At 41.0% G+C, this 139,939-nt stretch overlaps 1 protein-coding gene across 1 annotated transcript; it reads left to right on the top strand.

Moving 5' to 3' along the window:
- The first annotated feature begins 22,379 nt into the window (after positions 1-22,379).
- Positions 22,380-105,839, top strand: LOC132368134 (probable ATP-dependent RNA helicase DDX60). Its single transcript, XM_059926712.1, has 38 exons — positions 22,380-22,464; positions 27,749-27,853; positions 28,032-28,101; positions 29,402-29,591; positions 31,168-31,509; positions 33,346-33,462; positions 34,375-34,536; positions 35,868-36,026; positions 42,027-42,168; positions 43,130-43,285; positions 45,939-46,044; positions 46,496-46,611; positions 48,214-48,374; positions 52,130-52,382; positions 54,249-54,415; positions 54,959-55,117; positions 56,518-56,667; positions 59,275-59,394; positions 61,112-61,207; positions 64,663-64,778; positions 65,615-65,757; positions 65,857-65,966; positions 71,434-71,538; positions 72,086-72,214; positions 73,288-73,409; positions 75,658-75,816; positions 79,795-79,942; positions 81,298-81,450; positions 83,493-83,597; positions 85,175-85,375; positions 89,472-89,576; positions 90,368-90,509; positions 92,172-92,293; positions 97,980-98,127; positions 99,428-99,570; positions 101,705-101,856; positions 103,583-103,645; positions 105,283-105,839. Exons 2-38 carry the CDS (start codon positions 27,850-27,852, stop codon positions 105,380-105,382), a joined length of 5,136 nt encoding a protein of 1,711 aa, XP_059782695.1. The 5' UTR covers positions 22,380-22,464; positions 27,749-27,849; the 3' UTR covers positions 105,383-105,839.
- Positions 105,840-139,939: the final 34,100 nt, after the last annotated feature.

Below are 139,939 nucleotides of genomic sequence, written 5' to 3'. Positions count from 1 at the left end.
TTTCAGGATTATTCTAGATCAGGGGTCCACAAACTCTCTTAAAGGGCCAGGTAGTTGATATTTTAGGCTTTGGAAGCCAAGAGACAAAATTGAGGCTCTGACGTAGGTACTTGTATAGCCATTTACATGTAAAGAACATGCTTAGCTTGAAAATCAAAACAAACAAACAAACAAAATCAACAAAATCCCCCCCAAACAGGTGCCGGTCAGGCTTGCCCTCGTGGGTCTTGCTTTGCTGACCTCTGTTCTGAATGAGCCCCTACCTGCCTCTCTCCTCCCCTGCCCTATCCCGGGCAGGTCCAAGTACTCCTGGAGTGGGCCTTCCCGGAGCTCTTTGCTCAGATAAGGAATTATTTTTGTTTCATGTTCTAATCTGACCTCATTAGCAAAGGTTATCAGACTAAATGGCTGTTTTGGAGTTAAAAAAAATAATGTGTGGGTGAGAAGGTGCAGAGAAGTAGTGAGGACATTGTATCACTATGTAGCTGTGCTTTTAAATACATTTTTACATTTTAAGTCTTTTTATTTCAGGAAAATCTAGAGAAGCAAGGGTTCTTGATGTCAGGGAAAAGAATCAGACTAATGAGCAATTTTATGGGAAATCATTAGAATCAATCTCTTCAAAAGTCATTGTAACTGAACTACCCAGTCAAAGGAGGATTGTGAAATATCACAGGTAGATTCCATATATTTTACCTCATTTTTTTTTTTTTTTACATTGTTTCCTTTCCTTAAACTGATGTTTGTCTCTGGAGATTTTTTTCCCCCCATGCTTTTCTTTCTTATGCTTGTTTACAAATGAGTTATTTTACTTATTTACTGTTATAAATTCCAATAAGATTACCCTTTTTCTGTTATAAAAGATAGACTTATTTGATAAAGAATCTAAGGCATGAAAGCATTCGAAGCCTGGATTTAGAATTGCTGACTTTAAGTTAAAAGAAACATTTATTTGTTTATTAGAATGAAAATCTTTTTACAGATAGCTGCTCAAAACAGGTCTAACATACTCATCTGCTTTGTTATTTTGTCTGAATTTTGAAAACTGTCTAAACGTTTATAAATTATTCATGCGGTTCATCTCTTGGGGACTTCTGTTTGGGCTGAAGGTGAGAGCAGCTTTCCTCCTGAGAGGGCGGGGCTCCTGCAAACCTATTTCTTTCCTCGGAGGAAATGATCTTCTGCCCTCTGCCCTGGGCTATACTTGTACACATACACAGACCCCCCGGAATTCAAAAAACATTTGAAAGAGGTAATGTTATTTTCTATTGAAAAGGAAATGAAAGAGATTTAAGCTCTGGAATAAAAAGCCTGGAAGGTTTTTAAAAATCCTAACGCAGTGAAATTTCAAATAGAAATGATCGGGTTAATTGCCGGCTTAAAAGCATGGGAAGAGCATTGCCCTCGTGAAGGTATGTGACTTTCTAGTATAAGGTAAAGAGTAATAAATGACTCTTCCAAACAGGTGGACGGAATAAAGAGGCCCAGCAGGCAGGCTGAGGCCCCGCAGCGGGAAGGGCCCTCAGAGAAGGGAAGCCACCCCACGGGGGCCTGGACCTTGGCGCTGGAGGGGATTTGCCAGGGGCCTTGCTTTTTCCCCAGACTGTTTTCAAGGATGTTTGCAAAGCGAGCAGCCTTGTGGGTGCTCTAAAGATGGTCCACATCAAAAAAAAAAAAAAAATCTTTGAAGTATGGAGCTGTTTTATTTTTATTTATTTATTTATTTATTGGAGCTGTTTTAATTATCACTTAAACCTGGGGCTGCTTTAGTTACCAGATGGTGTCTCCTTCTAGGGAAAAGGCCAGGTTTTTTTTTTTTTTTTTTTTTTTTACTCTGCAGGGTAATAAAGAAAACATCTCCCTCGGGGCAAAGGGGCAGGTTTGCCTGAGCCCATTAACAGAAGGTTTGGGTTTTCCAAGTTCAGGATTCTTAGCGGGGACACAATGCACTGTGCGTGCAGCTCCTCCCTGGGACCAGGGGACCGACCCCGCGACGCTACTGCCGCTGGCCGAGCCCGGTGACAAAGCCCTTCGTCTGTCCCAGGAAGTGTCCTGCCTTGGCCAGCGCCGCTGCAACGACGGCAGAGTAAGTGCTTACTTAGCTCGCTAACGCGGTGCATCTCAGCCCCTCGGTCATTCTGGACAGGACAGGGGAAGAGGGATTTCCGGCCGGGAGCTGTGGCTCGGGGCCAGAGTGGACCGGGCGCTGGCAGACTGGCCGCCGGGAGCGGCCGGGCAGCACTGGGCGGGCCTGAGCATCCCGCGTGACCCCTGGAGTTTCCCGGGCTCTCGTGCCTACTTAGCCGCATCTCCGGCACCTGGTCCGCAGGCATCTTGCGGCATCGCAGAGCTGGTCTCCAGCCGGGCGGCTCGGCCTGAGGCCCCTGGCGGGTGTGCGCGGGGAACCGTCTAGAAGGAGGGTGCGAGCATGTGCCCTGGCGCTGTGGGCGCGCGCTACCGTGAGCTCCCAGAGTGGCCACTGGGATTTCCACGTCCGGCGGGGCCCAGGGCCTCTTTCCTGTCCCTCTGGAGGCGGGAAGACCAGCAGCTGGGTCTGACCCAGGCTCCTCTCAGGTCACCGCTTCTGCCTGGGGTCCCGGGTCCCCAGTAGGGGAGGGTCTGTGCCCGGTGGGAGCGGCGTCTCTGCGCCCTGAAAGTCAGCCCTGCCACCTTCAGAGCCTCGTGCTCTGGGGGCTGGTCTTCCCCGGGCAGGACCCCGGGGCTGGGGGGCCCCAGGTGGAGCCCGAACCTCTCCCTGCTGTGGGAGACCCTTCGCAGTTGTGATCAAACTTCTGTTTGTGGGTCGCCCCGGGCTGGGGGCCTTGACTACATCTCCCTCCGCCCTTCTTCCCCCGTAATTGTGGCTCCTTCTTTCTCTCTTGAGCTTTAGAAGGTCTTTTCTGCTAGAGTCCACTCTGTCTCATCCATAGTTGCTCTGCAAACAGTGGTGATTTGGGGGCCCTGGGAGGAGATGAGCTGGTGTCTTCCGACCTGGCCATCCTGGCCACACCCTCCTGTTTTACTGTATTAATTGAAAAAAGGTTCGTAGATTCTCTGATTAGCATGCCACTTTCTCCTTTCGGTCTTTTTTATTTTCTGTCTTTAAAAAAATGATGGACTCATTCATACAAGTGACGTTTATCGTGCGTCTCACGTGGTCAGGATTGGCTCCTTGACATCTTCTCACCTCCCTCAAGTCCTGTAGGCGTTTTTTTTTTGTTTAAAAAATTTTTTATTTTATATTGGAGTGTAGGTGATTAACAATGTTGTGTTAGTTTCAGTTGTACAGCAAAGTGATTCAGTTATACATGAATACATATACATGTATCTCTTCCTTTTCAACTTCTTTTTCCATTTAGGTTGTTACATAATACAGGCATTTTTGCTTGTAGAACAAAGGGGATCCCCGTTACCTTCGCTTTCTCTGTAAGAAACGACTCTTCCCCAACATTCCAGGGGAGGGGGCAATAAAAAGTTGTGAATACCCTTCCCCAGTTCACCTTCCTCAAACAAAAACACACCACCTCCCATGTTCTCCAAAGTCTCATTTTTTGGCACAAGTTTGGGGTTGTTTTGGTTATCACTTAAGTCTGTGGCTGTTTGGGGCTTCCCTGGTGATCCAGTGGTTAAGACTTCGCCTTCCAATGCAGGGGGTGCGGGTTCGATCCCTGGTCGGGGAGTTAAGATCCCACGTGCCTCGTGGCCAAAAGACAAAGAAAAAAATATAAAAAAGAAGCAATATTGTAACAAATTCAATAAAGACTCTAAAAATGGTCCACATCAAAAAAAAACCTTTTAAGTATGGAGCTGTCTATTTATTTTTTGGAGCTGTTTTAGTCATCACTTAAACCTGGGGCTGCTTCAGTTAACCAGGATGTCTTTATTGCGGTTACACCCCCTTGATTTCCTTGTCTGCCATCCCACCAGTCAGTGCTGCCTTGGTCCTGCCTGTACCCAGACCCGCCTGTTGCCCTGTGCCTCTGGCTGGAATGTTGTGCCATCGCACAGGTGACCTGGTTCGAGCTTTGCCTCAGGTTGCTCTGCCCTCACTGTCCCTCTGAGGTGGTGTGTGTGGTCTGGTCCTGGAGTCCCTCGGCTTAAATCCCTGCTTCACTATTTATTAGCTGTGCAATCCTGGGAAAGTTCATCTCTTGGGGTGGCAGTTTCTTCATCTGTGAAACGGTGATGTTGACTGAAAAAAAAATGAACAACCTAAAAGTTGGGAGTTATGTTTTATTCAGTGGACAAAACTGAGGACTTCAGCCCGGGACGCAGCATCTCAGACAGCTCTGAGGGTCTGCCCCCAAGAGGTCAGGGAGGCGCGAGTATCTACAGGAGGTTTTGCTATAAAGACCAGGAAGTCGGAATTGAAAGATGACTGTTAATTAAAGAAAACCAGACATCTCCAGTTAAGGAACTTAGTGCTTTTTTGGGTATGGGAAGAGGCAAACTCTGGGCTCACTGGAATCATTCCTTTGACGTGCACCTCAGCTCTCTGGGGCCAGTGTCCTGTGCTTTCCCATCCTGAGTCCCTCAGGTGCATAGTTGTGGGTCCTGCAGCAGTTGACTGCTAGGTGGGCTGGGCAGTGGGCAGCCCATTTGTCTCCATCCTGAGTGTCCGCAGGGCTCACCGTCTGGGCGGCTGTAATGTGATGGCTTGATGGCTGCAACATCCTTTCTTTACTGATATGGCAGCAACATTTTTCATTCACAATGACAATAGTAATTTGATTGTCAATTGTCATTTGTCAATTAACAACAATGAGGTTGTTTTGAGAACTAATGGAAACTGTCCAGCACTCAGACTGTACCCCACACATGATCTGTGCTCAATAAATGCCAGCTGTCACTAGCAGGGACCTTTGCATCCTGACCACCGTGTGTGTTTTAGATTTTTCTCAGGTTCTTCCCTAGTGTGGAGCCTCTGGCACACACTTTTGGTCATCAACCTCCAGTCTCTGCTGGGCCTGTTGATCTGCACTTTTGTCCATCTTCTTCTTCTCGGGGAATCTTCCTTCTCTCCCCTTGTTGGAATCCTAGCCCCTCTTCAACAATCAACTCTCCTTTTTAAAAAAAAAAAAAAATCTTCCTTGATAATCCCTCCTTTAGGGAACTGTGATTGCTCTGGTTCTTTCACTGTTTCTGTTACTTATTCTGATGAATTCTGTGCGGGGATTTGTATCCTTAGCAGCCTGTGTCATTAGGATGACACAGGATGCTCCAGAGCTGGGGGGCTGTCTTGTCTTCTCTGCAGTGGGCACACTCTGCATCTGTCCCTGCCAGCCTGCCGTCTGCAGCTGCGGTTATCACAGAGCCGTTATCATGGAATGCACGTGAACTTGGAGTTGTGTGATTATTGCTAACCAGCTATGTGACCCATGGTGAGGGACCCAAACTGCTGGGTTTGGGTGATAATCCAATGGGGTGACAACCACCACCCACAGCGTTTGTAAGGATTAGATGAAGCTGGAAAGAGATACCTGGAGGGTGCACATGCATTCCCTGGCACACTCTCCTGCCCTGGAGTTCCCTTCCACGCTCTCTCTCCTTTGCCCTTGATTTGCCGTGTGTACAAAGACCATCCGGGGGGCCTCTCAGAGGTCTGTCTCAGAGTCCCTCCAGCCAGTGTGCCTCCACCCTGCACCCTGCACCCTTTCCCTGGATGATTGTGACCCTGTCCACGGGTCTCCTCTCCTCCCGCTCCATTCTGTCCTGCACATGACAGGCAGTGCAGTTGTTCTACTTCATAGGATTTTTCTGCTCAGGAATGTTTGGTGACTAATTCTACCTTAGGGTAAGAATAAAATAATCCTGACCATTAAGGTTGAAGAGATTTGATATAATTACAATCTTCCTGAATTTATTGAGACTCGTTTTGTGACCTAATAGGTGGTCTATCAATCCTGGAGAATGTTCCATGTGCGTTCAAAAATAATGTGTGTTCTGCTGCTTTTGGATGGCGTGTTCTACATGTGTCTATTAAGTCCATTTGGTCTAATGTGTTGTTTAAGTCCACTGTTTTCATAATGATTTCCTATCTGGATTATCTGTCCACTGAAGTAGGTGGGGTGTTAAAGTCCCCTACTATGATTGGTTTGCTCTCAGTTTCTCACTTTAAATCCATTAATATGGATTTATGTATTTAGGTGCTCCTATGTTGGGTGCATATATACTTACAATTGTTATATCTTCTTCTTGGATTGATCCCTTGGCCATTCATAATATGCCCTTCTTTTTTTTTTTTTTTGTATTTTGGAATTTTATTTTATTTATTTTTTATACAACAGGTTCTTATTAGTTATCCATTTTATACATATTAGTGTATATATGTCAATCCCAAGCTCCCAATTCATCACACTACCACCACCCCTGCCACTTTCCCCCCTTGGTCCCCATACGTTTGTTCTCTACATCTGTGTCTCAATTTCTGCCCTGCAAACCAGTTCATCTGTACCATTTTTCTAGGTTCCACATATATGCATTAATATACAATATTTGTTTTTCTCTTTCTGACTTGCTTCACTCTGTATGACAGTCTCCGGATTCATCCATGTCTCTACAAATGATCCAACTTCATTCCTTTTTATGGCAGAGTAATATTCCATTGTATATATGTATATATGTACCACATCCATTGTATATATGTACCACATATTCTTTATCCATTCTTCTGTTGATGGGCATTTAGGTTGCTTCCATGTCCTGGCTATTGTAAATAGCGCTGCAATGAACATTGGTGTGCATGTGTCTTTTTGAATTATGGTTTTTCCTGGGTATATGCCCAGTAGTGGGATTGCTGGGTCATATGGTAATTCTATTGTTATTTTTTTAAGGAACCTCTATACTGTTCTCCATAGTGGCTGTATCAATATACATTCCCACCAACAGTGCAAGAGGGTTCCCTTTTCTCCCACCCTCTCCAGAATTTGTTGTTTGTAGATTTTCTGATGATGCCCATTCTAACTGGTGTGAGGTGACACCTCATTGTAGTTTTGATTTTCATCTCTAATAGGGATGTTGAGCAGCTTTTCATGTGCTTCTTGGCCATCTGTATGTCTTCTTTGGAGAAATGTCTATTTAGGTCTTCTGCCCATTTTTGGATTGGGTTGTTTGTTTTTTTAATACTGAGTTGCATGAGCTGTTTATATATTTTGGAGATTAATCCTTTGTCCGTTGATTCATTTGCAAATATTTTCTCCCATTCTGAGGGTTGTCTTTTCGTCTTGTTTATGGTTTCTTTTGCTGTGCAAAAGCTTTTGAGTTTCATTAGGTTCCATTTGTTTATTTTTGTTTTTATTTCCATTACTCTAGGAAGTGGATCAAAAAAGATCTTGCTGTGATTTATGTCAAAGAGTGTTCTTCCTATGTTTTCCTCTAAGAGTTTTATAGTGTCTGGTCTTACATTTAGGTCTCGAATCCATTTTGAGTTTATTTTTGTGTATGGTGTTAGGGAGTGTTCTAATTTCATTCTTTTACATGTAGGTGTCCAGTTTTCCCAGCACCACTTATTGAAGAGGCTGTCTTTTCTCCATTGTATATCCTCGCCTCCTTTGTCACAGATTAGTTGACCATAGGTGCGTGGGTTTATCTCTGGGCTTTCTATCCTATTCCATTGATCTATATTTCTGTTTTTATGCCAGTACAATATTGTCTTGATTACTGTAACTTTGTAGTATAGTCTGAAGTCAGGGAGTCTGATTCCTCCAGCTCCGTTTTTTTTCCCTCAAGACCATTTTGGCTATTCGGGGTCTTTTGTGTCTCCATGCAAATTTTAAGATTTTTTGTTCTAGTTCTGTAAAAAATGCCATTGGTAATTTGATAGGAATTGCATTGAATCTGTAGATTGCTTTGGGTAATATAGTCATTTTCACAATATTGATATCTCTCCATCTGTTTGTATGATCGTTAATTTCTTTCATCAGTGTCTTATAGTTTTCTGCATACAGGTCTTTTGTCTCCCTAGGTAGGTTTATTCCTAGGTATTTTATTCTTTTTGTTGCAATGATAAGTGGGAGTGTTTCCTTAACTTCTCTTTCAGATTTTTCATCACTAGTATATAGGAATGCAAGAGACTTCTGTGCATTAATTTTGTATCCTGCAACTTTACCAAATTCATTGATTAGCTCTAGTAGTTTTCTGGTGGCATCTTTAGGATTCTCTATGTATAGTATCATGTCATCTGCAAACAGTGACAGTTTTACTTCTTCTTTTCCAATTTGTATTCCTTTTATTTCTTTTTCTTCTCTGATTGCCGTGGCTAGGACTTCCAAAGCTATGTTGAATAATAGTGGTGAGAGTGGGCAACCTTGTCTTGTTCCTGATCTTAGAGGAAATGCTTTCAGTTTTTCACCATTGAGAATGATGTTTGCTGTGCGTTTGTTGTATATGACCTTTATTATGTTGAGGTAGGTTCCCTCTATGCCCACTTTCTGGAGAGTTTTTATCATAAATGCGTGTTGAATTTTGTCAAAAGCTTTTTCTGCATCTATTGAGATGACCATATGGTTTTTCTTCTTCAGTTTGTTAATATGGTGTATCACATTGCTTGATTTGCATATATTGAAGAATCCTTGCATCCCTGGGATAAATCCCACTTGATCATGGTGTATGATCCTTTTAATGTGTTGTTGGATTCTGTTTGCTAGTATTTTGTTGAGGATTTTTGCATCTATATTCATGAGTGATATTGGTCTGTAATTTTCTTTTTTTGTAGTATCTTTGTCTGGTTTTGGTATCAGGGTAATAATGGTGGCCTCGTAAAATGAGTTTGGGAGTGTTCCTTCCTCTGCAATTTTTTGGAAGAGTTTGAGAAGGATGGGAGTTAGCTCTTCTCTAAATGTTTGATAGAATTCACCTGTGAAGCCACCTGGTCCTGGACTTTTGTTTGTTGGAAGATTTTTAATCACAGTTTCAATTTCATTACTTGTGATTGGTCTGTTCATATTTTCTGTTTCTTCCTGGTTCAGTCTTGGAAAGTTATACCTTTCTAAGAACTTGTCCATTTCTTCCAAGTTGTCCATTTTATTGGCAGAGAGTTTCTTGTAGTAGTCTCTTGGGATGCTTTGTATTTCTGCGGTGTCTGTTGTAACTTCTCCTTTTTCATTTCTAATTTTATTGATTTGAGTCCTCTCCCTCTTTTTCTTGATGAGTCTGGCTAATGGTTTATCAATTTTGTTTATCTTCTCAAAGAACCAGCTTTTAGTTTTATTGATCTTTGCTATTGTTTTCTTTGTTTCTATTTCATTTATTTCTGCTCTGATCTTTATGATTTCTTTCCTTTTACTAACTTTGGGTTTTGTTTGTTCTCCTTGCTCTAGTTCCTTTTGGTGTAAGGTTAGATTGTTTGAGATTTTTCTTGTTTTTTGAGGTAGGATTGTATTGCTATAAACTTCCCTCTTCCCTGCTTTTGCTGCATTCCATAGGTTTTGGATTGTCGTGTTTTCATGGTCATTTGTCTCTAGATATTTTTTGGTTTCCTCTTTGATTTCTTCAGTGATCTCTTGGTTATTTAGTAACGTATTGTTTAGCCTCCATGTGTTCGTAGTTTTTACATTTTTTCTCCTGTAATTGATTTCTAATCTCATAGCGTTGTGGTCAGAAAAGATGCTTGATATGATTTCAATTTTCTTAAATTTACTGAGGCTTGATTTGTGACCCAAGATGTGATCTATCCTGGATAATGTTCTTTGCACATTTGAGAAGAAAGTGTTGAAATCTGCTGTTTTTGGTTGGAAGGTCCTGTAAATATCAATTAAATCTATCTGGTCTATTGTGTCATTTAAAGCTTGTGTTTCCTTATTAATTTTCTGTTTGGATGATCTGTCCATTGGTGTAAGCGAGGTGTTAAAGTCCCCCGCTATTATTGTGTTACTGTCGATTTCCTCTTTTATATCTGTTAGCGGTTGCCTTATGTATTGAGGTGCTCCTATGTTGGGTGCATATATATTTATAATTGTTATATCTTCTTCTTGGATTGATTCCTTGATCATTATGTAGTGTCCTTCCTTGTCTCTTGTAACATTCTTTATTTTAAAGTCTATTTTATCTGATTGAGTATTGCTATTTCAGCTTTCTTTTGATTTCCATTTGCATGGAATATCTTTTTCCATCCCCTCACTTTCAGTCTGTATGTGTCCCTAGGTCTGAAGTGGGTCTCTTGTAGGCAGCATATATATATGTCTTGTTTTTGTATCCATTCAGTGAGCCTGTGTCTTTTGGTTGGAACATTTAATCCATTCACGTTTAAGGTACTTATCGATTATGTATGTTCCTATGACCATTTTCTTAATTGTTTTGGGTTTGTTTTTTTAGGTCCTTTTCCTCTCTTGTGTTTCCCACTTAGAGAAGTTCCTTTAGCATTTGTCGTAGAGCTGGTTTGGTTTTGCTGTATTCTCTTAGCTTTTGCTTGTCTGTAAAGCTTTTGATTGCTCCATGGGATCTGAATGAGATCCTTGCGGTAGAGTAATCTTGGTTGTAGGTTCTTCCCTTTCATCACTTTAAGTATGTCATGCCACTCCCTTCTGGCTTGTAGAGTTTCTGCTGAGAAATCAGCTGTTAACCTTATGGGAGTTCCCTTGTATGTTATTTGTCGTTTTTCCCTTGCTGCTTTCAATAATTTTTCTTTGTCTTTAATTTTTGCCACTTTGATTACTATGTGTCTCGGCGTGTTTCTCCTTGGGTTTATCCTGTGTGGGACTCTCTGCGCTTCCTGGACTTGGGTGGCTATTTCCTTTCCCATGTTAGGGAAGTTTTTGACTATAGTCTCTTCAAATATTTTCTCGGGTCCTTTCTCTCTCTCTTCTCCTTCTGGGACCCCATAATGCGAATGTTGTTGTGTTTAATGTTGTCCCAGAGGTCTCTTAGGCTGTCTTCATTTCTTTTCATTCTTTCTTCTTTGTTGTGTTCCGCGGCAGTGAATTCCATCTTTCTGTCTTCCAGGTCACTTATCCGTTCTTCTGCCTCAGTTATTCTGCTGTTGATTCCTTCTAGTGTATTTTTCATTTCAGTTATTGTATTCATCTCTGTTTGTTTGTTCTTTAATTCTTCTAGGTGTTCTTTAATTCTTCTAGGTCTTTGTTAAACATTTCTAGCATCTTCTCAGTCTTTGCCTCCATTCTTTTTCCGAGGTCCTGGATCATCTACATTATCATTATTCTGAATTCTTTTTCTGGTAGGTTGCCTATCTCCCCTTCATTTAGTTGTTTTTCTGGGGTTTTATCTTGTTCCTTCATCTGGTACATAGCCCTCTGCCTTTTTATCTTGTCTATCTTTCTGTGAATTTGTTTTTTGTTCCACAGGCTGCAGGACTGTAGTTCTTGCTTCTGTTGTCTGCCCTCTGGTGGATGAGGCTGTATATATTATACCCTTCTTTGTCTCTTGTAACAGTATTTATTTTCAAGTCTATTTTGTCTGTTATTCTTTACATTTCCATTTGCATTGAATACCTTTTTCCACCCACTCACTTTCAGTCTGTGTGTGTCTTTAGATCTGAAGTGAGTCTTTTGTAGGCAGCATATAGATGGTCTTGTTTTTTATCCATGTTTTTTTTAACCATAGAGTGTTTTTTTTAAGCCACTCCATGTCTTTTGGTTAGCAAATTTAGTCTACATCAAAAGTAATTATTGAGAGATATGTGCTTATGGCCATTTTGTTAATTGTTTTCTGTCTGTTTTTGTAGTTTCACTCTGTTCCTTTGACCTTCTCTTTCTCTCTTCCCTTGTGTTTTGGTGGTTTCTTAGTGTCATGTTTAGATTCCTTTCTCATTTTCTTTGGTTTATTTACTTTGTTTTTTTCCTTTGTGGTTACCATGGAGTTTACATGTAATATCTATGTAAGCAGTAGCCTGTTTTAAGTTGGTAGCAACTTAAATCTGAACACATTCCAAAGCTTTATCGTTTTACTACCCCCGCCAAGTTTTATACTTTTGATGACATGTTTTACATCTTTTTATTTTATGTGTCCCTTAAAAATCATTGTAATTTTAATTTTCCTACTTTTGTTTTTTAACCTTTGTGTTTTCTTTATAAGTGATTGATACACTACCTTTTTTCTATATTTACAGTTTCCAGTGAGATTTTTTATTCATTTGTTTTCTTATTATTAATTAGTGTCATTCCTTTTCAGCTTAAATAAGTCCATTTAATATTTCTTGTAGTGCTAGTTTAGTGGTGGTGAACTCCTTTAGCTTTTGCTCATCTGGGAAAATCTTGATCCCTCCTTTAATTCCAAGTGATAACCTTGCTGGTAGAGAATTCTTGCTTTGAAGGTTTTCTTCTCTCAGCACTTTGAATGTGTTATGCCATTCCTCCTCGCCTGTAAGTTTTCTGCTGAAAAATCTGCTGATAGCCTTATGGGAGTTCTCTTGTGTGTAACAAGTTTTTTTATTCTCGCTGCATTCAGGATGGTCTCTTTATCCTTACCTTTTACTATTTTAATTTTCATGTGTCTTGATGTGGTCTCTTTGGGTTCATCTTATGCAGAACTCTCTGGGATTCCCGGACCTGGATGTGTGTTTCCTTCCTCAGATTCGGGAAGTTTTCAGGCACGATTTCTTCTATTAATTTTTCTGGTTCTTGCTCTCTCTCTGTTCTCCTTCTGGGCTCCACGTAATGCCAATGTTATTCTGCTCAATGTTGTCCGAAGGGCCCCTAAGGTATCTTCACTTTATACAACTTTTCTTTTTTCACTTTGCAGCTCTGTTTGGGTGAGTCCCTCTGCTTTGTCTTCCAGCTCGCTGATTCGTCTTCTACCTGCTGTTGAACCTCTCTGGTGTGTTTTTCAGTTCAGTAACAGTACTGTTTGTTGAAGCTCTCTTTGTTGAAGTTCTCACTGTGTTCGTCCAGCCTTCTCCTGAGTCCAGTGAGTGCTTTCATGACTATTGCTTTGAACTCTTTATCAGTTAGGCTGCTTATATCTGTTTCATTTAATTATTTTTCTGAGGTTTTGTTTTATTCTTTTGATAGGAACATATCTTCTTATTTTGCTTAATTCTCTGTTTCTGCATATTAGGTGAGTCAGCTATCTCTCCTGGTCTGGAAGGAGTGCAAAATATAGAAGATTTCCTCTGAGCTCAGAGGCACAATCCCGCCTGGCTGCCAGAGCCAGGCACCCAGGGGCTGCATGCATCTCCTGTTGTGGTGAGGCTGCAGCTGTCCCAGGCTATGTGGGTGGGCAGGGGTCTGGCCCCCGGAACAACTGTGGGGCCCGGCCACAGAATCTGTGGCCTTGGTGAGTGTGATGTAGTTTTTAACACATTGATTTGACAAGGTTTGAGACCCTGACTAGGAGCTGCTCATTTCCCTTTCCTGTCCAGTCCCTCAAGCCCACACCCCAGCCACCTCCCATAGAGGGCTCTCACACTCCAGGCCACTGTACACCTGCCCTAATCACCCCCGGGCCAGGTACCAGACAAGCAGGAACAGCCCCTGTGCCCAGAGCCTGTGGAATTTATTCAAATCAGCTAATCCTAAACTGCTTACCCTGCCTCACCAATTCCTTTGCATGGAAACCACGGTAAAGGCACTGCCCACAATTCTCCCTCTCCTCTGCCCCTTGACTGACCCTGATGCTTCCTCTGAGTGGCCCAGCATGGTGTACTTCCCGCCCTCCCCACAAGAATTTGAATAACAAAGCTGTCAGGCTCTTTCTGGTGTCTCCTCTTGGTCTGCTTCTGGCCTTGCCATGCCTCACCCGAGGTGATGTGCTGAAAGTGAGTCCCATGCACTTCCCCATTTACCACCAGAGCCCATTTCCATGTGCATCTGAGGTTGGGAGGTGGGGTCAGTGGCCTTTCCTCGGGTCCCAGTTCAGCTTCTAAACAATTGCTTCTTCTTATAAAAAGTCCTGCTCTTTGAAGCATCGGTCCTTTGAGTGGGCCGTCCTTCACCCACCTTGTTTAATCAAGACTTTGGATCCAGTTGGGCTCTTGGCTTTCTTCTTCACCCCAAGTCCTGCCATAATCCTGGGGGATGCCAGCACACCTGTCTGTCAATTCCAGGCCCTGGCATCTTGCTTCCTGTTTGTGGTTTTACCTGCTTGCACCTGCTGATTGTTGCCTCTGTGTATCTTCCACCCCTTGATTCTGCAGCAACACTTTCGTGCTCCACTTCCAAAATCCTAAGTCAGAATATCAGTCAGTATGTACTGCTGTGTAACAAACTACTCCCAAATTTAGAGGCTTAGAGCAATACCCTCAAACCTCGTGTGTGTTCATCCAGAGCATTAAAGTGACCCTCACTGATTTTAAATCCTTGAAACAAAGTGTCCTCTACTCCAGGCCAGCTCTCATCTGTGGATTTGCAAATCTTTAGATCCATTTATAAGTAGATTAGTGTCTGCACACTTTAAAAGTTCACACTTTAAAAAGTTCACATCCTTTGACCCACTCATTCTCTCCTACTCTTCTTGAGGATATAGGTGATGCCATGTTCCGTACAACATTATTTATAACAGCAGAAAATCAGTAACAGCCTAAATCTCCAATTTATGGAACGGTTAAGTACATTCATGGATTTTAAAGTGGTCATAGAAAGTGATGTTTATGACATGTTTATAATCACGTAGAAAAACTTACTGTAGAATGATAATGAAAAGAAGTAATAATCATTTGTATTTACAGTATGAATGCATTATTAAAAATGCAGCATCTTTTTTTATGGTGGCAGATTGTACTCCTTTCAGTTGAGTTGATAAAAAGGAAGTAAAGCCTTGATGGAAGAGGCAGTTTGTTTGTTTTCTCCATTAGAGGGGAAAGGCAGATCTACCAGGATAATTCGATATTTAAAAGTGGCTTAGAGACTTCTTTGATGTAAATCACAACGGACAGCCCCTGTTTCTCCTAAAGTTGGCATTTTCTCTGCCTCAGGGAGACTCGGGGCGGGGAAGCATCAGACTTGCACAGGGGGCGTTTGCTGCAGGACAGGCAGGGACAGGGGGACAGCTGCCCCCAGCTTCAGGGGCCGCCCCCCGAGGAGACTGCCCTGGACCATGCGGCCGCCACTCCCGGGAAAGCAGAAAGGAAGGAAGAATGTGACAAAGGCTCCAGCTGTTGGAGCAAAGAAGGATTTAGACGCTGAAAAAACGCCAGCGTGGAGGACAGTTGCTCTGGCACAGAAATCCCGGGTCTGCCCTCGCCTGCTTCTGCTGGACTCGCTCTTTCTCAGCGCTTGCCGTTCTGGGAAGGAATTTGCTCTGAGCTGGTGTGCCTTCAGCCCCGAGGTTTCCTCTGACAGACCGAAGAGCAGGTGTTGTAGAAGCCTGCGGCAGAAATGGCGAGGACCCGGGGGCTCATCTTAATTTTATACTGGACCCTGTGATTTTGTTTGAATGTTTTGTGTATTTCTTCATGATGAGGAGGTAAGTAAATTATTGCTGACACTTTTCCATAGGGATACATCCAAATATATTAATTCCACTGTTTATTTATGATTTGTATATTTAATGTTGAGGTTATGATTATACAATTCAAAGCAAAGCAAATTTAGTAGAGAAGAACTGTGTTGGTAATAAAAGGTGTTGGCATTAGGATCTTAAGAAAGCATGCAACTATCTTGGTGGTAAAAAAAAAATCTATTTTGGGACTTCCCTAGCAGTCCAGTGGTTAAGACTCTGTGCTTCCGGTGCAGGGGGTGCGGGTTTGATCCCTGGTTGGGGACTTAAGATCCCACACGCCACCTGATGCAGCCGAAAATAAAAAAAATCTATTACATCTGAAAAAGTAACTCTTGAAATTCCTTACAAAGCTACATGTTAGGTAAGCTCCTGAAACAATAATCACAGCATAATCAGAAGAAAAGTAAAAAATGAAACAATGTAGTATTCGATTGCTACACCCTTGACAAATAATTTTTATGAATTGAACCGTAGACCTAATGAATGAAGGGGTGGTTCTCCTCACTGCTTCTCCAGGCACTAGCCCACCTGGGTGTGTTCTCAACCTGAGAGTGGATTCCACTCCCTTCACGCCGTGGGCCCAGGGAAGGGTCCCACCCCCGTCACTCCATCCAGTTGGCAGCCGGTGCATAACTGGCTTTTATAGAAATGGCACAGCTGTTCTGTTCTGTGCCTGTTTCTACAGCCTTTCTGCTGTCTGAGGGTCCCATCTCTGAAGGACACGATGTACCTCTGCCAGGCTCCCCGTGGGGACAGCAGCCTTGCTGCTGAACACACTTTGCAGGTGAGGTCTTAACTGTGTCCATCTGTCTCCAGGGGCACAGGTGACCTGGCACTGATAATGTCATCTTCTGAGGAGATCCGTTTGTTCACTTAAAATGCTCATCCGAGACACACGGATTCTGACAAAGTGCCTGGCCTGGGGGGGGGACGCCGTTGTCCCACAGAGAGTGTGGGACACCAGGAGAGATGCTTGAGACCTGTCTGGTGAGCTGAGGGCTGCTGCATCGCCGACAACCAGTACCTGCATCCAAAGTGTCGATGCAGCTCCGACGGCTTTTAGTTCTATTTGGGTTCTGGAGACAACGTAATCTGCATTTACTCATTTAATCTGACTGATGGTGTAACCTGAAAGTCAGTCCATGTTAAGTGGGCCCCCTGCACAAAATGATGTAAAGTCAGTCCACATTGAGATCAGCGTGCACTCCGTAAGTGCCCTCCGAGACTCCTTCACTCTTGAGGCGTGAACAGTCTCCTTTCAAGACTCCTGAAGTGTCTGGACCACCTACGATGGCCATGGTACCCACAGGCTTCTGACGTAAAACGCTGCCCTTCCTCAGCTCTGCACTGTGCATGCCGGAATCTCCCGGAAGCAGAGGCTCTCACAGACCCTGAGCCCATGACCCTCTGTTCTCTGGACTCATTGCTTTGGGTCATAAAAGCAGTGCCCCACAGCATGGAACTGTGACGAGGCCTCTCCCTAGAGGATGGAGCCGGACCTGGACCCTCCGGCAGGTCCCAGCGTGGAGCAGGGCACGTCCTCCGTGGCCCCTGCCCTCAGTCCAGGCCAGATGCCGTGGAGCTGGAGGAGGCCCCCAGCTCCCAGACCCCTCGGCCGCCTGGCGAACCCCTTGGGATCAACTGAGTGAACAGAATTGGGAGTTTGCAGAGTCTGCAGATGGAGTCACCATCACCGTGTGTGAAGGAACTCAGAGACATGTGGCTGCTTTCCTGTCTCTTAAACCAGGTGTCCTGGCAGAGGAGGGGGGCCGAGGTCGGCACAGCCGGCCACCCTTTAGGCAGCTGTCCCAGCTCCGATGCCTGGCCGATGACGGCCCCCATCTGTGCATTTTCACGTATGCCTGGCTGGTGGCCTGCGAATCCTTCCTGTTGGGGTGAAGAGCCCTGGGGATCTTTGCTTTGCAGATACTCACATATAAAGCAAGGCAGCAGACATCTCTACACATGCTAAACCCCAGACAACCTCACTGGGACATGTCTCGTCTCCTTAGGAGCTCCAGATGTTACCCAGATGTCACCCACAGTGAGGACTCATTTCCTGTCTCAGAAGACAGTGCTGGGCCCTTGAAAGAAGTTCAGTGCCATTGCCACCTTCCCTATATGCCCCTGGCAGCTGATTTAATTTGTTTAATTAAGAGGACCAAGGGACTCTTCAAAGAGCTCTGATTTAAGTTACAAAGTAGCACATGGGCCCCCCCGGTGGGTGTCACCATGGCCACAGGCATTGATTAAGCGAACTTTCTGCCCCTGGGGATTGCACTTCCCCCACTCCTGCCACTTAGACCCCTCAACTCCCTTCAGTGCCCACAAGGACGGGCACCTCTGAAGTTCACATTTTCATTGGCCGCCTCTCCACCTCTCTCCCGCCTGGCCAGGGGTCCACTTTGCTTCCTGGAGAGGCATTTGTTCTGCTCTCTAAAAGTCTGAGTCATCACCAAGGTTTAAATGGATGTCAAGGTATTGTAAGGCCTAAAATTCCACATGTTGCTCTAGAGGCGGACAAATCTCCTCTGCCCTCTTAGGGTCTCTGGCTGAGCCTAAGTGTTAAAGTGACATAAAACAGATGAACAGGAGAAAAGCATACACATTTTATTGAATTTTTCCATGTACTTGGGACCCTTCACAAGAGAATGAAGTCCAAAAGAAGTGACTAGAGCAGATAGATTTTAAAAAAATTTTTATTGGAATATAGTTGATTTACAGTGTTGGGTTAGTTTCAGGCGTAAAGCAAAGTGAATCAGTTATACATATGCACATATCCGCTCTTTTTTAGATTCTTTTCTCATATAGGCCATTACAGAGTATTGAGTAGAGTTCCCTGTGCTGTACAGTAGGTCCTTATTAGTTATCTATTTTTTTTTTATAAATTTATTTTGTTATTTTTATTTTATTTATTTATTGTTTCTGGCTGTGTTGGGTCTTTGTTGCTGCTTCGTTGCTTTTCTCTAGTTGCAGTGAGCGGGGGCTACTCTTCCTTGCGGTGCGCGGGCTTCTCATTGCAGTGGCTTCTCTTGTTGCAGAGCACGGGCTCTAGGCACGCGGGCTTCAGTAGTTGTGGCACGTGGGCTCAGTAGTTGTGGCTCGAGGGCGCTAGAGCACAGGCTCAGTAGTTGTGGCGCACAGGCTTAGTTGCGCTGCGGCATGTGGGATCTTCCCGGGCCAGGGCTCAAACCCGTGTCCCCTGCATTGGCAGGCGGATTCTTAACCACTGCACCACCAGGGAAGCCCTAGTTATCTATTTTATATACAGTAGTGTGTATATGTCAATCCCAATCTCCCAATTTTTCCCTCTCCTTTTCCCCCTGGTAACTATAAGTTTGTTTTCTATGTCTGTGAGTCTATTTCTGTTTTGTAAATTAGTTCATTTGTGTCATATTTTAGAACTCCACATATAAGTGATATCACATGATATTTGTCTTTCTCTGACTTACGTCACTTAGGATAATCTCTAGGTCCATCCATGTTGCTGCAAATGGCATTATCTCATTCTTTTTTATGGTGAGTAATATTCCATTATATATATGTACCACACCTTTTTTTTTTTTTTAACATCTTTATTGGAGTATAATTGCTTTACAATGGTGTGTTAGTTTCTGCTTTATAACAAAGTGAATCAGTTATACATATACATATGTTCCCATATCTCTTCCCTCTTGCATCTCCCTCCCTCCCACCCTCCCTGTCCCACCACTCTAGGTACCACACCTTCTTTATCCATTCATCTGTTGATGGACATTTAGGTTGCTTCCTTGTCTTGGCTGTTGTGAATAGTGCTGCTATGAACATAGGGGTGCATGCAGAGCAGGAAGATTTTATACCTTTTAGACAAAGAAACAATAAGTATGTGAAGAATCGGCAAGACAGAGGGCTTTGGGCTGGGGTAGTAGAAGGTGAGAAGTGACCAGGTGAGTTCACACAGCCTTCTGCCTCCTTGGCCCTGTGTTCCCCATCTCTGGTGATGAGGATGTCCTCTGTCCTCTGGTCCCGGGGGATGGGGGGTGAGGGGTATCCCCTGATTTCAGGGAAGAAGGTAAAGGGGGTGGTTGGAGTGACCTTCCTGCTTCTTGCCGTCCAGCTGAGATGTTCCATGTGCTGAGGTGCCATATTTTGGGGAAGCTTCACTGCCTTGACATCCTCGACATCTTTGAGCCTGCCAGGGATCCCTGAGTTCCTCCAGGGGCACATCTGCTCTCTGGGGGGCTTGTCAGGTGAGAGCAGATATACCCCCATGCCCAACCCCCCGCCCTGGCCAGCTCCTCTGTCCTCCAGATCAGCTGCATTTACCCAGGAGTTGTCACTGCCTGACCACCAGCACGATTATTTCAGCAAGCAATCACGAGTTCCCGAGGGAACCAGGGTCACCCCACCCTCTGGTTATGACTAAGTCTGCCTTCTGCAGTCCCACCTGGTGACTTTGCTCCCCGGTCCTGGCCTGTGTGCCCTGCCTGGGGTGCCGCCTCCTTCCGGGGCTGTGAGTACATGGGACAAACCACCCGTCAATCACGTCTGTCCAGGACAGGGGTCCTGCGCTTGGCTGTGGCCCCTGACTCGAGGGCGGGTGGAAGGAGACCTATTAAACGGTTGGAGGGTCCCCAAGAGGAAGGAGTAGAAGCGATGAGGAAGCACTGGAATGTGCTCAGCAGGGACCGGACAGGCTCCGTCTTCCGTGCTCACCGGTGACCCTGGCAGCAGGTGGACATGGGATGGAGGGACCGGCCGCAGTCCAGCAGGGCAGAGCTGTCTCAGCCATCCCGGTGAGAAGTGGTGATGCCCTCCCTGGCCTGTGGAAAATGGGAGCACAGAGGTGCTAGATTCCATCCATGTTGGGAGCTCAAGTTCACTGGGATTTGAGTGAAGATTCAACAACAGTCCCCAGGCTCTCATTTGAGCAACTGTTACCTGATCACTCCATTAATCCCAAGAGATGGGAGGGAAATAAATAGATCTAAAGAATACTGTAACTGAAACCGAGGGAGAAGAGGCTCTTAGGAAAAGAGAGGTTGGCTAAAATCTTTCAAAAATTTCGGAGAGAGAAGTCAGTGAATCGTGGACCAGAGGAGCATTGTCTGGATTTCTCCATCACTGACCCATCACTGGTCTCTGACAGAGCAGTTTCAAGGCAGGTCTGGAATAAAGGGGCTCAAGGACTCGGAGGAGGGGAAGAGGTGTAGACAGTGCGTGTAGACCACGAGAGGCCACCGTGCCAAAAAGAGGGTGGCTTCCGCCTCCCTCTGGTAAGGACCCTCCGAGCCCCCCCCCCCCCCCCCCCGGGTAAGTACCAATCATCTCCTCAGCTCCAGAGCCTTACGTAAGTCCATCCTGCAAAGTATTGATACCTTTGCTCTGAGCTCATGGGTGTCAGGAGTCAGGACACTGACCTTTGGACAGGAGGAGGGAGCGGCATTGCCCAGCTGGCCCCAGGCAAGTGCCTTAGAGAGCTTCGTGAAGGAGGGACACAAACGGAAGGTCACTTTAGACCAGTCAGGTGTCAAGTTCCAAGTTCTCTTGTTTTCTTTCTATCATCACAACCAACGCATCACAAACTTGCAAATAAATAATCAATAAAAGCCTGATGGCTGTGAGAAGTGTCCACCTTCTCAGCCCCTGCCCTTTTCTCCAGTCGATGGCCATCTGTCTGTTTTCCCCTGTGGAGCAGTGAGAGCCTGGACCTCTCTTCTTTCCTCGCGGACAGAGCAGCTCCTGGCTTCCCACTGTTGCTAAGATTCCCCCACCCACCACTTCCTGGAATTCCAGCGTATTTGTACATTGACAGCGCTCATGAAGTTCATGAAATCAAGCACGTGAGCACGGTAAGCGACTGCAAACATCAACAGGCAGAAATTACGTAAAAATAGCATCAATTAAAGTGAGAAGTAGGGAATTCCCTGGCCATCCTGCGGTCAGGACTCTGCCTTTTCACTGCCTGAGTTTCAGTCCCCTGGTGGGGGAACTAAGATCCCACAAGAACAAAAAAAAACAACAGAATGTTGCGCTTTCAGTTTTACAGAAGGATATTTCTCGGTCCATGAAAGCTCCAAATATAGTTTACACAGAACGGTAATTCTCAGCTTCTCATCACAGAAACTCTAAGTTCATGCGTTCTTAACTGGTTTTGTTTTTCTTTTTGCATAAAGGTGGAATGTCAGATTCCACAGTACCTTACGTTTGAGAAATGGAATATATTTCCTGCCACATCATTAAACAAAGGACGTCACAGTCATCCGCGATTGCAGCCCTCCAAAGTGAGCCGGTGAGCCCTGAGGGAACTCAGGAAGGAAAAGAATACCTGCCGTCCAGCAGCCATCAGACTGCAGCCACTCCCTGCGGTGAGCCACGCGGAAACTCAGGGTGTGAAAATACAGGACGCTGGCCCCAGACAGTTGAGGTGCATATCACAGGAATGATTTCGCTGAGCCCAGACTCTTAAATCTTCCCATGCATAGAAAAGCACTAACTTCCTTAACTTGAGATATCTGGTTTTCCTTAATTAACAATAATCTTCTGACGTTCAGACTACCTGCCCTTTGTTGCAAAAACTATAGAATCTGGCTCCGCCCCCCTCACCTCCTCAGAGCAGTTTCTCAGGGTTTCTTGAGATGCTGCCTCCTGGGCTTGAAGTCCTAAAAATTCCTGCCGAGTAAAACGTAACTCTCAATTTCTAGGTTGTGAATATTTTTTAGGTGGGCACATTTCACCTATTTCTAATTCCGCCTCTTCTTGATTTTATCTTGTTTAGATAGACGTCCCGGATTTCTCTGCCTCATTTCCCTCTATTTCATGCCCAAATCCCAAAGTCCTCTGCTGCCTCTTGCTGGATGTTGTGGCGGAAGGATGCTCAAACCCCCCACCAGCTCACCCAACTGAAGCGCGGTGAAACGAAACTTGCACCTGAAGTGCTGGAGACCAGAAAGGAAACCGAAAGTCTCCCGGACCTCTGGCCTGCCGGGGGCCCCGCCCCGCCCCGCCCGACCTCTACCCTGGTCCTGCGCTCCGCGCCCTCCTGTATCTGCCGAGCGCTCAGCTGCCCTTCAGACGCTGCGGGACCGGCTCCAGGTTCGGTCCGGGGTAAAGGGTGTGAGGGCGTCTCGGGGGTCCCGGGGCGCTGCGGTCTCGCAGGGGCTCGAGGTCTTTGACCTGATGGGCGGGGAGGTGCCCGGCGCGGGCGCTGGGCGCGGGGGATGCAGGGCGGGGGCGAGGGATGCGGGATGCTGCGGGGGGCGGCGCGTCGCAGAGCTCCGGAGTTGCAAGGGGGCTGTGGGCGCTGGCGGGGGCAGGGAGCGCTGAGATCTGAGGTCTGAGGAGGGAGACGAGCGCGCAGGCACTAAGGGTCCTCTTCGGAGAAAGGGTGGGCGTGGGGTTGCTGGGGAGACCAAGGCGCGTCAGAGGCGGGCAGGGCCGGTGAGCCCTGGACGGGGCAGCGCCAAGCAGCTTTCTCACGCCTGCGGAGCCTCGGACCCAAACCAAACTTGCAGAATCAGAGTCTGCATTTTCCTAAGGTCTCCCAGGTGATTCCTACATTTCAGTGGCTTAGCGCTGTAAGAATTTACTTTTTTTAACGAAGTATTCACGGTCAAGGGGTACGCATTCGTTTTCTATTGCTGTGCAACAAATGATGACCCCTTCAGTGGCTGAAGTCCGTCGAAATTCACCGTGTTAGAGTTTCGGTGGAGGGGAAGTCCAGACACACGGGGGCTGAGCGCGGACCTGCGTCTCCCGGCTGGAATGAAGGCTTCCGCTGGCTGGAAGGAGACAGTGCCTTGCAGCTGTGGGGTTGGAGCTCCCTGTTTCTTGTTGGCCGCAGGCTCCTCCTGGCCTGTAGGGACCCCGCTGAGGGGCTTAGCCTCAGCTTTAGGTCTGCAGAGCCGGCAGGAGAATCTCCTGTCTCCTGTGTATGATAGCCTCGCGGATGTACGCCCATCGGGGGAGACGCTGTCCCACTAAAGTCCCAGGTCCTGCCCACGCCCAGGGGACAGGTTATGGGGGGCGGGGCACACCGGGGAGGCTGGGGTCTCAGAGGCCACCCTCAAGTCCTGCCCACTGCGGGCCAGCTCCTCTCCAGGCCACGTTTCAGGAGCGGTCCCCTTGCGTCCTCCACCATCGCCTGGACCATGTCCTCTGGCTCTGGCTGTCTCTCCTCCAACGTGTAGTCCACGATTCCCCTTTTTTTCCCTTCTTTCGATTTAAGATTTTAAAATCAGAACCCAAACAAGGTTCTGACACTTCTGTGTTTGGAAGTTTGTTACCATCTCTTTTATCCTCTTGCAATTTATTTCTTAATAAGCTGGGGGGTTTTGTTTTAAACTTTATATTGGTGGTGGGTTGCTGTTGTTGTGTTTTTAATCTTGTCTTGTAGTGATTCTCCTAGTCCTCTTGGCATATTTTAACATTTAACATGTTCTTCTGTTTTCTACATTTGTAAACCACAGTTCTTGCTACCAGAGTTTTGATCAAATTCAGGTTTAAGATACTCCCCTCCCCCCGCTGGAGTATTTCACACTGGTGTAGTTCTGTATGGAAACAGCTCTTTGCCTCTATTTTTGTTGTGTTATCACCTAAAAATGCCGAGATCGATTAGTTTACTAGAAGCTGTAAACTGGAAACACCCAGTTCTACATTTTTGTCTCTGTTTGTTAGCTGGGTTACCCCCGGCCTCACAGAAATGAAGCCTCCCAATTTGGCTAATTGTATTAATGTCATACTATCAGGGTTTGTCATAATTTATAGTATTTTATGACTTGAATTCTTGTGATTTGTGTCTATGTTGACTCAAAAATGGAAAACCAGTTAGCAGCACTTACAAAATTATGATTATGTACAATTGTAGGAAGTCTTTATCTTTGGCTGGGAAACATAGTTCTATATCATTAAGACTACTGCTTGAAATGGATACTTCTCAAAATTCAAAGTGTCATGCATCCTCTTATTTTTCTTTTTAGCTTCCTTTAATTCTTGTGGACCATACATAATTTCAATGTTTCTTTTGATTGCCCTCTTTATCTTTTTTCTTCAACTTTCTGTACTTTTAAAATAAATTTTCATTTAAGATGAGTAGTTGGTGAAGTTTCCGACTTTTTAAAAATTTTTTAATTAATTAATTTTTAAAATTCGTTAATTTCTTTTTTTTTCGTTAATTTATTTTTGGCTGCGTTGGATCTTCGTTGCTGCGCGCGGGCTTTCTCTAGTTGCGGTGCGCGTGCTTCTCATTGCGGTGGCTTCTCTTGTTGTGGAGCACGGGCTCTAGGCACGTGGGCTTCAGTAGTTGTGGCGCGCAGGCTCAGTTGTTGTGGCTGGCGGGCTCTAGAGCGCAGGCTCAGTAGTTATGGCTCACGGGCCCAGTTGCTCCGTGGCATGTGGGATCTTCCCAGACCAGGGCTCGAACCCGTGTACCCTGCATTGGCAGGCGGATTCTTAACCACTGCGCCACCAGGGAAGCCCCTGACTTCTTAAATGTCTAGTAGTACTGTCTTTTTCCTCTCTTGATGAATTGAATGACTGTTTGCATGCAGAATTCTTAGTTCAAAATATTTTCCTCTCAGAACTTTGAAAGTATTCTTTCCTTTTATCAAGACATCCATAATGCTCTCATTTTGATGTGTTGTATCTGTGTGCCAGGTACTAATTTAATCCATTTGTATGCATCAGCTCATACTTTTAAATGGCTTGAAAACACAGCCAGGGGGAGTAATATGATTGTCTGATGAGTGGATGAGTGAAGTGAGACCCGAGAAAGTAACTTACCTCAACTGTAGTATGTTCAGAACTGGGGTGAGAAGCCCGGCGTCCTGCCTGTGAGCAACTCTGCTCACATCTGCCTGTCTGCCTTACACCTCTCTGTGGTGCTTCCATCTTCCTCTGTATTCCTGGAGCTCTTCGGTTTTCACAGGCTGTGTCTAAGCATGGTTTTCTCTTTTGCCATTATTTCTGCTCAGTTCTTGGAAAAAAGTTTCAATCTAAAAAAGTATATTTTTCTTTAACTCTGGCCTAATATCGTTATATTATGCTAACTATTATATCTTTGATTACTTTTAATTTATCCCCACCCCATTTTGCAATCGTACTTCTCTGTGACTGGAATTACTGTGAAATGGACTTAGAACTTGTTGATCTATCCTCCATATTTTAGTAATTTTTCTGTTTTCCATCTCTTTGATTTTCTCTTCTCTCCTCTAAGAAATTTCCTGGATTTTAACCCCTAGATCGCTAACTTGAAATTTCAGCATGCCCATTCCATTGTTCTGCGCGTAAATTATTTTTCTGAAATTGTATTTAAAATTTTTATGAGCATTTCCTTTTTTTGATTTGCTGTAGCAACCTCTTATTATTTTATTAGTTAATGTCATTGTCATTATTAGAACTCTAACGGGAGTTTTTTTTTTTAAAGGACTGTTCTGTCCTTGAATCGTGTTTGTTCATCTGGCTTCTTATTTTTTCTTTTCTTCCCCCTTAAATGTCTAGCGATTCTAATTTTTTATACATGTTCACTCGTGGTTATTATGTTAGGTAGCTGGTTTTATTTTCCTTAGCATGTTTCTCCCTTACATGAGAGAGAACTGAGCATAATGGTTGTGGATTCTGTGTGATGTTTAGGTGAGAACGAGTGTGGGGTAAAGTTTAATATGGAAAGCTTCCTGTAGGATGTGTGAGGGTGGGGGAACAGGCCGGGAGTCCCTTACCTGTCAGATGAAGGAGGCTTTATTCTGCCAACATAGCTGTTGTTGAAAATTTGCCCAGTGTCCAGCATGCACTCATGTCCCATTAGTCATTGTTAGTCAATTTCAAAACCTGTATTATCTCTTACAGTTTATGTGTATTATATTTTCAAGTGAAGGTGTTAGGACTTAATTTGTTTGGAGCTCACTGCTTAATACATGAACTCTTAGGTATTCATTTTGTCCTAGGAGTACGATTAAAAAAAAAAAGTCCTGAGACGTTAAGCGTACTGGGAACCTCTGGGATGCTGTGATTTAACCCATCTCATCTCGTGTATCTGATACTGTCTTCCCTGATGCTGTGTCTCTCTGTCCAAGTGACTTCGTCCACACCGGTGGCCTCACTTAACCATACTACTGAAATTACTCTCACACTGAGGTCTAGCCCAGACCTCGTGTTTGATCTCCAGACCTGTACATTTAATTACTTACAGGACATATCCCACAGTAAGTCGAACCCAGGCTGACCAAAAATGAACTTAGGCTCTTTCCCTGACGTTGGCCGCATCCCAAGGTTTCCAGCCCAGGGAGCAGCCTCGCCTTCATCCGATTGCGTCAGGTAGAATCCTAAGGGGCTCCTCTTCTCTATCCGTAGCTGATCCATTACCTCATCATGTCAAACTCACCTTCTGAGTATCTAAGATTAACATGTGCCTCAAACTACTGTCCAGCTGCACTACACGCTGCTACTACCGTTGCTCTAGAACAGTGGCTTTCTCTCCGCCTCACAGGCGGGGTCTTTGCTTCACCCCATCTAGTCTCTGTACTGGAGCCAGAGTAATCTTCCAAGACGCAAAGTCAGTCACATTACTACCTGCTGAAAATCCATCAGTGGGTTTTAGGACGACAAACATGCGATCAGAGGCTCTGCATGACTCTGTGTTTCTGCAGCCTTCCGCACTCCAGCGCAGCTGGCTTCTTCTCAGGACCCAGAACCATCCACACACTTTCCTGCCACAAGGCTTTTGCGCCAGGTGTTCTGGGTTCTCTCTGCCTGCAGTGCTACCCACCCCACCCCTTTGTTTAATTAATTCTCGTCTTATCCTTCAGAACTCAGCTCAAGCATTGCTTCTTTAGGGAAGTTGCCACTGACCTTTTGACTTTGTCGCATTTGCAACGTTCCATTGTTTGTATGATTATCTGATTGATATTTATCTTTCCTGGTAAATTTTTTTTTTTTTTTAACTTTGGGTTTATTTATTTATTTATGGCTGTGTTGGGTCTTCGTTTCTGTGCGAGGGCTTTTCTCTAGTTGCGGCAAGTGGGGGCCACTCTTCATCGCGGTGCGCGGGCCTCTCATTATCGCGGCCTCTCTCGTTGCGGAGCACAGGCTCCAGACGCGCAGGCTCAGTAGTTGTGGCTCACGGGCCTAGTTGCTCCGCGGCATGTGGGATCTTCCCAGACCAGGGCTCGAACCCGTGTCCCCTGCATTGGCAGGCAGATTCTCAACCACTGCGCCACCAGGGAAGCCCATTCCTGGTAAATTTTAAGTTTCGTGGGAACTGACAGCATTTTGACTTTTGTTCGTTCTTGTATTCCCAGTGCCTAAAGTTTTGTTTAACACACGGTAGTCATTCAGTACTGTTTGTTGATGGAATAATTCCTTTCTAATTTTTCTTTCTTTGTAGGTCTGCCATTTTCATTAGCATCTGCCACTTAGAGGTACCACACTAAAGGATATTTGCTATATTTAATATTTTCCAGTTCAGGTTGGAGGCACGTGGCAAGAATGGGTAATTTTCAATTTAAAATATTTATAAATTGTAAAATAATGATTCTGCAAGCTACACAGATTTAATAGAATTAACTTTATGACTGTTTTTTCTTTCTCAAATAATTTGTAAATGATAGCTCTTTTAAAAAGAATTGATTGAAAATAATTCATTCTCTTTCTCTCTCTCTTTTTTTTAGGTTTAGAAAAGTACCGGATGCTTTTAGAGAGAATGTCACAGTTGATTTTGGATCAAATGGCAAAAGCTGAGTGAGTGTTGTAGTAATAAATCAAGAGATATAAACTTCTACATCTTATTCCCTGTGTATCGGATTGGCCTTAAAGCGATTATCTATCATCTACCGTCTGTCTATTATCTATCTATCTATCCATCCATCCTTCCATCTATCCATATTATCTAATCTATTTATCATTTATCTTAGTATAAGTATTATAGTATTTTATATATATATATGAGGTTGTTGAACAGAGAACTTTTAGAGCTATTTGATGGTCAGTGGAAACAGTCTTCCCCTCCTTTATTGTCCGTGGCTGTCAATGGATCCATCGTCTTATGAAAGGATGAGATTTTTTTTTTCCCCGTATTTGAGAGCATTTATTCAATCTGCTCGAAATCATGCTTACAATTTCCACATATTTTTTTTTTAAACATCTTTATTGGAGTATAATTGCTTTACAATGGTGTGTTAGTTTCTGCTTTATAACAAAGTGAATCAGTTATACATATACATATGTCCCCATATCTCTTTCTTCTTTCATCTCCCTCCCTCCCACCCTCCCCATCCCACCCCTCTAGGTGGTCACAAAGCACCAAGCTGATCTCCCTGTGCTATGCGGCTGCTTCCCACTAGCTATCTATTTTACGTTTGGTAGTGTATATATGTCCATGCCACTCTCTCACTTTGTCCCAGCTTACCCTTCCCCCTCCCCATATCCTCAAGTCCATTCTCTAGTAAGTCTGTGTCTTTATTCTTTATTCCCGTCTTGCCCCTAGGTTCTTCATGACTTTTTTTTTTTTTTTTTTTAGATTCCATATATATGTGTTAGCATACGGTATTTGTTTTTCTCTTTCTGACTTACTTCACTCTGTATGACAGACTCTAGGTCCATCCACCTCACTACAAATAACTCAATTTTGTTTCTTTTTATGGCTGAGTAGTATTCCATTGTATGTATGTGCCACATCTTCTTTAGAAAGGATGAGATTGATGAAGCAGGAAGGTCTATATTCAGATATAGGTGTTCAGTCCCTGAGTCCAGCCCACATTTTGGCCTTAGATAACGTGCTCTCTTTTCGAGCCTCAGTTTCCTTCCCTGTTGAGTGGAGGTGATGCTGATTCTTCCTGTGAAGGACACTCATGCATGCAGATGTCTTTGGCAAGTCAGTGTAGAGACCAACATGAAAGAATTACTCAGTAAATCAAGCTATTGATGATAATGATGATGAAGATGATAATGATGATGAAGTTAATAATGATAATAAAGCTGCTGCCTTTTGGGCCTGATTTCATCTTCGTGTAATTTTTCATTTTCACTGTTTGTGTTTTAGTTATGACAGTCTGTTCAATGATTTTGTTGAGTCTGAGTTTTTTCTGATTGATGGAGACTCACTGCTGATGACTTACGTCTGTGAGAAATCCTTGCGGCCTGAACAGGGCCTGCACTTCTTCTACCTGGTTGAACGCTACCTTGTGGATCTAATTAGTAAAGGAGGACAGTTTGCCGTCGTTTTCTTCAAGGTAACGTGACAGTTGGGTTCTTTTCTATGATTTGAGAACTAAGACTACAATGACATTGTTTTATAAGTAGATTTTTTTTCTTATTTCAAAGTGAAGTAGATCTATAAAAATTCAGCAAATTTAAAGGGAAGAACAGGAAAAAAAAGTGACCCATGATCCCAGTATTCAGAAATGACTGCATTGAGGATTATTATTATTATTTTTATTGGGGCATAGTTGTTTTACAATGTTGCGTTAGTTTCTACTGTACAGCAAAGTGAAGTAGAGTTCCCTCTGCTCTACAGTAGGTTCTCATGAGTTATCTATTTCATACATACTAGTGTATATATATCAATCCCAATTTTCCAATTCTTCCCACTCCCCCCTTTCCCCCCTTGGTGTCCATACGTTTGTTTCTATTTCTTTGTCCCTGTTTCTGTCTTGCAAACCGGTTCGTCTGTACCCTTTTTCTAGATTCCACACATATGCGTTAATATACGATATTTGTTTTTCTCTTTCTGACTTACTTCACTCTGTATGACAGTCTCTAGGTCCATCCACGTCTCTACAAATGACCCAGTTCAAAAAGACACACGCACCCCAGTGTTCATTGCAGCACTGTTTACAATAGCCAGGTCAACCTAAATGCCCATCACAGACGAATGGAGAAAGAAGATGTGGTACATGTATACAATGGAATATTACTCAGCCATATAAAGGAATGAAATTGGGTCATTTGTAGAGGATTATTTTTTATTTGCCTTCATGGAGCTTTCCTGTGAGGACACACAGGACCCTGGAGGAGGGGGAGGTGTGTCCTCGGAAGCGGCCGAGCTGATCTCCGGGTTCTAATCTCCCAACTCCAAGTAGATCCACCTCTGTCTTCAAAACTCAACAGTTTGTTTGAGCCCAGAGGTGGATCAAACTCACCAATGTTGCTTTGTTCTTATTTGCTCTGCAGTAAATACATCCAAGGGAAGATACTTGGTCTTGTTTTTTTGAATGTGCATATAACTAATGAAATTTTAGCAGTTTCAAATACACGTATGTATCATACCACCTCCTCCTCCTCATTCTATCCCTAAAGGTAACCAGTGCGTTATTCTTGGAGGTTTTGGTGCATGTCTGTTCAATTCTTTTGTGATCCATATTATCGTTAGATATTTGAACATTGCTGACTGCCTGCAAGCAATGCACGAATTGTGGGCTTTTGATAAAAACCGGTGCTACTTCCGGATGACCTGGGACTGTCCCTGCAGAGTGATCCACCCCAGCTTTCCCTGTGGGTGATTTATAGCTACCATTTGCTTTTACATATTTTTCTTTCCTTTTTCTTTTTGAAGTGAGATTGGAGAGGAGAAGAATTAGAATGGGAAGGGAAAGTGTGAGTTAAAGGGGACACGTGTATTTAAACCCAAATTGTGATTTGTGGCATGTATTTGCAAAATGACAGTCAAGGATCAAGGGTCTGTGTTCTGACTATAAAACAGAATACAACTATGTTGGAACCTATTCCTTTAATGACTTTCATGGTATGTGTTAACCAACAAAACTAGTAGACAGGTAGATGATGATTTCAAAATTGTCTGCCCCACAGGACGCTGAGCATGCGTACAACAACATCCCTGAATTTCTTCCTCTGAGAATGGCATTAATTCTCCACCTTCAGCATAATACCGACATTGATGTTCGGACAGACTTTTCTGGGTGCTTCTCACAAGAGTGGAAAACTTTCTTGGAAGACAGTTACCCGTATTTTCTGATCGTTGCCGATGAAAGCCTGAGCCATCTACAAGTACACCTTTTCAACTTTTTAATCATTCAGTCCTGGGCAATGAAGGTCAATGCTGTGCTCTTCTCGGGCCAAGCATCCGATGTCCTTCGACTTTACGCGTACTTTATGCCGAGCAAGTACAGAAACCGGATGTTTTTCCAGAAGGTAGTTTGCACCTAAAAGACAAACTTTTAGAATTTCACGAAATTTTCTACATTTCTTGACTCAGTTTTATTTCTACCTCTTTTATGGAAATTATCATAGGTTTAACAGAGAGGTATAGAAAAATAGAAATGATAATAATAAAACAAAAATGCAGTCATTTATTGGGCAGTTGTTGTCATAACAATAGTGCTTGTAGTGCTTGGTACTTCCCATGAGTCATTTTATTTAACCTTCACAGTGACCCTGTGAGGGAGGTCTTAGTGTTGTCTGTGTTGTGCAGATGATGAAATAGATACTTTAACAAATAATCTGCCCATTGTCAATTCCAAATCCAGTAATACAGCCTGGATTTGAAAAGAAGCAGCCTGACCCTAGCCCTTCTGTGCTTAAGTGTGGCATGGGGTTCCACCTCCACTTAGGAAGGCCAGACGCGCGTCCACATACTAGTGAAATGATGGTGAATATGGTAGCTTTTCATGAGAAAACAATGGAGAAAGTTGATGAAGTACAATTTAAAAAAAAATTAAAAAAAAAATTTTGGCCGTACTGCATGGCACATGGGATCTTGGTTCCCCGACCAGGGACCCAGCCTGTGCCCCATGCATCGGAAGCATGGAGTCTTAATCACTGGACCTCCAGGGAGGTTCCTGAAATAAAATGATTTCTTAACATTAAATCATTAATAGAATTTTCAAATTATTTAGAATTTTAATCCTGTGATTTTATTATTTTGCTGTATTGATATAATTGGTAATGACTCTATTGAACGTTTGGGAGTTCAAAAATGCTTACCAATTTTAGAAATAAATTTTGTTTCTGTCTAATTTTCACTACTTACAGTGAATTTAGAATGTGAAGACAATTCTATATATCATCAAAATGATTTTTGTGTCAGTTAACATTTTCACTTTTTTGAGTTTAGGGTCACACCCCTCGTGGCACTGGCGACATCTGGATGGTTGTCACAAAGTCCAATAAGATAGTTTACTTTGCTTTCGTTAGAACTTCAGTCATTAAACTATTTCCAACTCTGGTTGCCTGCTGTGAATAGGAACAGCCTTGTGTGTGTGGTTTTGTTTTTTAGTTAAAAAAGTTATTTTTTATAGTGACAGGAGGTCCTGTAATCGTTCATTTCATTTTTTATTCTGTTAGAGCAATTTCTGAATCTGTGTTTGAAGAGTCCCTACAAACTTCCTTACCAGTCTTTCCTCAAGAAAAACATTTTTTAATGGAGGATTTTATTTCTGGTAAAATAATTTATTTCCTAGTTTATTGAACACTCACCTTAAAGTGGTGATTTCATTGATCAATTTGAGGACTATGTGAAATGTGTATAAAAATGCCATGCATGTTGATAATGGCTGTTGCTGGATGATCATTACCTGGGGAAGGCGGTTATGCTATTCTCTCTGCGTCTGTTTGAATTTTTTTCTAATAAAATCTAGTGCGTTAAATGGGTAAATTGTTTCTTTTTGAGATATTGAAAATGTTCTAATATTAGATTATGGCAATGGTTGCGCAACTCTGTAAATTTACCGAAAGCCATTGAATTGTACCCTTAAAGTGAGTGGATTTTGTGTCATGTTAATTATACCTTCATGAAGTTGTTAAAAGTAAAACGGACCTAGACAAAAATTAATTTGGCGAAGACAACCTAGTGCTCTTTGGCAGGCTTTAAAAGCATTGTTGATGATCTGTAATTACATTAGTGTATTTTTTTTTTTTACTTAGAAATATATTGTAACAATATTATCTTCAATATATGATTTTCTTTAGTTGGAAAGTAATGTGATATATTATTTATGACGATTTATGTGACTTGCCTTCCTTTTGCAGAATGAAAAGAACATTGAGAATGCTTATAAAACCCTGATTAAGCATTTGGAGGAATGTAGAGATTTAGCATTAGGACGTCTTTTTGGAAATTTAAAATGGAAAAATATGATGGAAGAGGTACTGAAACTTTTAAAAAACTTTTTATTTGAATGAATTGTTTAATTATTAACAAAATGCAAACATAGGTCAGAGTTCTCATATACCTCTCACCCAGCTTCCGCCCTCAGTGTTAACATCTGATGTAACCAAGGTACGTTTGTCAAACCAGGAAATAAATATCAGTATAATAATATTAACAGACAAACATATTAATAACAGACTTTAATACACCACTTTTTCTGATTATCAGAAAATTCTTCACAAATTTTATTTTTACTGGATGCCTAATATTTCTCTAATGCTGAACATTTAAATTGTTTGAAAATTGGCTTTAACAGATAACTTTGTGATGAACATCTTAGAGCATAAATCTTGGTACACATTTTGTATGACTTACCTAACCTACATACCTAGAACTTGCATAGTCAATCAGAAAGTATCAACATACATAACGATAATCATATGTATTGCCAAATAGCTTTGCAGTAACTCTGTGCCTATCTATACTCTGATTTGCAAATATAAGAGAAATGACATGTCACATGATTTCCAGTGCTATTATCCTTAAAATATACTTTGCTAATTTGAAAGTAAAAATATGCTATCTAATTATCCTTTTTGTTACTAAAATGGTTGAACACTTTTATTAATATTTGTATTTTGTGAATTATGTGCTCATCTCTTATTAAAGGCTTAGATGTTTTATTGATTTATAGGAGCTCTTTACATATTTAAACTTGTAATAATTTCATTGAAATACTTATTATTTTCCCATTTTGAATTTTGTTTCTTCCTTTAAACAGAAATGTTTATAGTTTTGTGTAGTCATATCTATTTTTCTCTTCTGTATGAGTTCTTCTAGTAAGATCACTTATGATTGAAAATATTTTTCTAAATATCACGACATTTTACCATTTCCTTCTGTGACAGGCATGTGAAACTATTTCTCTGCTTAAGCAACTGTGGCCGGAAGGATCTGACATTCGGCAAGTTCTTTGTGTTACTTCGTGCTCCTTGTCTTTGAGTTTATACCATCACTTTTTAGAAAACAGATCGAAGACCACCGATGCTCAGAAAGCTAACATCCAACAGGTGTGATAAGTTTACCATGAAACACCAGTGAAATTTTATTTATTTATTTGATTTTACTGAAACATCTATTGTGCTGTTAGATGGGTTGGTGTTCTACTCACAGATGTTTCCCTTAGTACATTTTTAGTCAAAGGTGTCCAACCCTCCAGAGGAAGATAAGAAAGTGGCCCTTGGTGAGAGTTTACCCCCTTATGATGTTCTGGGCTCTTACATGCCTTGTGCCATTAAATCTTCATGACAGCAGTTAAAGGGAGGTGCTGTGATTCTTACTGAGGTTCAGAGAGTCCAGGGAACATTCGTCAAACCCAAGGATGAAATACAGTGTGGATTGAAACCGGGTCTGTCTGTCTTATCCAAGCTCCGCTCTGTCCACTGCCTTGTGCAAGGACCTTCCTGCTGTCCTGGCTGGACAGATGCTAAAGCCACAACTTCTGTAGGGCTGACGGAGGCCATTGAGACTCTATTGACTGTTGTGGGTTTGTTCTCCAACCAACTAGCCATCCCTGTGTGTCTGCACACGTGCACGCATGCACTCAGACACACACGTGTACACGTACTGTGTTGTTTACAACCTGAGCGCTGGGGAACTCCTGGTTGAAGATTCTTATGAAAGAGAAACGCGGTTTGGTCTCTTTCTTTCATAGTTTCAGAAACGAACAGGGCTCATCGTCTTTCTCCTGCGTCCTTTAGGTCTGCTTGAATAGTGTCTTTGCAAAATAACGTAGATGGCTAGGCATGCCATTTTAAATGATCACAAAAGTGATACTAAAGCACTTGTGTCTCTGGGGCTTCTCATCGTTGGGCCCCGTCTGGCCCTGTGGAGGCACACTGAACAAGCCTCAGTCTGGTTCCAGTGACAGCCCTGCAAACATTGTCCCATCAGGTTAAATATGCCCACTCCTTTACCCTGTTTCCACTTGGGTACGTTTTCAGATTGTACCGGTTTCCTCACCCTGGTAGTTTTCCATATAACCTTTAAAATAGGGCGCCTGGGAGAGAAGAGACGGTGCATTTCACGTGTGGCCCCGCCGTGCAGAATCCTGTGAGCTCCTGACTTCGTGCGCTGCTGGGTCAGCTCGTGTGAAGTTGGGCTCAACTAAGAACACAGGAAGTTGCTTTATGTAAACTGCTACTAAGCTGGCGGTTCCCTGTCCCTCTTACCCAACATGTGCGTTATGTGAAGAAAAGAACTTTCGCAAAAATGCAGAGTGAACAGCGTAAGAGCGTGTGGTTGCTGCCCACGTGGTGCGGCTGCACCTTCTCCGAGGCGCCCAGGCATCAGGCGGTGTCCTGGCCGCGGTCCTCTGACCCACCTTCTTTATTTGATGCAGGCGGAGAGGAACTGCCCCACCCTGGAGGGGGTGACAGATTGGTGTAGACTGCACTGTCTCAGCGTGGCGTTTCTCCTCCACTTACCTCTTTCCCAAAGAGCGTGTACCAGATTCATCACTTCCCACTGGATTAAGGACCTTCAGACTTTCTTAACAATGGTAAGTATACTCTTGATTAGTTTATTTTTTTGTTTCAATTGTTAGATGTAGAAAAACCACAATGACCTTCAAAAACAGATTTGTATGGGAACAGTGGCAGCCCTTTGGCAGCTTTAAAGGTGTAAGGGCCTAAATAAGTCACTTCCCAACTTCAACAACTCTGGGTGGTAAAAACCAACAGCTTGGTGTGTCTTCAGCCTGAGGGGGTGTATCATAGTCCCCCTTCTGGTCTGTGTCAAGATCAGGATTTTGTGTCATCAACTATAAGAGATGGCTTCTGTCATGTTCTGTTCTTGAGCGCAGTTGAAGAAATCAGTGTAATAGTTGATTATCTTCACCTATTCTAGAGGACATTTAGAGGAAATTTGTAGACTTTAAAAAAATAGCAAAAGCAAAAGAAAATCTTACCCAGAGGCCCACCACTCAAGTCAATTCTGGTAACTGTTAATATTTTGGTTTATTCTGTTTTAAATGCGTAGACCTTTTTTCTGTTATTTGTTACTGTTTCTAACCCTGGAATTATATATATATAATTTTTTCTTTTCACATATTTTTCTATTTTCTTCCACACTCTTGGTTAGTTCATTTTGTAGTGGCTGCTGGCTACTTTTTAATGGATGTCCCATGGCTTGATTATTCATTCCTCATTATGGGATATTAAGAGAGTTTTGGTTGTACTATAAATGCTGCTGTTCTCCGGGTTCTGTGTGTGTAGGCTTTTGCCTTTAACGTGGGGACTCCATGCCCAGAAATGGGATTAGTGGATCAATTTAAATGGACATTGTTTAAGGATCTTGATACTTACAGTCAGAATGTTCAAGGAAAGTGCTTTAGAACCAATCAGTTAGGAAGCCAGTCCACAAATATTTATTTAATGCACGCGCATCGTGTGGATCACATGAAAAGAAGGTGTTCACCCAGCCCACCCAGCACTTTCACAGAGCTACATCTTGCAGGGAGACAGATAAGGAATTTTAAAAACTACTCCTGCAGGATAGAAACTGCAGGACGCTTTAGAATCTGATAATACAAAGACTGAACTCAATCTGAAAAGGATGACTTCTCTTAAGAAATGAAGAGAAGTTAAGTAACCCAAGTCTATGAGTAGGAGTTAGCAAGCTGGAGGGAGGCTGCACGCCAGATTCTAGGAGGTAAAGCAGCCTGTGTGATCGTGCTGAGGATGGCGTGACCGAGTGCCACTGGACTAGAGAGAACACAGGAAAGGGACAAAGTGGAAGGGACGGGTCAGAGGCAGACCCCGTGGCCCCTGCAGGTGCTCTTAGGAGGGTGGAGACGTAACCTGATGACAAGCACAGTGAGAGGCAGCTGGATGGTCTCTAGCAGGTCAGTGGCACTTTCATTTCAAAACAAGTGTCTCAGGTTCAGTGCAGAGGGTGCATCAGAGAGGTGAATCGTGGACTTGGGAAGCCAGTTAGGTGACTGTCACCGCCGTGCCTGTAAGTGGTGCTGATGTTGGGGACAAGGGCATGGGCAGAGGGCTGGGCAGTCGATCATGATTTGAGGTGTGGGGCTGACAGGTTTAGTGAGTGAGCGGCAGGGGCAGGGAGGAGTCGGAGGACAGTCTCCTCTTGAGCCTCTGGGGGGAGGGGAGGGTGCCATGGTCCACAGGATACGGGTGGAGGCCGCTGTGTGTTCAGTTTTGGAAAGAGTGCATTTGAGGGTCCAAGGACATATGCAGATGGAGGTACCAGGTGAGCTGTGTTAATACTGGTTTGGAGCTCAGCAGAGCGGGGTGAGTTGGAGGTAAAGATTGGGAGTCATCAGCCCATGGATGTTCATGTAGTGGACGAAATTATGTTGGGAGAGAGATGAGAAGAGGGCCCGGGGCAGAGACCCGAGAACGTCCAACATGCAGTGGTCCCACATAGGCTGAGGTGCTGGGAAGGAGCTGCTGAAATGGATGGAGAGGAGAGAGGGGAACGGACGGTTCTGAGAGACAGGAACCGTGTCTCCCAATGTGGGCGTGGCTGATAGGATCAGGTGTGTCGAGAGCTGTAGGGGGTCCAGGACTGAGCACAGTCTACTGGGTTCAAGGGCACAGGGCTCACTGCTGATGGGAATCAAGAGGCAGGGGAGCAGAGTGATGGGGGGCAAAGTCAGTGTCAGTGATTCAGAGGTGAGTGGGAGGGAAAACAATGGTGGAGAGGACTTTCTGTGCAAGAGGCTGAGAATAAGGGAATGCAAAGGGCAGAGCTGACACCTGGGTCAACGGAGAGTGCTTTGCAGCTCTGTTCACAACAGCCAAGACACAGAATCAACCTAAATGTCCATCAACAGAGCAATGGACAAAGAAGATGTGGCACATACATACAATGGAATATTACTCAGCCATTAAAAAGAATGAAATAATGTTATTTGCGGCAACATGGATAGACCTAGAGATTGTCATACTGAGTGAAGTAAGTCAGACAGAGAGAGACAAATACCATATGATATCACTTATATGTGGAATCTAAAAAAGATGGTACGAATGAACTTATTTACAAAACAGAAACAGACAGACATAGAAGACAATCCTATGGTTACCAGGGTGTGTAAGGGGGGAGGGATAAATTGGGAGATTGGGATTGACATATACACACTACTCTGTATAAAATAGATAACTAACAAGGACCTCTGTGTAGCACAGAGAACTCTACCCAATATTCTGTAATGACGTATTCAGGAAAAGAATCTAAAAAAGAGTGGATATAGGTATATGTATAACTGAATCAGTTTGCTGTACACCTGAAACTAACACAACATAGTAAATCAACTATACTCCAATATAAAATAAAAAATTTTAAAAAGAGTGCTTTTGAAATGACAGATGGAGCATGTCTAAATGCTGATCGTGGAAACTAAGAGAGGACAGGATGAAAATACAGGGACAGTGGGGGGAGACGGGAGGGGGTGTGGAGGATACCCTTCTATGGAGGGAGGGGTATGGCCGTTCTTACAGGAGAGAGTGAAGAAAGAATGGGACAGAGTGGCCGTGACGGAGGTTGTAGGGTCTGTTTACAGGTCCTGCTTGCTGGTGTGAGTTTTCTCTGTGAAGTAGGGACAAAGTCATGGCGAGGAAGCAAGCCCGGAAGTTTAAGGACAGTGAAATACGTGGGAAGTATTTACTGGAGGTGGGGAAGAGTAAGCTCTACTGAGAAAGACACACCACTCTGTGCTGCCTGGAACTTTGGAGGCTTCCCTTGACGTATTTGACAAAAGAATTATAGTGGCACCCGTATGTGTGATCATATACTTTTCTGTGTCCGGTGGGTCTTAACCACATGACCGTAGGCACAAGGAGGCCAGCTGATGGGATGATATGTACAGAAAGGAACAAGAGAGTTTAGGCGGGGAGGACGCCCTTGGTGGATTTGTACCATTTTATGGAAAAGAAGACAGGAAAAGAGGTTTTCGTATCTTTGCAAGGGGGTGGTGCAAATGCTGGACTAGGAAACAAAGCACCAGAGACAAGCTACAAGGACCCTATCGTGCAGGGAGAGAGCAGAGGGGCTGCTGACCTGGGGGGCCTGGGTGATCAGTAAAGGAGTGTGACGGCCATTACACGGAGCTGGAAGGATGGGCCGGCGGTGGGCGTGAGGAGCCCCTCTTCGGGGCTTGGCAGGCAGACGGACTGTCGTTCCCTGGCCTGTCCCTCCCTCTCCTTTACTTCCCATCTTACTGGAAATGCCTGCCACTCTCTGCCTGAAGGTTTGATCTTCCGGGTCTGAAATGCTGGGGTGTAATGCCCCACCGACGGCAGGTGAGGGCTGGGTGCAGGAGCCCCCAGCTTCCTTACACGTCGGGGCAGGTAACCCTGAAATGTGCTCTGTGCTCTCCGAATTCCCCGGTGGAATTAAGCTCTGGTTGTCCACAGGGGTCATGGGTTGGAAAACATGTTCCTTATTGGTTTTCTTTTCTTTCCCGTCTCACTTCTGCATCCCCTGACGGGCGCCTCTTGAGAGCAGTCACAAATTAATGCTTTTCCTTGAAGTTGAGGCTCGGGGTCTGCTTCATGGGGGAGCCCAAACGAAGGCAAGGACGGAGAGCAGGTCCTGGTGATGACGGTCACGGGTATGTCGCGGAGAATGTGACCTGGGTCAGAGGGGGGAGGGGCGTCACTGGATACAAGACGGTCAAGAAGTGTCGATGGCATCGTCCTCTTGGAGGCTGAAGTTATCTGTGGTGCTGGTGAAACTGTGCGCCAGGCAGGAAAGTCATCGTTATTTGGGGTCGTGGAGGAGCTAGGAGCATGGTGAGGAGGGGCTTCCAGGTGGAGCAGACAGATGGAAGGCAGGCTTTTGGGCCGGGGCAGGAGGATATGTTGGAAGTGACGAGGACACGCCCTCTTCTCCCTCCTGTGGTCAAGCCGTGCGTGCAGCCAGGTTGCAGGGGCGGTGCTTGCTCATCGGGAAAGGCTGCGATCCGCACTGTGGTCCCCTCTTCCTCACTTTTCCTTCCTCAGCAGACAGGTGTGTCAGAACCACACAGAAAGGAATTATTCAGGGCTTATTCGCCTTTTTGTTCTGGGGCCCCTATGGCTATCTGATGAATGCTATGGCCCCTTCCTCAGAATAATATAAATGCCTAAAATAAGGTTCTTAGGGTTACAGGGAAATCAGTTATGGTGAAATACCCTTATCAAAATATTATAACTGTATCGTTTGTGATATAGTAACACATGTGCTTCTTTGTTACTACATTAGATAATCAGATAAATACCGTACTTTCAATGGACGGTGAGTGTCAACAATATCTCGGTATGTTTGCAGTGCTTATAATGAAAACATCTGTGCTCCCTACTGGTGCCTAATCCCAGCTACCGCTTGGGAGTGATGGTATTTTGTCTGGGTTTGCAATGGAAGAAAATACAAATTTTGCCACAGGTTAGCAAAAATAAAAATGTAATTTTCTGACCCAAGTTCACGGACTCCCCGAATTCTATCAGGTGAAAAACGTCTGTGAAAACCTCTTTTCTGCACTGCCTCTCCTTCATAAGCCTGGCCTCCAGCTAGACTGGCAGGTGCCCTTACTTTGGGGATTGGAAAAACAAAAGCCAAATTCCTGGCTTTTAAAATAATAATACATGGGAACATAGGTATATGTATAACTGATTCACTTTGTTATAAAGCAGAAACTAACACACAGTTGTAAAGCAATTATACTCCAATAAAGATGTTAAAAAAATAAAAATAATAATAATAATAAAATAAAATAATAATACAGTAAGTCCCCTACATACAAACCTTCAAGTTTCGAACTTTCAAAGGTGTGAATGTGTGTTCGCATGTCCAGTCACATAAGTTAGTTCATGTGTCTGGCATGCATTGTCCTGTGCGTGGTTCCTCTACAAGTGGTTGTGCTTTTGTGCACTTTACTATCCTGTAAAGTACTATCCTGCGTTCCACTTCTATTGGATAACGCTGAGTTAAAGTTCCACATCCATATAGATAAAGAGATTATTCATATTTGGAGAGCCTGGGTGAGTTATCGTGTGTGGAGCAGAGAAGCCTCCGTTTTTCCCTCTCAGCCCAACTCCCCAAACTCGAACGCTGCCTAAAGGAAAGACCAGGTTTGTGCTCTGAGGTTGCTTGAATCGCGTCTGCCCTGAACAATCAAATGCCCTTGTTTTAAATGCTCTTTTGACCCGAAAGTAACATTGGAAGCATTAAACCCTGAGGAAAGAACAGAGGCACATTTGAAAGCAGAAGTATTTCTGTAGTCCCGTATCTGTGGGAGAAAAGTTGTAAGAGTCAAGTACGGATTTCTGTGATTGGGAATAAGGACTATGCCGAATTATTCTTGGTCAGCCTGATTTTATTTTAATCTTTCAAGGTGTGACATGTTCATTATGACCCAGCCTGGAAGGGCTCACATCCGTAAGAATGGGAAGAGCCCAGCCCACTTGCCTTTCAGTTGGATTATTGAGATGTTTGAAGTATTCTAGGTTCTTGCTAATATAAAAATTGTCACTAACTTGGTTTTTATTTCCAATTTCAGAAAAAGTGGTGTGAATACTTCATCCTAAGTAATATAGACGTTTTTGAATCTTGGAATCTGAATTTAACTCACCTTTCCGACTTGAGTGATGAGCTTTTATTGAAGAATATAGCATTTTACTATGAAAATGAAAGTGTTCAAGGTACCGCCCTAGTATGTTATAATAATTATGCCTTTACCCAGAAATAAACATTATAAAGGATTTAAAGCTTCAAAATTCTTTTCCTATACTTGCAACATATAGCAGTCATTTTCTTTCAGATATTTGTTTATGCATGTGTATAAGTGTTACTTAGTTGCAATCAGAGTGAATGTTGTATTTTAAAATATTTTTAACTTAATATTACTCCACAAGTATTTTTGGAAAAAATACATCTTTGGGAACTTGGCATTTCTAGATAATTTTAACAGGTGAATTTTTCAGTTAAATATATGCAGAACATTTTTCAGAATATTTACTCTAATTAATGTAATCATGTACTACTATTAGATATTTAGGGAATTTTAAGTTTTTCCAAAGATAAAGCTGATTTATATATTTATTGTATATAATTAATTTTTCTTTCTTTGAATAATTTTATTAGAAGAAATCTTCTGCTGTTTATTCGTAGTCAAAGAAAAATAAAAGACATTTTAAGAGAACTATAACTGATTGAGCATTATTGAAGCTTCTTTGACCTCTAAGATTTGGTTCCTACATATTGCAAGTGTTAGAATGAGTTAGCTACAAATAAATTTAGCAGTCCTCTACAAACTTTCTCATTTTTGAAAAATCATAGTTTTATTCTGTTTTATTGATTATGAAGTTATGTGTGACATAACATTTTTTATTACCTTGAAGAATAGTTAGATATTCACCATCTGTTATTGTTAGTTAAGACAGTTATAATGTTAATAGTTATCAAATACAGAAACAGGATAAACTTTAAAGTCTCCAGTCCCACAGTCAACACTAGGGACCGTTTGGCTCTAGGTTCAGTGTGGCACTCACAGAAAATTTCACTGTTTGACAAGTATTTCAGAGCTCTGTGAATTTAGTCAAAATGTGTGCTTCTGTGTATGTGTGAATGACTTTCAGTGTTTACTACTTTGAACTCATGTAGGGCTACATTTGAATTTGGGAAATGTCATTATGAAAGATTATGAACATCTCTGGGATACTGTATCAAAGTTGGTCACAAAGTTTGATGTTGGAAAGCCATTTCCTCTGAGAACAAAACAATTTCCTTTTCTTAAAAAGGATCCATCACCAATCAAAGGTAATAAATCTCTAAATTAATTTGAAATAAAAGCATCGTTCCTCTGAAAATGTTTTGAAAGCACCAGTAACTAAATGTTGCAAGTATAAATAATTTTCGGGTACTATGCATTTAAAATGACCTATATTGTCATATCCTTGGGGGCGATAATACTTTGAGTATAATTTTGAACAGTGATATGTTTTCCTTGTAACTAATGTTGTTGCCAATTTTTAAGAAAGCCAGATATATGTGACTTCCACTTCTATCAATCTGGAAGTGTAGATCAACTGAAAAATCTCTTGTGCGTAATGATGGAAATGTTAGATAAGAGACCAAACATCTTTTTACAAAATCGTAAGCAAGCTCAAAACAATAGGAGGGAAATTCCAGGAGCCAAACATGAAGGGAGAGACTGATCTCTGGGTCACTCTGAGAATTTCTAATTGTAGGTCTGCCCTCCTAAGAATCTGGGTTTCAGTGTACTCAGTCAGCAGAGTCAAGACAACTCTAAGCCGGAAAATAACCTTAAAGCGATCAAAGGAATCTGGCGTGTTCTCTGTAGAGGAACATCATCATATACCCTGGTTTTACAGGGCGTCTCTGCCACGTACGAGTGCACATGCAAATTTATAAACAGCAGAGAAATAAGCCCCCAGACAAACAGTAAGCTGCAAAACGAGAACTCTTAAGTATTTCAGATTTTGTAATTACCAAAAGTAGAATATACTATATGTGTGTTTAAAAATGCTTGAAGAAATAAAATATGAAATTTGAAACATGAAAAAATAACAAAATGATAGAAAACATCTTCACATTTTAAAATAATCAAAGTTGTAGAAATGAAAAGACTGTCAATGGATAGGTTCAAAAGCTGATTGGATTTGGCTAAAGCGAGAATTTGTGAGCTAGAAATAGATCAAAAGAACTACAGGTACAATAGCGGCGAACACATTACATACCTTAAATTTACACAGGGATACATGTCAATTATATCTCAAGCTGGAGAAATTTTAAAAGAACCGAAAAACAAACAAAAGAAATAGAGAGAAAAAAATGATAAAATACATGTTAAAAGACATGGAAGACAGAATGAAGCTGTCTAACCTTTCATTCATTTGGAGATTTGGAAGGAGAGGCCGAGCCAGTGTCGATTGGGCCGTATTTGACGAGACCGTGGCTGGCATTTGCCTGGATGATGAAAGACAGGGATTTGCACACTCAGGGCGTATGATGAGTCTCGAGTGGGACAAAGCAAACATACGCACATGCACACACACAAATACACACTAGGCACGATGCAGTGGGATTAGAGAATGTAAAAAATAAATATCTTAAAAGGACCAGAGTTACTTACAAAGGAATAAAAATTAGTCTCTAATAATAGACTTTCCCAAATATCATGATAGAAGTCAGAACATAATGAAATCGTATGTTATTCTTAAAATACAGTTTAAGAAATGAGTAGCGTGGACATTTTTCAAAATGCAAACGCTGATTTATCCATCATCCTTTCATCACTGGAGACATTTCTATATCATGAATTTCAGGAAGAATAAAATGACTCCAGATGGAAAGTGACAAAGAAAGCTAAGGGGGGTTGGGGATGTATTGATACAAGTGTAGTTTTCAGAGTACAGGGGAAGAATATATATCCCCTTTCATTATGTCAGGATGAGTTCCACCAGACAAAGACGCTTGAGAGCAAGGAGTTTATTGGTCCCAGGAAGATCCAGTAAGGGAGTGCTTAGGTAATACCAGGAAGAAAACACAGTCAGTGCAGGGCGTGTTAATGAGTAGGTTTCCACGTGGGCAACTACAGGTAAATTTTACTGGTAATCCTAGAACTGTGTGCAAACCACTTTGGAGATGTCTTACCCAAAGAGCAAGGTAGCTGGGGTATTTACCTTGTGACTTTTGTCAAGTCTCGGGGGGCATGAAATCCTTAGGACTCTGGCTGCACCCAAGGCTGTAAGAAGAAAGTGCTCAGGGAGAGCTGTAGGGACTCATAGGAAGGTTTCAGGCAAACGCAGGAACAGTGAACGTCAAGGAAATAACGAGCAGAGCGATTGCAGCTCACATAGAATTATGAACCAGACACTGGATAAAGGGGCATTTGTTAGCCAGCTATTGTATATACGATCAATATGTGACGTGTGATATCCATCTATCATATGTAGGTGTACATGGGCATAACATCAAGGAGGATGTAAGAGAAGACTAATGATATCACGTAATTTCATTGACATCTGTATTTTCCCCCCACTTTTTTATTTTATAAAAGTATATATGTAAGAGATTTCTGAGTGAGACTTCCATATTTAAATTCCTTGTCTCATAATAGGAACTAAGAAAAGGAACAAATGTTTGAAATAGGAAACATAGGTGTTTTTCTGTCTGTCAGTGTATCTGTTCATCCATCCATCCATCCGTCTATCTATCCTTCTATCTACCTACCTACATGCCTAAATGCTGCCTATTTCTTTATATTCTGCTGTGTTCCAGAATGTTTTAATGTGGAAAATGGCTTTATGGGAAGGCTGGAATTGATTAATGTAAATAAATAAGATCAATGAAACATGATGTTGTTTTAAATGTGAAATTTTAGAAAATGATGTGTAACATTGCTGTATGAAAGTTTCACATTTGACCTTGTCTTACTACTTTTTTACAGATACCTCCAAGGAAAAGATGGCTAATTTGGGTTTTATTCCAGTGTCATGTCAGGTGGTTGATAAGTTTGCTGGGGACATTTTGAAAGATTTGCCTTTCCTAACGAGGTATGGGGGCCACTGGGCGGAATGGATGAATTACTCATTAAAGCTTTTACAAAGTTCGACAGATTATTTATAAAGAGGTTATATTAGATGTAACGTGTGTTTGTAACACATAATGAGTTTAGTTTCAAATTTACCAATGTCTTGTGATCATAACTAGCTTAAAAATCAACATAGTTTTAACCTAAGAGTAAAATCATTCCAGCTGTGTGTTTGTAATTAATGAATGAGTGGATGAATATTTGTTGATGTCGATGGCACGAGATATGGGGTGGATTCTGGGTTCTGAAGCCCCAATAAACTGCTCTTTGGATTCTACCACCCACATTATATCTCGGAAAGAGGAAAGGTGGCTATGATTTTTTAAAAAAATTATTAAAAAATGAGATCTATGCTGTGCTATATTTGGAGGCATGCAATTTAAAATGTGCCTATATTTCTTTTCATCTCATAGCGATGATCCTATTGTAACTTCACTGGTCAAGCAGAAAGAATTTGATGAGCTCGTGCACTGGCATTCCCACAAACCCCTTAGTGATCATTATGACAGGACAAAGGGTCACTTTGATGGTGAGTCCTGCGATTCTGGTGAAATACCTTAAAATCTATTTCACTCTCTGCCTTGTATGTTACAATGAAAAAATTTTCTATTTCTTGAATAACAATAATGTACAAGATATGTAGATATATGTCAGTAAAGAGGGTGAGGAAAGAGCCCCACTTTGCTGACCGTCACATGTACACGGGCACACAGCTGTCTTAGGAACAAGTGCACAGAGGTGGCATTTGTCCCACAAAAGTTAGAAGCTGCTTTAAGCTAAGACAGTTTATGGTTTAAGACATCTGTGTGCTCCTTGATGGCAGAAATATTGAGGCTACAGGCTTTCAAGCAGTTGCAGCTGCTTTCACATCACCCATAACAAGGGCAGCAGTTTACCCACCTTCACGCTCAGGATGGAGGCCGTGGCACCACTGAGAGCAAGTCAGCCGAGACTGACTTAGGGACCCTTCTCCCCGGCTCATCCCTTGTCTTCTTTTGTCTACCCCATGCTCACCCCCACCCTTCTTCCAGTGGACAGAACTTACCTTCAGAAGAATCTAAGAGTGGACCTAGTAAGCATGTTCCCACGAAACACTTCCCAGCCTGCTGTTATAAACAACTACTAATATCCTGAAAAATACAAGGGAGTTTTTAGATTAATCATTAACATCCTTCGGAGCTGTTTGATTTACATATGTAGATACAGGTTTAGAAAAATCAGCCTGCTTAACCAGTCCCTTGAAGTGAGTGCTGTAGTTTTCTCTGGGGATGGGAGTAAGTCAGACTTTGAGTGTTGGGATTTCCTATGTCATTGGATTTTTCCACAGTGAGTCTTTCTGAGCTGCCAAGTTCTTGGCTCTGTGGCCATGGTCTGGAGTAAGGATTTTTCTGTCAAGTGATACAAGAAGCCATGATACCCTAGATGGATATCTTCCTGATTTGGCCTTGACCTTCCCCCTTCTTTTTTTTTTTTCTTTAAATTTATTTATATTTTTGGCTGCGTTGGGTCTTAGTTGCTGTGCGCGGGCTTTCTCTAGTTGCGGCGAGCGGGGGCTACTCTTCATTGTGGTGCACGGGCTTCTCACTGCGGTGGCTTCTCTTGTTGCAGAGCGCGGGCTTCAGTAGCTGTGGCACGTGGACTCAGTAGTTGTGGCTCACGGGCTCTAGAGCACAGGCTCAGTAGTTGTGGTGCACGGGCTTAGTTGCTCCACGGCATGTGGGATCTTCCCAGACCAGGGCTCGAACCCATGTCCCCTGCATTGGCAGTGGATTCTCAACCACTGCACCACTAGGGAAGCCCTACCTTCCCCCTTCTTAACTTCATTCACAGGGCACAGAACAGAAGTAATGCCCAGAATCTGTCATTCTTTGTAGCATCCTGATATTTGCTTTAAGAAGTGTACAGTGAAAGGGTGTTTTGTCGCTTGCATCCTTCAAATAAAGTAAGGAATCATTCTGTGGACAAGAGATAGTGTGATTTAAGATTCCTTCTTTAACAAAAGTCATCAGCCTAAGTTACTGTTCCAAACTAAAAAGAAAAGTGCACGTGTGTGTGGGATGGTGTGAAGGATTAGTGAGAACGCTGTTGAAAATATGTAGTAGTGTTGCATTTTAAGTCTTTTCTTTTCCAGAAAAACCTAGACATCCTCTTCATCTTAGATATTTGCAAATGTATCATCGTTTTCAACGATTTTATGGGGAGTCATTAGAATCAGTCTCTTCAAAATTTGTTGTAACTCAAGCTATCAAGCCAAAGAAGAATTTCTGTGAACCCAAGAGCAAAAAGATACAGGTAGGTTATATTCATTCTATCAAATTTTTTTTTACTTTTCATTGTCCTTCTTTATTGTTATTTGTTCAATCCCTTTGATAGTTGCTTTCCATGCTACGTTTTTAGAAAAGTAAAGGGATGGGAAAGATACTCCATGCAAACGGAAACCAAAAGAAAGCAGGGGTAGCTATACTTATACCTTAGAAAATAGACTTTAATACAAAGACTGTAATAAGGGAGGTAGAAGGTCATTATATAATGATAAAGGTGAAAACCTGAAAGCTTTTTCTCTAAGTTCAGGAACAAGACAAGGATGCCCAGTCTCACCACTTGTATTCAACATAGTGTCGGAAGCTTTAGCCAGAGCAGTTAGGCAAGTAAAAGAAATAAAAGGCATCCACACTGGAAAGGAAGAAGTAACACTGCCTGTTTGCAGATGACATTATATTATATAAAAACCCCACCAAAAAACTGTTAGAACTAATAAATGAATTCAGTAAAGTCACAGGATACAAAATCAATACACAAAAATCTGTTGTGTTTCTATACACTAATGATGAACTATCAGAAGCAGAAATTAAGAAAACAATCCCAATTACAATTGCATCAAAGAGAATAAAATACCTAGGAATAAATTTAACCAAGGAGGTTACAGTACGTTGAAAACTACAAGACAGTGATGAAAGAAATTGAAGAGGATACAAATAAATGGAAAGATATTCTGTGCTCATGGATTGGAAGAAAGAGTATTGTTAAAATGTCTTTACTGCCCAGTGCAATCTATAGATTTAATGCAATCCCTATCAAAATTCCAATGGCGTTTTCCACAGAAATAGAACAAACAATCCTAAAATTTGTATGGAGCCATAAAACACCCTGAATAGCCAAAACAATCTTCAGGAAAAAGAACAAATCTACAGGCATCACACTCCCTGATATCAAGCTATATTACAAAGTTATAGTAATCAAAACAGTATGGTATTGGCATAAAAACAGGTACATGGGTCAATGGAACAGAATAGAGAGCCCAGAAATAAACTCAAGCATATATGGTCAATTAATTTATGACAAAGGAGGTAAGAATATACAATGGAGAAAAGACAGCCTCTTCAATAAATGCTGTTGGGAAACCTGGACAGCTACATGCAAAAGAATGAGGCTTGGAACCCTATCTTATACTATACACAAGAATTAACTCAAAATGGATCAAAGACTTCATGACCTGAAACTGTAAAAGTCCTAGAAGAAAGCATAAGCCGTAAGCTCCTTAACATTGGTCTTGGTGATGATTTTTTGGATTTGACACCAAAGGCAAAGATAACAAAAGCAAAAATAGACAAGTGAGACTATCAAACTAAGAAGATTCTTCACAGCAGAGGAAACCATCAAAAAAATGAAAAGGCAACTAACTACAGAATGGGAGAAAATATTTGCAAATCATATATCTGATAAGGGGTTAATATCTAAAATATACAAAAAACTCATACAACTCAATAGCAAAAAATAGAAGAATCTGATTAAAAAGTGGGCAGAGTAACTAAATGGATATTTTTCCAAAGAAGACATGCAGATGGCTAACAGGCACATGAGAAGATGCTCAACATCACTAATCATAGGGGAAATCAAATCAAAACCACAATGAGATATCGCCTCACACCTGTCAGAATGGCCATCATCAAAAGGGCAAGAAACAACAAGTGTTGGCCAGGATGTGGAGAAAACGGAGCCCTTGTGCACTGTTGGTGAGAATGTAAATTGGTGCAGCCACTATGGAAAATAGTATATTTCCTCCAAATATTAAAAATAAAACTACTATATAGTCCTGCATTTCCATTTCTGGTATTTATCCCAGAAAAGAAAACAGGATGTAGAAGAGATCTCTGCACTCCCGTGTTCATTACAGCATTATTCACAGCAGCCAAGATACGGAAACAATGTAAGCGTCCAACAAGGGATGAATGGATAAAGAAGATGTGGTCTATATATATATATATTGGAATATTATTCAGTTATAAGGAGGAAATTCTGCCATTTGTGACAGCGTGGTTGAACCTACAGGTGCTAAGTGATGTAGGTCAGACAGAGAAGGCAGATACTGCGTGGTGTAACTTACACGTGGAATCCAAAAGAAAAAAAAGGTCAAACTCATAGAAAAAGAGAGGAGAAACATGGTGACTAGAGTGGATAACCCTACATCATATCATTGAATTTGCTAAGAGAGTAGATTTTAAATATTCTCACCTCCCCTCCTCCCCAAAAAGATAAATATGTGAGTTGATGATGGGTTAATTAACTCAGTGGGGAGAACCCTTCCACAGTGTACATGTATATCAAGCCACCATGATGTACACTTTCAATATCCTACAATTTTTCAGTTATGCCTAAAGTTAAAAAAATATTTGAGCAGACATGAGGACTTTTGCTTTAATAGTCAACAAGCAGCCACCTCAGGCCCAGCTTGGTGGTCTTTGTTTTTCTCCTCGTGGCGACAACCTCCTTTTTATTTTCACAGCCAATTTTATCTTTAGTGAGACCATCCAATTACAACGATTCCTTTTTTATTTACTGAAAAGCTTCTTTTATATAGTTATTTTTTTTTTCGAGAGAGGTTATAAAATAGAAAGTTGGCAAAAATTCTAATTACCTAGTGTAAGGTATAAAGACTGAAAAAAATTTCATTTTTTTTAATCCTCTACATTATTGGAAATTAAATAAATTATCTCGTGGAGATTAAACAACCTCAGCACCGTGTAAATGTGCTCTTCCAGTAACACTTCAAGCTAAAACAAACACATTGTACCTGGCAAAGAGCCAGGGCTTGTTCTTGTCCTATTGAGACAGAACCATGCCGAGTTATCCCAGGACAGTACATTTGGGAAGTTGAAACATTGGAGAAACATTGGAGAAACTCCACTGATTCAAATTAAATACTGAGAAAGTGATGGCAATGAAAATTGACTTCATTAAAGGCAAAGTTTAGATGTGAGTTTCATGACTAAGCAGAATAACGGAAGGTTTGTCAGTGTTCTCTTACGGATACAACAGTTCTCTAATTTTCTTTGCACGTTAATAGGTCAAGTAGGTAAAAGTGTAGTAGAAGTGGGTCTATGTTGTGTGTAAGTTGGTTGGAAATGCTTGTCTAGACAGAGCAAACCGGTTTATTTATGATGTTCCTTCCCACCTGCCCCTTCCTCATTCACCCATAAGAGGATGAACTTGTGCTGTGCTTGGGACACACCAACAACTATGGCACATTCCTGTCTCATGACAAGGAAAATCACAACTGCATTGCGTGTGATGAGCATTTGATAGAGAGACGCCCCGGCAGGGGAGGAATATGTACTCAGGCTGGGAGAGTTGAGCAAGGCTTTGTGGAAGAAATTTCTAGAAGCGCAAGTTGCGGTAGGGAGGTGACCATGGGGGATGGAAGAGGAAAACCAATTCCCGAGAGATCAGGAGACAGAAAAACCAGGGTCCTGGTGTTTCTGATTGTATTACATTTACTCTTCAATTTATAACCTACACCACTTAGAAATCTAGAAAAATTATCTGCACAGAGGCTTTATAGTCATTAAATTGGATTGTCCAAAGATTTCAATTCACAGAGGCTTCAATGTTAAGAAACAGACACTAAAATGAAAATTGTGCCTTGTCAAGAACGGGATGACATTCAAAATAATCAATATACACTTAAAACTATTGTCTCATTCATGCCATGCCATCTTGGACTATTTCCAACTTGTTTTATGACATGTATCCTTCTTTTTTTTGGGCAGGAGACCAAGGCTGAAAAAATTACTAGAGAGAATAAGGAGAGGCTATTTGCCAAGGAAGAACAAAAAGAAGAGAAAAAATGGAATGTTCTGTCCTTTTCTATTGAGGAGGAAATGAAAGAGAATTTAAACTCTGGAATAAAGAACCTAGAAGATTTTTTGAAATCATGTAAAAGTAGCTCAGTGAAATTTCGAGTTGAAATGGTGGGGATTACTGCCTGCTTGAGAGCATGGAAAGAACATTGCCGTGGTGAAGGTATGTGGCTGTGAGTTCTTGTTGATTTGTTTGTTTGAATACATTGGAGAAGAATAAAAATCTAATGATGATAGCTGTTATTTATTAACTGGAAGTTTGTGTTAGAAGGCTTAGAGAAGCCTTAGATGCATTATCTGATTTTGTCCTTGGAGAATTCCTCTAAGTACTATTACCTCTATTTTATCAATGAGCAATGAAGTCTCAAAGGGGGCCCCAAAAGCAAAGATACAGCACATTCATAAGCAAATTCAAATCAATTCCTTATCACTTACATGTGGGATCTAAAATATGACACTAATGAACTTACCTACGAAACAGAAACAGACATGCAGACATAGAGATCAGACTTGTGGTTGCCAAGGAGAGGGGGAGGGAAGGATTGGGAGTTTGGGATTAGCAGATGCAAACTAGTATATATAGGATGGATAAACAACAAGGTCCTATTGTAGAGCACAGGAAACTACTGGAAAAGAATATGAAAAAGAATGTATATGTATAACTGAATCACTTTGCTGTACAGCAGAAATTCACACAACAATGTAAATCAACTACATTCCAATAAAAAAATTCAAATCAATTCCCAGTCAAAGTTTACAAACAGCCACTTAGAGAGTTGTGGGCATCGTTAAGGGGACCCACAGATGGCGAGGTCCCAGGGAGAGTCTGTCCTTCATCTCTGAGATCTGAAGTGCGAACATTTTCTTTCTGGGCAAAACTCGGACCGTGTTTGCCTGGCATGCTGAATTCTTCCAGAAGTTGTTGTGGTTTCCGTGTGCTCTACTTTACAACTGCTACAATAGATAGTAGAAAAGGAAAGAAGAGGCAGGAAGAGGCAGGTAAGGGAGAAGCATGGCTGGGTAGAGACGTGTAAGTTGATGGCAGGTGACATGATGAGGGACCAGTATGCCTCCAAACTGACAGTCCTTCCGAGTACACCTCATTGACCTGTCTGTCTTAGTCGTCTCCACACTTGAATCCGTTGAACACGGGGTCACTGGGGGTTCTTCTCCCCCCCACCCCGTCATTCTACAAACTTCAGTCTGCCCCTGCAACGACAGACTTCCCTGAGGATTTCATCCCTGTGAGAAGCGTAAGATTTGGCCTCTGTGGGTCTCTCTAATTAAGATGTTGTGTCAGGATTTGCAGTTGGCCTGAGAGAGATCAGGATTAACAGTGGCTTAAATTTCTTTTGTAGCCTTTATAGCATCAGTATGTGTTTGGTAATATTTGTTAAATAGATAAAATGTAGGTTGATTGGAGGAAAGGGCGAATCAAAACTGCCCTAACATGTGAAGTATGAAAAGACCAGCCGTGAGGAGGTCTAGAAAGGATGTATGTGACTGGAAAGAAATGGACGGGGATTAGCAACGTTTGGATCTGGCAGGTGTAACAGACTGATTGAATTTGAAGGCTCCAGTGATTACACCAGATACTTATCTCTGGTCACCATTAGGATTCAATAAATGTTGCCAAGTTTTTAACCAGATATTTAAACTCATCTGGACATTTTTCTTTGAACATAGTAGAGAAGGCATGAAAATAATAGTTGGGAAAGATTTGTATTCCTTAGAACTTAGACCAACTTGGGCTTTAGTGATCTTATTTCTATCATGAGCTACAAGATGTTTCTTTTTTTCCCCAACACTTACAGAGCTACATCTCAGTTTTCCACAGAGATGTTGGAATGTGTTTAGTTGCATTTTCATTTTATTGAGTTTTCTGTATTCCAAAACCTCCATTAATGCTAAGTAAGACAATGAATTTAATTGGGTCAGGTTGATAGCCTGAGTGACTAATCTTGGACAATCAAACATTTATTATTTTTGATGGCCTTTATAACAGTTTTGCTGTTTATTCTTTACCAAGGTGAAACCACAAAAGATTTAAGTATAGCTGTTCAAATGATGAAAAGGATCTACTCCGTGATGGAAAAATACCCAGAACTTTTGCAAGAGGCAGATCGGCAACTCATAGCCAGATGCCTTAGCTATTTAGGATTTGAGGAGCTGGCAAGTTCTTTGCATCCAACGCAGGTAATGTTTTCAGAATAGCTCCATTCTACTAGAGTAATTATTAGGTGTACCTCAACTGTCTTGTAAACACAATTACCTGGGTTTTTTTTTTTACTGAAAATATTTACTCCAAGTTCATAATCATTGTTAGTAATCCAGCTCCCCCAACTTGAAGTAACCTAGAATTAGAAAATTTTACAAAAGCTTCTCTGATCAAAAATGCCAGATAGTCTCTGTAGACCCTTAAAACTAATCCTGTGTTTAATTCTAGCAAAACATTTAAAAACTATTTTGCGACTGTTCAGTTGTCTTGATATCAGATGGTAGCTCAAGTGCCCTGATGCATATCTGAAAATCTTGATGTCTGCTATTTACTCTTAGTTAAGATAATGATTTAGGTGATAAGAGGTTTCTTCAATAAATATTGCAAAATTTGAAAGGTGGTAAAATGCTTTTCTCGTAAAAATTAGTTTTCAGTTGTTTTATTTAAAAAAATATTTTTAATCATTTAAAGGATGTTGTAATTTAAAATCACTTTCAAAGTGGACTTGTAAACTCCTATAGGTCACAGGAAATGACATAAAGGAGAAGAAAAAGAACAAATACTCAGTTGGCATTGGGCCAGCTCGGTTTCTGCTGCAGTACATGGGCCACTATTTGGTACGAGATGAGAGGAAAGATCCAGACCCCAGAGTCCAGGACTTTATTCCTGACACCTGGCAGGTAATGACTGGATGAAACAAACATTTTTGTATTTTATTATTAAATCTGATCTCAGGAGCGTCTCATGATTCCACACAGCACATTTGGCATGAAATTCTTAATGTTGAGTCATCTCATTTAAAATTGTCATGGGGAATGTCAAATGTAGACTTTTTCCCATTTAAAGAAAGTGAATTTTTCATATCATCCATTTTTCATAAATAGACCATTTTCTTGGAGGTACTCTGATGGATTCACATGTATATATTTGAAGTTCTGTCTGTGTCATCCGACTGTATCATTATGGACCATCCTCCAAGGCTTCCCTGTGTCTGTAGGATATCCTATGTAAATATAGAAATGTGACAGAGAAATTCAAGGAGTTTAAACAGTAGAGACAGTTGTTCAGATATTTACAGCCTGTACCCGTGACCATAGTAGCTACTTTTCTATAAATAAATGTAAAATTAATATTGATGGCTATAAAATTAGGAATAAAAGGGTGCGTTTCTGCATTGATTCAACCTTATAAAATTGCCTCGAACCTTATCAGTTAAACATGTTTACCTATGAAAATGCCATTTCAGAGGCTCAGTCTAATAGGTGGTCTTATCAGAAGCTGACTTTATTCTCCTTGTCTTGATGATGCTGGAGCACCTCAGAAACTCCCCGCCTGCTGTTCAGGAGCAGGGGGGCCAGGTCCTTCCTTCCTGAAGTGCAGAACACGAAGCAGCTAAGGGCCCTCCAGGTATCTACGCCCCCCTCCACTGCACTTCTTCTGATGTCGCCTTTGCTCTGAGGTGTGGCCCAGAGCGGACCTGGATTCAGAGAGTGTGCAGGATGGGGCTTTGGGGGGCTTTTCCATCTTCTGCCCATCACACAGGCTAATGATCCTCTGACCAGTCCTCATTTTGATGAATAAAAGCATAGGCTAAAGGGATGAGAGTCTGTTTTAACGAAGGTCCCACATGCCCTCCAAAGTAGGGGCTGGCATCCTTCTATTTAGAAAGTACAAGATAAGTAGTAAAATGATTAATCATTGATTTTTTTTTTTTCTGTTCAGCTACTTTTTCACCCTTACAAAAATGCATACTCTTAGATCTTCATTTCTCAGAGCCGTTGTGCACTTAGTCAATGACAAGTAATCAGAAAGAATATCTACCCCAGGACAAGATAGTTTGTTCAGACCCACTCTCCGTCTTTCACACACAAACCCACCTCCAGACGCTCTAAAGCACTGTAATTCTCTCTTCTGGGAGAGGCCGTGAGTTCTTCACAAGTTCCCGTGTATCTTTTGGTGTGTTTTCAACTCGCAACCACTCCTTTGCGGCTCAGAGAATTATGCTGGAAGTGTCTTAAGGTATTAGTTTTGCTAACATGCTTCTCGTGGTGCTGACACACCGGTGCTCTGAACCCTGCAGCGAGAGCTCTTGGACGTCGTAGACAAGAATGAGTCTGCGGTCATAGTGGCCCCCACGTCCTCAGGGAAGACCTACGCCTCCTACTACTGCATGGAGAAGGTGCTACGGGAGAGTGACAATGGGGTGGTCGTGTACGTGGCCCCCACCAAGGTACGTCCCGAGGCTGGGGGTGTCATTCAAGTGACTTGAATTTTCTCTTTCACTCCCGAACCTCCTCTTTTAGTTTAATGCACGTGGTCATGTGGTAGATCTAGCTCTCTTTATTTTTTTTCCCAATTTATTTTTTTCCACTTTTATTGAGATAAAATGGACATGTAACCTGTTAGTTTCATGTGTACAACATAATGGTCAGTATTTGTATGTATTGTTAAATGATCACCGCCATAATTCTAGTGAACATGAATCATGAATCACCTCATATAGTTATACATTTTTTTTTCCTTGTGATGAGAACTTTTAAGATCTACTCTCTTAGAAACTGTCAGGTACACAATACCGTATTGTTAACTATAGTCACTGTTACATCCCTGGACTTATTTATCTTATAACTGGAAGTTTGTACCTTTTGACCCCCTTCACCCGTTCTCCCCGCCCTTAGCCCCACCCTAGCCAACCACCAGCCTGTTCTGTTTCCATGTGTCTCACTTTATTTTCTAACCTGCATTTTCTCCTTCCAGTCTGAGAGGCCGAAGTAATACTTCCCTTAGAGCACTGTGAGGCAGAGGTCTGGTCCTGTGATCTTGTCATTCAGGTTTTTGCTTGAACTGAGAGAAGCACCCCGACTTTGTTGGGCAACGTTGAGTCTTTAGGAACCCCGCGTTGCCTCTGCCCTTGACGGGATGCATCCTGTCTGCTCTTGGGCGTCAGTGCCTGATGTGTTTCTCATGCCAGGTGGTTTTGCCATATTTCTTTTATGGCTAGAACCACCTAATGCCAAACTTAAATACAGAAAGTATGATCTTTGTCATTTAGGAGAAAGGCTGATTTACAGGAAGTATAAGTTTGCATATCCTCACTTACAACCCCTTATTTTTAATGCGATTACTCTTAAGAAAGGCAGATTTACTTGGGATAACTTTGATTCTACAGATTAAAATGAGATCTCACTGCATTTTAGTTTCCAGGAAAATGTGGCGTTGAGTGACTCGGGCTCAGGCTCAGAACCAGATTGAGCAACATGATTAGTTGAAATTAGCACTTTAGTTTTGATTGTAGCTTTTTCGTTTTTCATGGTTACGAAAGCAGTAAGTGTTCATAGCAGGAAATTAATAAAATATATCAAGAAAAATTAAGCTTACTGGAGGTGGAATTGGTAATTCAACACAATACATATTCCTCTTCTAAAAGTTTTAGAACCCAAAGGTTTTAGAAGCCAAATTACTCTTCTAAAAGTTTAAATCCATTTTTATTCCCTCTGACAGTATGTGGCAGTATATGTATCCTCTTATTTTCTTCCAACATTCCTATGATCTTTCAACATGTGTTGCCGTACTGCTAGGCGAGAACTTCCATCTCGTGATAAACCTGCACTGCTGTGACCACGGATTGGGGAGCCTTCCCGTATGATGTCTGGGCAGCGATATGTCTTTAGTCATGAACTACTTGTTCAGGAAATCTGCCCATTTTCTTCTTCTTGTAGTGGAAGGGGATTGACTTTTTATTGATTGGCCAGAAGTTTGTATAATAAGTATATTATGTTTTCTCTGTAAAGTATAACCAGTATACTTTTGTCATTTGATCTTTTTGCTATATTGCGGTTATATTAATGATATTTTGTTAATATCTTTGTGTAGTCAGATCTATCAGTATTTCCGTTTAGTGTTTCCGAGTGTGCTCAAATATATGAAAATATGTGAAAATGTCCACTTTCTAGTATCTTTTTTTTAAAGCTTTTTTTTTTTTAAATTTTTATTTATTTATATTTATTTTTGGCTGTGTTGGGTCTTCGTTTCTGTGCGAGGGCTTTCTCTAGTTGCGGCGAGCGGGAGCCACTCTTCATCGCGGTGCGCGGGCCTCTCACTGTCGTGGCCTCTCTGGTTGCGGAGCACAAGCTCCAGACGCGCAGGCTCAGTAATATGTGGCTCACGGGCCTAGTTGCTCTAGCGGCATGTGGGATCTTCCCAGACCAGGGCTCGAACCCGTGTCCCCTGCATCGGCAGGCAGACTCTCAACCGCTGCGCCACCAGGAAAGCCCACTTTCTAGTATCTTTATGCTTATGTTTTAAAGTTTACATTTTCATCTAGGTGAGACTTTTTTGGGCCTAGAGTGTGAAATACAGAGATGTGTATGGGTTTGCGCACTCTCAGATGCCGCTAGCCACCGCCTGCCTAGTCCGGGGTGTGGGGCCCCTGTACACTCGCAGGTTGAGGTCTGGGGACGCCCCCAATACGAGACCCACACGCGCACCCCGGTTGCCCTCCTTGGCCGTTCTGCGTAGACTCACGGTTTCTTTCTAAGCCTTGGTCGCCCAGGGATCAGCTGTTTGTTTGTCATGTGTGGGGAGCATTTCCTGCTTTTTCCCTCTGATGAAGCCGCTTTTTCCCATTTTACCTTGGGTCGAGGTTATAAGTGAGGTTCACGTGCAGTCACAGAGCTCAAAGACAGCCCGTGGGTTAGGCAGATGGTAGGAGAAAGGGGTGATGAAGGTTCCTGCGCTCCCAGCAGTACGTATTTTTAGACAGTGCCTGTCGTTCTCTCTCTGAGGTTTCCCCTGTACTTTATTATGTGATTAATGGATATTTTTCCCTGTCAATCAGGCCCTTGTCAATCAAGTGGCAGCAACTGTTGAGAATCGTTTTAACAAAAATCTGCCAAACGGTGAAAGTCTGTGTGGTGTTTTTACACGGGACTACCGTCATGAGGCTCTCAACTCTCAGGTAGGACATACACTGATTAACGCATTTGTTATCGAATTATATGATAGTACTTAGAAGTCTCTTTCAGTAGAAATGCAATATCTTGACAAGGGCCTGTAGAAGGAATTTTCTTGAATTTATAAAAGATGAAGTGGCTTTAGAGAAAATTTAACAGTGTTATATTCCAGAGAGTAAGAAATGGAGCTCATCTTTCTCAAGGACACTTACCTTTTGATTTCAGATTTCAGTTATAGTTCGTGGCATCATCTTGGTTTATAAGTGGATCGAAAATGATCTGAAGAACCCCATTTTATAAAAATTGACAACCTGATTTCCATTCAGAATAACTGTTTCTTGACCTTTCTTTTTTTTTTTTTTTTTTTTTAAACATCTTTATTGGAGTATAATTGCTTTAAAATGGTGTGTTAGTTTCTGTTTTATAACAAAGTGAATCAGTTATACATATACATATGTTCCCATATCTCTTCCCTCTTGCATATCCCTCCCTCCCACCCTCCCTATCCCACCCCTCTAGGTGGTCACAAAGCACTGAGCTGATCTCCCTGTGCTATGCGGCTGCTTCCCACTAGCTATCTATTTTACATTTGGTAGTGTATATATGTCCATGACACTCTCTCACCCTGTCACATCTCACCCCTCCCCCTCCCCATATCCTCAAGTCCATTCTCTAGTAGGTCTGTGTCTTTATTCCTGTCTTGCCACTAGGTTCTTCATGACCTTTTTTTTTTTTTTTTTTCCTTAGATTCCATATATATGTGTTAGCATACTGTATTTGTTTTTCTCTTTCTGACTTCACTCTGTATGACTGATTCTAACTCCATCCACCTCATTACAAATACCTCCATTTCATTTCTTTTTATGGCTGAGTAATATTCCATTGTATATATGTGCCACATCTTCTTTATCCATTCATCCGATGATGGACACTTAGGTTGCTTCCATGTCTTGACCTTTCTTGATGGGAAGGATACTCATCATAATTTCAGAATGTTGTATTTATGGATGGACTTCATGGTGTTAAGTAAATCAGACAGTTTCCCTCCTTATTAAACTCACTGGAAACAGTTACAGCTAAACTGAAAGTGAAAACGTGACTATAGCACATTGCATGGTAGGTGTGAGATGTGACACCCACATCGCCATTTGTAAGAGCACCGCTGCCCAGGGGTGGGGCGTGAGGTCCGACAGAGGCCGGCTGTCGCCCCCGTGCTGCCCCACCTTCGGCACCCTGGGACTGAGCAGGGCTGGGGCAGAGACATTGGCCATTTCGGCTGCGTGTGGAGTAGGAGTGACAGCTGCCACGCGCTCCAGAGTCCAAGCCAGGTGGGCCAAAGCGTCACCAGGTGTGTTCTGAAGTTCACCTTCTTCCTCTGCCCCATCCTCTCCCAACTTCCATAGTTGTTCATTTTTAATAAACGGTTTTCAACCTAAACTGAACCTGGGGGTCAGATTTTGAAGGAATAAACCTGCGACAATGAACTCTTCCTATTGTTATTACCGTGAATGCTCATAAATAAGAATTTAAACTTCAAATCTGATATCTTACCATTTTGACCTATAAAAATTGCAGTTTCACAAGGTTCAAACGAATGTATCATATTCTAGTTAATCAGCAGGTCCATTCAGGAGTTTTAACTCTCTCTTTCATATTCTTAGAACTACATCTGGGTGTAGCAAGTGCTCAAAGTGTTTGTTTGCACAATGTTCTTGTTTTTAGGTACTTATCACAGTGCCAGCCTGCTTTGAAATTCTGCTGCTAGCTCCACATCGCCAGGCGTGGGTGAAGAGGATCAGATACGTTATATTTGATGAGGTAGGTTTGGTATTATTTCTCTGGGTTGAGTTCCTGGTTGCATAAGCGCCACGCTGAAGACATTTGCTGCTTCGGGGCGTTCATCGTCTGCGTGGAGTTTCGGTTGTGGAGGACACTGGCTTTCCCCTGTGAATCACACCAGTCTTTGGGCTCCGTTTTCCTGTTCTGGCTCAGGACAGGGTATCTGTGTCTGCGGACCTCTGGATGGCAGAGGAACTGTCTTTGGTGACCACCGTTTCAGAGGAGCAGAACTCACCACCAGGGCATATGTTTTCCTGGACAGAGATTCCAAAAATCTGATCTTTGATCTCCAAAGCAAAGAGTTTGGAGCTATAACAATGATGTCAATTATGTACAGTATCTTGCCAGTCATGGTCCCAGCAGGAAACAGATGACACACGCAAAATGGAAGAATTCAAGAAGAGCTTTTTGCAAAGGTGTGTGGGCGGGGAACTGTGCCGTTAGTGCAGTAGCCCAGGGCGAGGAGCCCCTCAGCCTAAAGGGACAAGGCAAAGATATGGTCACTGAGACCCACAGGGAGATTCTGAGTGTGGTGACCGCTTTGCGAAGGGCAGCTGCCTTAGCCGAGGAGCACACCTGGCTCAGGGTGGCCTGCCAGGAAGGCAGCCAATGGCACAAAGACCTCACCCTCATTCCCTTCAGGTCTCTTGCCCAGGCTCTCCTTTGGCCAAAGCCAATGGAACCAGAGAGCATTGGAGCTCTTTTGAAGTAGCCTCTGTGGGTCAGTTTCCCTGGGCAGAGAGAGCAGGATGGAAAATAATGGACATTTATAGAGCAAATGAAGGATATTGAGAGAGTTTTTACAGCAGAATTAAGAATATTTATTCAAAGAGACTTAAAGCATTATAAAAGAATTCTTTTGCTCCAAAGCGTTTTCAGTTTAAAGGGGAAAATGATGATAAGCCTGTATTTCACTTCATTTTTTCCTGTTGTAAGCTTGAAGCTACCAAGCAAGCTGTGCTTTTGATTGGTTTGAATCTGACTTACTGTGTTTTTTTTTTTGCTCATTCTGTATATGCTACATCTTGAAGGCCTTGAATATTCATATTGAAAAAAAAATCCAACAGCTTTGTCTTTGCAATCTAGAACTTTGAAATGTACTCTAATCTCAAAGCTTTGAAATGCTGTGACGTGGGGCACCTCAGCTTCCCCAATTTTATGTCAGGGTAAAGTTGACGGGCTTTGGAGACTGATGTCTATTCTGGCAGAACCAAGGAAGTGTGTTATCTGTAGGAAGCCTAAGGTCACCACTCAGCGGACTGGTGTATTATCTGACTAGGGCAAAGCCAAATGGGCAGGGGAAGTTCTTTCTTTTTTTAAATTGTCTGGCTCTGATAGTAAGTTCTTTCCAGTTGATTGCCAGGTGTCATAGTTTAATCTGTTTAAAGGAGACCACATTTGAGAATCCTCCCTAAATCTAGTTCCATTTGCTTTATTTGGTCAAAGGACATTCATTAATTCAGCAAATATATAAGGAGTGTCTCCACAATGCCAGACACTGTTGGTGCTGGGAATGCCCAGGGTAAGTCACAGAATCATTGGAAAAAAGGGGGTAGACAGCTACGCCTTCCCATGATGCTGGCAGCCCGCATCGGTGTGTACGGTGACGAGGTGGATCAGTGTGACCCCACTGTGGTGATGGCAGGGAGACAGCAGGGGGACGGCTCCGCAGTGGCTGCTCAGAAAGTCTTCCAATGGGGCGACGTTGAGCCGAACTCTGCAAGTTCAAAAGAGGTAAGAGCAGAAGGGACATATATGTGGAAGCTCTGGGGTAGGAAAGTTGTGGTCAAGGAACAAAGCAAAGTTCAGGGTGTCTGGAGAAAAGTGAGGGCAGGATGGGAGAGAGGCTTGAATGAAGCTGGAGAGGCAGGTGGGGGGCAGTTACCCCCAGCACAACATGTACGCCCTGTTCAGGAGTTTATATTTTGTTCCACATGCAATGGGAAGATATTGAAGAAATGTAATTGTGGACGTGGCCTGATGGAATTCATCCTTGAGACCTATCTGTTGGCTGTGATGTGAAGAATTCAGGGGGTGGCCTGGGGAGCTAGGAGGGTGGCCAGGAGGGTATTGTGGTTGACTTGGGGGCCGTGGACATGGACAAAATGCTTAGATCTGAAAGACATTTTGGAAAGTAAGATAAAGAGGAATTATTGATGGATTGGTTATGGGAATTAAAAGAATTTGTGGGCTTCCCTGGTGGCGCAGTGGTTGAGAATCTGCCTGCCAATGCAGGGGACATGGGTTCAAGCCCTGGTCTGGGAAGATCCCACATGCCACGGAGCGATTAGGGCCGTGAGCCACAGTTGCTGAGCCTGTGCGTCTGGAGCCTGTGCTTCGCAACAAGAGAGGCCACGATAGTGAGAGGCCTGCGCACCGCGATGAAGAGTGGCCCCCACTTGCCGCAACTAGAGAAAGCCCTCGCACAGAAACGAAGACCCAACACAACAGCCATAAATAAATAAATTAAAAAAAAATGTTAAAGGCCCAATAATCAAGATAAATAATATTAAAAAAAAAAAAGAATTTGTGTTAAAGATTTTCCATTGCCTGAATTTGCCAATATTTATGTAAACTTGGCATGGTTGATTAAAGGTAATTGGAGACCATGTATGATGATTCAAGTTTCCCTGTCTGATTTTCATTTGCTGATTTTAAATCAACTGAAAAATTATTTAATTTATTTAAACTAAACTAAAACAAACAAAAGCAGTTCACCCGTTTCTCCCATGCCCACCTGTTGCAAATACCTATTTGTTCTCTATGTCTTTGAGCTTGTTTTTTGGTGTGTGTGTGTTTTTTTTAAGATTTCACATGTGAGATCATTATTTGTCTTTTTATGTCTGATTTATTGATTTATTTCACTTAGCATAATGCCCTTGAGGTCCTTCCAATGTTGTCACAAATGGGAAGATTTCATTCTTTTTTATGGCTGAATAATATTCCATTCTGTATATACATACCACAATTTCTTTATCCACTCATCCTTCAGTGGACACTTAGATTGCTTCATATCTTGGCTGTTATACATAGTGCTGCAATTAACACGGGGCTGCTTGTATCTTTTTGTATTCTTTGGATAAATACCCCGAAGTGGAATTGCTGGATCATATGGTAGCTCTATTTTTAGTTTTTTGAGGAACCTCCATACTGTTTTCCACAGTGGCTGCACCAATTTACATTCCCACCAACCGTGCACAAGCGTTCTTTTTTCTCCACATTCTTGCCAACACTTGTTATTTGTGTTCTTTTTGATGGTGGCCATTCTGACAAGATACGAGTGATATCTCATGTGGTTTCGATTTTCATTTCCTGTTGACTGGTGATGTTGAGCATCTTTTCATGTGCCTGTTGGCCATCTGTTTGTTTTCTTTGGAAAAATATCTTTTCAGACCTTCTGCTCATTTTTAATGGAGAATTTTTGTCTTTAATAGGTCCACTGTCTTGGTGGAGAAATTGGAGCAGAAGTCTGGGAGCATCTCCTTGTCATGATCCGCTGTCCGTTCCTGGCCCTTTCTGCTACCATCAGCAACCCGGAGCATCTCACTGAGTAGGCATTAGCTTCTAGTCCGGATAGAATGCTTATCTATTTTGAATGTTTGAATGTCATGCTTTCTATCTGGGTTCTGGAGAGTTTCATAACTTTCTGGTGAATTTATTACCTTATCTCTGGATATTCAAGGAACAGAGTCACCCCTCCTGGCAGGTGCTGAGCAAGGCCACACTCTATAAAGGAAAATCAAGGGTTCTCCCAGCTGGATCTGCGGTTGACTAGGAGATTTCCCCCGTATCTCAAAAAAGGTTCACCAGAAGTTATCGATTTATGTTTCTTTTTCTTTGTCCTTTACCAAGAAATAAAATTAAAATGGTATAATGACATGCTCTGCCATGGACCTTGAGATTTCTTATGTTGTCCCACTTTGTAGATGTTTAGAAAGATAGTGAAGCCTTATTAGTTGAAAATCCCATATTATTTATTCACTGGGCTAGATTTTTGCCCACTAACAACAACAATTAGAGCAAAGACTCCTATTTGCCAGGTGCTATTCTAAGTGCTTTGCATATGTTAATTTATTTTAAATGGCCAACAACCCTTATGATTTATTATTTTCATTACTACTGTTAGATAGTCTTTTCCATACTGCTATTATTATTTCCATTTTAAATGTGGAAAATGAGTCCCAGAGAGATTTTGTGATCCAACCAAGAGCTTCAGCCCATGGTAAGGAGGCTGGGATTCCATCTTAGGTCATCTGGCTCCAGGGCCTATTCCCTTAAGTAATTTTTAAGGCACATAAAATTTTCTTTATTTAAAATACTTTAAAATCCTTTCACAGGAAGTGGTTCCATGTTCTGCCTAAATAATATGTAATTTTAATTTTTAAGGTGGCTACAATCCGTAAAACGGTACTGGCAACAAACAGAGAGTATGATGGAAAAAAATATTGCTTCTTCAAGAAGTGCCGGCTGCCGCGCCAGTTCTCACCAAGACTACTTACTGATGAAGCAGTCGTATAAAGTGAGACTTGGTATGTTTGACATGTTCATAGGAATCTTATCTTTTCCTTTCAAGTTATTCCAGCCATTGTGTGTTCATTCATTTGGAAATCCTTGCTCTTCATTTCCAGTGCTCTATGCAGAGAGATACAATGATTTAGAGAAGCACATATGTTCAGTAAACAATCATGACATTTCCTTTGACCATTTTCACCCATGCGCTGCGCTGACCACGGACCATGTGAGTGATGCTTCCGCCATGTTTGTTCTGAGCCTCATTGGTGGTTTGTATCATATTGCAAAGCTGCCTGGGCGACACTCATCAGAATTACAGAATCGATGCTCTGTAACAGATATTGAACCTGAGTTTTAAGAGTAACAAGAATAGCTTCATGGTTTTCATCTGCTCCTCAGTGGTGCCTACATCTGCAAAGCTTAAGAATGACTGAACATCTGAACCTGAAGTTTTTTGGGGTCGATTTTCTTTATTCTTTGCCCATTTTCCTTCTTCTCAGCACCTGTGTCCCATCTGTCCACCTTCAAGGACACTAACACTTCTCTTAATGCAGCTACAGCTGTGTGTGGACAGTACCTTGTACGTGTGAGAATCTGATTGCTGTGAATTAGGTCAAACAAGGAAAAGACGCTTTTCACTAACATAGCAATCACAACATGACTTTTTGGTAGTGAATCAGTAAGGTGGAGGTCTTAAGGGGACCTCATTTGGCGCACTGGGGTTTGAGTGGGGGAAGATTTCTTAATTTTTCTTGCATATTATTTTTCCTTTTTCCTTCTATTCTCAGGAATGGCCCATTAAAGCTCTGGTTGCCACTCAAAGTGATAATTAAGCAATAGTTTGCCTTCCTTCCAAGACTGGATAAGTTAAATATACTCTAAATTCTGTTGTCAGATGAGCCTTCTAAATGGACAATTTTTAAGGCACATGGAGTTTTCTTTATTTAAAATATTTGATGTCACAGGGAGTAGTTCCATGTTCTGCCTAAATAATCATCTGGATCAGAAAGCTAATTTAGATAAATAATTAGTAAGGATAATTCTGATCCTGCCGAGCCTCTGATGGCTTTTCTTTGGAACCGGCAAAAGGCACAGCTCCTTAGCTAGGCTTCCCAGGTCTTCTAGGAACTGGCCCCAAGTCCTTTCTGTTCATCCACTTGGTGGATTTTACCTGGAAGCCCTCATGATTTATATATAAACTGGAGTGTTTCAGCACAGATGCAAAGGGCCTGTTTTCCAGACTCTGTTCATCTTTGATGATCCTTGTAATGGGAAACCTCTTCAGAATCCTCTGTGACTTCCTTAGCTGGATGGAATCTTCTCTCCATAGCACCTTGTCTATATTTTTCTTGTATGACAACAGTTATGGTCAGCTTGCTGCTGAAGTTCTTTACATGCTTGTCTTCTTACTAGACTTAAGTCCTTGAAGACAAATTTTGTGTCCTTGTAGTTTGTAACTAACTGCTATGTATATAAAATTAAAATGTACATGACACAAATATAGCCAACCCAAATGGAGCACTTACTTTGGGTTCTAGGAATTTTACGTATTTTGTCTCTTTTAACCATCACAACAATTTTAGGATACGTGCTGTATTGATATTCCCATTTGGCAAGTGAGGAAGGTGGGGCAGAGAAAACTTGTACCACTGAGGAAGGAGTGGGGCTGGGATGCAGTCTCAGATAGATCGATTCCAGAGCCTGCAGTCTTATCACTGTATTCTGAACAATCTGGTGGACAAATGCCTGGGTGAGGGAGTGAGTGAGAATCACTTTATAGCCTTTGGGCTGTGATGCAGTAGCTTCTAAAAGCAACAGAATGAATCCTAGCGATGGTAATTTTCCAACAGGATTTTATTATGGAACTTCCTCTTTTGTGTGGCAGTGGCTCTATCTACACTCTAAAGAAAACTAAAATGTGGACAAAATTCCTGTGACCTAACTCACATCCCCAAACTAGAATAGTGATGATAACCCACAAATTGATAACAAGACTCCTTTCTCTTTCTCTCCTTTTCTCTTCTCTTTCCACGTTATTTCCTGGCGTTTTTAAGTAGCGTAGTATTTTCGCAGTCATTTGTTGTGTTAAGATGGTTCAGGGCAGGTTGTCTTTTTTTTTTTTTTTTTTTTTTTACATTTATTTATTTATTTTTGGCTGTGTTGGGTCTTTGTTTCTGCGCGAGGGCTTTCTCTAGTTGCGGCGAGCGGGGGCCACTCTTCATCATGGTGCGCGGGCCTCTCACTGTCGCGGCCTCTCTTGTTGCGGAGCACAGGCTCCAGACGTGCAGGCTCAGTAGTTGTGGCTCACGGGCCTAGTTGCTCCGCGGCATGTGGCATCTTCCCAGACCAGGGCTCGAACCCGTGTCCCCTGCATTGGCAGGCAGATTCTCAACCACTGCGCCACCAGGGAAGCCCAGGTTGTCTTTAAACAGCAGTGAGCACGGTGGTTGGGAGAACTTGGCGAGGCGGGCATTGTGGTCCAAGTGCCTTTCCTGTATCTCAGTACCTATTAATGGAATAACTGTGAAGCTGCTCCCGCTCCCCTAACCCCATGTGACCTCTGCAAAGGTCACGCTGCTGCATGAGTCTCCTTCAGGCTCCCGGACGTTGGCAATAGGAATGGGGCTTGGATAGTGTTAAATATGTATTTTGGCAGCTGTGTGTATGGGATGTTTCCTAAAGCATCAGTGATAAAAAGCAAGTCGGCCTTTCTGAACAAGGAGATGCTTCCTGATCTTGTGTAGTAGACTTCAGATTGATGTGCGAGAGCAGGTGGCGTGGAAAAGCGTAACGAGCTGTGGCAACGTAAAGAGAAGAGCCGTCCCCCTTGGGCGTCCGCTCTGTAGCTCTGTCACAGGGGTGGTTCCAGAAGGGAGGGGGGCAAGATGAGTGAGGTGAGGGAGTGCCCACCTTCACATGAGGCTCGTTTCTGGCGGAGTGGAGAGTTGTCCGGCCCCCCAGGGACAGCTGCAGGCTGCCGGGGGTGGGGTGGGATGGCGGTGTCAGCCCCAGCAAGTGTGGGAGGAGCTGAGCCACTGGTCTTTTTCGCCTGCACGTGGAGCAGTGCTTCTGTCACCTGCGAGGTTGGGGACGATGTGATTTGCCCAAACAACGTCGTGGGTAATGCTGTGTGTTCATAAATGAAGGAGGGTGTGAATCTGTGACCTTTTATGTCTCTTCCTTTTACACCTGGGCTGGCTCAGTTTTTTACCAGCTCGTAAGTTATCGTATAGTGAAGACCAACTGAAGGGAATGCCCAGCTTTTAGCCACGGAGTTGTGAAATTGATTAAAAACATTAAGACCTGTAGGTTGGTCATTCATCAGTCACAGCGACAGTTGAGGCATCGATCACATGCCAGGCAGTTTACTAGGCCTATGCCACGTATTACGTAACTTAATTCTGACAACAAACCCGTGGCAAAGGCAGAATTGCCCTCCATGGTAGAAATAAGGACACGCAGGCTTTTTTAAAAGCTTAAAAGCCCTAAGAAATCATAAGCATTCTCGTGACCAAAACAGAAGATTTGTGTCTTAAAAATTATGATAGTTCTTGGATTTATTTTATTTTATTTAGGCTAAATAAGTTGCCACTTTTAAGTAGTAATAATAAGAGAAGAAAATGCTAACATTCCAAAATAACATATTCATGTACTATTTGGCAGAATGTAGTTTTTTTCTGTTTGTTTAGTTCAGTGCTCAGACTGAGATGCTAAACAGTGACTCCAGGAAATCACCTGCATCCTATAGATTTTTACAAGCCTTATTCAGAGCCTGGTTGATTATTTTAATTGAAATATGTTTGACATAAAACCTTGTGTAAGTTTAAGGGGTGCAGCATGTTGATTTGATACATTTATTTTGCAGTGTGTCTGCCACCTGTGTCAAGTCTGAGTCCTCATCCCTTCCTTTTTTTTTTTTAAACATTTTTTACTTTTTATTATTTTTAAAAATTTATTTATTTATTTTTGGCTGTGTTGAGTCTTCGTTGATGCGCGCAGGCTTTCTATAGTTACGGCGAGCGTGGGCTACTGTTCGTTGCGGTGTGCAGGCTTCTCATTGCGGTGGCTTCTCTTGTTGCGGAGCATGGGCTCTAGGCGCGCGGGCTCAGTAGTTGTGGTGCACGGGCTCAGTAGTTGTGGCTCGCGGGCTCTAGAGCGCAGGCTCAGTAGTTGTGGTGCACGGGCTCAGTAGTTGTGGTTCGCGGGCTCTAGAGCTCAGGCTCAGTAGTTGTGGCTCACGGGCTCAGTAGTTGTGGTGCACGGGCTCAGTAGTTGTGGTTCGCGGGCTCTAGAGCACAGGCTCAGTAGTTGTGGCTCACGGGCTCAGTAGTTGTGGTGCACGGGCTCAGTAGTTGTGTCTCGCGGGCTCTAGAGCTCAGGCTCAGTAGTTGTGGCGCACGGGCTTAGTTGCTCCGCGGTATGTGTCATCTTCTCGGAACAGGGATAGAACCCGTGGCCCCTGCATTGGCAGGGGGATTCTTAAGCACTGAGCCACCAGGGAAGCCCCTCATCCCTTTTTTGTGGTGGGACAATTAAGATCTAGTCTCTTAGCATGTTTGGTGTTCATAATACAGCTTCGTTTTCTGTAATCACCATACTGGGCATTAGCTCTTCAAGACTTATTTATCTACTAGTTTAAAAAGTTTAAAAAAACCTGTACTGATGTATTTATCTTGTTTGCTTTTAGCACAGTCTGTAAGGTGGCAGGACAGATATTTTGATCCTATATTGTAAATGAGGAACTAGCATTTAGAGGTAGAATTAGAACTAGATCTTCTGATTCAAACTTGATTGCACTTTCCATCCTACCAAACAATTTTTTTCAGCTGTATTGTTTGGGGTGGCTTTTTTTAGCCCAGAACTTCCAAACCTGAGTTTCATAACTTAGTAGCTGTTTACTAAAACAAGTTCCCTATTGTCAAATAACTTTGGAGAAATCTGGATACTGTAGCCCCTTCTTGGAGATTTAACGTTTCCAGTGAGAACCCCTGAGGAAGCCTATTCCTAGAATAAAACCCCGCCCCCGTCCCCAAAACCTGCCAGTGTCTCAGGGATCATAGTTTCACAGGCAGTGGATTCGTAGCAACAGTGGTTGAATCCAGTAGCATTTACTGCAGGACAAGCTTTTGGAGAACAGGAATTTTTAATCTATATTATAAAATATTTGTGGAAAAATAATGACGTGGCTATCCAGAAGGCTTAGGAGAACCAAGTCAGTAACCTGGGGAGAAGTTTCCTTGCGTGTCTTGAACGTGACCTTCAAGTTATCACAGGACTTGAGAACATCAGATTTGCCCCCTTTTAGCCTGGCTTGGTGCTCAAAAGCCAGGAATCATATCCATAATTAAATCAGTTCCACTTCCAGCTGCAGGGTGGAGGCTGTGTGTTCTTGTCTCAACTGAGTGCACAGATGTTTGAGCCTCCCAGCCCTCGTAAGAGAACTGGCTCAGCTGAAAGGTCTTAGGAAATACAAAAACCTTTTGGTGGGCTTTTGGGTTTTTTTTTTCTCTCTTAGTAAATCAGGGACACTCTTGGTCAGTGTTTTGTTTGCGCTGAGCCATTATTGAGCCTTTTAGATCAGTGCTGTTTTCAGTGTCTTCGGGTTCATGATGATGAGTGATGCTGAGGCAGAGGATGGAACGTCAGACGGAATAGAAGGAATATTAAATTTTTCAATTTTATTTTAAACATAGATTGAAAAGTTTGGATTCCCTTCTGACCTGACCCTTTCACCTCGAGAAATGATCCAGCTTTATGATACCATGTTTGAATTCTGGGAAAGCTGGCCCAGGGCTCAGGTAAATAGTAATTCTGCAATTATTTTGAATTGATTGAAGTGGATGGTAACTGCTGTTGACAAAGACAAGCTCTCACTCTTTCCGATCACTTGCATCTGATCTTTGAAAGTTACCAGTGGACTCTTTCCAAGATAAGGTTGCCCCATCTCTTGACAGCCTTCCTCCTGACAGTCTGTGTTTTCCTGTAGCTGGGCGGAATGCCCCTGAACTCCTGAGCACGCTTCCTCTTTCACTTTCTGTGATAGGACAATCCTTTCATCTCCCCTCCTGTGTGCTGGGTCCTGGGTTTCTGTTCCTGCCTTTCTCTCCTCTCACGCCCCTCCCTTCTCTCTGTCCATCTGTGTTCATCTCCTGTTTGGTTTTGCTGTACATTCTGCCTTAAGAGTTCACCATCCTATTAGGTTTACACACCAGAAATGATGGAGAGATAGAAGTTCAACCTCTACTCTCAAGACGCTTGTAATTCTGTTAATGAGACATATTGCTGAGAGACACTTTTGGATTTTCTTGCATGATTTTATTGAATTTTGTGGTATTCCTTTTCAAGGAGTTGTGTCCGGAGGAATTCGTTCATTTTAAGAATAAAATAGTCATTCGAAAGACGGACGCTCGAAAGTATGAAGAGAGCTTAAAGGCAGAACTGACAGGCTGGGTGAGGAGCGGTCACGTCAAGGAGGTAATTCTCACACGTGTTTTGGGTGAAGCACCTCTGTGTCCTAGTTCCCTTGAGTTGTGCTGTGCGGTCATTGCTATCTTCTGGCTTTTTAAATCTTCAACTTCCATTGTAGGATTTTCAGTTGAGCATGAAGTCCCGTGATTCTGAGATAGACTAGAGAGAGAGAAAGGACCTATGTCCTTGTCTTGTCCTCTGTCCCTCCCCCGACGTGTGCTCCACGTTCTGACGGATGAGGACAGAGGGGCCCTTTCCACGGTCCTGGTCATGGTGCTCGGGATTGGAATCACAGTGACAGCAGCTGAGAAGAGCTTTTCATCCCTTTATCTCTTTTTCATCTGGAAAGTTTTTTTTTCTTTTATGATTTTTATTTTAATTTGTAGGAACTATTTTTGTATTACAACCTTAGTCCAGGGTCGTATGAGTTATGCATATTTGTTTTAAGTAAGTTGCGGGTCTTTTTATTTTGGAGTTCGCTCTGTTGTCACATATTAAGGTTTCTGATTTTTGGGGTGTGACATGTATTAGAGTTTTCTCAGGTGAGTTTTTCCCATTATATTTTAACTTAGATTATCTCCTCCTGCTCCTATATAATTGTATTTTATTCCACTTGTTTTGTCAAGAAAAACCTTTAAAATGTATTTGTGAGTGATACATGATATAGAGAGAAACTTATATCATGTATATATATGTTACATGATGTAGAGAGAAACTGATTTACCCCACCTCCTGCCATGTAGTAGAACCAGCATCATTTACCAGATAATCCTCTTCCAGACTGATTTGTGTTGCCTTAAAAAATTGCATGTTAAATTGCACGCGTGCACGCGCGTGGTTATTACTGTTTATCTTTCTGTTCTCTAGTATATGATATATAAATATTGATTTATATATTTCTTTGATGGTTCTTTTGCAATGCTTTATCTTATACTTTCATTATTTTTGTTTTTGTTACATATTCTATTAAAGAACCACAGAAATATAGATTAGATAACTATGAACATGTTTTAGCCAGAAGCAGGAATTCATGTCTTCATTATGCAGAACTTACAGTAATTTTCTTTTCACTGCCACAGGCCAGAATGGTCCTGAGGAATCTTCGTCCTCCGGTTGTTAGTTCAGAAAACATGACAGTTATGTTTCCATTTCTCGTTGAAAAGCTAAGGCAAATGGAGAAGTTACCTGCACTGTTTTTTTTGTAAGTCATTTACTTTGTTTTTGGTTGTAATTTGTATTAGATGCATTCTTTTTTAAATTTTTATTTATTTATTTATTTATTTATTTATGGCTGTGTTGGGTCTTCGTTTCTGTGCGAGGGCTTTCTCCAGTTGCGGCAAGTGGGAGCCACTCTTCATCGCGGTGCGCAGGCCCCTCACCGCCGCAGCCCCTCCCGCTGCGGAGCACAGGCTCCAGACGCGCAGGCTCAGCAACTGTGGCTCACGGGCCTAGTTGCTCCGCGGCATGTGGGATCCTCCCAGACCAGGGCTCGAACCCGCGTCCCCTGCATTGGTAGGCAGACTCCCAACCACTGCGCCACCAGGGAAGCCCAGATGCATTCTTTTAAGTAGAGGGAAGTTTCGCAAACTTGACTCTGGTAAAATAGTGTTCAATACGATTTTTGGTGCCCTTTTGTTATTAGAGTGCATATTTAAAACTACACCTTTCTAGTTCAGTTCTTACAAAAATAATTTTACTTGTGCTATTACATATTACCTTCTTTATTTTGTTTTCCTTCTCCATTTCTTCTTCTCCTTTTACTATAAACTAGTGTATTTTTAATTAGGTCTTGTTAATTTTCAGTCAATACCTAGGTTTTTTACAAAAGAGATCGAATGTTTATGCACACCATTACCCCACATAAAATTAAAGTAGCCTTACAATATGCTAGTTTAAGTCCCAAGGTGCCAGGAAGTCTGGACCATATGTCCCTAGGTATTTCCATTTCAAAAGGTATAAAGCCCAGACTCTGGAGACATTTCTGGATTGTAGAGGCCAGTAACTCCTGGGTTTACCTGGTCTCTAGAAAGAAATGGTCACAATCCAAGAAGTTAGGATGAAAACCCCCAATTCTCTCCATCCTGCCTAAAAGAGCAAAATTTTACTATATGATCTCACTTGTATGTGGAATCTGAAAAAGCCTTACTCATAGAAACAGAGAGTAGATTACTGGTTGCCAGGGACATGAGGGTGAGAGAAAGGGAGAGATGCTGGTCAAAGGTACAGACTTCCAGTTATGTAATGAATAAGTCCTGAGGATCTAATTCCATCATGGTGACTACAGGTGACAATACTGTATTGCATACTTGAAAGTGGCTAAGAGTAGATTTTAAATGTTCTCACCACAAAAGGAAAAAAAGGTAACTTTGTGAGGTGGTGGTTTTGTGAACTAACCTTATTATGGTCATCATTTTGCTATGTAAACCTTTATCAACTTGTCATGTTTTGTATAACTTAAACGTATACAGTGTTATATGTCAATTATGTCTCAATAAAACTGAAAACAAAAAAACACAGAGAAAAGCAAAGGAGGCACTAAAATTCACAAAAGATTTGGCTGTCACGAAATCTGACTTATTTCACTAACCATAATATTCTCTAGTGAAATAAGTCAGACAGAGAAAGACGAATGCTGTATGCTATCACTTATAGGTGGAATCTAAAAAATAATACAAGTGAATGTATAAGTAAAACAGAAACAGTCACACAGACATAGAAAACAAACTTACGGTTACCAAAGGGAAGAGGAAAAGTGGGGAGGGACAAATTAGGGGTTTGGGATTAACAGATGCAAACTACTATATATTAGATAGGCAACAAGGACCTACTGTATAGCACAGGGAATGATAGCCCTGATCTTGTAATAACCTAAATGGAATAGAATTTTCAAAAATACTGAATTACTATGTTGTACAACTGAAACTAACATGATATTGTAAATCAACTATACTTTGGGAAAAAAAATATCTGGACTTACATATATTTATCTAATACTAAGGGTCTTTGATTCTGTTACAAGGCAGACCTAAAGACCAGTGGAATTAAATACAAGAACAACTACGATAACAATAAAAATAAATAAAAAAGAGTAAAAAATTTTTTTCTCACCTCTTAAGAGGGGGAGGAGGAACATCTCTCTTCTGTAAATAGAGAAAATCCATTGTTATCTGTTCCTTGCCTGTGGGATGCCTGACCCCTCTTCCAGGAGAAATCTCTGGGGGCTCTGCTTGCCATTGCCCCAGGAGGGGACTTCTTGTTTCCTGTAAGTTGGTTAATGATGGGTCTGCTGACCCAGAACACCTCGTGTGCCTGTTCAGGATGAAGCTCATAAAAGTGGAGATTAAAAACTCAACAGCTGTGTGTCAGGATGACAGCAGTGGATGGCTATATGACTGAATTGTATTTATCACATTACTTTCAAGGCAAGCATTCTTTTCCTTTGTTTCCAGATTTAACTTAGGGGATGTAGAGAAAAGCGCTGAAAGTGTGAAAACGTTCCTAGAGATAAAGCAACAGAGCAGGAGGCCCCTCAAGGCTGATAAGGAGGCCCATGACATGGAGAACAAACTTCGAAAACTTAGAAAATCCCTTGAGCCACAGAAGACAATGTGAGTATGTGACTCAGCACGCTGGTGGTTGGAAGGCTGAAATACGTCGCAAGTCCCACCAGGAATGTACACTGGGCTACACAGACATCCTAGCTGTCCCTTATTTGCAGGCCAGTTCTGGGCTTCGCAGAACTGTGTGTGCTCCTGGCTCCCGCCTTGTTCTCGGTGTCTCATTCTGATGACTCTGGGTCTGAGATGCGTCTTCCCTTCCTCCCACCCTCCCATCCTCAGTGGCAGCCTGGTCTAGACGGGCTCGCGTCTTCCTCGGGCGATCACAGCGGTCTTCTTCCTGGACTTGGGAGCTTCGAGGCTCCCCGCCCTGCAGTGTAGCTGACACCGCTCTTGCTGACGTTCTCATTGATTAACCTACCCACACTCACTGTTCGTTCTCCTGGGCCATTGTTGGTGGGTCACCATGTTTGGAGTTTTGCCCTCACTTTTTCAGATCACGTCCTACTACTCTCATCCGACGATACTCGATATTTACTCTTCTCCCTGCGTGACACGTCCTCTTGCACTTTCCCGTGACCAGGCCCTTCTGCCTTGAGCTCCCTCCTTCCAGCTCGCCCCCAGAGCTTCTGCTCATGAGTTTGCTGTCCCTCTCTGAAGCTTGCCCTCATGCCCCACTTAGATTTAGTGCCCTTTCTCCCGGGCTCTTGCTACGCTGCAGTATTTAGTAGGTCGATTATGATGTGTTGCTGTCTTTTTCCTAAATTGTTAGCTCTCTCACAGCAGGGACCGTGCGTTTTCCTCTTTTTATTAATATATCCCGTTGTTCTCGAATGACTCGGGTCCTGCTGCTTGCTGCTTACAAAATCAATTACATACTCCCAAACGTCGGCAGAAAGGAAAGGTTCCTTTAATCAGGATGCCAGCAGTCTGGGGAGATGGTGGACTCAGTGTCCCCCCAAAACCACCTCTGAGATTCTGCTCGGCCATGGAAGTTGTAAAGGGAAGGAGGGGAGTAATCTCAGTTAATCACTGCGATGGGGGGTCAGGGTCACCGCCGTCCCCCACTGTGTGCAGGCTCGTGGACTCCTCGTGATCTTCCTCTAGATGTTCTCTTGTTCACGCAGTTTGTTCGGGAGATTGCTGAAGGGGAAGCTTGGGCAGAGATCTGGTCACCTGTTAATTACTGACTCTTCTCTCCTCCTTCTTTGACCTACAGAAAGAACCGATAAGTTAGGCAAAGTATTGTGTGATCAAAAGACTTGAAAGCTGTGCTTGGGCTGGAGATGAGTAAGGCACAGGATGCCTGGTGAAAAGTCACAGTGCAGCTCTGCTAAAGTGACAAGGAAAGGGGCTTCCTGCTGAGGGCGGTTTCCTGTAAAGAGCTGCTTACACAGTCTTAACACATTGCTTGGCAGGTCACAGCTGGCCCATAAATATTTTGCAATGATTGGTAGTTACTTCCCTGGAAGTTGAAACAGCTTTTAGAGCTTCTCGGGCTCAGATTTTTCACATTCTGGAGCAAGTCAGAATTTCCTGCTGACACTTCTGTGTCTCTTCCTTCTGCCTGTTATGCTGTTTCCCTGGAAGTGATGGTAGGTGTCAGCCTTTTCAATCACTAGTCCTTAGACAGCTTTTCTTCAGGACGCTGGCAGTCACGATGTCAAGTTGCATTAGTGACCAACAAGTCAAGCTTTAAAAATAAGACGAATGTTTTCATGAACTAAGAATGCTGCTGTCCTATCGGTAAACAAAGGATGTTGCAGCCGTCAAGCCACCACTTTCCCCGGCAGTGCACCCTGAGGGGACTCAGGATGGGAAAGCACAGGACACTGGCCCCAGAGAGCTGAGGTGCACATCAAAGGAATGATTCCAGTGAGCCCAGACTTTGCATCTTCCCATACACAGAAAAGCGCTAAATTCCTTAACTTGAGGTGTCTGGTTTTCTTTAGTTAGCAGTCATCCTTTGATGTTCCGACCACCTGGTCTTTGTTGCAAACACTCTTGTGCATCCTGGCTCCCAGCCCCCCCTGCCTCACCTCCGCGGAGCAGTCTCTCAGAGTTATTTGAGATGCTGTCTCCTGGGCCTGAAGTCCTAAGAATGTCCACCGAATAGAACATAATTCTCAACTTTTAGGTTGTGCGTTTTCTTTCAGTCAGCATTTTCCTACCTCATTCAGCACCATGATTACACTGAGGGTGTTGGGACCCTTGCCCCGGGCCCTGTGCTTCAGAGAACCCCACGCCGGCCTCCCCATCTGCAGCCATTCCCTTCAAGTTAGGAGTTGGTGCAGCTCAGGGGACATCCCTCTGGAGCTCACTCTCACCCTTCAGATTCCAGGTGGTTACGGGGCTCTATTTGTCAGGGTAGGAGGAGGATGTATTTTATCTGAAAGTTTGGTACCTCAATTTAAAACTTAGAAATCCTTAGACAACAGTATGGGGGCCTCCGTTAGTCCTCTGCCTGTGCTGGTCCCGGCATTGCCCCTGGAGGTGAAGGGAATGTCACAGGAAGTGAGTTGGTGGTGCGTCCACTGCTTCGTCTGTATTTCTCACCCCTGAAATGGAGTTAGACGGGACACTGGTTAGCACATATTCTCATATTAGGAGCTGTCTTATGTGCAAAGGTGAGAGTGTCGACTAAAACAAAAAAGCACAGCCTAAAAGTTGAGAATTAGGTTCTGTTTGCTGGACGTTCTAAGGACTTAAGCCCGGGAGGCAGCCTCTCAGACAGCTCCGAGGGGCTGCTCCCAAGAGGTAAGCGGGGAGCCAGGATGTAGAGGAGTGTTTGCAACAAAGGCCAGGTAGTCGGAACATCAAAAGATGACTGTTCATTAAAGAAAACCAGGCATCTCAAGTTAAGGAGTTTAGCACTTTTCAGTGTATGGGAAGATGCAAGAGTCTGGGCTCACTGGAATCATTCCTTTGCTCTGCACCTCAGCTGTCTGCGGCCAGTGTCGTGTGCTTTCCCATCCTGAGTGTCCTCGGGGTGCACCATGGAGGGGGGCTGCAGAGGCTGTGGGCTTGGCGGTGGGCAGCCCATGGGTCTCCAGCCTGAGTTCCCTCAGGGCTCACCGTCGGGGTGACTGTAGTGGCTTGATGGCTGCAGCATCCTTTGTTTACTGATAACGGCAGCAGCTTTTCTCCTTCACCAGAAACAGACCAAGAAAGGACCAGAGATGTGGGTGTCTGAAAGGCGGTTCCCGTGAGGAGCGATGGATAATGCGCTTTGGTGACTGAGTCCAAGCCAGTGCTTGTGGGGCAGCGTCTTAGGCCAGATTCCTCGCAGAGATCTGAGATGGGACCTCGTGGAAGTGATCTGTGGAAGGGGTGTGCTTGAGCGGGGCCTGCAAGAAAGCGAGGAAGCAACAGAGGGAAAGTGAGGAAGAGGCGTAAGGGTGTGGCGCTGCTGGAACATGCCGACCCCGGCCAACCGGGAGGCCTGGGCACACGGCAGGACGTGCCAGCGTGGGTCGAGGGGGCTGTTTCGTGTGCCGCTTATCAGTCAGGTACTGGCTGGGGGCCACATTCCCGGTCCCAGGAGGTGTTGTAACCTTCCAGGCATTTCTTGGGGGCTCTTGTCAGCAGAGGGCACTTCTGCAGGGGATGGTGCCACCAAGAGCCCTTGGCAACCAAACTCGGAGCTGCTGTAGCGTCCGCAGGCGGAGAGGAGGAGTTGGCCTGCACTCGGCCATGTGGGGCCAGGGGCACCTACCTTCCTCCAAGCCTGTGAAAGAGAGAATGCCCATCACTTTAGCAAGGGACAGGGGGGTCATATCGGGAGAACTGGATTTGGCAAGAAGGATGCTTAGAGTAGGAGGAAAGGAGGGGACTATTGAGACACAGTAGGGGACTTTTCTGATGAGGGAACACAAGTTCCAGAGGCTTCCGAGGGAGAAGGTTCGTTCAGGGTGATCCGGGTGTATGTAGCAGTGAATGTCTGGGTGATGAGGGGATCAAGGACGTCCCGGGCTTCCTATGGCGGCCAAATGTGGCCGTTCATTACTTAAAATTTGTTTTTATAAACAGAGATAAAAGAAGCCAGAAAAATCCCAGAAAAATGGATCAAAGCCTAATCCGTGAAGCTGAACATGATAATCTCCTCAAGAGTCTCGAGAAGAACTTGGAGATCCCTCAGGACTGCACATATGCTGATCAGAAGGCCATAGACGCTGAGGTGAGCCCTTAGGATGGAGCAGTGCTCCTGGAAATCATTTCACGCTCCCGCTAATACCGGTCAGCTCCAGACGCTGCCGGGTGTGATACCTCGGTGCTGTCGCTTCCAGAACAGAAATCCTTGTGCATGGCTCTCTGTCTGTACCTAACCCTGAGGGCTCTGCGGAGTGTGTTTGAAGAAGACAGGATTAGGTTTATAGATGATTTCGTGCTTGTTAATAGTTAACCCCTGGGGGTGGCTGTCCTTCCGTGATTTCTTCCTGCAATACTGTTTTTCACAGCCTGAATTCTATGCTCCGGTCTCACACGCCTCAACCGAATATTTCGGTACATGCGGTCCAATACACTTGAAATAATATATACACAATTTCTCCAAAGCTCAGGATTTCTATGTTACAGTCAAAACATGCCACCGAAAAGACATTGAAATATCTAAATGTGGTGTGCCGTTTCTTCTTCAAAATGTTTTATAGTGCAAATAATGCATGCGTTTGGTAGACGAATTTGAAAAAATAAATTAGTAACAATAAAAGCCATGCCAACAGTCGGAAGTAATCACTGCCCTTCTGGATGAACCTTTCACATCTTTGTGACCACACACACACGCACACACGCACACATACATACACACATACATACACACATAGGTGCATACAGGCATATGCCTGTGTGTGTATATGTGCATTCTATTGTATACATTCTTTTGTAAATTTCATGGTTTCCTCCTTTTCGAGAACCATCATCATTTTCATGGGTCCTTGATATCCCATTGTATAGTTGACTGTACAATGGAGGGTATTTTGCTTTTGGATTCTTAGGGTTTTTGGTTTTTTCTTTTCTTCTCTCTTTCATAAGCAGTGCTTATTTTAGCACATAAAACTCTGCATGCAAGTGGATTTCCTCCTTAGGGCAGGAATATTTTTAAGGCTATCTGTGACCAATTTACAGTGAGAAGGAAGCCTTCCCAGACCATATAAGGTAAGGAACCTGCTCTGCTTGGAGAAATCGCTCTCCCCAGGGAGAACTCCTAGGGCTGATCTGACCTCCCGCAGGCTGGAGCGGCCACACTTGCACCTCCTCTGGGGATTGTCTACCGCTTGGTCAGTACTTCTCACCCCTGAAATGGGGTGAAACGGCACGAGACATTCTGCTCCAAGACTTTAGAACATTTCTGATAGTTACTGTTGTTCCCATAAAATGTTTTTTATATGTAGAGTTAATTTCAAATAATTGGCCTCATTTAGCTAAATTATTATATAGTGTGCCTGTTACTTTCATTTCACCATTTTAAATTCTGATTTAAATTAAAATTAGATAAGAGATGATCAAAATCCCTAAAACTCTTGCTTCTTTCAGACTTTGCAGAGGGTGTTTGACCGAGTGAAATTCTCAAGGAAAGGCGCCAAACTGAAGGCTTTGGCAGCAAGGGGGATTGGATATCATCACAGCTCTTTGAGCGCCAAAGAAAAGGAGTTAGTTGAGATTCTTTTTAGGAAAGGATTTATTAGGGTAAGTAAAGTTCTTCATTTGAAAACTTGAAACTCTGTCTGTATGAAGCTGAGCACCCATAACGAGTGGAAAATAACCATTTTTTGCCATCTAATTCTGTCTTTTTTTTTTTTAACGTCCCATGACACCACTGCATTTTCCATCTCATTTAGTTGAGGGAGGGCGTTTGAAATCTCTCATTCAGTTTATCTCTTTTTCGTGAGATTCAAGTATCCCCTAAACAAGTACTGTTCCAACTATTTCCAACTATGTTTGAAATATACCTGTGGCGATCTAGGAATAAACGCCCACTTTTCATTTATAATGTCGATGGCATTTTGTCAGCTGTTCATGTGATTTTGGCTGTAGACGTCTTTTCATGGGTGTGGAGGACATTCAGGGTAGCATTTCGATCAGGTCTTTTCCCGGTGTAATAGCTGAAATAAGAACAAGGATGTACCGCTTCCCCGGGGCCCGCTGCACGGCTCGGCCGACTTTAGCGATGCCACCCTCATACTCCGTCCTGTCCCTGGTGGCGGACAGGAGGAAGGTTCCCTGAATCACTTGACACCCAGCCCTTGTTATGTTGTATTTGGTGTGTCCTATAAAGATGTGAGGGGATACTCTGGATACATTCACAAAGAGGGCTTATGTGATTTCCTAGTTAATTTAGACCTTGAGTAATATTTTAAAATAGACCCTGACTTTTTCTAATTTGTCACATTAATTTTTTGAATTATGTACATTATATTTGTGTGTGGTGGGGAGGAGAGAGATTGATTCTGTTACTCTAGGGAGTATCTTTTAATCTTAATAAATAAATCTTGAAGAAAATCTGACATCCTAATTTAAGGGTAATTCTGTAATCTGGAAAAAACCCCAAAATGTATCATTAACAACTTTGTTTAGCTTTTTTCTTAACTAATAACAAGGTATTTATTTATTTTAAAAGTCAATAACCAGAAACAAAATTTTTTACATGATTATGAATTGAGGTAAGGAGGCATAACTATTTTGATCAGCATATCCTGGGTCTAAAATAGTATCTGTTAAATAGTAGTTGCTCAATTACCAGTAGCTTAGTAAATGGATAACTAGATCCCTCTAGGAAAAGTACTATGGAAATAGAGATAGCTTTGTTATTGAGAACACATTTTTCAAAAGGTATTTATTCTAGTTATAGTCTAAATTTAATGTTCTTTCTTTTCCCATTCATGTTCTTATTGAAGAACTTTATAAAAACAGTTAATAAATGGTGTGTTTCATTTTGACAGAGTATCGATATCAGGTTCAGAATAATTAAAGAAAATTATTCCATATACTTCACCATTAACCTTAACTATGACTTTATGATAATCAATATAAATAGAAATAACAATTAGAAATACCCAGCATTATATGAAAAAAATGAGTAAAAATAGATTATTTAAGAAACTGTAAAATTTGCCCTACTCCTTTTCTGGTCAGTTATTATGGCAATTCAGGGAAAAAGATGAAACTTAATTTGCTCTTATTACTTAGATAATTTATTTCCATAGAGATAATCCTCACAGATAAGTTATAGTGGGTGAGGCTGGCCACTGCCCGTAAGTGGGTCTGTAACAGTATTATTCCCTGTTGTGGGAAGTTCCCTTTCTAGTCATTTATTACAAAGCATTTCCTGAGCACCTGTCACGTGCCTGGTACTCTTTTTGCGGGGTGGAGTACACAGTAGTGAAAGGGGCTTGGAGTCTGAGGCAGGACAGTAAACACACAGGTGATACACTTGAGGTGGTCATTAATGCCATGAGTAGGGATAATGAGGACAGGGCCGTCATTTTGGATGTGGTGGTCTAGAAATTTCTATTTGACATTTGAGCGGAGGACTGAACAAACCAGATAAATGGATACATGGGAGAAGAATATTCTGGGCAGAGCAGAGTGAGGGGCAAGGCCCTGAGCCGTGAGATATGACACAGCAAGAACGGCAACGTGCTAGAGCCTGTAGTTCAAGGCTTTCAGTCACTCCATGGCATTCCACTGAAATGCTATTTTATGAAGTAACTGTTTTATTCTCCTTCTAGGTGGTGACCGCTACAGGGACACTTGCTTTAGGAATCAACATGCCTTGTAAATCTGTGGTTTTTGCTCAAAACTCAGTCTATCTGGATGCTTTAAACTACAGACAGGTATTGTGATATGTAGAAACTCCCTATTGCATTGCTAAAATAGGGCACTAAAAGAGTAAGAAAGGCGAGCCTTTGGTTTGCAAACGTGCTGCAATTCACGGGGACTTTCCTGCAAACCTGACAGTCACGTTTAGCTGTGGTATAGCGGGCAGGTCACTGGCTTGGTGTTACGTGACCTTGGGTGCGATATCTAACCTGCCTGGTCCTTCTTTGCTATCTCCAGAATAGGGATGATAAGGACGGCCCCATGGCATTTGCAAGAATTCAATGAAGTGATTTGTAGGGAAGACACACGTGCAAGGTGCTTGAGGACTCTCTCCTCGTCTAGCCCCTGTGCCCCTGACTTTACGCCCTGGGGTTCTCTTTCATGCTTCTCTTGTCTTTGCCCCTGCTGTGCACTGTACTACCAAGCCGACTTTGTTATTCTCCTCCAGTGGTTTTGATCTTGGCCTTGCAATTTCCATTTCCGCCATCTTTCATCATACATTTTTAGCTTGTAGTAATTAAACAGTTTTCCTAATTTACAGGTCTCCTGACTCCACTGTGTCCTGAACGCAGATGGTTTTCCTGCTCAGGATCACTTGGGGAATATTTCTGCTACATCTATTAGCCAACATTACAGGTTTTATCCAGGTGCCCCCCGCCACCCCACTTCCTCACAGAGCACTTCCTTTCTATTCCCTGATGGGCCTTGTTCCTACCCAATACAACATCCTTAGTTTTTCCCCCATTTTACCAACCCCTGTCCTTTTGATTTCTCCTTCTGCTGCTGTTCTGGGCATGAACCCTCTCCCCATATCATCTCTGGGAATCTCTCATTTAGGGGTCTGGGGCCGGCGTTATGGATGGTGAACTTGGGAGTGGAAATGCCAAGGTTGGAGTCCTGGGTCTTTCACTTCCTGGTGTTTGCCTACAGTGAGTTTCTCATTTCCCAAGCCCCAGTTACTCTGCTGTAAAATGCGGACACTGATTACACTCACCTCATAGGGTGGTGGTTGTAGGGTCTTTATAAAAAAGGTGTAAAGGACTTAGCACATTCTGAGCACTTCCTAAACGAGAACTAATGTAACTTCTGTAGAGTTTGTTCTTAACTTTTTTTGTACAAGCGTTTCTGAATTTTATCTCACTCCTGCATCTCCTCAGTTTGTGCACAATTTTTATGGTGATTTGTCACTCAGCACACATGTGTGTAGGGGAGAGAGAGAAAAGGGACAAAGGAGGGGGGTGGGAAGGAAGAGAGGAGGATTAGTAAGTTCAGCTGTAAGTGAACTTGAAACCAGGGTCTCGTCTTTTTCTCTTCTTGCTGTTCTGTCTTCTGTATATCATTATACAAATACCTAGCACGGTTTTGGGAATGAAATAAGTACATCAGGATGACGAGTGTCTCATTTTCAGCTCTGTCTCAACCACGGTGAATTTCCTGCCTGGTACCCAGTTGGATTTTAGTCTCAGTTCTGTAATGGTTGGACATCTGCACAGTTGACTTGCTCTAATCCAGTATAAAAGGCTCAGTTCTTATACTGTGATGGAGAAACTGTTCAGGAAAGATTTACTTTGTGATTCTATTCTGTTTTCAGATGTCTGGACGGGCCGGACGACGAGGTCAAGACCTGGGAGGAGATGTGTATTTCTTTGATATTCCACTCCCTAAAATCGAAAAGCTCATCAAATCCAACGTCCCTGAACTGCGAGGGCAGTTCCCTCTCAGCATATCCCTGGTCCTGAGACTCATGCTTCTGGCTTCCAAGGGAGATGACCCCGAGGACGCTAAGGCAAAGGTACTGTGGGGACGGTTTCTGGGGCTGAGTCTCCGTTACTGGCCGGGCTCTGTTCTACACCTGTAGTGATAGCTTCTTGGAGTCACCAGTCTTTAATGCTTGGTAGTGTCTTGGCTGGTACAGGATTGGGGGTGGGTGGGGAGAGTAATGATTAGTTTTGTTGTCTCCTCTGTCAATCATAGAATTTATGGCCAATGGGCATTTGGGTTTGCCCCAGATTACTATTTTCATGTATGATAAACATTGCCCCATAGGATTGAAGGGTGCTAGCTATGGATTTTAAAAGATCTGGGTTACAAAAAGATTTGTGTTTATGATTTTGTAATAAAAGAGTTCATTTTTCGTAAAAAAGTAACCCAAGTTCATCAAAGAATATTTGGCTAATGCAGAAAGTTGAAGGAAGAAAAAAAGCACCTACACCTAGTTTCGCTCTCCAAAAACAATCACGTTCTCATTTTGCTTTTCAGTCATGTTTCTAAGTATAGGTGTGTATTTGGTTCCTTGCAAAGATATATTTATATTTAGTTGGACTTAAGACTATGGTTATAAACTTACCATGAAATTTTCTGCTCAGATAAATATTTTGAGTCTAATCCCACAATGAGAAATTTAGAATTCATAATTAAATATTTGGTTTCATCCTTATGAAGATGCATTGTGAAAGGGACCCACTCCTCCCTGTGTTTGTATATTGATTAGCATGCCCTCTAAATTGGATCCTGTTTGCCAAGGTGAGGATTCCTCCAGGACTTTTGTGATGAGTGGCGTCTTGTTATGTTGTTGATGCTTCTACAGAGCAGGTGCATATCATTTTAGACCAAAACTTCCCCATGTTTGAGTTCTTATTTTTTACCTCTATACAGGAGAGAAGCATATGTCTTCTTGCAAACTTTTTAATCTTTTTCAAAAAGCCTTTCAGAGTCATTGGTCTTCTTTGCCTTGGCCTGTTTGAAGAGATCTCTCTGTAACCTTCACACATAAAAGACTCAAGTGTGGGCATACATTTCTTGGAATATTCTTTTTACTTATCACATCAAACTAGAATCACTTCACTGCCCTCTGGCATTTACTGTCATAGAGGACCAGACTCTTGAAATCTCCTCTAGAGGAACTGTGCTAATTCCTGTTTTCTTATAGTTTATTTCTTTCTGCCTACGTAATTATATGAGTATTTTAAAAGTCTGTATATTTAAATTCTTTTCCCCAGAATTCTCTATTTTGTGTGTCTTTCCTCTTATGTTTTATTGATGTTTTAGTTATTACATGATGAAAACTTTCAGTCTTCATGCTCAGAAGTTTTTATCGTGGTAAAATACATATAACATTAAATTTGCCATCTTAACCGGTTTTAAGTGTGCAATTCAGTAATGTTAAGAACCTTTGCATTGTGCAGGGCTCAGGTCATTCTGGAACTGAGAAAAGATTTCTTAAGTTAGATCTTTGATATTTGCTTCCGTTTTGATTTGTTCAGTTTGCAGAAAAAGTTATAACTTTTTAAATCAAAAGTCGTTTTCCTGTTCTCCACTGTTGTTTTTCTTCATTATGAGAGAACACTTGAGTTTATCTCCTGCGTCTCTGATGCAGTCTCTAAAGTTTCAGATCTACTCCTTAGGGATACCATGTGGATTGGATGTTCATTCTGCTGCTGGACTTGTTTCCCTGAGATTGTGCACTACTTCCTATGTCACCCTTTCATATCATAATTAAGTATTATTTTTAAAATGTCAATTTATATTGTCCATTTACCTTATGCGGTTGTGCCTTGTTTCATAAGAGGTCATATCTTTTGGCCTCCATTGAGGATGCCAAAGAATTTTTCCAAAATACGTTTTTCTAAAAAAATCCATTTTCATATGTCAGATTACTTTTGAGTAGAAGCCAGTGTTCTTGTGATGGTCTGTAAGTTTCTACAGAGCCTGGTCCCAGGCTCCCTTGTTGGACTCAACCACGTCCTGCTCTCCTACATGAGCCCACTACCTGCTCCACCGACAGTAGGCACGTAACAGTCCGAGGGGCACGGCTTTGCTGTTTCTGCTGCTTCCAGAACCTTCCCCCAGATGTGTGCACAGTCTCACTCTTCCACCTTGTTCAGTTTCTTGCTCTGCTGTTAGCCTGCTGCCACCACCCCTCCTGCGCTGTCGATGGACCCCCGTCTGCTGTGCCGACTGTGACCCCTGCTCATTTATACATAGCACACACCACGCCTTACACAGCTGCAAATCTCTGTCTCTGTCTACATCTCCCATCTCTACCATGTTTTTGTTTATTTTCTCTATATTTCCCACTGGAATGTAAGCACCCTAGGCCAAAGGTGTTTGTTTGTCTTAATTCCTGGTACAGACACCCAATAAATAGTTGTAGCATGACTGAATAATTTTAGGAAGATGGTCTATTTTCTTAAAAGAACTGATCTCTTGTGGGTTTTTCTGTTTTCTCACTTTTGAAGGAAAGTACATCCCTTCAAATCTGGTGATTTGCCAAGAAAGAGGGCGCATGATTTTTCTTCTGGTTTCACTCTCTGCTCACCTCAGTGCTGTTTAAATACCCTTTTAAATGTGAAGCTAGATGAATAGCTTTTGGCCCAAACTTCAGCATTTAGCATATTTTCAAATTATGTAGCTTTCTGGACTGAAAGTTCATCTTCTGCCAATGTCACTGACAGATGATTGGTCCTGTGGAGGCCATTCGTCACCACGAACTGCAGTAGGCACTGCTGTCAGAACTCTTACTGTCGTAATAAGACTTTAGTGACGTGGTCTGCATCTCCAGAGTTACAGTGAACCACCAGAAGTCACTCACCCTCTTACTACTCTGCTGTTTCCTGGCTGTTGCTCTAAATGTAGAGCGAGAGAGAGGAGAAGTTGTAGGAAAGGGCATTTTTGGCTCCCTGAAAACGTATCGCCCCAAGGAAGAGGTGATGGATGGTACACCCCATCCCTTCCTTCCTTCTCCCTCCTTCCCTCCCTGCCCCCTCTCCCTTCCTTCTTCCCTTCCTCCCTCCTAGTCCGCTGGCCTCACATTGACGAGAGATTCTTCCCAGGGACTATGAACTCTCAGGCCTAAAGGCAGCCACGTTTAATTTCGGTGATGTTGGGAAATTCTCCTTTTACTTGAACCTCATAAACGTTGTAGTGGGCAGTTGAAAGATATCTGAACTGTTACCTCGATGCTGTTTTACTATCTCAATATTTTTATTACTTTGACCTTAATCAACCTAATTCCATCGTTTTTGCAACGATACTGCAGGACATGGGATAATGTGTCAATAATATCGTATTTTCTTCCAGAACAACCCAAGATTGTAAGCTCTTAAACTGGATTCACATGTATTACCAGATTATTTGGCAACATGTTTCATTTCCAATGATTCTGTTTTATATGTTCCGTTTTGTTAGGGGAAGGATGTGCCATGTAAGAACATGGTAAAACAAGTCATGTGAAATCCCATTGAATCTTAGGTGGGTCTGGTATCTGTGGGATAAAATGGATATTGGTAATATATATTTGATTGTTTTATATTCTTTTATGAGCCGGTCAGTCGGATGTGGCCACAAGAGGAGACAGACGAGAGGCTCAGGGAAACAAAGTAGAAACTCAGAGGTCCTAGAAATGCAGGCACGGTGCACCATGCAGGGCTTCATGAGACCCCAGGATGGTCAGGAGGCGGGAGACACGAGTGGAGGGAGAGGGTCCATGGGAAAGGCAAGACATCTCAGAGTAAATAGTTTGGGACTGGCTAGTTTGAATAATTCAGGTGGGCTTTGGGGGCTGCGGTGGTCTCTATTTGCCTGGCACCTGGGGTGCTTTAGGACAGGGGAATATTGGCTTGGTGTGTGAGATTCAGGTAAGGCAGCAGGTGGGGCGTAAAGTTGGGATTGGTTGGTTTGTAGATGAGAAGCCAGCCTTGTCAAGTTGTTGTTATCTTTAGGAAGTAGCCCTGGGGGTGGCAGTCTCTCCCCAGCCAGCAGGGTTTTTAAGATGTCAAAACATCGTAATATGCAGGAAACAATGTTAAATTCCAGTGCACCTCTCTTGTCATCCAGGAGTGTATTTCTCAGCAGGAGCACAGTGTGAATTAACGTGCTACTCTCCTCAGGTGCTGTCCGTGCTCAAGCACTCACTGCTCTCCTTCAAGCAGCCCCGGGTGCTGGAGATGCTGAAACTGTACTTTCTGTTCTCCCTGCAATTCCTGGTCAAGGAGGTAGGACCGTGTTTGCCTTTTCGTGAGATAGGATCGGTACCATCTCTGTTTCTCATCATCTTGAACTAATTCCAGTCTTTCCAAGGTTATAGCCAAGGATTCCTACTACTTACAGTTGATTTAATTATCAAAGTGGGCCAGGTAACGAATATTAATCTCTCTTATGTTGGTATTGTGGACTGAAAAAAAAAATGCACAACCTGAAAGTTGAGAATTATGTTTTATTCTATGGACATCCTTAGGACTTCAAGCCCAGGGCATAGCATCTCAAATAACACTTGAGGGGCTGCTCCCAAGAGGCAAGGGAGGAGCTAGGATATATACAGGTTTTTGCAATAAAGACTAGGTGGTCAGAACTTCAAAAGATGACTGTTCATTAAAGAAAGCCAGACATCTCAAGTTAAGGAATTTAGCGCTTTTCTGTGTATGGGAAGATGCAAGAGTCTGGGCTCACTGAAATCATTCCTTTGATCTGCACCTCAGCTCTCTGGGGCCAGTGTCCTGTGCTTTCTCATCCTGAGTTTCCTCAGGTGCACCATTGCGGGGGCTGCAGTGGCTGAGGGCTTGATGGCTGGCATCCTGTCTCCATCCTGAGTTCCCTCAGGGCTCACCGTCCAGGCTGCTGTAATGTGATGGCTTGACGGCTGCAACATCTTTTGCTTACTGATATGGCAGCAACGTTTTAGTTCTCAGTATTAAGTACTATTTTAAACTGGCATTTAATAAGTTGTCTGTTAATTAAGGTATGTGGTTGAGTTGAGTCAAACTGATAAATTATGTCTGTTCTTTAGGGCTATTTAGATCAAGAAGGTAATCCTACAGGCTTTGCTGGACTTGTGTCACATTTGCATTATCACGAGCCTTCTAATCTTGTTTTCGTCAGTTTTCTTGTAAGAGGCCTTTTCCATAATCTCTGTCAGCCAACCAGAGAAGGTAAGCTTGACTTTTCATACGTATGTTCTAAAAACAACAAAGATGCTATAGTGAAGCTAACACTTCAGGAAATTCTTTTTTTCTACAAAGAAAATACAAGTTAATATTTAGATAATTTGGAGATACCAAATTAGATAAAATAAAGTTTTATATACCTACTAATATAGATTACATAGGAGACAGCCATATTTTGTGGCAACTATTTAAAAATAACAACTTCTTATTAACTTGAGAGATTCCTTGATTCCAGGATTCAGAAATATTAATATATGATTTTTTGATAAATATTTTTCTAATTAAATGTAATATATGCTCATCATAGAAAAAGGATGTAGGAAACCATCATGTTAAAATAATATTCACTGTTGATATTTGTGAGTATTTTCCTCCAATCATATTTTCTTTGAATATAATTGTATAGTGTATTTAAATAGCTGATATCATGTTAGTTGCATGATCTAGAAACTTGTTTCCCCCCAGGTTTGCTTTTGTCAAATTGTGTACATTTTTTTGTGAATTACGTTTGTAAAGTCCATCTTATGTTTCATTTAATGCAGTTTTTATAAAAGCCTTTGATTTTTATAACTAAACCATAGATATTTAAACTATGTCCCTAAAAGAAATGTTTCTGTCTTTGTGCTTAAGTTCATTGTAGTTACTGATGCCTGGTGATTTCCTTGCCTTTCACAGCATAACTTTGCTTTATCTTCCTTCATTAACTGGCAGGAACATTAGTTTACACAATGTCACTAGGCTCTGAATGTGCATTGTTCTGTGAAACAAGGATACTTAGGAAGTTCTGTCTCCCAAAAGCTCTGTAAGAGGAGAAATAATTTCAGGCAACAAGAAGTGCAGTTGTGTTTATTGCTGTGTGTGTGTGTGTAGGGAGGTGTGTGCGGTTATAAACATGGAGACAGAAGCTTTATGAAGCAGATAATATGGGCGTTGCTATTTTGTACATGAGGAAACAGAGAAGTTAAACAAATTGCCATGGTCGCAAAACCTAAATATTGTAAGTCTTGAGCCAAGATTCAAATATGAGCAAGTTATTAAAGGTGGCACTTTTTAACACGACCACGTGACAGTCACGTGCTGTGGAGGATGGGAGTGAGTCAGGTTGATGGGATATATATATATATATATATATATTTTTTTTTTTTTTTTTGGAGTATAGTTGCTTTACCATGTTGTGTTAGGGGTTGACAGTATATTAACATGAGTGGCGGGGAGGGGAGGGGGCTGGGGGGTTATTTGTGGGTTAGTTTTGGAAACCCTTACGTGCTTGGCTGAGGAGATTGGATTTTGTTTATGAGGCACTGAGGTGCAATCAGAGGCTTTTGAGGAGGTGAGATCATGATCATTAAATGCTTAAGAAAACCAATCATAGACTAAAGGGGAAGGTCCCAGGTAAGGGGACAAGGGTCTTTGGTTGGAGTTACAAGAATCTGAAGTAGAGGGGGAGCAGCAAAAAGGAAGAAGAAGGCACAGGTGTAAAACTGCCAGCAGAGATAGTCATTCCCTAGTCGCTATACTTGTTACAAATTTCTAGTCTCCATGAAATAACGTACAATCTAACATTCAATTTATATTGTTCAATTTAAACATTAAAAATGGGATTAATGCACTTTTTATGTTTATGACAAGATATTTTATTTTGTATAGGCTCAAAACATTTTTCTCAGGATGTTATGGAAAAGCTAGTGTTAGTATTGGCAAATCTGTTTGGAAGAAAATATCTTCCAGCAAAGTTCCAAGATGCTACGCTCAAGTTTTATCAATCCAAGGTAAAATTTATGATTCTGATAACATTAAATAATTAAGACAATTTAACAGATCCTACCATAAATGATTCCACAGCAGTAGAATTTTATTAATATAGAATTCATTTGTTTTATAGAAATAATTTGTTCTTCTGTAATCAGTGTTATATTTAATCTGTAATTCTCATGTCTCCTCTATAAATCTATCAAGAGATTGAATGCCTTGAGGAAAAATGGGATAAAAATTTTTGCTCACGTTTTCTATTGGATTGTATAAACGTGTAGCAATCAGTGGCTAAAGAAAAAAATGTATGTAATTATACATTAAATGAACTAATAGTTCCCATCATTGAATCTCTAGTTCTTTTAGCATCTTTTTACCTTGCAGTAGGTCTATGGACAGGAAGTGTGTGCTGTAAACTATAATGTTCTCACTGAAAAAATATTAGAATAGTCATCTAAGAAATCATCCCTTGACACACAGACTGTTGTCCGAGTTTATTTGCAATGACTTCTTCGATCATAATTCCCTGTCATTAAATCAGCATCAAATATTATTACTAATGTATTTCACTAGAATCTGAAAAAGTGGGAAGGGCTGGTTATACTAGATAACCTTGGTAAAAAGGTGACAAAGAAGAACAAAAAGAGAAGAGTTCATCTATATTGTCTAACATCACAATGTTAAGTTACCATTCTTAGCCCTCACAGAATGTTCTCTAGACCAGTGAACACAATTTTAGTCATTGACTTTTCATCTTCATATTTTTTTCATCACATGTATGTTCTTGGACTATTATTTGTTTTGGTTAAATAAACTTACTTTTCTTATAAAAGACAAGCCAGTATCTCTATTCTTACAAAGATGGTTATGATAGAAAAAAGTACAATAAAAAAAGGTTTTGAGTGGAGGCCTCCTATTTCTCTCTCTTTTTTCCTTTAAAGATTATTGGAAATTTGAGCACTTCCAGGTGGGACATGCTAGGTGGCCATCACTCCTGTTGCAACAGAGAGCTGTGGAAGGGATGAGGATTATATTGGCTAAAATTATAAAATGGCAAGAACTTATCCAAGGTGTGATTGGACTCTCCAACCATGATTTTTCTCTCAAAGAACTTGTTGATTCTGGACGAGGTTGAAAATTGTACTTAGCATATCCAGAGAGCCTCTCCTATGAGATAAAAAACAAAACAAAACAGTAAAGCTTTTAGTGATTCCATGGGGCTGGAGTGACAGACTAGACACTTGAGACAGTGTTAACTCAGGACATTCACTGGGTCAGATCTGCATGAAATGTTGGGGTGTTACACCAAATTTCTTGCAGTCTTGTAGCATTTATTAAATAAAAACCCACTAGAGGGAAGAGTTTGAATTTATTCATAGGCTTATATTACCCTCAAGGCATTTTTAGAGCCATCTAGGGCTGGAAGATGTAAAGGTAGGTTATGAAGCTCTACAGGAATGAAGTGGATCTTTGGGACTCTTTTAGGGCTGAGAAGACTGAGACCCACCAGCCTCATACTCAAAACCCAAGAGGGCCTAGGAGCAGAGATGCACCAGATGTAGACTGAGACTTATTAAAACTGGAAAACAGGGCTTCCCTGGTGGCGCAGTGGTTGGGAGTCTGCCTGCTAATGCAGGGGACACGGGTTCGGGCCCTGGTCTGGGAAGATCCCACATGCCATGGAGCGGCTGGGCCCGTGAGCCACAATTACTGAGCCTGCGCGTCTGGGCCTGTGCTCCGCAACAAGAGAGGCCGCGGTTGTGAGAGGCCCGCGCGCTGCGATGAGGAGTGGCCCCCACTTGCCGCAACTGGAGAAAGCCCTCGCACAGAAACGAAGACCCAACGGCCATAAATAAATAAATAAATAAATAAATAAAGGAGTTCCTTTAAAAAAAAAAAACAAAAACTGGAAAACAGTATCAATCCACTTCAATCTCTACTTAGACTGACGTGATCACATCTTCACTCACTTGGCCAAACACAAAATTGGGGAGCTCACTCCAGTGGAAGATAACATTGTTTGAAGTCTGTCAGGTCCTTTTACAAACACTTCTGGTGAAAGAAAAAAAAAACCTAAAAAAGTGAGTAAGCAAGAACATATGACCAATTAGCAGGAATGAAAGCAGGCAATAACAATCAACACGAAGATGATTCAGATATTGAAGTTAGAATATAAGGACTGCTCAAGAAAATGGGAGAAGAGATAGAATTGATGAAAGGATGGAGAATTTCACTAGATAATTACAAAATTGATGAAAGAATAGAGAATTTCACCAGGTAATTAATTGGACAGTCCAGAATTGAAAAATGTGATGTCTGATCAGAATATACATATCAGAAGTCAAAATCAGTGAGTTGACTGATAGCTCAGTAAAAGGTATCTGAATTGTAGCACAGGGAGAAAAAATGAAAATAAAAGCAATAGCATATGAGAATGTGGATCACATTCAAAAGGTTTAATGTGATATAATGGCAATCCCAGAAGAGGAAGAGGGAGAAGAATGGCAGGAGGGTATTTAAAAATAATAGCTGGGAATTTTCCAAAGCTGATGAAAGACAGCACTCCATAGTTTCAGAAGATTAGTCAACTTCAAGAAGGATAAAGAAACATTAAACTAAAACTACTGAAAATCAAAAACAAAGAGAAAAACACAAATCAGCTAGAGCCGAAATAGACATTTCCTTGAAAAAAGCAATAAGATTGATAGCTGACTTTCTGACCGAAATAATGGAAGGTAGAAGAAAATGGGAATATAATTTTCACTCCACTCTGTTAATTTTTGTGCATGAATGTGTACAGATACTTAGCGTATGTTTTAAACATAAGTTAAAACAGGGTAAATATATTGTGATTGGTTTCATGACATATCAAGAGGCTATGCATACCTTATTTTTAAAGTTTTTTTGAGGTATAATTGATATATAAAAATTGCATACATTTAATATATACATGTTAATGCGTTTGGACATATGCATACACCTGTGATATCATTGCCACAACAAAGGCACTAAACATATCTACCATGTCCAAAATTTTTCTTCTGGTTTTATTTATTTATTTAGTTAGGAATACTTACCATGAGATTTATCCTCTTAATGTAGTTTAAAGTACACAGTACTGTATTGTTAACATAGGTACTATGTTGTAGAGAAGATCTACAGAAATTATTTATCCTGCATAACAATAATTTATATTCAACGAAAAACAATTCCCCATATCCACCTCCACCCAGCCCCTGACAATATTCTCTGCTTCTACGAGTATGACTATTTTAGGTCCCACATGTAAGTGGAATCATGCAGTATTTGTCCTTCTGTGAGGCTTATTTTACTTAACATAATGTCCTCTAGGTACATCCATGTTGATCTCCTTTTTAAGAATGAATAATATTCCACTGTATGTATACAGCACACTTTCTTATCGATTCATCTTGTTGATACACACTTGGGTTGTTTGTATGTCTTGCCTGTTGTGAATAATGTTTCAGTGAACATGGATGTACAGGTATCTCTTCAACATCCTGATTGCAACCCTTTTGGATATATACCCAGATGTGGAATTGCTGGATCATATGATAGTTCTATTTTTAATTTTTTTAAAGAAAACTTTGTATGTTTTTCATAGTGGCTGCACCAGTTTACATTCCCACCAACAGTGTATAAGGTTTGAATTTTTCTACATTTAAAATTTTTCTTCAACCCTTATAATCTTGTTTTTTTTGATGATAGCCATTCTAACAGGTATGAGGTGCTATCTCATTGTGGTTTTGATCTGCATTTCCCTGATGATTAGTGATGCTGAGCAAATTTTAATATACATGATGGCAATTTGTATGCCTTCTTTGAAGAAATGTCTTTTCAAGTCCTTTGCCCGTTTTTCTTTGTTTTTGTTTTTTGTGTTTTTGTTTGTTTGTTTGTTTTGCTATTGAGTTGTACTAGATTCTTACCTATTTTGGATATTACCCCTTATCAGATGGTTGGTTTAGAAATATTTTCTCCCATTCCAGAAATGCCTTTTCACTCTGTTGATTATTTCTTTTGCTGTGCAGAAGGTTTTTAGTTTGATGTAGTCCCACTTGTTTATTTTCACTTGTGTTGCCTATACTTTTGGTGTTACATTAAAAAAATCGTGGCCAAAACCAATGTCACTATATTTTCTTTTATTAATTTTACAGTTTTAGGTCTTACATTTAAGTCTTTAATCCGTTTTGAGTTTATTTTTATGTACAGCATATGGTAGGGGTCCAATTTCAATCTTTTACATGTATACATCATTTTGCCAATACCATTTTTTGAAAAGACTATCCTTTCTCTATTGTGTGTTATTGGTACCTTTGTCAAATATATGCTGGTAATATATATGTGAAATTTGTTTCTGGACCAGAAACACCTTAATTGCCTGAAAATTAAACAAACTCGTTTCATTTCTAAATACACATAAGACAAAAAATAAATAAAATGGAAATTATCAAATATTTTAGTTAAATGATAATGAAGAAAACATACAAATATAAGATGTGATTTATGCAATGATTAGAGGGACATTTATAGCCTTTATAACCACATCTTAGAAAAGAAGACAGGCTGAAAAAAATCAGTGATTTGACTTTTCAGCTTAAGGAGTTAGGAGAAAACAAAACAAAGCAAAATAAATAAAACAGAATATCTAACCTAAGGGAAATACAAGAAAAAGAATAATAAAATGAGAACAGAAATAAAGTAAATTGAGAACAATTGTAAAAAAAGGGAAATCAACAAGGCCTAAGTTGCTTCTTGGTTAAGATTTATAATAAAAGTGATGAATACACAGCAAGACTCATTGACAAAGAAGGGAGAGAAAGCACAGATTACAATTATCAGGAAAGAAAATGAGACATTATTACAGATTTATGTAGTACATCAAATGGAAAAAACATTTGACTATTTGGACAAAATGGGCAAATTCCTAGAAAATGCAATTTTCTAAAACTAACCAAGGACTATATGAATAATTTCACATCTGATACCTATTAAAGAAATGTAACCAATTATTATTTTTAAATTTCCCATTTAAAAAAACCCAGGTTCAGATGGCTTCAGTGGTGAACTTTTTTAAAGATTTAAAGAATAACAGCAAATTTTCACAAACTCTTCTAGAGAATATAAAAAGAGGGAGCAAAAAAACTTAATATCAAAACTTGACAAGGACATTATAAAAAATTAGAGATGTATCTCTTTTATGAAAATATAGATGGAAGAATAATTAACAAAATATTAGAAGAATGAATCCAGTGGGGTTTTAAAGACCCTCACAATTAAGTGAGGTTTATTCCAGGCACAAAGGGGACTTTATATTGTTGCTTGCTTTCCAAACATGTCACTAGATTCTTTGAAATATTCACAAGTCTAATGTCATTTGAGGGCATACTTCTATTTAAAAGAGTTTTGATTAAGTAGCATGAAAACAAATTTTTAAGAGTAAAGATATTGGTTTTTATAACACAAATAGGAATAAAAAATGAATTTCACCTGAATTTCATAGATGAAAGAATGGAACAGTTACATTACTGAATAGATAGATAACTATAGAACTATATTACATTGTTCTTTGCAGTTCTTCCAAACTTTCAGTTTTCAAGGATGGTACGTAGATCTCTCTGAAAAATATTTGACCTCCAGTTTTTTGTTTTTGTTTTTTTTTTTTTGATGACCTCCTTGATGATTTAGGTGTTTCTGGAGGATCTCCCTGAGGACTTCAAGGCTGCTCTAGATGAGTATAACACAAACGTGACAAAGGACTTTGCCTCTTTCCTACTGATTGTTTCCAAACTGGCTGATATGAAACAAGAACATCAGCTCCCATTGTCAAAAATAGGTAAGTGTATCTTAGCTCCATTGTGGAGCAGTTTAAAAAATAAATAATCTTGCCTAAGAATATTTTATCCCATAAGAAGAGTAGAGCCCTGGAAAGATCAGTCTGCCTTAGAATAAGGGGATCCTTTCTGCTCTCTCAAGGAAGAAGGTGTGATTATTAGAATTAAGTAAAGGACAATGGAGAATGACATTGAACAGAGTCATTTATAAACCATCTTGATTAAAGGTTGGGTTTGGGACAAGCCTGGAAAATGGAGTAAGGACACCTATGAGATGAGGAGAAACGAGAAGCGATTCTGTCACTTTTTCCTTGAGAGGAGCTATGCATGGTGGTCATGAGCATAAAGTCTCTGCATATGACCTGAGTCCAAGCTCTGGCTCTGCTACTTGTTAGCAGTGGGACTTCGAGCAGGCGACTCCATATTCCTGCCTCGATTTCTCAACAGATAAATGAGGAGGGTAACCCTATCCACCTAGTTTGGGTGAGCTCTAAATAGTTAAGCCAATGTCTGTAACTATCTCCAAACAGCACATAGCACGTAGTCAACACTCCTAATCTTTGCTCTTACTTTTCATGAGCTATTGGGTGGAAATCTTCCGGGAGAAACTAAACTGGAAGCGGTGACAGGGATACAGGGAAAGGGGTGAGCTCTGGGTAGCCATTTCCGGGTTTTGTAACATCCTCAGCCGGAAGAAGTCAGGGAGGAGGACCGTGTAGCTTCCTGGACAGCGTGACAGCGGGAAGCAGACAGTGGCAGTGGGTGTGGCGAGCATCCAGAGGAGGAAGAACAGGAGCGGGAAGGTTCGGCCTCAGTCACAAACGAGAGCCGACTCTGAACGCGCCCTCCGGTGCTTTACAAAAGGAGGAATGGAAAACATGCTTCTTCTCATACGCCATTTCCAAACCTGCTGATGGTGGCTGCTTGAATCAGCCTGTCTAGAAGGATTCTGCAGCCAAGTCTGAGTTGGGTGGGAAAAAGGACCAAGGTAATAACAATTCTGGGCTAAAAGAGGATACAATTTAAATTTAGTCTTTTATGACCTGTTGATCAAAGCAACTAAAATATAATACAGAATTTTATACTGTTGATAATAGTATTAATAACTAACATTTATTGAATGTATTCTATGCCAGGATGTGCTGCTTACTGTATGTGATCTGTCTTGTTCAGTCTTCATTACGATGTCGGTCCTTGAAAGTTGAATGGCTCCCCTTTGCCGCCTGGTCTAGAGCAGGTGTGTAAAGCTTGGCAATCTGGCTTAATCTTCAAAGCTGATTTGTGCCAACCTCTTATGGCCAGATTTCTCAGGTAAAGAGTGTGAAGACTCCCAACTTGTGTCTCACTTGATGAGCTGCAAGGAAGGAAGAGTAGCCATTTCTCCGTTTGCCTGTCTCTCTGGGAACTCTGATGGCAATTTGCTTCATCTAGAAACTTCAGACCATGTAAGTGGAAAACGAGGCTTATAAATAAAATGTCTTTAAGAAAGAATTGGATTTATACTTCTAGGCAGCTTAGCAAGGACTTCAAATTCCCCAAATTGAAAAGAATTTCAGGTGTATCAACAGAAATATCCAGGAAAAGGTGCTCTTGAGGCCAGTTTCTCACCCTGGCCTGAGGAACCCTGTTCCATTATACAGAAATCCAGGATCACCACTTTTCTGGAGATTGACAGAGGTTTGCTGTGAAAAGAGCACATAAAACTATCTTCAGGCTTTCCCAGTATTGCTGTAGATGCTGTAAATCCCATATATTCTGGATCAGTGATGTCAAAAATGAAGTATAAAGAACTAGATACATTTCAAATATGCTGGATAACCCATTTGAATGTTGGAATAAACTTGTGGAAATTTAAGTGTCGTTGATTTACAATGTTGTGTTAATTTCTTGTATACAGCAAAGCGATTCAGGTATATATATATACACCCACACACCTATATATATGCTTTTTCATATTCTTTTCCATTATGGTTTCTCACAGAATACTGAATATAATTCCCTGTGCCATACAGTAGGACCTTGCTGTTTATCCATTCTATATATAATAGTTTGCATCTGCTAATCCCAAACTCCCAAACCATCCCTCCTCTACCCCCTCCTCCGCTTTGGCAACAAGTCTGTTCTCTATGACTGTGTGTCTGTTTCTGTTTCATAGAGAGGTTCATTTGTGTCATATTTTAGATTCCACATATAAGTGATATCATCTGGTATTTGTCTTTCTCTTTCTGACTTTGCCTAATATGATAATCTCTAGGTCCATCTGTGTAGCTGCAAATTACATTATTTTATTCTTTTTTTATGGCTGAGTAGTATTCCATTGTATATGTGTACCACATTTTCTTTATCCAGTCATCTGTTGATGGACATTGAAGTTGCTTCCATGCCTTCACTATTGTAAATAGTGCTGCTGTGAACACTGGGGTGCATATATCTTTTCGAATCACGGTTTTTGTCTTTTCTGGATATATTCCCAGGAATAGGATCACTGGATCATATGGTACCTCTATTTTTAGTTTTTTGAGAAACCTCCACACTGTTTTCAAAGAATTTTGAAAAACTGTATAGACCCTTATGCATTTTAAATGGACACATATATTTTTATCATATATTTAAATAGTTTCTAATGATATAGATTCCATTTTCAGATAAATGTTGATATGTTAAAATAGAACCACTGCATCATCCTTTTAAATGTATAAAATGGAATATAAATACTAAAGTGTTTTAACACCCATAACTGTCAAGTTAAAAACAGTCAAGAATAAAATTTTTAATGATTTAAATTTTGATGTAGTTCTTTCCCTCTTGTGTTTAGATTCTGCATTCCCCCACATAATTTTACCTTACTTATCCACCAATTCCCCTTGATTGCAAATCTTCCAGATTTTCGGGGTCAAAACAATTTTCTGGATCATAACGGAATAAGAATATTCTAAGAACTTTTAATAATAATAACTTTCTGAGCTACTCCCCAGTCATTTTAGAAAGTAGCTGTACCAGTGTGCGCTCTCACTGGCCCTGCACCACTAGAGTTCCTGTTGACACCATAGAGTTTTCAAAAAATGAGCAGACATGGAAAACTACTGATGTGCTTTCTTCCTTTTCTTATTTTCCTTTTTCTTTCCTCTTTCTTTCCATCTTCTTCCCCTTCCCTTTTGTTCCAGTAATTGGGATCCAAAGATTGCCAGTTACTCAGTTTAAGCCTTCTTTCCAGACACGCAAGGCACCAGCTCCCTGACGCTCTGTGTACAAAGGTATTTCCTGCACCAGTTAGGATACTGATAAAATTTTAAGTCAGCTTTTCTTTCCTAGTGAGTCTTGCGATATTCTAGTGGCCGGGTAGTTACATTTTTATTGTGCGTTGTGAGGCCGTGATGTTCATCTGTGGAACCAAGCCATCCTACTGTCCTACTGGGGACAGCGCTACCTCAGTGTGTATGAGAGACACCCTCTTCCTTCACGGTGAAGAGTGTGCTTGAAACATGTTGATTCTCGGAAGGAACTATGAAGCACAGTGTAAGAAATCATAAACTTTCTTTACTCATAAATAGTAAATTAAGGAGAGCTCTATTTCTTCAGGTCACTCTGTGCACCATTGGCATTGATAGCACTCGGGCTCCTGTGCTGTGGCCACAGGGATTTGATCTCCAAGGAAGAAGAATGCAGCTCAATGCTTATGCACTCGATTTCTATAAACACGGTTCCTTGACAGGATTGGTCCAGGACAACAGGTGTGTTTTATCTGTCTCCGTCTCCATCTCCCTCCCCAGCCATCCCCAGCATCCCCATCTCTACCTCTGCCTCTCCCTCTCTCTATCCTTTTCACCTCTACCTCTCTCTATCCTTTTCACCTCTACCTCTCTCTATCCTTTTCACCTCTCCCTCTCTCTATCCTTTTCACCTCTCCCTCTCTCTATCCTTTTCACCTCTCCCTCTCTCTATCCTTTTCACCTCTACCTCTCTCTATCCTTTTCACCTCTCCCTCTCTCTATCCTTTTCACCTCTACCTCTCTCTATCCTTTTCACCTCTCCCTCTCTCTATCCTTTTCACCTCTACCTCTCTCTATCCTTTTCACCTCTACCTCTCTCTATCCTTTTCTCCTCTACCTCTCTCTCTCTGTCATTTCCACCTCTGCCTCTACCTCTAGTTCTATTTCTATATCCATCTCTATCTGCAGCTTTACATCTAATAAATGAATGTAATGAATCTTAGGCAAACACCTTCTTACAATTTCAAGTATAGGTTAATCATGCTAAACATACTGGAATTTTTTCTTACAGACTAAGGGCAAGAGAAAATACATTTGGTGGTATTGTTATTCGTGTTTGACCAGCAAAATCTTGAGACTTAGGCTGACTCACTTGACATAAAGATTTACACTACACTTATCAATATTTGCACATGTTCACAGATACGTTTTTTATTTAGTACTATTTATTGATTATCATATATTTTAAAAATGGATAACAATAACAAATAATGCCATGCTCTGCATTGTCTGAGAGAAGTATATGAAAAGAATATAGTTCACACATCTGAGGACTGAGACTATGACAGTTGTTTTAACTCTTTGGCAGGGAAACCATTTTCAAAAACAGTGTGCAGGGATTTACTGGGAATGGAGAAATTGGCTCAGTCACTGAGCACATGGACATGTGTATGGGTGTGTTGGGGGAGGGGGATTCTGTCACACCATCGGGAATTCAATGTGCATTTTAAATACATTTTGAGCAATCTTTATTGAATTCAAGTATTTAGAACTTCTGACCCTCTTGAGAAATACTGATCTTTTTTTTTTAATTAATTAATTTATTTATTTATGGCTGTGTTGGGTCTTCGTTTCTGTGCGAGGGCTTTCTCTAGTTGTGGCGAGCGGGGGCCACTCTTCATCGCGGTGCACGGGCCTCTTACCATCGCGGCCTCTCTCGTTGCGGAGCACAGGCTCCAGACGCGCAGGCTCAGTAACTGTGGCTCACGGGCCCAGTCGCTCTGCGGCATGTGGGATCCTCCCAGACCAGGGCTCGAACCCACGTTCCCTGCATTGTCAGGCAGACCCTCAACCACTGTGCCACCAGGGAAGCCCACTGATCATTTTTGACAATAGGACTCATTACTGTGAATAAAGTAGTTGTGACACCAGTGAGTAATTCACTTCGTTCTTCTCTTTGACCCTCTGGCCCCATCCACGCTCCTGATCTTGACTTTGCGACTTGGGTTTCTCCTAGAAGGTCAGCCTCCCATGTTCATTGATTACCTCTGGTTGTGAACTTGTGACTGGAGTTCATAATTGTCATTCTCACAGATTAAATCATCTGGGAGTCTGTGGCAGAAATGATTTTAGTAAATACATCTTGACAGACAAAAGTAATCCATTAATGACCAATCCAACATTTCAATATGAAATAAATTCTTTAATGTTTTTATACCATTAATTTTCAAAATGTTGTTTTGTTTAGGATGAATGAAGGAGCTGCTTATCAGTTGTTGAAAGATTTTTGGCTCACCATTCAATCTATCAGGTATGTTATACATTTGAAATATTGCTTTCAGATTTTCTAATAATTTAATGGTAATTTGAAAAATGTTGAGCTCATACTTAAAGGTGCCCCTGAGCCTCTTAGGTGCCAAGCATTTCAACTCCCCAGAGACTTTGCAGACCTTCTCCTCAACTCTCTGTTGCATTGTTTCTATAATAGAACTAATTCCAAAATCTATGAACTTTCACCTAGACCAGAGCCTCAGCCCAGGCACTTTAGACCAACAGGCAGCAGTATCCCAAAGCTTCAAGAATCCCTAGACCCTCACGTTCTCAGTTTCCACAACCAAGGTTTCCATTTTAGTTAGTGATACATAAAAACATAGGCGTGAGGCTGAGATCCGGGGACTGAGGACAAAAACCAGTGAGTTAGATGGTATGCGTCACATTATATCTCTTGAATATTGTTCAGGAGGAAGTGTCCAGGAGTCACAATTGTGAGTCTGTAACTAGGAGGAAATTCAGTATTGTGGGTACAGAGCTGGTCATTCTTTGTGGTAGGTCAATGAAGACACCAGGGAAAAACTGGACCTCTAGTGGAATCAAGGCAGGTACAGGTTACAAAAGGCTGATGAAAGGTCAGGTCCTGACTGTTCCCAGTCCTTGATGAGCCCAGCTGCACTGTCCATTCTTGGATTTCTTCTCTCCATTCTCGTCACCTGTGTATCAGTTCCTTATTGCTGCTGTAACAAATGACCACAAACGTAGTGTTTAAACCAACACAACTTTAGTGTCTTACAGTTCTGGAGGTCAGAGGTCGAAAATGGGTCTCACTGGGCTGAAATCAAGGTGTTCTCAAGGCTGCATTCCTTTCTGGAGCCTCTGGGACAATCTATTTGATGGTCTTTTCCAGCTTCTAGATGCTTTGATTTTGGCCCCTTCTGTCTTCAAAGCCAGCATTGGGGGGCAGATACTTATATCAGGTCACTCTGACATTCACTCTCTCCTGCCCCCTGTCTTCCACTTAGAATGACCTTTGTGACAACAGTGGGCCACCCAGATAATCCAGGTTAATTTCCCCACCTCAAGGTCAGCCAATTAGCAACTTCAATTCCATTTACAGCCTTAATTCTCCTTTGCCATGTAACCTAAGGATTTATAAATTTCTAGGGATTAGGACATGGATATCTTTGTAGGCCATTATTTTGTTTATTATACCCTGTTTTCTTCATTTTCTCATACATCTAGGTATAGGGAGGATTGTTTTGCTTTTTGTAGAGGTAGTTGCCTGTGGGTTTAAGTATATACTGAAAAAAAAACCCACAAAATGACTCCATTAAAAAAAAATGTGGGGTAAAAGAAGGGGATTTGTGCTGCTATTATTGAAAGGAGGAGGGATCTGGTTACATGGGACTTGGTGGCCATTAAAATCCTCTTGGTAAAATACAGGGAGAGGAGCTGCATGGTGATTGTCTTGATTGATTGATTCATTGACAAGGTGATTTTTGTTTTTTGTTTTTGAGATAAATATGTTCCTTATGATTCTTTTCCTCATTTTGCTCACATTTCATCATCTAGTGGGATTTACTTAGCTCTGCCTCCCTGGGGAAAGCCCTTCTTATGATACCGACTCTCAGTAGAATGGGTGAGTTTTATGTGTATCTGTATTTCCATTTACAGTGTTTCTTTGCATGAACTATGTGAAAATGAAGAGGACAACGTGGTCTTAGCATTTGAACAACTGAGTGAAACCTTTTTTGAAAAATTTAATAGCATTTGAAAAAGAAGTCTATCCGAAGTAATTAAAAGATTGCCTTGGGCATTTTTAAAGTCATATTTTATGATTCTCATGCTTTTTGTTGGGAGTACATATATGATGAAGTAGAAAGGGAAGCAGTTTGGAGTCAGGGTTCTGATCAAACTTGCCCTGCTCTCCTGTGAGCATCCTTGGATGAATCACTTAGTATCTCTAAACCTTGGCTTCTTTGTATCATTTAGTAACAATGGTTATGTCTCAGCTAGTTTGTAGATTGATTGAGAAATGCAAGGATTTTGTATGAGACTGAAGAACAATGTTTGCTCTGTGAGACGTAAACAAATATTGCATTCTCAACAATTTTCTCCTCAATGTTATAATTTGTAAAAAGTCTATTAAGGCTAGAATAAATGATTACAGTATCCTGACACTGAAATATATTCTCTCTAATTTATTTAAATGTGATTCCATGACTTAGATATGGCTGTTGGAAGAGTACCTTTTAGTGAACTTAAACTACTTTTTATAAAACATGATGGGAGTTTTGGTATAAATTCCATGGTGCTTTAAATAAAACATAGCTGATGATTTGGCTTGATTTTAATTCTATGTAAGTAACTGAAAAACCACAAACAAATAAAATGGGTTTAACCTATTTACCGTTGGTCTCTTTGTGTTAAATCCACGCGTCTTTCCATCCTCTTGCATACACATTTGCATTTTATGGAACATAGTTCATATATGGTCACTTTCCTGTCCCAGCCTCACCTCAGATTATCATTCTAGAACCTATTTTAGACCCTAAACTTGAACAGAGCATTTTTTCCTCAGAGCAAGGTCTGCTCTCTCCTGCTATCAAGATGTCTTACTGAAAGATGATCCCTTGTATGGCATTATTTATACATAGATTACATCAGCTTAGAAAACCGCTGTGGTTCATTTTGTCTGGAGATAGAAGAATACTCTTTTCCCTGGAACTGACCCATCCTTGCATGTGCCATGTTAAGGGTCCCTCCTTTCTTTGGTGAAACCGATTTTCATTATTTTAAAACTTGCACTACAACAATTTCTGAACACCCAGACATTTAGAAACCAAAGCAGTGTTTTTACTGCCCCTTAATCTCTACCAAACAGGATCCAACAACACATTAAAAGGATCACACACCATGATTGAGTGGGATTTATCCCAGGAATAAGAGGGTTCTTCAATATATGCAAATCAATCAGTGTGATACACCATATTAACAAATTAAAGAATAAAAGCCATATGATCATCTCAATAGATGCAAAAAAAGCTTTTGACAAAATACAACACCCATTTATTATGAAAACTCTCCAGAAAATGGGAATAGAGGGAACCTACCTCAACATAATAAAGGTCAGATATGACAAACCCACAGCAAACATCAGTGGTGAAAAACTGAAAGCATTTCCACTAAGATCAGGAACAAGACAAGGATGTCCACTCTCGCCACTCTTAATTCAATATAGTTTTTCAAGTTCTAGCCACGGCAATCAGAGAAGAAAAAGAAATAAAAGGAATACAAATTGGAAAAGAAGAAGTAAAACTGCCACTGTTTGCAGATGACCTGATACTATACATAGAAAATCATAAAGATGCCACCAGAAAACTACTAGAACTAATCAATGAATTTGATAAGCTTGCAGGATACAAAATTGATGCACAGAAATCTCTGGCATTCCTATACAGTAACAATGAAAATTCAGAATGAGAAATTAAGGAAACAATCCCATTTACCACCACAACAAAAAGAATAAAATACCTAAGAATAAACCTACCTAAGGAGGCAAAAGACTTGTACTCAGGAAACTATAAAACACTGATGAAAGAAATCAAAGATGACATAAACAGATGGAGAAATATACCATGTTCTTGGTTTGGAGGAATCAATATTGTGAAAATGACTGTACTACCCAAAGCAATCTACAGATTCAGTGCAATCCCTATCGAACTACCAATGGCATTCTTCACAGAATTAGAGCAAAAAATTTTACAATTTGTATGGAAACATGAAAGACCCCGAATACCCAAAGCAATCTTGAGAAAGAAAAACGGAGCTGGAGGAATCAGGCTCCCCACCTTCAAACTGTACTACAAAGCTACAGTAATGAAGACAGTATGGTACCGAAACAAAAACAAATATAGATCAATGGTACAAGGTAGAAAGCCCAGAGATAAACCCACACACCTGTGGTCACCTAATTTATGACAAAGAAGGCAAAAACATACAATGGAGAAAAGACAGCCTCTTCAATAAGTGGTGCTGGGGAAATTGGACAGCTACATGTAAAAGAATGAAATTATAACACTACCTAATACCATACACAAAAAATAAACTCAAAATGGATTAAAGACCTAAGACTGGACACTCTAATACTCTTAGAGGAAAACACACTTTGAGATAAACCACGGCAAGATCTTTTTTGACCCAACTCCTAGAATAATGAAAATAAAAACAAAAATAAACAAATGGGACCAAATTAAACTTCAAAGCTTTTGCACAGCAAAGGAAACCATAAACAAGACAAAAAGACAATCCTCAGAATGGGAGAAAATATTTGCAAACAAAGCATCGGACAAAGGGTTAATCTCCAAAATATACAAACAGCTCATGGAGCTCAATATCAAAAAAACAAACAACCCAATTAAAAAATAGGCAGAAGACCTAAATAGACATTTCTCCAAAGAAGACATACAGATGGCCAAGAGGCACATGAAAAGATGCTCAACATCACTAATTAGAGAAATGCAAATCAAAACTACAATGAGGTATCACCTCACACCAGTCAGAATGGCCATCATCAAAAAAATCTACAAACAATAAATGCTGCAGAAGGTCTGGAGAAAAGGGAACCCTTTTATACTGTTGGTGGGAATGTAAATTGATGCAGCCACTATGGAGAACAGTATGGAGGTTCCTTAAAAAACTAAAAATAGAACTACCATATGACCCAGCAATCCCACTACTGGGCATATATCATGAGAAAATCATAATTCTAAAAGACACATGCACATTGTAAATGTTCATTGCAGCACTATTTACAATAGCCAGCATATGGAAACAACCTAAATGTCCAACAATAGATGAATGGGTAAAGAATATGTGGTACATATATACAATGGAATATTACTCAGCCATAAAAAGGAATGAAATAGGGTTATTTGTAGAGATGTGGATGGACCCTACAGTCTGTCATACAGAGTGAAGTAAGCCAGAAAGAGAAAAACAAATATTGTATATTAATGCATATATGTGGAACCTAGAAAGATGGTACAGATGAACCTATTTGTAGGGCAGGAATAGAGACGTAGATGTAGAGAATGGACATGTGGACACGGGGGTAAGGGGAGGGTGGGATGAATTGGGAGATTAGGTTTGACATAAATACACTACCATGTGTAAAATAGGTAGCCAGTGGGAACCTGCAGTATAGCACAGGGAGCTCAGCTAGGTTCTCTGATGACATAGATGGGTGGGATGGGTGAGGATGGGAGTGAGGTCCAAGAGGGAGGGGATATAGGTATACATATAGCTGATTCACTTCATTGTACAGCAGAAACTAATACAACATTGTAAAGCAATTATATTCCAATAAAAAAGCAAAACAAAACTAAAACACAATGGTACACAGTATTAATATATTGTTACATGGGTTTCCACTCCTTACTTGTAGTTTCATAAGTCTGATGGAGACATGAAGATTTTTTCCATATGACTGAGCCAATCTGACTTCCTAATTTTTAGGAGGAGAGTAAAATTTTTTCTTGTAATGTGGTATTCTCTTGCAAGGAGGAGTTACACATAACCTCTTCCAGGTGGGTCTAATGGGCAGCTTCCTTTTTGATTTTTAGCAACAACTTCAAAGAGTAACTTGGAGCAACTTATGAAGAATGAATTTACATAGGAACTCCGAAAACAAAATGCTTTATGTTCCATTTGTTGTATTGATGTGAAATTTTTCTGAGAAACATGTATAAAGACCTTGGTGAGATTACTGGAAAATCATCATTCCCACCATAATTTATTCCCACCTTTTTCCCAAGAGAGGGAAAATCATATTTGCAATGGGTCTATAAAGGATTTTCTGGAAGAGCCATTTATCAAAAATTTTTATTTTGAGAAAATTGTAGATGCTTATGTTATTATAAGAAATAATAAACCTATGCATGTATGGTCAACTAATTTACAACAGAGGAGGCAAGAATATGCCATATGAAAGGACAGTCTCTTCAATAAATGGTGCTTGGAAAACTGGACCACTATCCTGCACTACACATAAAAATTAAAAAGGGTTAAAGACTTGAACATAAATCCTGAAACCATAAAACTCCTTGAAGAAAACATTGGGGTAAGCTCCTTGACATAGCTTTTGTTAATGATATGTTGAATCTGACATTAAAAGCAAAAGCAACAAAAGTAAAATCAACAAGTGGGATTATGTCAAACTAAAAAGCTTCTGCACAGCAAAGGCAGCCATCAACAAAATGAAAAGGCAACTTACTGAATGGGAGTAAATATTTGCAGATCATATATCTGATAAGGGGTTAATATCAAAAATATGTAAAGAACTCACACAAAAACCCCCAAGTACTTGATTGAAAAATGGGCAGAGGGTCTGAATAGACATTTTCCCAAAGAAGACATACAAACAGCCAAAAAACACATGAAAGCATGCTTAACATCCCTAATCATTAGGGAAATCTAAATCAAAACCTCAATGAGATATCATCTCACACCTGTCAGAATGGCCATCATCAAAAAGACAAGAGATAAGAAGTATTGGCAAGAATGTGGAGAAAAGGGAACCCTTATGCACTGTTGTTGATGGGATTGGAAACTGGTGCTGCCACTATGGAAAACAGTAGGGGGATTCCTCAAAAAATTAAAATTACAGCTACCATATGATCCAGCAATCCCACTTGTGGGTGTTTATCTGAAAGACATGAAAATGCTAACTCAAAGATGTATGCACCCCAATCTTCATTGAAGCATTATTGATGATAGCCAAGACATAAAAACAACTAGTGTACATTGATGGCCGAATAGATTTAAAAAAAATATATATATATACACATTATACATGTATAAATATATATATATATATATATAAAATTCAGCCAAAAAAAAAAGTGAAACCTTGCTGTTCATGACAACATAGATGGACCTGACCTTGAAGGCATTATGCTAAGTGAGCTAAATCGACAGAGAAAGACAAAGCCTGTATGATCTCTTATGTGGAATCTAAAAACACAAAAAAACTGAACTCATAGATGTAGAGAAGAGATTGGTAGTTGCCAGAGGTGGGAGGTGAGGAGTGGGCACAACAGGTGAAGGGGGTCCAAAGTACAAACTTTCAGTTATAAAATAAGTCATGTGGTGTAATGTATGGCATGGTGAATATAGGTAATAATATTGTATTGTATACAGTTGTCCCATGGTATCTGTGGAGAACTGGTTCCAGGACCCTCTGCAGATACCAAAATCCTCGATGCTCAAGTCCCATAGTGGGTCCTTTGTATCCACAGACCCTGAATCTGCAGATTCAGCCACGTGTGGATAGTAATCATGACACACGATCCATGGTTGGTTGAACCTGTGGACACAGCTCCTGAGAATTCAGAGGGCCGAACGTGTATTTATTGAAAAAAAATCCAAGTATAAGTGGACCTGTGCAGTTCAAACCCATGTTGTTCAAGGATCAACTGTATTTGAAAGTTGCTGAGAGTAAATCTTAAATGTTTCTATCACCAAAAAAATGTGTAATGATGTTTGGTGATGGATGTTACCTAGACAATGTGGTGATCATTTCACAATATATACAAGTATTGAACCATTATGTTGTGTACCTGAAACTAATATAATGTTATATGTAAATTATGTATCAAATACAAATGATAGTGAAAAAATATAATACAGGGCGATCCCATATAGACTTGACCCAGTTTCCTAAATGGTAGATGCTTGCATCGGTATAGATTCAGAATCAGGTACAGTTCTGATTGGTACAGTATCAGAACCAGGAAATTGATTAAGATATAATCCATTATTCTTATTTCATCAGTTTTACGTGCACGCGTTTGTGTGTGAACATTTAGTTCTGTGCAATTTTACTGCATGTGTAGGTTTGTGCATCCACCACCGCAGGCAGGATACAGAAGAGTCCATCCCCACAAAGAACCCTCCTCCTGCCCCTGTATAGCCACAACCAGCTCCTCACTGTCAACCCCCTCCCCCCTCCCCTTCCCACCCGATGTCACATCCCTCCCACTGCTCTCCACCTTCCCGTCCCTAACCTCTGCCAACCACTAGTTATTCTCTATTTCTGTCCTGTTGTCATTTCAAACCCCATAGAAATAGAATCATACAGTATGGAACCCTTGAGATTGGCCTTTTTCATGCAGCGTAATCCGCTTGAGACGGATCCAAGTTGCTGCATGTTATCCGTATTGTGCTATTTCTTATTGCCGAGTACGGTTCCACAGTCTGGATGTACCACAGTTGGTGAACCCCATTCATCCCATTAAAGGACACTGGCTTGGTTCCAGTTCTGGGCTCTTGGAATTAAAGCTGCTATTAATGTTCATGCTTCCTCTGTTTCTTGTTCTTCTGTTTCTCTTTTCTTGCCTTCCTGTGAATTACCTGAAAATTGTTGGATTCCCTGTTGATTTATTTACAGTGTTTTTGAGTATGTCACTTTGTACAGTTTTCTTAGTGGTGGCAACGTGCAACTGTAGCTGGTCCCAGTCTGCTGGTACTGAGGTTTTACCACCTTACTGCTACGTAGGTCCCTTTACCCTTCCCGCTTTTAAAATATAATTGTATGTAAGTATTCTCTCAACATACATTGAGCGTCACATCAGATGACATTAACATTTTTACTTCAACCATCAAATATGAATTAAGCAGCTCATGAGAAGAATATTCTATGATATTTTTCTTTCTTTTTACCCATTTTGATTTTCTTTTTTCTTTTCTGAAGTCTCAAGCTTCCTTCTGTAATACTTTCCTTTCTGTTAGAGAACTTCCTTTACCCATTCTTGGAGGGTAGGTTTGCTAGTGATGAATTCTGGTCATTTTCCTTGAATGGACACTTTTTACTTCCTCTTCAATCCTAAAGAATATTTTCACTGGATATAAAATTTATTTGACAGGTTTTTAAAAATTTCAGTTCTTGATGGGGCTTCCCTGGTGGCGCAGTGGTTGAGAATCTGCTTGCCAGTGCAGGGGACACGGGTTTGAGCCCTGGTTTGGGAGGATCCCACATGCCGTGGAGCAACTAGGCCCATGAGCCACAATTACTGAGCCTGCACGTGTGGAGCATGTGCTCCGCAACAAGAGAGGCCGCGATAGTGAGAGGCCCACGCACCGCAATGAAGGGTGGCCCCCGCTTGCCACAACTAGAGAAAGCCCTCGCACAAGAAACGAAGACCCAACACAGCAATCAATCAATCAATCAATCAATCAATCAATTAAAAAAAATTTCAGTTCTTGAAAAACGTTGGGCCACTTCTGGCCACCACGGCTTCAGATGAGAAATCCACGGGCACTTGAGTTGGTGTGCGCTGTGAGTTATGTGGTGATTCTCTCTGTCTGCTTTCAGGATTTTTTCTTTGTCTTTAGTTTTCACAAGTTTAGTTATGATGTTTTCATTGTATGGTCTTTATTTGGGGTTTATTTAGCTTTTTTACTCTGTAGGTTCATGTCTTTTGCTAAATTTGGGAAGTTTTCAGCCATTATTTCTTTAAAAAATTTTTTTATTGAAGTATAGTTGATTTACAATGTTGTGTTAATTTCTGCTGTACAGCAAAGTGATTCAGTTATACATGTACATACATTCTTTTTCATATTCTTTTCCATTATGGTTTATCACAGGATATTGAATATAGTTCCCTGTGCTCTACAGTAGGACCTTGTTGTTTATATCCATTCTAAGTGTAATAGTTTGCATCTGCTAATCCCACACTCCCAGTCCTTCCCTCCCCCACCCTCTCCCCCTTGGCAACCACAAGTCTGTTCTCTATGTCTGTGAGTCCGTTTCTGTTTCATAGAGAAGTTCATTTGTGTTGTATTTTAGATTCCACATATAAGTGATATCATATGGTATTCGTCTTTCTCTTTCTGACTTATTTCACTTAGTATGATAATCTCTAGGTCCATCCCTGTTGCTGCAAATGGCGTTATTTCATTCTTTTTTATGGCTGAGTAATATTCCATTATATATGTACCACATCTTCTTTATGCATTTATCTGTCGATGGACATTTAGGTTTTTTCCATGTCTTGGCTATTGTGAATAGTGCTGCTATAAACATAAGGGTGTCTGTATCTTTTTGAATTAGAATTTTGTCTGGATATAGGCCCAGGAGTGGGATTGCTGGATCATATGTCACCATTATTTCTTTAAATATCTTTTCAGCCCCACTCGTTTTCCCTCTCCTTCTGAGACTCCAATGGTGTGAGTGTTGGCTTTTCTGTGTAGTCTCATAGGTCCCTGACACTCTTCATTTTCTTTTCAGTCCACTTTCTCTCTCTTATTCAGATTGGTGAAGGCTATTGACCTGTCCTCAGGTTCACACACACACACTCCCTTTGCAGTGTACCTTGGAAATGCTCCCACAAGTCTTCTATTTTCCTTATGCTTTATATTCTCCATTTCATTCCACAAGTCCTGAAAATAGTGTGGCAGTTTCTTTGATGGAAAAATATTGGAAGCTGTGAAGACTAAGGAGAGAAGCCAGACTTGATGACTGTGGCAACTTGTGACTCAGAAGCTACGAGCAGAAAACATAAACATATGAAGTATTTATTATAGGAATCTAGCAAAATACACAATGATGCCAACTAAATATACCATTTGTTAAACAGAGTTTTATTTCAACTTCAGTGTTCACTAACTGCACATCCGACTTGCACAAAACCAGCCAGGGCCAGGGGATGAGCATGCATTCCTTCCTAGGGGACTAAGCACCTATGTAGAGATGTATCCAGAGGGCAGGTCACTGCAAACACAGAGTCTGCAATCTTTGGTTTCCAGGTTTCTAAGCTACGATAAAGGCTTGTTATCAACTCAGCCTCACGGGGATGTGTGGTACAAGCACGACCGATCGATCTATCAAGTACGAAGTTAGAGTTGGATTCATCTTGGCATACCCATGTAAGTAACAAGAGCTAATTTGGTTTTATATCAACTATGTTGATTAGACAGCACTTTTCCTAATAAGCACTCAACCTACTAGGGATTTTACCACATGTGATATCCATAAATATGATAGAGTGAGCCTTCATTCAATAGGAAGACATAAAACAGGGTCAAGAAAGGCTATTGAGAGAAGCAAAAGCTGGCTTTCAGAAAACTCTTGGGCTATGGAAGCCTTGCCCACCTGCCAGGAGACTTCCTGAACGGGGCAGAAATTATGAAATCATAACAGTCAGTTGAAGAAGTGAAGCTTTCTCTTGTCCCAGTTATGGATTCACGTGAAAAATACAAAATCTAACTTTTCCCAACACGTCCAAACATTTCATTCTTTTAATAAAAATTCAAGACAGAGCAGCCCCATGTCTCCTAGGTCTTTCTTCTTGGCAACAACAAGCCCTGGCCGTATCTCAAAAACAAGAATAGGGACGTTGAGACATGAGGGATGACACGGCAGTGGATTATCTGGGTTTCCTCATGCCTCCCATACGTCCAAGCAGCGTGAGGGGAGCCTCATCACTGCTGTGCTTCCCCACTGTGTCATCAGGGCATCCAGCCTCCCCCAACCTGGCATCAGTGGGCATGAACAAGGCAGTGTGAGGTGGAGCTAATCAGAGCTCTGCTTTTATCTCCTTCCTCTACAATCTGGCATCAAACTATCTTTGGAGCCATATTGTCTACGCTTTGTCAACATGTTATATCTTTCATGATCTGGCCAAACTAAACGAGTTCACAGAAGGTCCTCCAGTATACAGTTTGTATTTTCCTCTTTTTAAGACCAATTATTTGGCTCTGAGTTTCCCTCCTCTTTATCTATATCTTAGCCATGCTTTAAAGCCCACGTCAAATAGCACTTCTCTGTGTACCATCCCACCAGATGATCTTTTCCTTTTTTGGACCTATTGGAAAGGGGAAAACACAAAAGTACGTCTTGCAATACTGTTTTCCATAGTGTCTGCACTGATTTACTTTCCCACAGACAGTGTGTAACTCCTCCCTTTTCTCCACATCTTTGCCAAGTTATTTCTTGACTTTTTATGATAGCCATTCTGACAGGTGTGAGGTGATATCTCATTGTGGTTTTGATTTGCATTTCCCTGATGACTAGTGATGTTGAACATCTTTTCATGTGTCTGTTGGCCATCTATATGTCTTCTTTGGAAAAATGTCTATTCAGATCCTCTGTCCCCTTTTTAATCAGATTGTTTGTTCTTTTAATTTTGTGTTGTGTGAGGTTTTTTTTTTTTTTTTACGTATTTTGGGATGTACGTATTTTACGTATCCTTTATGGGATATATCATTTGCAAATACAGGCATACCTCTGAGCTATTGAAGGTTCAGTTCCAGGCCAATGCAATAAAGTGAATATCAAAGTAAAGCAAGTCACATATTTTTTTGATTTCATAATGAGTAAAAAGTTATGTTTACACTATGCTGTAGTCTATTAAGTTTGAAATAACATTATGTCTAAAATAACAATGTAAATACCTCAGTTAAAAATACTTTATTGCTAAAAAAATGCTAGCCGTGATCTGAGCCTTCAGTGAGTCATACTCTTTCTGCTGGTAGAAGAGTTAAAATATTTTGAGCATTAGGAAAATGTGACACAGAGTCATAAAATGAGCAAATGTAGGAAAAATGGCTGTAGACTTGCTGGTTGCCACAAATTTGTAAAAAATGCAAGATCTTCAAAGTGCAACAAAGCAAAGTGCAATAAAACAGGGTCTACCTGTATCTTCTCCTATTCAGTAGCCTGGGTTTTCTGTCTTGTTGATGGTTTCCTTCACTGTGCAAAAGCTTTTAGTTTGATGAAGTCCCATTTGTTTACTTTTGCTTTTGTTTCCCTTGCCTGAGAGAGACCCAAAGAAAATATTGCTAAGACTGATGTCAGAGAGTGTACTGCCTATATTTTCTTCTAGGAGTTTTCTGGTTTCAAGTTGTACATTTAAGTCTTTAATCCATTTTTAATGTATTTTTGTATTTGGTGTGAGAAAGTAGTCCAGTTTCATTCTTTTGCATGTAGCTGTCCAGTTTTCCCAACACCATTTATTGAAGAGATTGACTTTTCCCCATTGTGTATTCTTGGTTCGTTTGTCAAAGATTGACCATATGGGTACGGGTTTATTTCTGGGCTCTCCATTCTGTGCCATTGATCTATGTGTATACTTTTGCACCTGTAGCATACAGTTTTGGTTACTATAACTTTGTAGTATAGTTTGAAATCAGGGAGAATGACCAAGCGAAGCTTAATTTTCCTTTATTTAGATTGTTTTGGCTATTTGGGGTCTTCTGTGGTTCCATACAAATTTTAGAATTGTCTTTTGTAGTTCTGTGAAAAATGCCTTTGACATTTTTTGTTTTGTTTTGTAGATTGAATCTCTAGATTACTTTCAATAGCATGGACATTTTAACAATATTAATTCTTCCAGTCTTTGAGCATGGTCTGTCTTTCTATTTATTTGTGTAGTCTTCAGTTTCTTTCATTAGTGTCATAGTTTTCAGGATACAAGTCATTCACCCCCTTGGTTCAGTTTACTCCTAGGTATTTTATTCTTTTTGCAGTTATAAATGGGATTGTTTTCTTCATTTATTTTTCTGAAAATTCATTATTGGTATATAAAAATCAACAGATTTCTGTATATTAACTTTGAACCCTGCAACCTCAGTGAATTCATTTACTAGTTCTAATGACTTTGGTTTGGTTCTGTATATTAATTTTGTACCCTGCAACTTCACTGAATTCATTTACTAGTTGTAATGGTTTTTGGTGGGGTCTTTAGGGTTTGCTATATAGTATTATGTCATCTGCAATTAGTGAGTTGTACTTGTTACTTTCCAATTTGGATGACTTTTATCTCTTAGACTGTGTTGAAGTGACAAGCATGAGCCTCTTTGTCTTGTTCCTGATCTTAGAGAAAAAGCTTTTAGCTTGTCACTCTTATGATGTTAGCTGTAGGTTTGTCATATATGGCCTTTATTATGTTGTGGTATATCCCCTCTATACCCACTTTGTGGGAGTTTATGTCACAATGGATTTTGAATTTTGCCAGATGCTTTTTCTGCATCTATTGAGCTGATCATATGATTTTTTTCCCCAGTGGCTCCAAATTGATGTGTTCCTTTATTTAATCATTGCAGCCTCAAACATTTTTAAACATTTGTATGATTTCTCCACCTCCCCCAACCCAATCTAGAGTGATATTTAATCCTTTGCATTCTTCAAGCTCTCACAACTGCCGTTAAAATTCACTAATATAAAACGTTGACCACGGCTGACAGCTTGGCTAAAACTGGGCATCTTTCATCATATTGGTGCTATTCTGCAGACTGAGTTAGCCAGGAACTCTTTACCTTTAATTTGAAAGTAAAATGCACTTTGAAAATAGGCAGTTTGATTTGTTCAGTCAGAGCATTATGTAGTTCCTTTCGCTTGAGATGATCATATGATTTCTATCCTTGTTTTGTTAATGTGGTTTATCACATTGATTGATGTGTGGATATTGAACCATCCTTGGATCCGTGGGATAAATTCCACTTGATCGTGGTGTGCAGTCCTTTTATTGAATTGTATTTGGTTTGCTAACATTTTGTTGAGGATTTTTTATCTCTGTTCATCAAGGATATTGGTCTGAAATTTTCTTTTCTTGTGGTTTCTTTGTCTGGTTTTGGTAACTGGATGGTGGTGGCTTTGTGGAATGTGTTCAGGTGTTCCTTCCTCTTCAGTTGTTTTGGAAAAGTTTGAGAATGATAGGTGTTAATACCTTTTTAGATGTTTGGTAGCATTCACCTGTGAAGCCATCTGGTTCTGAACTTTTGTTTGTTGGGAGTATTTTTATTACCAATTCAATTTCATAACTGATAATCAGTCTGTTCATGTTTTCTACTTCTTCCTGATTCAGTCTTGGGAGATTGTATGTTTCTAGGAATTTATTCTTTTCTTCTAGGTTGTCCATTTTATTGGCATATAATTGTTCATAGTAATCGCTTGTGATCCTTTGTATTTCTGTGGTATTGCTAACTTCTCCTCTTTTGTTTCTGATTTTTATCAGCTGAAAAATCTGTTGATAGTCTTATGGGGGTTCCCTTGTAACAATTTGTCTTTCTATTGCAGCTTTTAATATTCTCTCCTTTGCTTTAACTTTTGATATTTTAATTACAATATGTCTTGGTGTAGATCTCTTTGGGTTCTTTTTCTTTGGGACTCTGTGCTTCCTGGACTTGGATGTCTGTTTCTTTCATTAGGCTGGCTAAATTTTCAGTTGTTACTTCTTCAAATAGGTTTTCTGTCCCTTTCTCTCTTCTCCTTCTGAAAGCCCTATAAGGTGAATGTTAGTAAGCTTGATGTTGTCCCAGAAGTCCCTTAAACTATCCTCATTTTTTAAGATTCTTTTTTCTTTTTTTTGTTCTGATTAGGTGATTTCACTACCCCATCTTCCAGATTGCTGATATATTCTTCTGCATCCTCTAATCTGCTGTTGATTCCTTCTAGTGTATTTTTCATTTCAGTAACTGTATTCTTCAGTTCCTTGTCTTCTCTTTTATATTTTCTATCTCTTTGTTTAATTTCTTACTGATTTTATTTATTTTTCTCCCAAGTTCAGTGAACATTTTTTGTGACTATTACTTTGAACTCTTCATCTGGTAAATTGCTTATATCCATTTCATTTAGTAATTTTCCTGGGGTTTTGTCTTGTTCTCTCATTTGGAAGGTATTCCTTGTCTCCTCATTTTGCATAACTCTCTGTGTTAGTTTAAGTGATTAGGCATATCAGCTACCTCTCTCACTCCTGAGAGAGTTGCCTTGTATAGAAGGTGTCCTATGGGGTCCTTTGGCTCAATGCCCCCTGGTCCCCAAAGCCAGGTGCTCCTGAGGTACCTTCTTTGTGGGCTGTGTGTGCCCTCCCATTGTGGTTGTGGATGCACCAGTGGGCAGGGCTGGCCCCTAGTTCATCTCGCTGATTGTCCCGGCCATGACTGCTGTGGGTGTGCTGGTGTGCGGGGCCAGCCCTCTCTAGTGGGATATGCTTTGGGGGGCATTGGTGCTGGCCAGGGCTGCCTGTCAGTTGAGTGGGGTAGGAGCTGCTTTGGAGAGGTGGGTTGGGTGGGGCGGGTCCTCAGGGGAACACCAGAGCAGGGCACATGGTGTTAGGTAGGTTGATTGAGAGTGATAGAAACGGCCCCACCAGCACCGAGCCTGCTAGTTGGAAGGAGAGTAAAAAAAGGAAAAAAAAAGTCTCCAGCCAGTACTTCTGTCCTTGGAGAAAGTTTCCCCAGGTCCCTGCCTGTGTGGGATCCACCCTAATATTAGTCAATGAATCTACTTCAAGAGTGGAGTCTCAGTTCCCCACAGCCCCCCAGCCTTCCCGGATAGAAGCCCCACTGATTTTCCAAGCCAGATGCTATGGGGGCTTGTCCTCCTGGAGCTGGTCAGACCCCTCGCTCCTCAGGGGAACATTGCGGTTGTGTTACCCTCCTGCTTGTGGGTCACTTACTTGGGGCTGTGGGTTCTGACTGGACTGCATCTCTGCCCCTCCAGCCCGTCTCCATGTGGCCCTTCTTCATATCCTTAGTCATAGAAAACCTGTCCTGCTGGTTTTCAGGTTGTCCTCAGAGAGTTGTTCTACGGGTACTTGTGGTTTTGCTGTGCCCGTTGGGGGAGTGGGGCTCAGGGTCTTCCAACTCTGCCATCCTGATCTGGACTCCAGTCTCTAATAAGTTATTTTTTAATTCTGTAAACAACTTTGAAAAGTAGTTATTCTTGCCAGCTTTGTTTTAAAGATGAGAAAACTGAGGCTCAGAAGAACTCACAAGCTGTGGTGTGAACCTAGATCTGTCTGGCTCCAAATCTCTTTTTCCTTTGATTACAAAACACTGACTCACATACAGGGTATTAATTTGTTATTTAATTCCTGCAAAGAGAAAGGCATTATTCCAATTTTGGGGCTGAAGAAGCAGGTTAGAGACATTTGAGGTCTTCACAGAGTTAGGAAATTGCCAAGAAAAGATGTGAACTTATTTTGGAAGGGTTTTATAAACTATGTTTTATTTCTTTATACCTTGCTGGATAAGGTTTGCTATTATTTTTTTTAGGATTTTGTTTAGGATTTTTCTTTCAGATATTTTGCTTAGGATTTTTATTTCTATATAAATTAATGACACAGACCTGAAAATTTCCTTTCCTATGTTTGATTTTTTTTGATTGAAAAGTTTATTTTAGACTCAAAATAATTTGTGGAGCATTCTTTCTTTTTTATTTATCTTCTATTTATGAACTGTTTGATGGGATTGGAATAATATGTTCCTTGAATGATGATTTTTATTTTTTATTTTTATTTTTTTTTAGATTTTTTAAAAATAAATTTATTTATTTATTATTATTATTTTTTTATTTTTGGCTGTGTTGGGTCTTTGTTACTGCACACAGGCTTTCTTCAGTAGTTGTGGCACATGGGCTCATTAGTCGTGGCTTGTGGGCTCTAGAGCACAGGCTCAGTAGTTGTGGCACACGGGCTTCGTTGCTCCGTGGTATGTGGGATCTTCCTGGACCAGGGCTCGAACCCATGTCCCCTGCATTGGCAGGTGGATTCTTAACCACTGCACCACCAGGGAAGCCCTAAAGTTTTCTATTTCTTATTTAGGTTGGCATATCATACGAAAATTTCCATTTTATCTAAATATTCAAATTTCTTATGATATACCTGTTGATAGTACTTTTTCTAATTTGTAAAATTGCTGCCATTTTTGTAGTTCTGATCTCCCTTTTATTCCTAAAATTATTTTTGTTACCTCTTTTTTTTTTCCTGACAAATGATGACAAACTTTGTTGATTTTATTATTTTCAAATAATTAGTTTTGGCTTTATCAATCCTTTCTTCTTTTTTACATGTCACTAAAATGTTACTTGATAATTTCTATCACTTTCTTTAAAAATGCTCTGCTTTTAACTTCTTTAGCTAAGTTTCATGCTTAGCTCACTAACTTTTATTCTAACTTCTTTTCTAATATAAGCACTTAATGATATAAATTTCTGTCTATTCACAATTTTAGAGGCATTCAGTACATTTTTATGAATATTTTTGGTGTTATTTAAATTCAAGTATTTAAAAATTTTCCCATTAATTCTTTTTGCCCTGCAAAATTAATTAGAAGTGCTCTTATTAACTTGCACATGTAAGACATTTTGTTTTATTTTTCTTATTTATCTTCCATTATTGATTATGTGATTAGGGAACATGGTCTCTAAGACACTATACTTTGAATTTTGTAGACTTACTTTGTTATTTAATATATTTCAGACATGTTCCTTATTTACTTGAGTAGAATGTATTCTGTATTAGGAGTCATAGCAGTCAGAGATAGGTTTTTAAAAAAAATTTTATTGGAGTATAGTTGATATACAATGTCATGTTAGTTTCAGGTGTACAGCAAAGTGAATGAGTTATACATATACATATATCCACTCTTTTTTAGATTCTTTTCCCATATCGGTTATTACAGAGTATTGAGTAGAGTTACCTGTGCTGTACAGCAGGTCCTTATTAGTTATCTATTTTATATAGAGTAAGAGAAAGGTTTTTAATTAATACCCTTGTTCAAATTTTCTCTGACCTCCTTGATACCTGTAACATGAAAAATATGAAGAAATGTGCCTAGGTCAGTGATGTAGTATTTCTCTGTCCCATTAAAACCTTGAGAGAGGTTCATTGGGCTAGTTCTCTGCATTTTGTTACTGAACAAAAGCTCTCCACTGTGTGGTCTTACCCTCCATTGGACCGGCAGAGTATTTCTGAGCACATACGAGGTTTTCAGTTCTAGTCTACACTGATCAGGACTTTTGAGTTGATGAAGAAGAATGTTCAGTGGATCTCAAGGCTCCAATTAATTGCCCCAAGATTTCATGTGTCCTCGCTGTAATTCTTGTAGACTTTACAAGGAGGACAGCAGAAGGAGGTGGGGGAAGGTATGTGTAGTGTGCGGGGTGGGTGGGAGAGTCCTGGGAGAGGCTGGTAGGGGCGTGTGCAGACTGCAGCTGGCCCGAGGCAGGTGTGTGCACACACTTGACCTTTGCCTTCAGTGTCCTATAAATGCACTTTCACAGAGGGTGTGGCCGAGGAAATGGGATGAAGCAGAGAAGCTGTGATACCCTACTTGCTCTTGCTCTTCCCTCAGCCTCTCCAGGAATCGAAGCCTAAGGCAGGAGACTTCGCTGGTGTAGAGAGGGCGCTGCCAGGGCCTCGGTTGGAGCAGCAGTGGGCTCTGTTCCAGGTCTTCCCAGGGCCTCCCAGGACACCTGACCCCATCCTGTAGCAGCTGCCGGCTGTTGGGTGTGAGGAGGGAACCACAGACCACAGGTAGGAGGGGGTTTGGTGCCTCGTGCACAGGTGAGGCGGTGAGAAAAATGAGCGCATGTGTTTGGGGATTGTTTAAGGAAAGAAGTGACTGCTAATAGCTGAGATAAACTTGCATGTTAGACTCGGGGTGGCAGAATGATGCTGCTTTCAGTCCCAAGACTAAGTCACTTACTTGAAAATAAATTAAGTTCAAATGTCCCCTTTGGATTGAATTCATATTTTTTAAACATAGTAAGACTTGGTACCAGCTTGATTATTTTAAAAAACGTGATACACAATTTTGCATTGTTTATAGCTTAATGTAACTGACAGACATGTGAAGGACACAAGCGTTTGTGTGAGTGTGTGTGTGTATGTGTGTGTATATGTGTATGTATCTGTGCGTGTGTGTGTTTGTATCAATGAGGAGCTTGGCAGGATTGATAGAGAAATAATGGCATTAACAAGTGAGAAATCTACCTTAAATGGTGGTTTGTAAACTTGGATTTTAAAATACTGTCAGCATAGTTTTCTTGAGTGTACTTCTATGTTTAATAGCTAAGAATTGTCTTTTACTTTAAGGTAGGGGGTGATTTGTGACTCAGCTAAATTGGGGTTCTCTGAACAGCAAAGTGGACTTGCAACATTTCAGTGAAACTGGAAATCAAGGGCAAAGTCAGTTCTTGTCTGTAGTTGCTCTCCAAGTCCAGCTGTGCGGCTCCCTGGAGCAGCTGCGTACCTGCCTGTGACCTCAGCAGCACGGTTAGTCTCCTGGGAAAGATGGGGCGTGGCATCAGACACACTCACCGCTTCAACTTACTCGCAAGCCTTTACAGAACCTCCCCGATTCTCTGATGACTCGTCTCTAAAATTAGAGATAATAACTCCAACAGTACGAGATTGTTCAGAGGGCTCTGGGAGAATGTCTGGAAAAGACTTTGCAGAGAAACACCTACTTTTATATTAAAAATACGGATATATTATGTGGTAGAATGCAACATTTATACGCATTTTTACCATAAAAGGTAAAGAATGAGGCATCCAAGAAACTGTGTGCTTGCTAGGGCTGCTGTTAGACGTTTCCCCAGATCCTGTGCTGTTGGGTATTTCAGGGGAAGCATGGGAGAAAAAAATGTCATTTGTGCTCATCATTAAGACAAGCGTGATTGTCTAGGATGTGCTTGCAGCTATTTCTTGATACGATTGGCCGGTGGGCTTAATCAAATAACGTTTACACATATTCTGTCTGGGGACCAGGGAAGACCCTGATGCTCTGTGAGCAGCACACCTGGGGCGAGTCCAGGGTGGGGCTACCTTCCTCAGAGCTGCTGCTGCCCTGTTTCTCCAGAATGCTCCTACCCAGTCTTTATCTGACAAACCCCTTCGAGCTCAAGCTGAAGCATCCTCTCCCCTGAGAAGCCGTATTCACTTCTCCCGGGCACTACCCCCTGGTGATTCTGCTCTAAAGAGCTTGTTTACCAGCTGCAGTGCAGCCCTCATCATGTCATTTCTTAGTCTGCGAACTTGTCTCTGACTTTCTCTAGACTGGGTTCTTCTAGACGCTAGCGGCCTTGAGAATATTGCCTAGAATAATATCTAATATCATATTAAATGCCCAACAAAAGATGATTGAGTGGATTAATGAATGAATGAAATGAACATTCATCAAAGTGAAATTATATTTGTGGGCAATTGCATTTGCTGAAAAAAGCCAGCAACAGGAAGGGTTGGAAATGCGGCAGAATGGTCAACACTTTTACTTCTTCTCACATTATATTTATGCTTTTATGCTTTGTGAGGGAAATATATTTTTACTGCTATTTTAAAGAAAAGGAAACTGCAGCCCAGAGAGATCAAATGATTGCCCACTTACTGCATTGGCAGTATCACAGTGATGCATTTTGATGATGTTAAAAAACAAAATTCAACTGAGTAGATTTGAAGGTCTAATTGACTTTATTCAAAGACTCATGAATCAGGTACCATCCCATCCAGCAAGTAGAAAGGAGCTCCAAGGGGCTGTGCAAAATGGAAGGTTTTTATAAACGTAAAGGGGTGAGATAAGAGAAGAGCAGATGACCTCATCTTTCTTTGGGCGATGGAAGGGGTCTATCAGATGGATTGCCTCACCACTGCTGACCAGGAAATTCCAGATTGACTGGTTTTAGACCACGATTGAAGTACAGTAAGTCCCCTACGTATGAACGAGTTCCGTTCCGAGAGCACGTTCGTAAGTCCAATTTGTTGATAAGTCCAACAAAGTTAGCCTAGGTACCCGACTAACACAGTCGGCTGTATAGTACTGTACTGTAACAGGTTTATAATACTTCTCACACAAATAATACATAAAAAACAAGCAAACACAAAAAATAAAGAAAAGCTTTTTAATCTTACAGCATATTACCTTGAAAAGTACAGTAGTGCAGTACAACAGCTGGCATCCAGGGGCTGGCATCGAGTGAATAGGCAAGCAGAGTTACTGACTGGAGCGGGGAGAGGAGGTGGGAGATGGCAGAGCTGAAGGATGGTCAGCAACAGGAGACGGAGGGCAAGCTGCAGTTTCACTCATGCCTGACGCTGATGGCACAGGTTCTGTTGCTTGCTGTATTCAATTCTATCCACCCTCTTGAAAAAATGATCCAGTGAGTGATGTCTGGGTAGTACTGTACCAGCTACATCACTGCTGCTTTTACGCTTGCTTCTGGACGTCCTGGGCTCGAAACAAAGATACTGTACTACTGTACTCTACAGTACTGTACAGTAAAGTACACAAAAGCACAACCACTTGTACGGGATGCATGCACGTGACAATGTATGCCAGACACGTGAACTAACTTACGTGATTGGACATGCAAGCGCACGTTCGCATCTTTGAAAGTTTGCAACTTGAAGGTTCGTATGTAAGGGACTTACTGTATATTTGAAACGAGAAGACATGAATGGTCAGTTTAACGGTAATTTGAAAATTTTGTTCTGGGAATTTTACTCATTGCAAGAAATAAAAACATGATAGTAGCATTGGATAAGTGAGCAGAGCAAGCAGGGAGCAGGGTAGAGTGATGTAAACCCGGATTCCATCCCAGCCCTGCTACTGAGCACGTAGGTGGCCGTAATCAAATTTCTTTATTGTCGACTGGGCATCATACCAGTACCTACTTCAAAGGATTGCTGTGAGGATTGAATCAATGAATACATGCAGTGGGCTTAGAGCAGTGCTTGGCATGTAGGAAACAATACGTGTTAGATCTTATTTTCATAAATGTCATTATTTACAGACAAAATGACTGGCCCCTGTAAAAGGCAAAAGAATCAGCAGAAAAATAAGTATTCAGATGCAAAATAGATTTAATGAAATGTATAGCTTTCCCATACACTAAAGTCATGAAGAAAATAAAGTGTGACATAAACTCCCCAATAGTAGAAAATGGGAATTAACAAGATACTGCAGTTCACTTGTTAATCTGGCAAAGATTACAACGAACGGTTATGTTGATAGGATTGTACTTAGATGGATCCTTCACCAATATTCTTTACTGTAGTATTTATACTATAAATTTATACTTAGAACTATATTTCCATGCAGGCTTTTAAAAAATATTGTGACCCTGTGTCTCCCAGACTTGGTATCCTCTACTTGGGCTTTAACTAGTTACACATTCCCCAGGTAATTCTGAAGGACCTTCCCAAGGACTTTGCTGCTGTGGTAGAGGAACACAATGACAGAATTCAAAAGAATTTTGCTTCCTTCCTCCTAACAATTTCTAAGCTGGCTGACATGAGAAAAGAATACCAGCTGCCTCTCTCAGAAATTGGTAAGGTTGAGAACGTCCATGAACAGACTGTGTAGTCAATAACAGAAAATAAATGTCAATATTTTGAGATATTCAATAAAATTAAACTTTAGAATATAAGGAGAAAACTCTTACAAAAAGAACGCTTAGGAAACAAACATAATCCTTCAGATCTATGCTGTGCAAAAGTTATACTGAAATATATTATTTGGAATTAGCTAAGCCACCATGGATTTGATTTGACACTAAATGCTTGAAATATTTTTACGTTTTCTAGTGTCATTATAAGCTAACAGACCATACAATTGTCTAAATTTAGTCCAGAATCTCCCCTTTCCTCTTGATGGTATTTGTCTTTTGGTCAATATTGATGTTCTTCACTAGTTAAGCTTTCAAATCTGAATAACTTTGGAAATATAAGAAAAGGACTATTGGCATATTTATGGGGTTCATCAGTATGTTAGTACTTTCTTGAGTACTACAGGGGGGGCAAAAAGGAAGTTGAAGCATTGCCCGTGCCTTTGAGGAAAGGACAGAGTAAAGGAAAAGAAAATGACAAAAATATAAGGAAAATGCACTAATCTGTGCCAGATGAAGTAAAGGCTTTGGAAGCAGAGAATACACTCACCGCCCCAGATGAAAAGAAGAAGAGATGCCTAAGAGGAAAATGAGAAGGGGGTGGAATTCTCTCCCTCAATTCCAGAAGAAGCAAGGAGGAAAAAAATGGAGCAGTAAGGGCTGCTTGGGTTTATTCATATTTCTGGATAGATTATTACACTGGAATGTGGAAGGCTTATGAGGGACAGAGAGAAAAGGGTCGGTTCATTCAATCATGGAATACGAAATTAGCTAGCAATGAGTCAACTTCATAGGAAAGAAGTTATGTGCTTCCAGGAAATTGCCTACATTTGGGACTTAGAGGGGTGAATACATTTATCTTTCTTTTGTTTTTCTCTGGGCCAATGTGTGTAGGCATAATAATGCCTCCTCCCCACGAAGGGGTCTGGGTCCTGATCCTGGGACCCTGTGAATATGTGATGTAGCCAAAGGATTTCTCTGTGATGCTGTTAGAGAACAAGTTGAGAGGAAGGAGGGGATGCAGGGTTGGTACAGACACAGGGAGACCACGTGAACCGTGGCAGTAGCTTCTCCTCCCAGGTTCACCTCTCAGGCCTGGGGGGCTCAACCAGAGCCCGTGGAGAGGGAGGTAGGAGTTTCCTCCCTTCTGCTGGGGTATGAAGGGGAGAGATAGCCTAAGTGGGCAGCGATGCCGATTTTCACTCTGTTATGGGAAATCTTGCAGTTTTTGTAGCTCCAGAACATCTTTTTTTAAAAAAATTATTGAAATACAGTGATTTACAATGTTGTGTTAGCATCTTCAAAACAATGAACTGATAATGAAATGCGTTTTAAAGGACAGGGGGATGGTGCTGGACTTTGGCCTGAGATCCTCAGATCACTAGGGTCCGATGAAGTGCGTTTTCTGTTTTGTAAATGGTGTTCATCCCATTTCTGGGTGATAGACACAAAGTTACCCCGCTGGACCAGTCGATGAGGACAAATAATAGCACCTCTAACAGATGCCAGAATGAGTTTAGTTTAAAAAGAAAGCCTTCCCAGTGATGGTCCGGCAGCATACTTCTTAAATTTTCATCTTAAATATTTTCCTTTCTAAAAAACTTTAATCATTTGCTTAGTAATAATGGTATAAACAAGTCTGATTTGTTTTAAATAATTCGTGTTTAACAGGAGAACAATTTTCAATTCATTTCTTCTTCGATTTTCCACTTCGTTTCTTACTAGACTTTTCAGGTAAAGAATGTGTAGACTCTGAGCTGGTCTGTCATCTGATGCCCCGGGACAGACAGCAGGATGGCAGTCTCCCCGTTTGCCTGTCTGTCCAACATAACTGATCAAGATTTGGTTGACATCAGTGTGGTAAAAGGTGTATGTGAATGTATGGGTGCAGCTTTCTTTTATCTTGTTTATTCATTTAAGAGAAATAATTTTTACACGATCATAGTAGTAGCAAAGTGTCCACACTACCAAAGCCATGTTACTCGTATTCCAGAATAAGAATTCCAGCTTTTCACTGAAGTGGAAGAACAAATCTTTTTTTTAAATACCTGAGTGGTTTTAAAATAGAAAATTAAATTAGGTAAGGAAGAGAATGTTACATTCTCAGTTAATCGTCATGTACGGATTATGCCTCACTGTGGGGATCATTACGCCAGAGGCCCTGGCTGCTCACGTGTGGACCAGAGACCAGCACCACTAGCGTCGCTAGCATTACCTGCTGGAGATGCCGTCCTATAACCACTGAGTTCCGATGCACATCAACATTGGGCACCCCTGCGATAGGCAGTGTGTGTTTGTCCTCATTTTTGTGATCCTTGCACCTAAAGAAGAAGGTGTGTGATATACAGAGTAGAACCAACAAATATATAACGCACACTTTAATTTTTAAGATGAACACATGAGCCACTGTTTCCTGTCACATGTGATTGGGGGTAATGAGTCTGCCAGCCAGCCTTGCCTGGGGCCCTGGTGACTTACCCACAGCATGTGGACGGGCAATACATTCCTTTTTTGTTTTTGGATGGAAGGTTCTAGGAAATACTTCCTCGTTCTTTTTTTTTTTTATTGAAGCATAGTTGATTTACAATGTTGTGTTAATTACTGCTGTACAGCAAAGTGATTCAATTATACATATATATGCATTCTTTTTTTATATATTCTTTTACATTATGGTTTATCATAGGCTATTGAATAATGTTCTCTGTGCTATATAGTAGGACCTTGTTGTTTATCCATTCTATATGTAAAAACTTATATCTACAACCCCAAACTCCCAATCTATCTCTCCTCCACCTCCCTCCCCCTTGGCAACCATAAATCTGTTCTCTATGTCCATGATTCTGTTTCTGTTTCATAGATAGGTTCATTTTTGTCATATTTTAGATTCCACATATAAATGATATCATATGGTATTTGTCTTTCTCTGTCTGACTTATTTAGTGTGATAATCTCCAAGTCCATCCATGTTGCTGCAAATGGCATTATTTCATTCTTTTTATGGCTGAGTAATATTCCGCTGTCTATATGTACCACTTCTTCTTTATCCATTCATCTGTCGATGGACATTTAGGTTGCTTCCATGTCTTGGCTATTGTGAATAGTGCTGCTATGAACATAAGGGTGCATGTACCTTTTAGAATTAGAGTTTTGTCCAGAATGGGATTGCAGGATCATATGGTAGCTCTAGTTTTAGTTTTCTGAGGAACCTCCATACTCCTCTCCATAGTGGCTGCACCAACTTCCCACCAACAGTGTAGGAGGGTTCGATGGCCAGTACGTTCTAAATGACTGTGAGGACATCATTGGCCAAAGTCAGTTAATTATATTCTGAAAGACAGTTTAAGAAAAAATAGATGTATATGGAAAGGGGAATGCTATTCCTGTTATATGTAGCTGATACAATATAAGTTTGTAAAGCCATGAATATTTTTTCAGGAAAAATGGATTTCAAAAAAATTTTTGTAGTATAATTCCGGGATGATAAAAGTGACTGTGACGTCACATTTCTAGTAAATTAGAGACATTATTTCTATGATTTCAAAGAGTCAATATTTTGAGTATTGATTTTTTTTTAACTGATTTTATTTGGTCATTTATATTAAAGTGGAGAAAACCTTAATACACTGTTTGCATGTTTGACAATAGTTCATTAAAATATAATGAGTTATTGTTTTGGTGAGCTAGATGTAAAGAACCAGAATGATCACATTTTGTGATAGACTAAGGCATATCTCAAAAGAAAGACGCTAACAATCTATAATCTCTGCATATCGTCAGGCTATGTTACAAACGATTGATGTGGATGCAGAAAATCTTCGTCTCCTTTGCTTGAATAAATAAGATGAGAGTGGAAGGGGATGCCCTTTGAACAGTTACGTATTGGACTTCTGCAAACACAGCTCCCTGTCAGCACTGACCAAGGGTAACTGGCATGACCTTTTCTGCTTTAACATTCTTTATAGACAGGCGTGTGTGTTTGTGTAATGAGTGCTGTTACATTATGACTTATGAGAATAATTTCAAGATGCAGTAATTTGAGTCATTAAGATGCAATTTATTTCAAACAGTTTAAAAAACACCTTTTCAAATTATAACTGTGGTGAAGCTCCCATAACATCAAATTGACCATCTGAAAGTGAACAATTCACGGACAGTTGTTGCGTTCATAATGAACAACCACCGCCTCTATCCAGGTATTAAACATTGTCATTGTCAAAGTCTGGACCCCTGAAGCAGTGACTCCCCTCCCCTCCCTCAACTCTGGCACCTACTGTTCTGTGTCTGTCTGTTCTCCATCTTGTGGATTTAACTAGTCTGGGTAATTAATGAATGGAATCATACAATTATGTGACTTTCTGTGTCTGACTTCTTTCACTAGGATATTTCGAGGTTCGCCCATGTTGTAGTGATAGCAGTACTTGACTCCTTTTTATAGCTGGATATTATTCCATTGTTTGTATATATACAATTTGTTTATCCAATGAATGAACATTTGGGTTGCTTCAACTTTTGGCTACTGTGAATAGTGCTGCAGTGAACAAGCATGCACATGTATTTGTTTCAGTGCCTGTTTTCAGTTCTTTTGTGTATAAACCTAGGAGTAGAATTGTTGGGTCCTGTAGTAACTCCTTGTTCAGCTTCTGTAGAACCACTGAAATATTTTCCACAGCAACAATTTTACACAACCAACTGCACTGTACAAGGGTTCTACTTTCTCCACAACCTCACCACACTTGTTATTTTCCTTTTTAAAAAAAATTATAGCCATTCTAGTGTGTGTGAAGTGATCCATATCTCACTGTGGTTTTACTTTACATTTCCCTAAACACTAAATATTTTGAGCTTAATTTTATGTTATGAAAGAGATGTATATAGTCTTTGGAAAAATGTCTATTCAAGTCCTTTGCCCACTCTACAATTACGTTGTTTATCTTTTGTTGTTGAGTTGTAGAAGTTCTTTAGATATTCTAATACTAGCCTCTTGTCAGATATATGATTTGCAAATATTTTCTCCTACTCTGTAAGTTATCTTTTATTTTCTTGATAATGTCCTTTGATGCATGAAATTTTTAATTTTGAGGAAATCCAACCTACCTAATTCTTCTTTTGTTACTCATCCTTTTGGTGTCATATCCAAGAATCCATTCCCAAATCCAAGGTCATGAAGATTTCTCCCTATGTTTTCTTCTAAGAGCTCTTATATTTAGATTGTTGATCCATTTTGAATAGATTTGGTGTATGGTATAAGTTTCCAACTTCATTCATCTGCATGTGGATTTACAGTTGCCCCAGAACCATTTGTTGAATTCTTTCTGCACCGAATGGGGTTGGTAACTCATCAAACCTCAGTTGACAGATATGTGTGTTTATTTTTGAATTCTCAGTTCTATTCCATTAGTCTGTCTATTCTCATGCCAGTACCACCCTGTTTTGATAACTATAGCTTGTGAAATGTGTGGGTCTTCCAACCCTCTTTGTGTTTAATACTGTTTTGGCTATTCAGGGTCCTTTGTAATTCCATATGAATTTGAGGATTGTCTTTTCCACTTCTGCAAAAAAGGCGAAAAAGGCTGTAGGAACTTGGATAAGGATTGCAACGATCTGTAGATCACTTTGAGTACTATTGGCATCTTAACAATATTAAGTCTTTCAATCCATAAACACAGGATATCTTTCCATTTTTAGGTCATCCTTAATTTCTTTCTGCAATTTTGTAGCTTTCAGTGTACAAGTCTTTGACCTCCTTTGTTAAATTTATTCCTAGGTATTTTATTCTTATGCATGCTATTGCAGTTGGAACTCTTCCCTTAATCTTATTTTCAGAAAGTACCTCACTTTCATGTAGAAACGCAAATGGTTTTTGAGTATTGATCTTGTACTCAAAATGATCTTGTACTCAAAATGACTTGGCCAAATTTGTTTATTAGCTCTGATAGTTATTTTGTGGATTCTTCAGCATTTTCTACGTATGGGATCATGCCATCTGTGAAAAAAGGAGTTTTACTTGTTCCTTTCCAATTTGAATGCCTTCTTTTTCTTCCTCTTACCTAAGGGCTCTGGCTAGTACTTCCAGTAAAATGTTGATTAGCAATGGTGAAAGCAGACATCCTTGTTTTGTTCCTGATCTTAGGGAGGATATTTCAGTCTTCTATCATTGAATCTGACCTTAGCTGTGAGCTTTTCATAAATGTTCTTTATCATGATGAGAGAGTTCCCTTATATTCTTAGTTTGCTGAGTATTTTTATGAAAGGACTTTGTGGTGTGTTACATTGATTGGTTTTCTCATGTTGAATCATCCATGCATTCCTGGGGTAAATCTCACTGAGTCATAGTGTGTAATCTTTTAAATATACTTTTGGACTCAGTTTGTTGGTACTTTGCTGAGGATTTTTGCATTTATGTTCATAAGAGAAGTTGGTCTTTTCCTGTGATGTCTTAGTCTGGTTTTGGTATTAGGGTAAAATGGGCCTCATAGAATGAGTTAGGAAGCATTTCTTCCTCTTCTGTTTTTTTGCAACAGTTTGAAAAAGATTGGTGTTAATTCTTCTTTAAGTGTTTGGTAGAATTCACTACCAGCTGATCTGGACTTTTCTCTGTTAGGAGGGTTTTGATAACTGACTCAGTTTATTTAATTACTATCGGCTTTATTAGATTTTTTATTTTTTTGAGTCAGTATTGGTAATATGTATATTTCTAGAAATTCATCCATTTAACCTAGATTATCTAATATTTCGTTGTAATGTTATTTGTTGATAATAACCTCATATAATCCTTTTTATTTCTGTAGCATCTTTCCCTATGTTCATTTCTGATTTTGTTTATTTGCATCTTCTTTCTTCTTCTTTGTCAATCTAGCTAAAGATTTTGTCAATTTTGTTGATCTTTTCTGAGATCCAACTTTTGTTTCACTGATTCTATTTTTCTATTATTTATTTCATTTCCCACCACACTAATCTTTATTATTTCCTTCCTTCTGCTAGCTTAGGTTTTAGATCACACTTCTTCCTCTAGTTCCTTAAGTGTAAAATTAGGTTGCTGATTTGAGATCTTCCATCTTTTTTAATTTGGGCATTAACTGGTATAAATTTCCTTCTGAGCAGCTTCTCTGTATCCCATAAGTTTTGGTATGCTTTGCTTTTGCTGTCATATGTCTTTGTTTTCTAACTTACCTGTGATTTCTTCTTTGACTCATTGTCTGTGTGCTGTTTAATTTCCATAGAGTTGTCAATTTTCGTATTTTCCTTCTGTTAATGATTTCTAGCTTCATTCCACTGTGCTCTGAAATGTGTCTGAAAAGACTTTGTGTGACTTCTGTAATTTTAAATGTATTAAAACTTGTTTTGTAGCCTAACTTATGGTCTCTTCTGGAGAACGTTTGATACGCTTGTGAGGAGTGTAATCTTCTGCTGTTGTTGGGTGTGGTCTTTGAAATACGTCTGTTATGTTTAGTTGGTTTTTGGTGTTAAGTCATTCCTTTCCTTATTGATTTTGTGTCTAGATGTTCTATCCATTATTAAAAGTGGGGTATTGAAGTCTTCAACTACTATTTTAGCCTCCATGTGTTTGTGTTTTTTACGTTTTTTTCCCCTGTAATTCATTTCTAATCTCATAGCGTTGTGGTCAGAAAAGATGCTTGATATGATTTCAATTTTCTTAAATTTACTGTGGCTTGAGTTGTGACCCAAGATGTGATCTATCCTGGAGAATGTTCCGTGTGCACTTGAGAAGAAAGTGTAATCTGCTGTTTTTGGTTGGAATGTCCTATAAATATCAATTAAATCTATCTGGTCTATTGTGTCATTTAAAGTTTCTGTTTCCTTATTTATTTTCATTTTGGATGATCTGTCTGTTGGTGTAAGTGAGGTGTTAAAGTCCCCCACTATTATTGTGTTACTATTGATTTCCTCTTTTATAGCTGTTAGCAGTTACCTTTTGTATTGAGGTGCTCCTATGTTGGGTGCATATATATTTATAATTGTCATATCTTCTTCTTGGATTGATCCCTTGATCGTTATGTACATTATGTAGCGTCCTTCCTTGTCTCTTGTAACATTCGTTATTTTAAAGTCTATTTTATCTGATATGAGTATTGCTACTCCAGCTTTCTTTTGATTTCCATTTGTATGGAATATCTTTTTCCATCCCCTCACTTTCAGTCTGTATGTGTCCCTAGGTCTAAAGTGGGTCTCTTGTAGACAGCATATATATGGGTCTTGTTTTTGTATCCATTCAGCAAGCCTGTGCCTTTTGGTTGTAGCATTTAATCCATTCACGTTTAAGGTAATTATCGATATGTACGTTCCTATGACCATTTTCTTAATTGTTTTGGGTTCGTTTTTGTAGGTCCTTTTCTTCTCTTGTGTTTCCCACTTAGAGAAGTTCCTTTAGCATTTGTGGTAGAGCTGGTTTGGTGGTGCTGAATTCTCTTAGCTTTTGCTTGTCTGTAAAGCTTTTGATTTCTCCATCGAATCTGAATGAGATCCTTTCTGGGTAGAGTAATCTTGGTTGTAGGTTCTTCCCTTTCATCACTTTAAGTATATCATGCCACTCCCTTCTGGCTTGTAGAGTTTCTGCTGAGAAATCAGCTGATAACCTTCTGGGAGTTCCCTTATATGTTATTTGTCGTTTTTCCCTTGCTGCTTTCAATAATTTTTCTTTGTATTTAATTTTTGCCAATTTGATTACTATGTGTCTTGGCGTGTTTCTCCTTGGGTTTATCCTGTATGGGACTCTCTGTGCTTCCTGGACTTGGGTGGTTATTTCCTTTCCCATGTTAGGGAAGTTTTCAACTATAATCTCTTCAAATATTTTCTCTGATCCTTTCTCTGTCTCTTCTCTTTCTGGGACCCCTATAATGCGAATGTTGTTGCATTTAATGTTGTCCCAGAGGTCTCTTAGGCTGTCTTCATTTCTTTTCATTCTTTTTTCTTTATTCTGTTCTGCAGCCGTGAATTCCACCATTCTGTCTTCCAGGTCACTTATCTGTTCTTCTGCCTCAGTTATTCTGCTATTGATTCCTTCTAGTGTAGTTTTCATTTCAGTTACTATATTGTTCATCTCTATTTGTTTGTTCTTTAATTCTTCTAGGTTTTTGTTAAACATTTCTTGCATCTTCTCGATCTTTGCCTCCATTCTTATTCCGAGGTCCTGGATCATCTTCACTATCATTATGCTGAATTCTTTTTCTGGAAGGTTGCCTATCTCCACTTCATTTAGTTGTTTTTCTGGGGTTTTATCTTGTTCCTTCATCTGGTACATAGCCCTCTGCCTTTTCATCTTGTCTATCTTTCTGTGAATGTGGTTTTTGTTCCACAGGCTGCAGGATTATAGTTCTTCTTCTGCTGTCTGCCCTCTGGTGGCTGAGGCTATCTAAGAGGCTTGAGCAAGTTTCCTGCTATCTTAGATTAATTTTTAAACATATTTTCTGCCAAATTGTAGATGGCTACTGATGACCCAGTTTCATTATTGAGTAGCTGCCATTTAGACTCTAGTTATTTTTGGAAAATCTCTCTCTTCAGAATGTAGCAATTCAGTGAGCATTGAGTTTTCCATGTGCCAAGCATACCTCCTATATACCAGGCACTCCTCTAAGGACTAGTCTAGAGGCACAGAGGTGAAAAGAGCCTTTGCTGTCAGGGAGTTGGCATTCCAGTGAGGGAGACAATACATGAGGTGAAATTTTCTTAGACAAGTGAATGATGAGCAGGCATCTTCTATGTGACTGCTGGAGCCACTGGACTTGTCTAGTAGGATTCCCTGCTAGTGTTGGAGGGTCTCCTGCAGAGGTGGGGGGTGGCTGTGGCTCACTGTGGGGACAAGGACACTGGCAGCAGAAGTTCCGGGAAGTACTCCTTGGCATGAGCCCTCTCAGAGTCCCCTTCAACTACTATTTTAGAACTGTCACTTTCTTTCTTCAATTCTGTCAGTGTTTTGCCTCATATATTTGGGGGATCTGTTATTTGGGGTCTATATATTTATTGTACCTTCTAGATAAGTGTTATATCTTCTACATGAATCAACCCTTTTATTCACATATCATGTCTTTTTCGTCTCTTGTAACAGTTTGTACTTAAAGTCTATTTTTTTCTGATATTAGTACAGCCATCCCAGCTCTCTTCTATTTACTATTTGCATGGAGTATCTTTTTCTGTTCTTTCACTTTTCAACATCTTTGTATCCAAAATTAGTCTCTTATAGACAGTAAGTTGTTGGATTATGTAGTTTTTAATTCATTCTGCCAATCTTTTGATTGCAGAATTTAATCCACTTACATTTAAAGTAATTACTGATAAGGAAGGATTTACTTTTGCCATTTTGATTTTTTTTTTTTAATAAGTCTTATGCTCTTTTTTGTTTCTCAGGGATAGTTTCTGGCAATTTTATCTGTCAGTGGGTATACTTTCTAGTTTCTCTTTACGCTTCATAACTTTTTGTTGAGCACTATACATTTTGAATACAATAATGTGGTAATTCTGGAATTGTCTCCCTTCTCAGGGTTTATGTTTCTAGGGGTCTGCTGTGGCGTTGTTTGGTTTAGTGACTTTTCTAAACTATTTTTATAAAAATCTGTATATATTGTTCATCATGTATGGCCTCTGAAGTCCTTGTTTCTTTATTTTTTTAATTAAAAAAAATTTGTTTATTTATTTATTTATTTTGGCTGTGCTGGGTCTTAGTTGCGGCATGCAGACTTCTTAGCTGTGGCATGCGGATTTCTTAGTTGTGGCATGCGTGCGGGATCTAGTTCCCTGACCAGGGATCGAACCCAGGCCCCCTTCATTGGGAGTGCAGAGTCTTACCCACTGGACCACCAGGGAAGTCCCTGAAGTCCTTGTTTCCTTAGACTGTATTCAGCTAGTGTTTGGACAGAGATTTTTTTGAACACAAGTGGGAGTGGGAGAGACGGGGTGGGGGGAGAGAGAGGGGGTGGGAGAGACAGGGAGAGGAAGAAGAGAAAGAAGAAGAAGGAGGAAGAGCAGGAGAAGGAGAAATGGGAAGAAAATGAGAAGAAGGAGGAGAAGGAGAAGAAGTAGGAGAAGGAGAAGAAGAAGGAGAAGGAGAAGGAGAAGAAGAAAAGGAAAGAAAAATCTCCCTTCCGTTCTTTGCAGATTGGCTCTGTGCTGGGATCTCCTTCAACACTGAAGCCTTTTATGACTCACCCTACCCCCATGTCCTGCTTGCACTCATCCTGGAGCAGCAGTAATGAAGGCTTGGGGTCTTCTCAGGTCTTTTCTAAGCATGTGTCCTGCCCTAGGCATCTGCATGGCTGTCTGAATTCCCCGATGTATGTAGGTTCGCCCAGATTTTCCTCAGAGGTTTTCGTTACTCAGCTGTTTTGTCTTGTCACCTACAAATTGGCACTTGCCATCTACCTCTGCAAGGATCAAATCATGTGCTGCAGCAGCTGCTGACCTTCAGCACCCCCTGAAAGGAGTTCAGGGTGGAGAGCAGAAATGAGGCACTCTGGGCTCTGGGGAAAACAGGCAGAACAGGTCTTCAGATAGATATTTTGAGGAGAAGATTTTATGAGCCCAATTCTTGCATCTCCTCGTATCTAGAAAAGCACTAAAATCCTTCATGGTGAAGTCTGCTCCTCATGACCAACAGTAACCTTCATGAGACTAGTGGAAGCCTTTTGCAAAAAATATGTGCTTGATTGCATGTACTCCCCCTTCACCAAAATCACATCTATACTGTCCTCCTCCCTTCCTCCTCTTCAGAGCTGTTTCTCAGAGCTCTCTGAAACGCTGTCTCCCAGGCTCTAGTCCTCATTTTGCCCCAAATAAAATTTAACTCACAACTCTCACGCTGTGCATTTTTTACAGTCGGCAGTCTCGACTGTCATCTTTCACCCTCGGCAGCTGCCTCGCTATCTCCCTCCCTGACTGAGCTCTGAGCTCGGCCGAACAAAGACAAGCACCTCACCTCAGTCCTTCCTGCAGCTCCCAGACAGGTTAGGACAGACAGGTGAACAAGGCCGGCTCTGCTCCCTGGGGAATCGGGGACTGGGAAACAAGGCTGATGCTAAGCTGGAAGGAAGGAAAGGGGAAATAAAAGGGTGAATAAAAAGGGGAAAGTGTGAATAAAACTGTCTCAGCGCTTTCCCACTTTCCTAACCTGTTCTTGACTCCGAGTTATACCTTGGCTTTTTTTCCACCCTTCTGGCAGCTTTTGCTTGAGTTTTTGATGTTTCTGTGCAGGGATGGTCCCTCCTTCTGCCTGCTCTGCCATCTTTGGTGACATCACTCACATTTGGCACTGTTTTAACATGTAAAATAACAACTTTGGTCATAATAATGGGCTACTCTATAAGAGCACTAAAAGTCATGCTTTTTTAGCCAAACGATTAGCCTCTTTACTAGTTTGGTCAATTTAGGGCTACACGGAACAGAGTAAGGCTCTGGATGCAAAGCACAGGGGTATGTCCTGAGGTATCTCCATGTCTGGCTTTATTTTGTCTTTGGAAGGGCCAGCAATTCAGTGGTAATTTATCTTTTCCTTGGCTGTAGATTGAGAACCCATCAAAACAAAATGTATTCCTGTAATGTTACTCTCTTTTTTTCTGTAGGTTAAACATGGGCGATGCATTTAAGTTAATAACAGATTTTGTGCTTGTCACTCAGACCATCAGGTAGAGTAAATGCCCCTGCATGTGAAACTCCTATAAGCAGCTGAACGTCTTTAAGCACAAAAAACCATGATAGTAATTGAAACACTTCATTCTCGTACAGGATCTCACTAAGTGAATTATGCGATGACAAAGATGACAACGTTGTGTTGGCATTTAAACAACTAAGTGAAGCATTCGACAGAAAACTTGGGAGAAAAGAACGACCCTGACCGTGTCCAATTTTCCTGAGTCCTGTGCGCCTAGGAGACAGAGATAGCCAGAATGCCACCCTTTGTGTTTCAGGACGTGGATCACTGCCCCTTCCTGCATGACAAAGAGGAGGCTTGCAAACAACCCCTTGTTCCCTATGACCATCCTCAACACACCCTCCAAATTCTCATGCTTTGTCTCATAAAAGATTAGCTGAACTGATTTCTCCTGCTGACCAACTGGACAAAATACCTGCTAACTTGACCAAATATTAGTCAGGCTTCTCCCATCTGCCCCACAAGTCCCTGAACTTTAATCCACCCTTAGGCTCCTCCTGAAAGCTGCC

The sequence above is a fragment of the Balaenoptera ricei genome, chromosome 6, assembly GCF_028023285.1.
Source record: "Balaenoptera ricei isolate mBalRic1 chromosome 6, mBalRic1.hap2, whole genome shotgun sequence".
Classification (NCBI taxonomy): Eukaryota; Metazoa; Chordata; class Mammalia; order Artiodactyla; family Balaenopteridae; genus Balaenoptera; species Balaenoptera ricei.
The sequence above is the reverse complement of the archived record's forward strand: the minus strand, read 5'-3'. Positions and strand labels throughout refer to the sequence as shown.

Bases quoted from the DNA above. Each gene is read 5' to 3' on its own strand.
- LOC132368134 (XM_059926712.1), top strand. The intron at 59,395-61,111 runs GTAGGACATACA...TCTTGTTTTTAG, and splicing joins ATGAGGCTCTCAACTCTCAG to GTACTTATCACAGTGCCAGC. The intron at 71,539-72,085 runs GTAAATAGTAAT...TTCCTTTTCAAG, and splicing joins AAAGCTGGCCCAGGGCTCAG to GAGTTGTGTCCGGAGGAATT.